Source organism: Callithrix jacchus, chromosome 3 (genome assembly GCF_049354715.1).
Source record: "Callithrix jacchus isolate 240 chromosome 3, calJac240_pri, whole genome shotgun sequence".
NCBI classification, from domain to species: Eukaryota; Metazoa; Chordata; class Mammalia; order Primates; family Cebidae; genus Callithrix; species Callithrix jacchus.
In genome coordinates, this window is record NC_133504.1 from 109,226,754 (window position 1) to 109,340,157 (window position 113,404).

Consider the following 113,404-nt stretch of genomic DNA (forward strand, 5'->3'; position numbering starts at 1 on the left):
ACTCCTACTGACCATACACCATATGTTTCATTTCTAGCTTTCATGTCTGGGCACCGATTTCCCTAGGTTTAACTATTTGCTCAATGTTGAGGTAGTGCTGTGGAAATCTGTCTGTGTAACTGGAGTGCTATGCAGGCCTGTCTGTGTGATTGTCAGGGAGAATTGGCCTGCCATAACCTGGTGGGAGATAATTGAATCATGAAGGTGGGTCTTTCCTATGCTGTTCTTATGATAATGAATAAATTTCACTAGATCTGATGGTTTTATAAAGGAGAGTTCCCCTGCACGTGCTCTCTTGGCTGCTGCCATGTAAGACATGACTTTGCTTCTCCTTTGCCTTCTACCAGCCATGATTGTGAGGCCTTCCCAGTCATGGGGAATTGTGAGTCAGTTAAACTCTCTACTTTATAAATTACCCAGTCTCGGGTATGTCTTTATTAGCAGCATGAGAACAGACTAATAGAGCTGGGTTTAAGGTGTTACAGGTCTTAAGAGTGTCTGGATTATCCAGGAATGCTGCCTCATATTTAATCTTTCTCCTGTCATCCAGATATGTCCTTTTATTTCTAGGACTGACTTTACACGGTGGGGAATTAATACCTCCACCTAGTGAGGGACCTAGAGTAATTTTAATAGCTTCTTCAACCAAAATAGCAGTGGCTGCTACTGCTTGCAGTTTGCTAGGCCACCTGGTGGCTACCCTGTCTTATTCCTTTGAAAACTATCCAACAACTGGGTGCAGTGGCCCACGCCTGTGATTCCAGCACTTTGGGAGGCCAAGGTGGGTGGATTTCTTGAGGTCAGCAATTCAAGACCACCCTGGTCAACATGGTGAAACCATGTCTCTACTGAAATACAAAAATTAGCTGGGGCGTGGTGGCATGTGCCTGTAATCCCAATAACCTGGAATTAAGCAAGAGAATTACTTGAATCCAGGAGCTGGAGGTTGCAGTGAACTGAGATTGTGCCAGTGCACTCCAGCCTGGGAGACAGAACAAGACTCCATCTGAAAACAAAGAAAAGTGTGCAATGGGCCTAGGTTCAGTTCTCAACTTCTGAGTCAGCTCTCCCACTTCTATGCCTTTCTTTTCTGCTACATACAGGAAGGGCTTGGCAAGGCTTGGAATGCTTAGTGCAGGATCCTAGCTGAGAGCCCATTTTAACTTGGTGAAAGCCTCCCTCATTTGTAGGGTTCATTCCATCAACTCATCTTAAGGTCCCCTTGTCTCATAAAGGGGCTTTGCTATATGCCTGAAATTTGGGATTTCTATTCTACAAAATCCAGCCATTTCCAGAAAAGAGCAAAGCTGCTTCTTGGTGTGCAAGATAATTTGGGTGCCCATGACATCCAGAGTTACCTGGGGGTTCTAAGTGGTGGTGAGGATGTCCCCTGGCCCTGTCAATCTTCATCTTGATCTCTCCTTATGCACTGCTAGAGTTTCGACTGATGGAGCCCCTCAGTGGGACCAGGGACAGTCAAGTATCCAGTGCCTGGAATCGTGACTGGTGCCCTCACATTGGTGGCATGGGCCCAGTGGGGACTTAGTGCAGTCCTTTGCCCAGTGCCCACTTTCCTTGCACTTGTAACAAGAGCTTTTGCCAGCATTGTCCTTGTGACTCTAGGTTTCCATTGGATGCCTTTTGGACATTTAGGGCATCACCAATGACAGTTGCCAAAATTTTGGCTGTTTTTCTTTACTGTATTCCCTTTTCACTTCCTTCAGATCACAATTGTTATATACCATGGAGGTGGTATCACAAAGCTGATTTTGATTAGTTTGTGGTCCCATTTGTAGCTTCTGGATTTTATGCCAAATATTCAGGGCAACTTGGCTAATGAAATGCTGTACCATTAATACTTTGCCTTTGGGAGAGAAGGGTCCACATTAGTGTATTTTTAAAAGCCTCTTCCAACCTACTACAAAACATATTTTCCTTACCCTGTGTAATTTTTCTTAATTTATTGTCTTAGTCATTCCCTTTCTCTTTCCTCCCAGGTGAGCTTCAAGGAATTTGGCTCAGTTGTTCATTCCCACAGGGTTGTTAAAGTTCCAATTAGGGTCAGTGATGGGGACTGTATCTGGGCCCAGGTAATTGCCCTCTGGGTTTTGGGCAAACAATTTGTCTGCTTCCGTTAGGCAGCCTCAAAAATGTATTCTTTCTCCAGAGGACTGCCACAGGTTGCCAGGATAAATTGAACTTCTTTCTGAGAGATATAAAGCTAAGGTTAAAGTTTGGAATCCATCTGCAAATTTCCTGGGGTTCTCAGAATAAATTCCTAACTTATCCTTATGTTGTTGTATATCAGTTCCAGAGAAGGGGGCCTCCATTTAGTTTAGCACATCAGCTCCTGCTATTTCCCTTAGGGAAAATAGAGCTGGACAGGGAATTGAATAAGGTGTTCCCCTTGAAGTGTATGGGGAATTTAGTGGAGCTCCCGCCTCCTGTTTCTGGGTTTGATCCTCAGGAGCAGTTGGCAAGGGGTTGTATGGAGGTGGTTGCAGTGGCCCCTCAGAAATGAGAGGCCCCTGCAGAAAGGGGTCATCTATAACATCTGCTTCTACTTTAGGAATTTTTCTTTTTGAGGGCAAGTTTTGAAAGCCTTACAAATTGAAGGATTTTGATGCAGAGCCATAAAGGCTTAAACATGGTATTTCTGACCATTTACCCTGCCTTTTGCAAAATAAGACTAATTGCAGGATAGTATCATGACTGAGACTCTCATTGACTGGCCATTGCTCCTGGCTATCTAGAGGATACTGGGGCCAAATGGTATTACATTAAAAAAAAAAAACAAACAAGTGTTTCCTTCTTAGATTGTCAGAGTCAAATTGGTTCTAATTATTGAGGATGTAGCTGAGTAGGGAGTCAGGTCATATGGATGGAGTATTTCCTATTGTTTTCTGTAAGAGAGAAAATATCCTAGGAAGCGTTTAATGCTGGACCTCAGAACCTCCACCTAGGGGCTTCCCCTTCAGAGAGTTGTAGCCTAGGATTGGAGTCCCCCTTTGGGGTACAGTCTTAGAGTGTCAGACTTGACACTCCAACCTTAGGTGGGCACCAGTGCCACTTTTAATGGTTTCCCTCCATAGACGATGGCCTAGTATGATTCCCTTTATTCTTAGATGCAGTTCTTGGCTTTTGGCATCCCTGTAGCTGGCCACAATAGTTTCTTTCCAAGTAGGTTCCTTAACCATTGTAATAACTATAGTTTGAAGGGGAAGGGATGGCAGACTGCCTAATTTAAACTTGTTAGAGACTGGCCTCTCAATAACGGAGCATAGTGCTCTCTGACTGTACCAGATAAACCAGGCGCAGAGATTTCCCCACGGATCTGCTGTGCAATTTATGCAATGATCCAAGAGTCTCCACCAGGAGTCTTCCCTTAGCACCAGATCTACTAAACTAAAATGATATAGATCTAGTCCCTTACAAAAGAAACAGGGGACTTTCCCTATCCAAGTGGTTGGTCCTAACTTTTGGGCTAATGTTAGCCCTCTGGGCCTCCATAGTCAATTGCCTACTGCCCTGGCCCTTTGGGTTTGGGGGACATCTCTAATTGGTCTAAACATGTTATCCCAACATAAGCAGCAAATAAATATAATATTATAGTTACACAAACATGGACCTCATGGCGACAGGGATTTATCTTTTGCCCCTATTTGTTGTATTCCCTGACAGGCTGACTCCACGTGGGAATTTTAGCATAAGAAAAGAAGGGTTAAAGCCACCTGGAACATGTATGAATTTGCCCTGGACAAGTTGCCACTGTGTGTCACACATAGGGCTTGGGAACTATAATCAGGAAAGATAGAAAAGAATCCTTCCCCCTTCCAGGCCAAGCAGCTATCCCCACTTGCTTTTTGGCTTTCAGGCAACACCAGAGAGTAGCACTGGCCAGTACCCTCAATTACCAAGGTGCTACTTGGAAATGGCTGCTGAAGGACTAAAAAGAAAAGGATTCAGTTCCGCACCCAAAGCAGGTGATGATGGTTAGGTGCTTACACACTGAAACCTTTGAGTCTCACCAGAGAGTGGCCTTGGCAAGAGACCTGCAGTTGTTTCCGTGCTTAGAATGCCATCTGCCAAGGGTCCCAAGTTGGAAAAGGGAAAGAAAGAGAAGGGGAGAGACAGAGAGAGTCCCATATGAAGTTTAGTTCCAGCCTGTGGCCACAAATGGAATCTTGATAGAGTGAAAGAAAATAAATCCCCAAATTTGGGCTTACTTCATGGCTGGCTCACCAAAATATGTTACTGGGTTAAGGGTTCCAATAGTGAGGTTTACAAGGTTCTTGGTGTGTTGAACAAAGAATTGAATGACATGCATGAACAAGTGGTGAAGGACTGGATTTACTGGAGCACAAGGCAGTGAAGAAGCAAAAGTGAAAGTACATGCCACAGGGTAGGAGTGGGCTCCAGAAAGTGGCTCAAGAGCCCTTGTAGCAAAATCCTCTGGGGATTAAGTACCCTTTTGAGGTTTCTTGATGATTACACCCTACGTAAATGAAAGACTGGCTCATAGCCAATTAGAGGCTGAGGTGAAATGGCCCATGGCCAACCCAAGAGTGGTGTGGTTTGGCTCCTTATGCAAATGAAGGTCCTGGAATGAACCAGTCATTGGCCAGAGTGCAGGTTTGGCCCAGGGACAGTCAGAGACTGATGTGGTTTGATGCCTTATGCAAATGAAGGTCCTGGAATGAACCAATCACAGGGCAGCATTCAGACTCTTCAGCGTCAGGAAATCTGTCCAAGTCATCCTTAGATCCCTATCTCTGGGTCCTATTGTCCTGCCTCAGTCTTGTGTGAGATTTTGTCCCCTTTGACCATCATCATCTCCCCATTCCCCTAACCTCTCACTCAACTACTTTTAACCACTATTCATTAACCTCTTGTATTATTTAGGTGTAAGGAAGAACAGAAGGATCCAAGTATGAAAAAGTCAACTGTGAGACTCTTGAAGGTGATTATGACTGTGTGAGCATGAGCATGGGTGAAACAAATCCTCTGTTGTTGTTGATGGCTACTTGAAGTGCTTCCTCCATTCTTTCCATTGTAGAATACTTAGGGAGGTCCAGAATATTATGACAAGTTATTGATCTTGGGTGATCTCTTTCACTGAAAGTTTCAGGACAGCGAAATACTATTTCTATTTCCTGTATGCCTCTTACATGCAGCCTATCACGTCCTGTAAGAAAAACTAGAAAGGAATAAAATTTGGTTAAGATATTTTATAGAAAGAATAAAACATAATAAAAAGGAGGAAGTTAATCACTTTATTCAATAAATATTTGTAGAATGTCCTTAGGCAGAGAGAACTGTCCTAGGCCATACTGAATGCAGAAAAATCATGACATTTTGTCTTTGTCCTCAATGAGTTAATGGTGTAGTTGGGGGAAAATTGTATGCATGAACATACAGTAGCAAGAAGGAAGTTTATTAAGCTCATCTAGGAAGAATGAGATTAGGAACCTAAAGAATTCAGCAGGGAGAGAGACACCAGGCTGGGTGGTCAGGGAGACTTCACACAGGCCACACCTGGCTAGTTCTCAAGAGAGGAGTTGGGTGAGCTTTCAAGGCAGGGGACAAAGCCCAGGAGAAAGCCAGAGGTGGGAAGAAGTGAACTCACAGGATGTACAGACAGCTGATCCATTGGGCTGAATCAAAAGTTTCCCATCAAGAGAGAAGATTAGAAAGGCAACTTGGGCTAATAGAGAAATAGGTTGGATCCATGGACAAATTGGAATTGTCCTCCAACATCCTTAGTAGCAACAAAAATAGCAAGAAGAAGGATGTGTAATTCAGGAAGAACTGACGAATGGGATAAGATGGTGAGAGAAGTCATTAAATCTGCCATAGAAAAACCTTAGGGTTCCCACCAAGAGAACTTCTTATACCATGAGGCTACAGAGCTTAGTGGTCAAGAGCATGGGCTTTGGAGTCAGCCTGATGGATTCTATTCTCGTTCTCATACTTACCAGCTGTCTGAACATGGGAAAGCTACTAAATGCTCCAAGCCTCTTTTTCCTCATTCTGAAATGGGAAAAAAAGAATAGTACCCACCTTGTAGCGTTGCTATTAGGAAAAAGGTAGGTAATAGATAGAAAGCAGTCAGCATAGTGACTGGCACAGAATAAACACACAGGAAATACTGCTGCTGCTGCTGTTATTATCAGTTGTCATTGCTGTTATTATTATTTCTAAATGATATATTATCATAAAACATATAGTTTGCATCATTTTAACATCATAGGACTTAGATAATTAGATGAAGATAGGAACATGAGATAAAAGGCTTAGAAGCCAGCTGAAGTGAGGAAAGAAGGTGCAGAAAAAGAATCAGTGTAGAAAAAGTAGTAAAATAGCAAATCTCTATTTAAAAAGGAAAAAAGAAACAGGCTCGAGTAAAGGAAAGAATGCTGGTCTAGAAGATAGGGAACCTAGGTTCTCATCCTTGCTCTGCCACTAACACATGTGACCTACCAGTAAGAATGGTGATACAGAGATAGGAAGAAATTATTTTAGGCAGATAGTGAGAGCAAGAGAGTCCTCAGAAGAACTCCTCTTCTAACAAAAAGTAGTCCAGGAAATCACTTCTTTTCTAACAAAGAGCACCCTGGAATACTGGGCTGCAAACATAGATAAGAAAGCTGGGGCCAGGTGTGGTGGGTGCATGCCTATAATCCCAATACTTTGGGAGGCCAAGGTGGGTGGATCACTTGAGGTCAGGAGTTCGAGACCAGCCTGCCCAACATGGTGAAACCCCATGTCTACTAAAAATACAAAAAAATAACTAGGCATGGCAATACATGCCTGTAATCCCAGCTACTTGGGAGCCTGAGGCAGGAGAATCACTGAACCTGGGAGACAGAGGTTGCAATGAGCCAAGGTCATACCACTGCACTCCAGCCTAGGCGACAGAGTGAGACTCCATCTCAAAAAAAAAAAAAAAGTGGAAAGTTTGCACGGGAGGATACCAGCAGCTCCACCAATAATAGAAAGGCTACCTGGGGCCAGGCCATGGGGGTTCTACCTCCCCTCTTTTTTAGCACATGCACAGTAAGAAAGAAATAAGCATCATGGAGTAGCTACCCACCTGCATGATAAAAGATTGGGGTAGGGGCTGCCAGAGATTCGTGCCCTATGCAGATGGTACACCTGGTCCTAACTGTTTTTTTATGCCATATGTAGATCAGACCCTGCCTCCTCACTAGCTCCTCTATAAAACCCCTGCATTTCAACATGGATCAGCAACTAATTTTTCTGGGACCCCTCTCTGTAGCAGAGAGCTATTCTCTTTTTTTCTTCTATTAAGTTTCCCTCACCCTTTGTGTGTGTCCACATCCTTGATCTCTATGGCTGTGAGACAAAGAACCTTGGGTGTCACCCCAGACAATGAGGCCACTTCAGTGGCTTCATCCTAAACAAGACTGTACCTTTTTAGAAGATATATATGTGTCCATCTATTGCCACAGTACTTACAGAGGAATTTTTTCTTTTCATCCAAGGTTAGTTTGTGAAAAGCCTTCCAAAACAACCGTATAGTAGGATGTGATTTTTGGTATCCATGCTCATACTTTGAATTCTTAAGAGAAAGAGAAAAATGACTTGAAGGGGGGTGGAATATATAGAAGTTGTCTTGAAAAAATTGGGGGGCCAGGCACGGTGGCTTAAGCCTATAATTCCAGCACTTTGGGAGGCCGAGGCGGGTGGATCAGGAGGTCAAGAGATCAAGACCATCCTGGTCAACAAGGTGAAACCCCATCTCTACTAAAAATACAAAAATTAGCTGGGCATGGTGGTGCACACCTGTAGTCCCAGCTACTCGGGAGGCTGAGGTAGGAGAATTGCTTGAACCCAGAAGGCAGAGGTTGCAGTGAGCCAAGATCGCGCCATTGCACTCCAGCCTGGGTAACAAGAGTGAAACTCCGTTTCAAAAAAAAGAAAAAATTGGGGCACTTTAGATATCACCTACCTTTTCAAATTGTTTCCAGTCATAATCAGTATTTGCAATGATTGCTGTCATTAGTTCTTTAGGGTAGAAATGTCTAAGTATCTCCTTCTCACAGACTCTATAAAATCCTCTCTGAAATTCCTCATAAACTGCCTTTACAGAGACATTGAAAATGTAATCAATATACTTAGAAACGTAGTCTTTCCTTGAGGGAAGACAAAAAGGAAAAAAAACACAAAAAAAGGCCAGTGACTAAAATATTCTATACTCTGTTCCTTTTACCATTTCTGTTGAAAAGGAAAAGTAAATTACTTCTACATAGCACAAGGATGTTGTGTTGTGACCAAAAACTGGTCAGCTAGAAGAAAGAAATCTAGAAAATATAATTGGAAGGTTTACAACATTTGGCTGACTTTTCTGACTGCAGTCAGGAGGATTTTTGAAAAACATGAATCTGAATATGTCATTTTCTTGCTTAAAGTCTTTCAAAGGCTTCCCATTGGCCTTGGGGTAAATTCCAAACCGTCTTAGCAGGGATCAACAGGCCTTCCCAACGCAACTTCCTCCCCTAGTGATCTGACTTTGCCAGTTTCAGCAAGCAGCCTCTTCCCACTTCCATTTTCTTTCTTTTTTTCTTTTTATTTTTTTGAAGAGTTAGGGTCTCCCTTTGTTGCCCAAGCTGGACTTGGACTCCTGGCCTCAAACAATCCTCCTGCCATAGCCTTCTGAGTAGGTGAGACTACAGGTATGCACCATGGTGCCCAGCTCCCTCTCCCGTTTTCATCTCTGGTCATACTGACCTTTAGTTCACAGGTCTTCTTGTCTCTCGTTTGTAGTTAGGCCACAAAATGCAGCATTTCTTCTTTACCTGGTAACTTCTACCATCCATTAGATTTCAATATAAATAAGACTTTCTCAGGGTTGATCCTTCTGATCTTCTGCTTGTTCCCTCTCACAACATATATCACTTTGTGAAAATTGTTTCTCCAAGGTCTGTCTTACATTACAGAATGCTGTTTCCACTAAATGATTAATTTCCTAATGACAGGGTTGCAACTAGAGGCATTTCCATCAGAGACATGATTGTCTCTCATACTTTGGGCAGCCTTTGTGGACTAGCCTATCTAAATCAACTCTTGTCTGCCTTCCCCTGTAACCAGTGGTGTGCTGGTAAATGATTAACAACCAGCTCTCTGAAAAGGAGCAAGAGGGAGAGGACACACATTTGCAGCATTGGTCAATTTCTGGGGTGTAAATATGCATGGCTGATTTTCAGCTACTAATACCTCGATAATAAACTGTTAACATTTTTGAAAATTTAACAATCAGCTCTCACAAGCTGGTACTAGTGAGCTCCAGGATACCACCACCTGGAACTCCCTAGTTTCTTAATTGGTTTTAATTTTCTTCAGAGTGCTCATCCTTATCTAACATTATATATTACATAATAATTCATTTTTGGCCAGGTATGGTGGCTCACACTTGTAATCCTAGTACTCTGGGAGGCTGAGGTGTGAGGACTGCCTGAGCTCAGGAATTCAAGACCATCCTGGGCAGCATGGCAAGATTCCATCTCTATTAAAAATAAGAATTATTCATTTGTGTATTGTCTTTCTACCCAACTGGAATTTAAGCTCTAAAGTTTGTCTGTCTTTTTGACTACTGTATCTCCAGCACCTATAATAGAGTCTGGTACAGAATAAGGACTCAAAAATATTTGTTAAGTGAATAAATAATAAAAAGAGCCACAGAGGAAAAATATTGAACTCTGAATCCTTTCTCCTTTTATTTTAAAAGCTTCTATTTTTCTAAAAGATTAGAAGCTAAAATAATCATCCGAGAAGTGAAAAACTTTTTTTTTTTTTTTTTTGAAACAGTCTCATTCTGTTGCCCAGGCTGGAGTGCAGTTGTACAATCCCGCTCACTGCAACCTCTGCCTCCTGAGTAGCTTGGACTACAGGCATGTTCCACCACACCTGGCTAATTTTTGTAGTAGAGACAGGCCACGTTGGCCAGGCTGGTCTTGAACTCCTGGCCTCAAGAGATCCACCCACCTAGGCCTCCCGAAGTGCTAGTATTATGAGTGTGAACCATTGTGCCCAGTAAAGTACAATTTTAAAGTAGAGTGATACAACATTTTATGTACAGTATATTCAAAACAGATATTCTAGCTGTCAAAACTTACTTGTTGGTTTGGTCCACAGGTATAGAGATCCCATTTGGAATTAAGTCAACATCATTTTGGTCCCAATGTATCTGTAATCAAAATGTATTCAGGTACCAAACACCAGAGTAAGTCTGAATAATCAACCACCCATAATATCTTTATTGCCAACATATTTTCCCCTATATAATTGAAAATAACTTGGAGCTAAATAATTTTTTATGGGGTTCAACCTTTTCAATACATGTGAAAGTAAAAAATCCTATGCTAGTACATTGCTTTCATGCCTAAATTATTTAGTTGTTACATTATTTACACTAGTTGAATAATCACCATAGCTTCACTTTATTTGAGAGTATAGAGACAAGGTATCAAATGAGAAGAAAAAAAGGGGAGTCTTGTGGTACAGAAGTAAAATGTCTTTCAAAAAAGAGATCCCAGGGTCTAGGCACAGTGGTTCATCCCTGTAATCCCAGCACTTTAGGAGGCTGAGACGGGTGGATCACTTGAGGCTAGGAGTTAGAGACCAGCCTGGCCAACCTGACAAAACCCAGTCTCTGCGAAGAATACAAAAATTAGCCAGGTATGGTGTTGCATGTCTAGTCCCAACTACTCAGGAGGCTGAGACAGGAAAAATCACTTGAACCCAGAAGGTGGAGGTGGCAGTGAGCCGAGATTGCACCATTGCACTCCAGCCTGGGTGATAGAGTGAGACTCTGCCTCAATAAAAAAGGGATTCCATCTTTAAGATACTATAATAAAAATTATATTTTAGAAACAGATTAAAGCTAAACTATAATCTGGCTTTCATTAGTACTCACAGAAAAGTGTAGGCAAAGCGCGTCTCCAATGTCATCAGCATCATCATTTAGAACTTCTTGCAAACTCCTAATAAAAATTTTGGTTTTAAAAACTATATTTATTGATCTTACAAAGTTTCACAAGTAATAAATTTTCAATGGGAAAAATTTGAACAATAAAGAAATGTATAAAATGTAATATAAATTTCCTATCTCCCACCTTCTCACTCCCTTTCCCTAGAGTTTACGTCTATTTATAGTTTCATTTGTTGGACCACTGTTATCACATAGACACTGCTACATCTTGGTGGAAATAACAAAAAGGAGCTATTTCCTCTAGACCATGATTCTGAACCAGGGAATACTTTGTCCCCTAGGGGCCATTCCGCAAAGTCCGGAGACTTCTTTGGTTGTCACACTTGGAGGGAAGGTTGCTACTGGCATCCGGTAGGTATGATCCCAAATGCTGCTAAACATCCCTCAATGCCCAGGACAGTCTCCCACAACAAATAATTTAAACAGACTAGAAAGTCAGAATTGCCAAGGCTGAGAAACTCTGCTCTAGCACATATCTAGCCAATGTATTCTCCCACTAACAGTACACATGAAGAGAGTCCTTTCTGCCAATTTTCTGCCAACACTAAGCAAAACTTTTTAACAAGTGTCAATCTGTAAGTATAAAAATGACATTTCATTTTTATTTATTCCCTCAATTACTAGGAGGGTGAGCATATTTTCATTTTTTGATTAGACTTACACACACACACACACACACACAGATGCACACACACACAGACACACACTCACACACACCCTTATATAGCCATACATAACATATATATACACGTGTATATATACACACATATATATACACGTACATATATATATATGTGATGACACACATGTATATTGTGCTCTCTGAAGCAACTATTTCCACTTGGATAAAGTCAAGAGACCAGGTCAAAACTCTGTTTCTTCTACTAGTTAATAATTAGAGGAATATCCAACTTTTCTCCATTTTGAAGGTTTACTCAATTATAAATCATGCTAAAATTCAAATTCCTCTCAACAACATATAGTACTGAAATTGAAGACTGTATCTGTCTCTCTGTGTGTAACATTATTTATGCCTAAACAACGGAGACTTACTAGATAAAGTTCTGAAGAAAACAGTTATATTTACTTACTTCCCCAATTGAGGACTGAGTTCTTTTAAATCTTCCAGTGATGGCTTTTGGTTCAGAAGTTTTTTATACAGAGCCAGTGGGAAAGGAAGGTTAGCCAAATTTAAATTGAATAAGGAGAGTCCACACAGCATCCCAAAGAGGAAATATCTTTTCTTCTCAAGTTTAGGCTAGAAAGAAGTAAAAATAATCCCTAAGGTATTATAAATAATTAGTAATACAAAGGAATCATTAGATTAGTTTAAAAAAAAAAACTCGGTTCCCTTTTCTAAAACTCAAAACTTGGAAACAAAATGGGCTTCAGGAAAATAAAATGTGAAGTTCTTCCACAGATTATAATACAACTCAAATTTCTTCCATAATTTTCCGATATAAACTGACAGTTCACAACATGAAATAAATGAATTATTGTTACTAACAGCATATCTGAAATGCTAAAAAATATGCTCAGGCAGCTTTATATAATAAGGTTTTCACAATTTAATTTTATAGCCTTTCCCTTCAAATTCATGTAGAATAATGGCACTGAGAAAGGAAGAGTGCACTTTATATGTTTCTTGGTCACCAGGCACATTAGATGAGCTTCACATGAGTGGCAGCCCCTTCAGCAATGCAGCCCCACAACCTGGTGTGCTTAGAGCAGTGAGCATATGGGTCAGGGAAGGTGACTGATGCTGGAGACCAAGAAGGCAGGTGGAAGAAAGAAGGGGAAGAAGGAAAGAGGCCTGGTAAGGTTGGCATGTCTTGCCTTCACTTTGTAGTCCTGAGTGAGAGAAAACAGTGGCTCCATCTCTCTAGGCCATCACTGCAGCGTGGTAGATCAACAGCATGAAAATTTCAGGATTTCAATTCCAGCACCAACCTTACTGTTAGTGGGTTCATGACTTTGGGCCACTTAACTAATATTCTGTGCTACAGTCTAGTTGCTGTATTTATTTATTTGAGTAATTATAAGAATAAATTCTAAAATGCATTTACATTTTGAAAATAAGTTCTAAGTACAATACAAGTAATTGCCAAAGCCCTCCCCAAAACCTAATCAGTATTCTTTCCTATAATTTGTAATATGTCCCTTGGTTATAGTTGATTTTGTCTCTTCACTGAGACATACAGAAATCAGGGTTTTTTTGGTTTCTGTTGTTTATCCAGCAGTACAGCATAATGCTTAAGAGTAAGAGCTCTGGGGTCAGACAATCCTAAACTCATATCCTGGCTTGGTCACTTACTAGTTTTCTGTCCCTGGCTCATTTATTTAAGATCTCTAAGCCTCACCTTCTTCATCTGTACCTCATAAGGTGGGTGTAAGGTTTATTTTTCCCCTCTCCATCACTAACTTGTGTCTCTTTGGTTCATTTCATCCCTTTCCTTCACCTTCAACCTCTGGCCTTCGCCTCTCCATTATACTTTCAAATGCAATCACTTCAGTCTCCTCTTGATTTCTTTCTCTCCTAAGAATCCCTTGATTTTGTATAGTACCCTAAATATTTCATGGTACTTCCACATAACTTAGTTTGTTTTGTTTTCACAACAGCCCTGCAAAGCAGGCAAAGCAGAAATTATGATGCACATTTTCTAGGTGAGGAAACAAGTCTCAGAGAGGCTAAATGACATACCCACTATCACTGAAGATTAGAACTCTTGGATTCTGATCCCACATCAGTGCTTCCTTCCCCATCCTGTCATGCTTCTCAAATACTATTACATATTAAGTCAGCAATCTATAATTTAGAACCACTTAGTAAATTTTCTGGTGTGTTGATCTGATTGCTATAACTACATCTATAAAGTTTCAGGAGGAAAGGGATTATGTCATGTAATAATTTGAATATCCCACAATATTTAATACAATGTAGGAACCTCAAGAAACATTCAGTAAATGCTTCCGGATTGACTGATTAAAAAAAAAATCCTACCATTGGCATACCTTAGCCATTCCTATATTTTAGATGTTCCATTTGTTCTCCAAAAGATACAAAACACCTTTCAGTATTGTTTCATACGTATTCATCTTTCTCCTCCTCCTCCCTGTCCTTTCTGCCATTTGGAAGAACAATTTGGAAGTTTATGGGAAAGGGGACTAATAAATATGCCTTAGTCCATTTTCTGTTGCTTATAACAGAATACCTGAAACTGGGTAATTTATAAAGAAAAAGAATGTATTTCTTAGAGTTCTGGAGGCTGGGAAGTCCAAGACTGAGCAGTTGTATCTGGTGAGGGCCTCCTTGCTAATGGGAACTCTGCAGAGTCCTGAGGCTGCACAGGGCATCACATGGTGAGGGAGATGAGTATGCTAGCTCAGGTCTCTCTTGCCCTTCTTATAAAGCCACCAGTCCCATTCTCTTGATAATCGATTAATATATTAACTCAATAATCCCTGAGTGGATTAATCTATTCATGAGGGCAGAACCCTCATGACCCACATACTTCTAAAAGACCCCTTTTCAAGACTGCCACACTGGGGATTAAGTTTTAACATGAATTTCAAGGGGAGGGGGTATTCAAACCATAACACAATAGAAGCTCAACATGTGATTCTTTTCAGAACTATTTGATTTGTGTTACTAATAGAGAAATGAAGACAAATTTTTTGTTACTTTATGAAAGAAAATGTTTATACTTTAAGGATCTTTATAAAAAGATAATAATTACAGAAATGAATCACCTTTTTTATTTTTCTTTTTTTCCTTTTGAAGCACATTTTTTTTTTTTTTTAACAGAGTCTTGCTCTGTCGCCCAGCCTGGATTACTGTGGTGCAATCTTGGCTCACTGCAACCTCTGCCTCACAGGTTCAAGCGATTCTCCTGCCCCAGCCTCCTAAGTAGCTAGGATTACAGGCACACACGACCACACCTGGCTAATTTTTGTATTTTTAGTAGAGACAGGGTTTTGCCAAATTGGCCAGGCTGGTCTCGAATTCCTGACCTCAAGTAATCTACCCATCTTGGCCTTCCAAAGTTCTGGGATTACAGGCATGAGCTACCACACCTGGCTGTGAATCACCTGGTTTTTAAAATTGTTGTTGTTTTTTGTTTTTTGTTTTTTTTTTTTGAGACAGAGTCTCATCTGTCACCTAGGCTAGAGTGCAGTGGCATGATCTTGGCTTGCTGCAACCTCCACCTCCCAGGTTCAAGTGATCGCCCTGCCTCAGCCTCCCGAGTAGCTGGGATTACAGGTGTGTGCCACAGTGGGCTAATTTTTGTACTTTTAGTAGAGACAGGGTTTTGCCATGTTGGCCAGGCTGGTCTCAAACTCCTAACCTCAAGTGATCACCCGCCTCACCCTCCCAAAGTGCTGGGATTACAGGCATGCATCACCACACCTGGCTGAATCACCTTTTAAGAATGAAAAATTATCTCTAGGATTCTATCAATCATTTCTCTCCTAATTGAAAACACTTTGAATTACTCCTTCTCAAAAATTTAGGAAACAACCTACATATCCATCTGCGGGAGAGCAGGCAAACAAATTGTAGTACAAGCTAAGATCTCTAATCTGAAAATCTAAAATCTGAAGTACTCTAAAATTGGAAACTTTTTGAGTGCCAACATGATGCCACAAGTGGGAAATTCCACTCATAAGTTCTTAATACAAACTTCGTTTAATGTACAAAATTATTTAAAATATTGTATGAAATTACCTTTGGGCTATATGTATAAGGTATATATGAACTATTAATATAAATGAATTTTGTGTTTAGACTTGGGTCCTATCCCCAAACTATCTCACTGTGTTTATGCAAATGTTCCAAATCTGAAAAAACTCTGAGATCTGAAACACTGCTGGTCCCAAGCATTTCACATAAGGGATACTAAACTTGTATATCCATACAATGGAATACTTCTTTACAGTAGAAGAGAATAAACTGTCGATACATGCCACACGGATGAATCTCAGCATAACTATGCTGAATGAATGAGGAGAGACACAAAATACTATGTTATGATTCTATTTATATATAATTCTAGGAAATTTCAAACTACTCTTTATTGACAGAAAGCAGATTTGTGGACACCTAGGTGTTATGGAGAGGAATAGGCAAGAGGGATTAGAAAAGGATATAAAGAAGCTTTTGGGCCAGGTGTGGTGGCTCACACCTGTAATCCCAGCACTTTGGGAGGCTGAGGTTAGCAGATCACTTGAGGTTGGGAGTTCCAGACCAGCCTGGTCAATATGGTGAAACCCTGTCTCTACTAAAAATACAAAAAAATATATAGCTGGGTATGGTGGTGTGAGCCTTTAGTCCCAGCTACACGAGAGGATGGGCAGGAGAATCGCTTGAACCTGGGAAGCAGAGGTTGCAGTGAGCTGAGATTGTCATTGCACTCCAGCCTGGGCCTCACAGAGAAACTCCATCTCAAGAAAAAAAAAAATTTTTGGAGATGATGATGTATTCAGTTTGTGATTGTGGTGATGGTTTTGTGGATATACATGTATATCAGTTTATCAAGTTGGACACTTTATTGTATTTTATTATATTTTGATACAAGGTCTTGCTCTGTCACCCAAGCTGGTGTGCAGTGGTGCAGTCATGGCTCCCTGCAGCCTTGACCTTCTGGGTTCAAGCGATTCTCCTGCCTCAACCTTCTTGAGCAGTTGGAACTATAGGCGTGCACCATCACGCCTGGCTAATTAAAAAAAATTTTTTTTTGTAGGGATGGGGTTTTGCCATGTTGCTTAGCCTGGTCTCAAGCTCCTGGACTCAAGTAATCCTCTCATCTCAGCCTCTCAGAATGCTGGAATTATAGGCATGAGCCACCACATGAAGCCAAGCTGGACACCTTAAATATGTGCAGTTTATTATATCTCAAGTATAATTCATTAAAACCATTAAAATGTGATGTGCATGTGAACCACCTGAGGATCTTATAAAATATGTGCTCTGATTCAGTAGGCGTGGAGTAGGGCCTCAGATTCTGCTTTTCTAACAGCTCGCTAAGTGATGCCATAGCTGCTGCTCTGTGGACCATACAAGTACTACTCAAAATAGGAGTAGCAAAGCTCTATATGACCTTATTTTATACTACTATGTATGGTTTGAATGTTGTAGTATATAGGTACCTTTTCTGTTCTGAAAAAAAAAAAAAAGAAGAAAAGAAAGAAAAGACTTACCTTGGCAGGAAACCACATGCAGGAACCCTTTTCAGGATACATGAACATTCTGTATTTTGGCTTGGTCATCTCTTCAAATATACAGTAGAAGAACTCTGAACTGACCCCTCCAGCCTCAGGTCGAATTTCTTTAATAAATTCAACCTAAGGAAAGAGAACACAGCCCCAGGTCCTGACTTAAAATACAATGTTTTGATCCTTATGGAAGTTTTGAACCTCTAATGACCATTCCTGCAGTCTCTAGAACTACTAGAATCACACCCTTACCTCCTTGCAATCTGTCCTCCCTCAGTGTGCTGCTGAGGAATGGAGGCCATGAACCTATTTCTTCTCAGATTGTTGTATGCATCCTTTACACTGCCATGTGGACCAAGTGAAGGGGGACTCAAGACTCAGTATTTACTAGTAACACTGACCAGTATCTCAAACCAAATTTTGATGTGCTTCAATCCCTTGGGCCCCTAAACTCCCTGATTATTCTATCTTATTGTCTATCTTCATCTCATCATTCAGACTTAAAACAAGTCCCGTCAACAAGTTTTGCTTTCTCCTGCCTCTACTCTTATTTGGGCTTCTGCAAAACAGCCCTCCCAGTCTGCCTGGGCATGAGACCTTTGCAGGAACCAGCAGAGCAGTTGCCCATAGCCCTCACATGAGAAATCAGTATTACCCAGTCCCTCTTTTTAAAAGCTTTCTCTACCTTTGGACTTTATGGCTATGTATTGTCTTGGTTTCCCCCCCAAGTCTCTAACTACTTCTTTTCTACATCCTTTTCTGGATAATTTACTTTTATCTTTTAAAGTTAAACACCACTAATTTTTATTTCTTGGATTTTTGTTCTTTCTCTACTCTCTTTGCCTGGGAAGTCTTATCTACTGCTGCTTCGATCAACTCACTGGCCACGGACCATCATGTTCAAGGGCCTGCCCCACTTTCCCTTCTGAATATCCCAATAACAAATTAAGCCTACTACTGATTTTCTTATTTCTGTTCATTTATGCCAGTAAATCTGTCCATGCCACGCTCAGGACTTACTCATGATGGGCCCTGACAACCTTCCCCTTGTTCAGAGTCTGTATTTTTATTTGATCAGGCTTGAAGTTTACATTTTTTTTTTTTACCCCTTGGTTATCTCCTATAAGGAGAATACTTTTCTACTGATTTCCTTACAGTTAATATTTAAAGAAAAATAGGGATGAAGGGAGACATACAACTAGAAAGTCTGGCTTATAAAGTAGTTTTTGTTTTCCATTGGAGTCACATGCTGGGAAAATCCCTTTTTTATCTGAGTCCCACTTCCCAGGTTCTGGTTTCTTCTCTAACAGCCCAGCTCTTCCCCTCTTGGCTGATATCAAGAAAATCCACTCCCTTCTGGACAGACTCCAGCTCTTACCTACAGAATTAGTCATTATTCTATATCCTCAATAGGGCAAATAATGAGATACCACATAATAAAAACCCGATAAGCACTCACAAAGGATGAAAGGAATGATGGTTGGAATTGAAACCCATATAGTAGACGGTCTTAAGTGACGAAACTAGAGCCAACATGTAGGAAAAGTATCCCTTCCTCTAGCAGTTTTTTTTATTGCATTATTGCCCCAATTCTTCACCCCTCTGTGATCCATGTCTTTTGCATATGACTTTGCAGTTCCTCCCATTGAAGAGGTTATGTATATTTCCCTAGCCCTTGACTAGCTTTGTGACTGCTTTGACTAAAACAATGTTTGGTTTTGCTATCTTGCACCTCTGGCACTGTTGTGGGAAGAGCATGCTTGCTAGTCCCTGGAGGAGGATGAAAGACATAGGAAGCAGAGCTAAACTGCTCCAGCTAAGCCTAGATCAGCTAATCCCTAGCCAACTCCCACATGTACACAAACTCAGACAAAATTTGCAAACCCACCCAGATGAGTTCAGCCTAGGCCACACACTGAACTTCATATCTATAAAATAAATTATTGTTATTTTTGAGCCATTAAGTTTTGGGCTGTTTTACTATGCAGGATTTTTGTGGTCATCGTAACTAACAGTTAACTCGTAGCCCAATGTGCAATTGAGTTAACAGTATCCCATTGCTGTTCTCTGAAGGGTAAGAAGGGAATTCTGGAAACCAAAAGATTGATAACCATAGCTGCAAATGCAGACTCTTTTAAGAGAGCCTTTATTACATCATATGAATGCATCCTTCCCACAGAAGTAAAAATATTCAGTGAGACTTTTTACTGTACCACTAATACTTTGCAGAAGTCAGTGGCTTCAGCTTGACTTAATTGACGCAGAGCATCTTCAACTAGGTGACTTTGTCTGACTCTAAGTATAAATGTAGGTGATGGAGGAAATTCTTCCTTTTTTTTCAGAATTGTTTCATGCATATGCATGAATGCTTTCCCTTCTGACATCTGGAAAAATAAAAATTTTAGTTGGCTTCTTTTGACCTCATAAGAATCCTAGGAATTGCTTAATACTTCCAATAAACATTTTGTATAGTATATACTTAATCCTGTCATTGCTATAAGCACTCACATTGTAATTATTTAAGAAAAAGGACATCATATCTGTCTTATGGAAAATAAAGTGATTGTAGGGCCATAGAAACTATGGTTACCTAGGAATTGTGTACAGGAGATTAGTCAGCATGGATGAACAGCTAAGTTATTAAAAGCTATCTCAGATCATTTATTATAGTAAACATCATCCTTAAAAGCCATACTGGTATTCAACATGCTAAGGCATTCATCCACCATCAGTCTTAAGACACAGAACATTAGCATTGTAATTCTCAGTAATATAAAGGCAGTATAAGAGCTTAGGGATAATGGGAGCTGTAGGAAAAAGATAGAAGCGAGACTTCCTCAGAGAAGATCCACTCTTCTCTTTCCAATAACTATGATCCATCCACCTAATCTGCATGGGAATTCTAAAAATATGCCACAAGTGGCCGTATTTTGTATCTAATAATGCTTCTGGTCATGGTAAGTAGTACTTCTCTTTAACTTTTCTGATCACCCTAAGTACTTCTCTTTAGCTCTTCTGAATTCTCAACATTCTCACATTACTTTAATCTCTGATCTTGTTTCTGTTGAACTTCTTTGGATTAGAAATCTCGTGTTGGACTTGCTATCCTTGCTTGGACCTTCAACACTCCTCAAGGGCTTCAGTTATATCACAAGGACAATAAAGGAGGTTTTAGAACTCAAACCAAAGTAGCCCTCATAGGGCCTGTCCTGCAATCGTGACAGCAAGACCAGTGGATAATAGCTATCCTACCCCAGGTTCCTAAACTGGGAATGTGGGAGTGAATGTGTTTGCCCATATTCACTCTCTCCAAGCACCTCAGGGAAGTGTGCATGTGGCATTGGGGTTGGGAAATCCCTGCCCTGGGTCTCTGCCACCATTATATACTAAGAAATTTATCTGTGATTACTAGATTCTTCTGTTTTTTCTTTAAGACTTTTTTTTTTTTTTAAAGCACAAGATTTGTAGGGAAGGAACAACTTCCATCTCTGTTCCTTTCTGGTGGTGGGTCATCACTTCCTGTGACCCTACAGGAGTCTGCAGGTCTGGGACATCCAGCAATACTGACCACTGAGTAACATGTTCCATGGGTCTGAGTGACAGGGTGTGGACAGCAATATCCTCCATTGACTACAGCTGGGAGAGGTGTCTGTACCTTCTTTTACATAATCAAGAGCTGGATGGGAAACCTGCCTCTTAGCTTAATTTCCAGCTTCCCTCCTGCAGTTCTCTATACACTGGTTTTACCTTTTCACATTTACACATTTGAATTGGTGACCCAGTTTGGAACTTGCAGTTTTGACTATATCTATTATCTCTCCTTTGGAGAGCAGGATTGTAAAGTCAGCTTTCCAGCTTTACTCATGACAACTAAAAGAAAGAGTTTTCTTGTCCTCAGACTTTCTTAGTCTTTCATAATGTGCAATCTGCCCAAGTCCATTGTCCAGTCAACCCTCAACTATTCACTAGCAGAATAGACAAATGACCCACAGAGAAACATGGTAATAGCAGAAAATACCATAAAGGGAAGGTCTTATTTAAGGGAAACTGATGGGAAAGTTAGGTTTGGAAAGGAAAGACTATATATTTTCTCCCCTTACCAGGGTTGTTAGGAAAATAAAAACATATGGCTCAGAAACAGAAGAAGAGATGGCCTGGTCAAATCTATTTGTAAACATGCTGGTAACAGACACTAATAATAGTAACTAGGTTAGGCATGATGGCTCATGCCTATAATCCCAGCACTTTGGGATGCCGAGGTGGGTGGATCACCTGAGGTCAGGAGTTCAAGACCAGCCTGACAAACATAGTGAAACTCTGTCTTTACTAAAAATATAAAAATAAGCTGGGCGTGGTGGCAGGTGCTCATAATCCCAGCTACTTGGGAGGCTGAAGCATGAGAATCACTTGAACCTGGGAGGTGGAGGTTGCAGTGAGCCAAGATGATGCCATTGTATTCCAGCCTGGGTGACACAGTGAGATTCTATTTCGAAATATAATAATAGTAGTAATAACTAGAGGGACAATCCTTACCTATGGAATGCTACTAGCAGGATATACCTTGTCTGTCTAGGTTGCTTATTATAAATAAACCTGGAATTTATGGATTTATGGGGCATGGTACATTGGAAAATGTCATGTAAGCCACATAAATAGTGGGGTATAAAAAGGGAATGAATAACTGAAATGGCTTCTCTTATGCATGTTCTATCCCAGACTTCTTATGTTTCACCCAGATGGCCTGCATCCTTCAAATTAGTTATAAAAGTCAATAATGGGTATGAATTCTGATTCTTATGAGTCTTTAAAATATAAATATCATCGATAAATAGATAAACTTCTCATGAGGAATGGCCCAGAAAACAAGCCTCAGCAATAAAAAAAATTTTGGAAAATTCATTTTAGCATAATAAGGGGATTGCATTATATATACTTAACTGAGAACTAAGGCTGATGGTGATTAAAAAAAAGACAATAGTATGTAAATCATATGTGGGACTAATACAACTACCAGAAAAGAAGAAGAAGGGTGAAAATAAGTGGAAAACAAAATAAACTAAGTGATTGAATCGTAGGCATTATTTAACTCATGATTGACTCATAGGCATTATTTAAGAATAAAAGATTATCAGTTGGAACTTATAAATCAAGCTCCAAGAAGCTTAAGGAGATATTTTTAATCTAAAGATTAGCACTTAAGAACACAGTAATAATTAAAATTGGATAGAGGAGGAGAGAAAAGAGAGAAGGAAAGAACAGTTTACTGGATAGTGGCAGCATTGTTCACAGTAGGAAAACAATAGATACATATTACATAAAGAAACTGAGGACTAGGCCACTAAATAATAATAACTATAAATTAAAATCAAACTGAAATATCATGATTAACTCATCAGAATGTAAAAAATCAGAAAGCTTGGTAATACTCTGCATCGCTGAGAACAGCATGTGGAAGAGGCATTTACAGACTCTATAGAGGGTAATTTGGCAACATTTGATATTAAAAAGGATAGGAATTAATTAGTCTACCTTCCTACGTGAATGGTCTTTAACCATTTTAGGGTAACCAAGGGCCCTGACTGATAAGGAAAAGCTCTCTTTTTACCTAATTCCAGGAAATGACTTTGGAAGGAATGATAAGATATTGACATACCACAAACCTTAATGAAAATAATGTATGAAATTATTAAATAAAAGGTTGATGGGAAACAATTAAAGAATTATGTGGTTGCCACTTGAACCACTCATGAATTTCAGAGTGAACAAGAGTAAGACAACCAGAAATAATGCACTGAAGTATGGACAGCTGAAAATAAATTGGGACTGGAATTTTCTGTAAAATACTTCAACAAAAACGGTAACAACAACAAAAGAAAAAAAGTGATAAATAAAAGTGTGGCAAAATATTGACAATTGCTGAATCTTGGTAATGAGATTCATTACACCACTATCTCTATTTTACATATGTTTGGAATTTTGCATACTAAAAAATAGGGCATACATACCCACATCTTTAGATGTGAATCGGCTTGCAGTAATTTAATTTTGGATAGCAAATTAAAGATAAATGGAAAATCACTGAAAACAACAGGACTGGGGGCTTCTGCAGGTATCTAAAAAATAAACAGAGATAATAGTTTTGATAATTAAAAACAATAAAAAATCTTAATTCCTTTACCTTATTGCTTTTTTGGAATCTGGTTTTTGTGGTTCTTTGTTTTTCTGAGACAGAGTCTTGCTCTATTGCCCAGGTTGGAGTGCAGGGGAATAAACTTGGCTCACTACAACCTCCTTCTCTGGGCTCAAGCGATCCTCCCACCTCAGCCTCCTGAGTAGCTAGGACTATGGATATGTGCTACGACGTATTTGTAGTTTTTCAATAGAGACAGCATTTTACCATGTTTCCCATGCTGGTCTCAAACTCCTGGGCTCAAGTGATCTGCTTACCTTTGCCTCCCAAAGTGCTGGAATTACAGGTGTGAGCCATTGCACCTGGCCTCAGAAATCTGTTTTTAAGAATCCAAATTACTTAGAAACAAAATTTCAAAAAGTGCATTTGTTTTGTGATTAAAATATGTTTAACTTTTCAATGATCATCAAATTTAGCAAATTTGTCATTGCAATGAAAAAAATTTCAAATCTCTATTTATCAAAGGAGCACCTTCACAGCTACTTAGAGTAATATGTCCTCCCTTATATGAAAATTTTCAGAAGTAAAAATGTCATTCTTACCAGGTGGTTATCCCGAAAGAGCTGTCTTCTTCTCTCTGCGTAAAAGTTTAATAAGTTGGAGAGTTCATTTATGTTGAAAGTATTTTCTGGTAGTCGACAGTTAGTTTTGTTTACCTTAAAGAGAATATAACCTGTGAATTTCATTTTCTGTCAATAAGTGATTTAATCTATGATATATAGATACATATATATGGCTGTTACATAGATCATCAGAAGAGAGCTCTATAAACTAAAAACATTTGTCAATGATGTAGAGTTCTAGAAAATTTCCATTTTCTGAGCTATAATTTCCTTAATTTTCATGAAGAAATGTTATCAAAGATAAGACGCTGACAGTGTGGATTAGGAAACTAATCTTTAGGGCATAGATTTACTGGAAATAGTTTCTAGATTTTGAGAATAAAAGCACCATAAAAGTCCAAGATACTTTTAACAAATTTAGCACTTGTCCATTAATTAATGAATATTAACTTGGCACATATTATTTTGTCAAGCATGGGACAAATCATTAGATTAAATCCTGTCTTACACAAATGAATGTGAATCTATTCCGATAAAACTGTATTTGCAAAAACAGGAGACTGCTCTTGAATGTAGACTGACAACCTATGGTCTAGTAGGTAAAAACAGCAAGTTACCAGGCATTTAGAATATAGTTTCTGATTGGGGAAGAACTTAAAAGGTTCAAGAAGGCTTCTTAGGGGAAGCATCAATGATCTAAATATGCCTCCATCACACAAAATTAATTCAAATAATAGAAAGTGGTAAATAAGAAATTTAAAAACATAAATTAAGGAAATAAAAAACAAATATATGGGAATGAGATCAACAAATGAAAAGACTTATTCTTTAAAAAAGAAAAAACAATTTCCTGGTAAGAACTTTCAAAAAACAAAATCACAAATAACCAGTATCAAGAATGAAAAATGGGGTGAAACTACAGTTTATGATAAGATTAAAAAGATAAAAATAGGATATTTGAAAACTTAGATAAAGAGACAAATCTTGGGGAAAATACCCACCAACACAAGAAAAAATAGAAAATCTCGATAATCCTGTAGCAGTTAAATAAATTAAACCCATAATTTAAAAAACTTTTGACAAAGAAATTTCCAGACCCAAAAGGATTTACAGATTAGTTCTAACTATCATTTAAGGAAAATGACAATATTACACAACCTCTTACATAAAATAGAAAAAGAATATTCCCCAGATCATTTCATGAGATCAGCATTACCTGATCCAGAAATCTGAGAGGGGCATTAGGAGAAAGTAAAATAACAATCCAGTCTCACTCAGGAATATAGATGCAAATATGATAAATAAAATATTAGGAAATGGAATCTTTGAAATCTATAACACATTATGAGCAAGTTGTGTTACTTCAACTTGACAATGTTAAAATGGCTGAAAATCCATCTGTGTATTTTGCCATCATATGCAGAAAAAGCATTTAATAAAATTCAATATTCATTTATGATATTAAAAAACAAAACCCTCAGCAAACTAGAAATAGAATGAAGTTTCCTTAACGTTTTAAAAACGTATCTACAAAAATCTCACAGCAAAACATAAAACTGAATGTTAAGGTTTTCCCTTTGAGATAAGAATAAGATTACAAAACATTATACTGGATGTCCTAGCCAATGAAATAAATAAAGAAAAAGAAATAGGAACAAAACTGTTACTATTTCAAGTTATATGATTCTATACAGAAAAAATCCAAAGGAATCAAGAGATTAGTATTACTAGGTAAATTTAACAAGATTGCTAAAAACAAACATAATGTACAAAAATTACTGCATTTCTCTACATCAATAACAAAGTTAAAAATTTAACTTTTAAGAGAAAAAGTAGATGAATTTATCATCAAAATAAAAAACATTTGTGCTTCAAAAGACACCATGGTGAAAGTGAAAAAACAACACACAGGGAGTCTGCTAAGATGGCTGAATAGAAACAGCTCTGGAACACAGTTCCCAGGGAGAGAGATGCAGAAAGTGAGTGATCTCTGCATTCCCTAATGAGGTACCAGGTTTATTTAAAAGGGACTGGTTGGACAGTGGGTATAACCCAAAGAGGGAAAACTGAGCCAGATCACTTGGTAAGTACATCTGATGGAAAGATTGGGGTCTCTCCCCCTCCGGGATTCCAGTTCAGATACTGTGCTTCACCCAAGCCCTCTGCAACCCACAGAACAGGAGATCTTCACCAGGCTGAAAAGTGCTTGAGAATTACCTGAACAGAGCTGAGAAGCAACCCTGGCCAATGCCACGGGTTTTAGGCAGAGATCTAAGAGGATGGATTAGCTAACACTAAGAAAGCCTGTGGGACAGAGGTACCCACCCCCAAGAAAGAAGGGGCACTGAAAGCAGGAAATCAGGTGATATGGCTAGATGGCTCCCTCCTCCACAAAGTCCAGTGAACTGAAGCCCTCTTGCTTGAGAGTTTCACAGATTGAGCTTGGTGGGGGAAGGGCAGCTGCCATTGCAGAGGCAGGTCTAATCTTCCTGAGTAAACAAAAGACACACGAAATATACACAGCATCTCTACTGAATTCCTGGCAGCCCAGAAATGCCTCTGCAGTCAGACAAAGGAAAGGCTGCCTCCCCAAGCAGCTCCCTGAGATGAAAGCTAGATAAACCCACGAAGATGGGAAGAAACCAGCACAAAAAGGTTGAAACCATCAAAGACCAGAATGTCTCTCCACCAGGGGATCACAACTCCTCGCCAGCAAGGATACAAAGCAGGATGGAGAACAAGTTTGATGAATTGACAGGAGCAGGCTTCAGGTGGGTAAAAACAAACTTCTCTGAGTTAAAGGAACATGTTCTAACCCAATGCAAAGAATCTAAAAACCCACCAATAACAGACTGAAAGAGAGCCAAATTAAGAATGAACTGCCATTCACAATTGCTACAAAAAGAATAAAATACCTAAGAATACAACTAACAAGGAACGTAAAGGACCTCTTCAAGGAGAACTACAAACCACTGCTCAACGAAATAAGAGAGGACACAAACAGATGGAGAAACATGCCATGTTCATGGTTAAGAAGAATCAATATTGTGAAATGGCCATACTGCCCAAAGTAATTTACAGACTCAGGGCTATCCCCATCAAGCTACCAATGACCTTCACAGAACTGGAAAAAACTACCTTAAACTTCATATGGAACCAAAAGATAGCCTGCATAGCCAAGCCAATTCTAAGTAAAAAGAACACAGTGGGAGGCATCATGCTACCGGACTTCAAACTATACTACAAGGCTACTACAAGTAATCAAAACATCATGGTACTGGTACCAAAACAGAGAAATAGACCAATGGAACAGAACAGAGGCATCGGAGGCAACACAACATATCTACTACCATACAATCTTTGATAAACCTGACAAAAACAAGCAATGGGGAAAGAATTGCCTGTTTAATAAATGGTGTTGGGAAAACTGGCTAGCCATGTGCAGAAAGCAGAAACTGGACCCCTTCCTGACACCTTACACCAAAATTAACTCCAGATGGATTAAAGACTTAAACATAAGACCTGGCACCATAAAAACCATAGAAGAAGATCTAGGCAAAACCATTCAGGACATAGGAGTAGGCAAGGACTTCATGAACAAAGCACCAAAAGCATTGGCAACAAAAGCTGAAATAGACAAATGGGACCTAATCAAACTCCACAGCTTCTGCACGGCAAAAGAAACAGTCACTTGTGAATTGGTAACCAACAGAATGGGAAAAATTTTTTGCAGTTTACCCATCTGACAAAGGGCTGATATCCAGAATTTACAAAGAACTCAAACGGATTTACAGGAAAAAAACAAACAAGCCCATTCAAAAATGGGCAAAGGATATGAACAGGCACTTTACGAAAGAAGACATACATGAGGCCAACAAACATATGAAAAAATGCTCATCGTCACTGGTCATTAGAGAGATGCAAACCAAAACCAAATTGAGATGCCATCTCACGCCAGTTAGAATGGCGATCATTAAAAAATCTGGAGACAGCAGATGCTGGCGAGGATGTGGAGAAATAGGAACACTTTTACACTGTTGGTGGGAGTGTAAATTAGTTCAACTATTGTGGAAGACAGTGTGGCGATTCCTCAAGGACCTAGAAATAGAAATTCCATTTGACCCAGCAATCCCATTACTGGGAATATATCCAAAGGACTATAAATTGTTCTACTATAAGGACATATGCACACGAATGTTCATTGCAGCACTGTTTACAATAGCAAAGACCTGGAACCAACCCAAATGCCCATCGATGATAGACTGGACAGGGAAAATGTGGCACACATACACCATGGAATATTATACAGCAATCAAAAACGATGAGTTCGTGTCCTTTGTAGGGACATGGATGAATCTGGAGAACATCATTCTCAGCAAACTGACACAAGAACAGAAAATGAAATACCACATGTTCTCACTCATAGGCAGGTGATGAACAATGAGAACACATGGACACAGGGAGGGGAGCACTATACACTGGGGTATATTGGGGGGAATAGGGGAGGGACAGCGGGGGGGGGAGCTGGGGAGGGATAGCATGGGGAGAAATGCCAAATGTGGGTGAAGGGGAGTAAGGCAACAAATCACACTGCCACGTGTGTACCTATGCAACTATCTTGCATGTTCTTCACATGTACCTCAAAAACCTAAAATGCAATAAAAAAAAGAAACTAAAAACCTTGAAAAAAGGTTAGACAAAATGCTAACTAGAATAAACAGCTTAGAGGAGAACATAAACGACTTGATGGAGCTGAAAAACACGGCAAGAGAACTTCACAAAGTATACACAAGTTTCAATAGCTCAACTGATCAAGCAGAAGAAAGGATATCAGAGATTGAAGATCAACTCAATGAAATAAAATTAGAAGGCAAGAAAAGAGAAAAAAGAGTGAAAAGAAATGAACAAAGCCTCCAAGAAATGTGGGATTATGTGAAAAGACCTAACCTGTGCTTGGTCAGTGTACCTGAAGGTGATGGGGAGAATGAATTCAAGCTGGAAAACACTCTTCAGCATATTATCCAGAACTTCCCCAACCTAGCAAGGTAGGCCAACATTCAAATCCAGGAAATACAGAGAACACCACAAAGATACTCAAGAAGAGCAACCCCAAGACACTAATTGTCAGATTCACCAGGGTTGAAATGAAGGAAAAAATGCTAAGGGAAGCCAGAGAGAAAGCTTAGGTCACCCACAAAGGGAAGCTGATCAGACTCATCGCAGATCTCTTGGCAGAAACCCTACAAGCCAAAAGACAGTGGAAGCCAATATTTAACATCCTTAAAGAAAAGAACTTTCAGCCTGGAATTTCATATCCAGCCAAACTAAGCTTCACAAATGAAGGAGAAATAAAATCCTTTACTGACAAGCAATTAATGAGAGATATTGTCACCACTAGACCTGCCTTACAAGAGCTTCTGAAGGAAGCACTAAACGTGGAAAGGAACAACCAGCACCAGCCACTGCAAAAATGAACTAAATGGTAAAGATCAATGATGCAATGAAGAAACTGCATCAACCAATGGGCAAAACAATCAACCAGTAACAAAATGGCAGGACCAAATTCACACATAATATTAACCCTAAATGTAAATGGCCTAAATGCCCCAATCGAAAGACACAGACTGGCAAACTGGATAAAAAGTCAAGACCCATCAGTGTGCTGTATTCAGGAGACCCATCTCACGTGCAAAGACACACATGAACTCAAAATAAAGGGATGGAAGAAGATATACCAAGCAAATGGAGAGAAAAAAAAAAAAACAACAGGAGGCTGTTACTAGTCTCTGATAAAATGGACTTTAAACCAACAAAGATGAAGAGAGACAAAGAAGGTCATTACATAATGGTAAAAGGGTCAATATAACAAGAGGACCTAACTATCCTAAATATATATACACCCAATAGAGGAGCAACCAGATATATAAAGCAAGTTCTTAATGACCTACAAAGAGATTTAGACTCCCACACAATAATAGTGGGAGACTTTAACACTCCACTGTCAATATTAGACAGATCAACGAGACAGAAAATTAACAAGGATATCCAGGACTTGAACTCAGATCTGGAACAAGTGGACCTAATAGACATCTACAGAACTCTCCACCCCAAATCCACAGAAGATACATTCTTCTCAGCACCACATCACACTTACTCTAAAATTGACCACATAGTTGGAAGTTAATCACTCCTCAGCAAATGCAAAAGAATGGAAATCATAACAAACATTCTCTCAGACCAGAGTGCAATCAAATTAGTACTCAGGATTAAGAAACTAACTCAAAACCACACAACTTCATGGAAACTGAACAACTGGGTCCTAAATCTCAACTGGATATGCAATGAAATGAAGGCAAAAATAAAGATGTTCTTCGAAACCAATGAGAATGAAGACACAACAAGAATCACTGGGATACATTCAAAGCAGTGTCTAGAGGGAAATTTACTGCAATAAACACCCACATGAGAAGCAAGGAAAGATCTAAAATTGACACCCTAACGTCAAAATTGAAAGAGCTGAGATTGACTCAAGATGGCATTGTGAGAACAACCCAGGATTGAAGCTCGCGGTCAATGCGCGGAAGGGGTGAGTCAGGGCTGCATTTCCAGATGGATCTTTGTTGCCCACAGAATGGGGAAATTCCTAGGTATAGAGGAGACGCAGGACGCCAGGCAGAGGTTTTGGCTGGCGCAGCCGGTGGCTGGTGCAGCAGCAGCCTGCGCTGTGGCAGCGCTACACAGGGGTCTGCACAAAGCGAGCTCGTCCGGGTACCCTGTTGGGCCGGCAACCTGAGACTTGGGAGGGCTGAACTTGAGACTGAATGGGACTTGGACAGTGAGCCAGCCCAGGAGATTCCAGGGTGACAGCGTTTGGGGTAGCGCAGTGGGACAAACAAAACAGCGATTCCAATGCTCCCCGTGGAGGGGTTCCCTGAGGCCACAGCTCTGTGGGGGAGGGGCGCCCGACATTACCGAGGCAAACCACCCCTACTGAGGTAAACGCCCATTGCTGACACAGCCTGCCGTTGCCGAGGCAACCTGCTACAACAGAGAGACTCCGCTGCAGGGCGTAGCCCGTGGCAGCAGGGCGGAGACTGCAGCAGAAGGGCAGAGCCTGCAGCAACAGGGCGAACCTCACACCAGCAGGGCGGAGCCTTGGCAGGCAAATAGTGACTAGACTGCCTCCTGGCTGGGCAGGACAGCGTGGCGGACACTCACAAGGAAAGCCCCAACCCCCCCTTCCCCGAGACAGAGCATCTGAGAAAAAAAGAGTTTTTTTATGAGTTATGTTGCAGCAGAATTAAACATAGTAGCCTAACAGCCCTGAATGAACAACAGAGCTCACAGCTCAGCACTTGAGCTCCTACAAAGTACAGACTGTCTCCTCAAGCAGCTCCCTGACCCCTCTATATCCAAAAGACTGACATTTGGCAGGCATCATTCTGGGACAAAGATAAAGCAGGAAAAGAAACTGCTAGCATCCCTCACTGTTCCGCAGCTGCTATAGGTGCACCCCAGAGAAGCAGGGCCTGGGGTGGACCTCAGCAGTCATACAGTGAAGGGGCTAGACTGGTAGAAGGAAAATGAAGTAACAGAAATACTTCATCATCAACAATCTGGGTGTCCACTCAGAGACCCAATCGAAAAGTCAGCAACTACACAGACGACAGGTGGATAAATCCATGAAGATGGGAAGAAACCAGTAAAAAAAGGAGGAAAACACCTGAAACCGGAACACCTCGCCTCCTAGAAAGGACCAAAACTCCTCACCAACAAGGGAACAAAGCTGGATGGAGAATGACTGTGACAAAATGACGGAATTAGACTTCAGAAGGTGGATAATGAGAAAGTTTTGTGAGCTAAAAGAACATGTTTTAAATCGATGCAAAGAAACTAAGAACCTTGAAAAAAGATATGAAAAAAGATTCGAGGAAATGATAAAAGAATGGATAACTTAGAGAGGAATATGAATGAATTAAAGGAGCTGAAAAACACAATACGAGAACTTCGCGAAGCATGCATAAGTTTCAATAGCCAAATTGACCAAGCAGAAGAAAGAATATCTGAAGTCGAAGATCAACTCAATGAAATAAAACGAGAAACCAAGATCAGAGAAAAAAGTGCAAAAAGGAATGAACAAAGTCTCCAAGAAATGTGGGACTATGTGAAGAGACCTAACCTACGTTTGATAGGTGTACCAGAATGTGACGAAGAGAATGAATCCAAGCTGGAAAATACTCTTCAGGACATTATCCAGGAAAATTTCCCCCACCTAGCAAGACAGGCCAACACTCAATTGCAGGAAATACAGAGAACACCGCAAAGATACTCCGCAAGAAGAGCAACCCCAAGGCACATAATCGTCAGATTCAACAAGGTTGAAATAAAGAAGAAAATACTAAGGGCAGCCAGGGAGAAAGGTCGGGTCACCCACAAAGGGAAGCCCATCAGACTCACAGCAGATATCTCGGCAGAAACTCTACAAGCCAGAAGAGAGTGGGGGCCAATATTCAACATCCTTAAAGAAAAGAACTTTCAACCCAGAATTTCATATCCAGCCAAACTGAGCTTCAGAAGTGAAGGAAAAATAAAATCCTTTGCGAACAAGCAAGTACTCAGAGATTTTGTCACCACCAGGCCTGCTTTACAAGAGCTCCTAAAAGAGGCACTACACATAGAAAGGAACAAACAGTACCAGCCATTCCAAAATCACACTAAATGCTAAAGAGCATCAACATAATGAAGAATCTACAACAACTAACGGGCAAAACAGCCAGCTAGCATCAAAATGGCAGTATCAAATTCACACATAACAATATTAACCCTAAATGTAAATGGGCTAAATGCACCAATCAAAAGACACAGACTGGCAAATTGGATAAAAAGCCAAAACCCATCAGTGTGCTGTATCCAGGAAACCCATCTCACATGCAAGGATACACAAAGGCTCAAAATAAAGGGATGGAGGAAGATTTACCAAGCAAATGGAGAGCAAAAGAAAGCAGGAGTTGCAATACTCATCTCTGATAAAATAGACTTTAAAGCAACAAAGATCAAAAGAGACAAAGAAGGCCATTACATAATGGTAAAAGGATCGATACAACAAGAAGAGCTAACGATCCTGAACATATATGGACCCAATACAGGAGCACCCAGATACATAAGGCAAGTTCTTAACGATTTACAAAGAGACTTAGACTCCCACACAACAATAGTGGGAGACTTTAACACTCCACTGTCAATATTAGACATATCAACCAGACAGAAAATCAACAAGGATATCCAGGGCTTGAACTCAGACCTGGAGCAAGCAAACCTGATAGACATTTACAGAACTCTCCACCCAAAATCCACAGAATATACATTCTTCTCAGCACCACATCACACCTACTCTAAAATTGACCACATAATTGGAAGTAAAGCACTGCTCAGCAAATGCAAAACAACTGAAATCATAACAAACAGCCTCTCAGACCATAGTGCAATCAAGTTAGAACTCAGAATTCAGAAACCGACCCAGAACCGCACAGCTTCATGGAAACTGAACAACTGGCTCTTGAATGTTGACTGGATAAACAAAGAAATGAAGGCAGAAATAAAGAAGTTCTTCGAAACCAATGAGAATGAAGACACAACATGCCAGAATCTCTGGGACACATTTAAAGCAGTCTCTAGAGGAAAGTATATAGCAATAAGTGCCCATATGAGAAGAATGGAGAGATCCAAAATTGACACCCTATCATAAAAATTGAAAGAGCTAGAGGAGCAAGATCAAAAAAACTCAAAACCCAGCAGAAGACAAGAAATAACTAAGATCAGAGCTGAACTGAAGGAGATAGAGACACGAAAAACCCTTCAAAAAATCAATAAATCCAAGAGCTGGTTTTTTGAAAAGATCAACAAAATAGACCACTAGCCAGATTGATTAAAAAGAAAAGAGAGAAAAACCAAATAGATGCAATAAAAAATGATAAAGGGGAAATCACCACAGATTCCACAGAAATTCAAACCAACATCAGAGAATATTACAAACAACTCTATGCACATAAACTAGTAAACCTGGAAGAAATGGATAAATTCCTGGACTCCTGTGTCCTCCCAAGCCTAAACCAGGAGGAAGCTGAAACTATGAATAGACCAATAACAAGGTCAGAAGTCGAGGCAGCAATTAAGAGCCTACCACACAAAAAAAGCCCAGGTCCAGACGGGTTCACAGCCAAATTCTACCAAACACACAAAGAGGAGCTGGTACCATTCCTTCGGAAACTATTCCAAATAATCCAAAAAGAAGGAATCCTTCCCAAATCATTCTATGAGACCAATATCATCCTGATACCAAAACCCGGCAGAGACCCAACAAGGAAAGAAAACTTCAGGCCAATATCCATGATGAACAGAGATGCAAAAATCTTCAATAAAATATTGGCAAGCCGATTGCAACAGCAAATCAAAAAAATTATCCATCATGATCAAGTAGGATTCATCCCGGGGATGCAAGGCTGGTTCAACATACTCAAGTCTGTAAACATAATTCACCACATAAACAGAACCAAAAACAAAAACCACATGATTATCTCAATTGATGCAGAGAAGGCATTTGACAAAATTCAACAGCCCTTTATGCTAAAAACCCTCAATAAACTTGGTATCGATGGAACGTATCTCAAAGTAATAAAAGCTATTTATGACAAACCAACAGCCAATATCATACTTAACGGGCAAAAACTGGAAGCATTCCCTTTGAAATCCAGCACTAGACAAGGATGCCCTCTTTCACCACTCCTATTCAATATAGTACTGGAACTTCTAGCCAGAGCAATCAGGCAAGAAAAAGAAATAAAGGGTATTCAAATAGGAAAGGTGGAAGCCAAATTGTCTCTATTTGCAGACGACATGATAGTATACCTAGAAGACCCATTGCCTCAGCCCAAAAACTCCTGAAACTGATAAGCAACTTCAGCAAAGTCTCAGGATATAAAATCAATGTGCAAAAATCACAAGCCTTCCTCTACACCAATAACAGACTTAAAGAAAGCCAAATCAAGAATGAACTGCCATTCACAATTGCTACAAAAAGAATAAAATACCTTGGAATACAACTGACAAGGAACGTAAGGGACCTCTTCAAGGAGAACTACAAACCACTGCTCAACGAAATCAGAGAGGACACAAACAGATGGAGAAACATTCCATGTCCATGGTTAGGAAGAATTAATATCATAAAAATGGCTATACTGCCCAAAGTAATTTACAGAATCAATGCTATACCCATCAAGCTACCATTGACTTTCTTCACAGAACTGGAAAAAACCACCATGAACTTCATATGGAACCAAAAGAGAGCCCGCATAGCCAAGTCAATTCTAAGTAAGAAGAACACAGCGGGGGCATCACACTACCGGATTTCAAACTATACTACAAGGCTACAGTAATCAAAACAGCATGGTACTGGTACCAAAACAGAGATATAGACCGATGGAACAGAACAGAGGCATCGGATGCAACACAACATATCTACAACCATACAATCTTTGATAAACCTGACAAAAACAAGCAATGGGGAAAGGATTCCCTGTTCAACAAATGGTGTTGGGAAAACTGGCTAGCCATGTGCAGAAAGCAGAAACTGGACCCCTTCCTGACACCTTACACCAAAATTAACTCCAGATGGATTAAAGACCTAAACATAAGACCTGGCACCATAAAAACCCTAGAGGAAAATCTAGGCAAAACCATCCAAGACATAGGAGTAGGCAAGGACTTCATGAACAAAACACCAAAAGCATTGGCAACAAAGGCCAAAATAGACAAATGGGACCTAATGAAACTCCACAGCTTCTGCACGGCAAAAGAAACAGTCACTAGAGTGAATCGGCAACCAACAGAATGGGAAAAAATTTTTGCAGTTTACCCATCTGACAAAGGGCTGATATCCAGAATTTACAAAGAACTCAAACGGATTTACAGGAAAAAAACAAACAAGCCCATTCAAAATTGGGCAAAGGATATGAACAGACACTTTACGAAAGAAGACATATATGAGGCCAACAATCATATGAAAAAATGCTCATTGTCACTGGTCATCAGAGAGATGCAAATCAAAACCACATTGAGATACCATCTCACGCCAGTTAGAATGGCGATCATTAAAAAATCTGGAGACAACAGATGCTGGAGAGGATGTGGAGAAAAAGGAACACTTCTACACTGTTGGTGGGAGTGTAAATTACTTCAACCATTGTGGAAGACAGTGTGGCGATTCCTCAAGGCCTTAGAAATAGAAATTCCATTTGACCCAGCAATCCCATTACTGGGTATATATCCAAAGGACTATAAATCGTTCTACTATAAGGACACATGCACACGAATGTTCATTGCAGCACTGTTTACAATAGCAAAGACCTAGAACCAACCCAAATGCCCATCGATGATAGACTGGATTGGGAAAATGTGGCACATATACACTATGGAATATTATGCAGCAATCAGAAATGATGAGTTTGTGTCGTTTGTAGGGACATGGATGAATCTGGAGAACATCATTCTCAGCAATCTGACACAAGAACAGAAAATGAAACACCGCATATTCTCACTCATAGGCGGGTGATGAAAAATGTGAACACATGGACACAGGGAGGGGAGTATTAAACACTGGGATCTATTGGGGGGAAAAGGGGAGGACCAGTGGGAGGGGGAGCTGGGGAGGGATAGCCTGGGGAGAAATGCCAAATATGGGTGAAGGGGAGAAAGGAAGCAAAACACACTGCCATGTGTGTACCTATGCAACTGTCTTGCATGTTCTGCACATGTACCCCCAAACCTAAAATGCAATAAAAAAATTAATAAAAAAAAGAAAAAAAAATTGAAAGAGCTATAGGAGAAAGAACAAAAAAACTCAAAAGCTAGTAGAAGAGAAGAAATAACTAAGATCAGAGCAGAACTGATGGAGACAAAGACACAAAATGCCTTCAAAATATCAATAAATCCAGGAGATGGTTTTTTGAAAAGATCAACAAAATAGGTAGACCACTAGCCAGATTAATAAAAAAGAAAACAGAGAAGAATCAAATAGATGCAATAAAAAAAATGAAGGGTATAGCACCACTGATTCTACAAACTGCCATCAGAGATTACTACAAACAACTCTATGCACACAAACTAGTAAATCTGGAAGAAATGGATAAATTCCTGGACACTTGCACCCTCCCAAGCCTAAACCAGGAAGAAGATGAAATCCTGAATAGACCAGTAACAAGGGATGAAGTTGAGGCAGCAATTAGTAGCCTACCAACAAAAAAATATCTAGGTCCAGATGGATTCACAGCTGAATTCTACCAGACATACAAAGAAGAGCTGGTACCATTCCTTGAAACTATTCCCAACAATACAAAAAGAGGGAATCCTCCCTAACTCATTTTATGAGACCAACATGATCCTGATACCAAAACCCAGCAGAGACTCAACAGAAAAAGAAAACTTCACGCCAATATCCATGATGAATACAGATGCAAAAATCTTCAATAAAATACTGGCAAGCTGATTGCAACAGCACATCAAAAAGCTTACCCATCACAATCATCGGTAGGCTTCATCCTGGGGATGCAAGGCTGGTTCAACATACGCAAGTCTATAAACATAATCCATCACATAAACAGAACCAAAGACAAAAACCACATTATCTCAATAGATGCAGAGAAGGCCTTCAAGAAAATTCAATATACTTTATGCTAAAACTTTCAATAAACTAGGTATTGATAGAACACATCACAAAATAATGAAAGCTATTTACAACAAACTCACAGCCTATATCATACTGAATTTCTGGCACTGTCTAGACAAAGATGCCCTCTCTCACCACTCTGGTTCAGTATAGTATTGGAAGTTCTAACCAGAGCAATCAGGCAAGAAAAGAAAGAAAGGTAATCAGTTAGGAAAGGAGGAAGTCAAATTGTCTCTATTTGCAGATGTCATGATTGTATATTTAGAAGATCCCGTTGTCTCAGCTCCAAATCTCCTGAAACTGATAAGCAACTTCAGCAAAAATCTCAGGATACAAAATCAATGTGCAGAAATCACAAGCATTCCTATACACCAATAACAGACTTAAAGAGAGCCAAATCAAGAACGAACTGCCATTCACAATTCCTACAAAGAAAATAAAATACCTAGGAATACAACTAACAAAGAATGTAAAGGACCTCTTCAAGGAGAACTACAAATCTCTGCTCAATGAAAGAAGAGAGGACACAAACAGATGGAGAAACATTCCATGCTCATGGTTAGGGAGAATTAATATCATGAAAATGGCCATACTGCCAAAAGTAATTTATAGATTCAGCACTATCCCCTTCAAGCTACCTGTGACTCTCTTTACAGAACTGGAAAAACCCACCTTAAACTTCACATGGAACCCAAAGAGAGCCTGCATAGCCAAGACAATCCTAAGCAAAAAGAGCAAAGCTGGAGGCATCACGCTACCTGACTTCAAACTATACTACAAGGCTACAGTAATCAAAACAGCATGATACTGGTACCAAAAGAGAGATATGAACCAATGGAACAGAATAGAAGCCTCAGAGGCAACACCACACATCTACAACCATCTGATCTTTGACAAACCTGACAAAAACAAGTAATGGAGAAAGGATTCCCTGTTTAATAAATGGTGTTGGGAAAACTGGCTAGCTATGCAGAAAGCAGAAACTGGATCCCCTCCTGACATCTTACACTAAAATTAACTCCAGATGGATTAAAAATTTAAACATAAGACTTAACACCATAAAAACCCTAGAAGAAGGCCAGGCGCAGTGGCTCACACCTGTAATCCCAGTACTTTGGGAGGCTGAGGTGGGTGGATCATGAGGTCAAGAGATCGAGACCATCCTGGTCAACATGGTGAAACCCCGTCTCTACTAAAAATACAAAAAATTAGCTGGGCATAGTGGTGTGTGCCTGTAATACCAGCTACTCGGGAGGCTGAGGCAGGAGAATTGCCTGAACCCAGGAGGCAGAGGTTGTGGTGAGCCGAGATCACGCCATTGCACTCCAACCTGGGTAAACAAGAGTGAAACTCCACCACACACACACCCACACCCACACCCACACACACACACACACACACACACACACACACACCTTAGAAGAAAACCTAGGCAAAACCATTCAAGGCATAGGCATAGGCAAGGACTTCATGACTAAAACACCAAAAGCATTGGCAACAAAAGCCAAAATAGACAAATGGGATCTAATTAAACTTCAGAGCTTCTGTACAGCAAAAGAAATAATCATTAGAGTGAACCTGCAACCAACATAATGGGAAAAAAGTTTTGCAATTTCTTCATCTGACAAAGGGCTAATATCCAGACTCTATAAAGAACTAAAACAGAGTTACAAGAAAAAAACAAACCTATTCAAAAATGGATGAAGGATATGAACAGATACTTTTCAAAAGAAGATATACATGAGGCCAATAAACATATGAAAAAATGCTCATCACTGGTCATTAGAGAAATGCAAACCAAAACCACATTGAGATACCATCTCATGCCAGGTAGAATGGTGATCATTTAAAAATCTGGAGACAACAGATGCTGGAGAGGATGTGGAGGAATGGGAACACTTTTACACTATTGGTGGGAGTGTAAATTAGTTCAACCATTGTGGAAGACAGTGTGGCGATTCCTCAAAGATCTAGAAATAGAAATTCCATTTGACCCAGCAATCCCATTACTGGGTATATACCCAAAAGATTATAAATTGTTCAATTATAAAGACACATGCACACATATGTTCACTGCAGTACTATTTACAATAGCAAAGACCTGGAACCAACCCAAATGCCCATCAATGATAGACTGGACAAAGAAAATGTGGCACATATACAACATGGAATACTATGCAGCCATAAAAAACAATGAATTTGCGTCCTTTGTAGGGACATGAATGAATCTGGAAATCATCATTCTCAGCAAACTGATACAAGAACAGAAAATCAAACACTGCATGTTCTCACTCATAGAACAGTGAGAACACATAGACACAGGGATGGGAGCATCACACACTGGGGTCTTTTGCAGGGGCTATAGGGGAAGGACAGTGGGGGGTGGGAGGTTTGGGAGGGATAACAAGGGGAGAAATGCCAGATATAGGTGACGGGGGGATGGAGGCAGCAAATCACCTTCCCATGTATGTACCTATGCAACAATCCTGTATGATCTGCACATGTACCCCAGAACCTAAAGTACAATTAAAAAAAATGGGAAAACGTTTGCAAATTGTATACTGTTAAGGGACTTATAATATATATAAAGAACTGTTATAACTCAATAATACAAAGACCAATAAACTAATTTAAAAATTGATGAAAGATATGAATAAACATTTCTCAAAATAAGATACAGAAATGGGCAATAAGGATATGAAAAGGTCACCATTATTAGCCATCAAGAAAATATAAATCAAAACCACAAGGAGATACCATTTCCCCCTCACTAGGATGACTATAATCCAAATGGCAGATAATAATAAGTATTGGCTTGAATGTGGAAAAATGGCTGGGTACTGTGGCTTATGCCTATAATCCCAGCACTTTGAGAGGTAGAGGTGGGTGGATCACTTGAGGTCAAGAGTTTGAGACTAGCCTGGCCAACATAGTAAAACCCTGTCTCTACAAAAATACAAAAATTAGCCAGGCGTGTGTTGCACACCTGTAATCCCAGCTACTTAGGAGGCTGAGGCAGGAGAATCACTTGAACCTGAGAGGTGGAGGTGACAGTGAGCTGAGATCGTGTCACTGCACTCCAGCCTGGGCAACAGAGCGAGACTCCATCCCTCCCCTCAAAAAACAAAGAAGAATATGGAAAAACTAGAACTGTCATACAGTGCTGGTGGGAACACAAAATGGTACAGCTGCTTTGGAAAACGGTCTGGCAGTTCCTCACAAGATTAAACTAGAGTTGCCATATGGCCCAGCAATCCTTGGTATATACCCAAGGGAAATGGAAACATATGTCTACACAAAAATTTGTACAGACATGTAAATAGCAGCACTATTTCTAATAGTCAAAGAGTGGAAATAACCCTAATATCCATCAATTGAGGAAGGGATAAATAAAATGTGATATTTCATACAATGCATGATTTATTATTCATCAATAAGAAAGAATGAAGTACTCATACATACTCCAACATTGATGAACCTTGAAAATATTATGCGAAGTGAAAAAAGCTAGCCACAAAAGACTACATAATGGGTGATTCCATTTACATAAAATGTACAGAATGGGCCAATCTGGAGAGACAGAAAGTAGATTTGTGTTAGCCTAGGGCTGGGGTGAGAATCAGGGGATGGGAGTTGGGGGGAGAATGGGGAGTGACTGCTAATGGGTATAGGGCTTCTTTTCGGGTGATAAAAACTCTCCAAAATTGATTGTGGTAAAGGTTATATAATTCCATGAATATACTAAAAAGTATTACATTGCACATTTTATTAATTTTTATTTTTTTTAAAAATAGAGACAAGGCCTCACTATGTTGCCCAAGCTGGTCTCGAACTCCTAAGCTCAAGCAATCTTTCCACCCCAGGTTCTCAAAGTGCTGGGATTACCAGCGTAACATTGTATATTTTAAATGGGTGAATTATATCTCAATAAAACTGCTTATTTTGTTTGGTTTCGTTTTTTGAGACAGCGTCTCGCTCTGTCACAGGCTGGAGTGCAGTGGCACAATCTCAGTTCTCTGCAACGTCTGCTTCTCTGGTTCAAGCAATTCTCCTGCCTCAGCCTTCCAGGGAGCTGGGAATATAGGCACATGCCACCACGTCCATCTAATTTTTGCATTTTTAATAGAGACAAGGTTTCACTATGTTGGCCAGGATGGTTTCAATCTCTTGACCTTGTGATCCACTCACCTCAGCCTCCCAAAGTGCTGGGATTACAGTTGTAAAATAAAGCTGTTTTAAAAAGATATATAATCACATAAAAATATCAAGTACTCAGGATTTATCTAATAACAGACTGCAAGACTTCTACATAGAACACTATATTACTGTAAGAAATTCAAGAATGAAATAAACAGAGAGCTATGTCATGATCAGACTTAGAAGACTGAATAATGTAAATTTGTCATTCTCTCTCCAATTGTTTTATAGATTCATTTCACTACCAGGTCAAAAACACAATCAAAAACCCAACAAATGGGAATTTGTGGAATTGGAACAAAAAGGTAATTCTAAAGTTTTTATTTAAGTTTAACAATAATACTGAAGGAGAAGATAAAAGTTGAAACTTATTCTATTACATGTCAATATTTATTATAAAGATACAGTAACTTGTATGGTGTTGTATTGGTACAAAGACAGATTCACAGCCAAATGAATACCTGATTTTCAACATAAAGAGTACTACAAAGCACCAGGGAAAGAGGTGTATTTTATTAAGAAGTAAAATTATCCTAGAAGGAAAACAAAAGTTGGATATTAGAAATAGTTCCCTGCTCTGATACCCTATATATAGTAAGAGAGAATGAAACCCAAAAAGAAAAAAGCAAAGAGAAAGACAGAGGAAGAGAGAGAGAGAGAGAGAGAGAGAGAGATTTGATGACAATGTTTGGGTCCCAGGATGTATGTCTGAAGTTAGCATGACCTAATATTATGCATTCTCTATCACAACATTAGTATAATAAATATAGTCTTTTACTTGTCCACTATACTAGAGACCATTCCATAACTGGGACCAAATATTATGTTTACTAATTGCAGCTTAAGACAGTAAATTACAATGTAATGGTCTTAGTAATTCATTATTAATTAGTTAAATAGCTTTTCTTCCTAGGCACAAGAACATCAAAGCATAAATCCTTGGAGCATCAGTAATGACATCACTTAAGAGTTTCTCAGAATCTTAGGCACCACCCAGGCCTACTGGATCAGAATCTGCATTATTTAACAAGATCTCAGATAACTTACATGCGTATCAAAATTTGAGAAGTGCTGCCCTAGATGCCTTTGACATTAGTGCTCTCATTACTCTGGTCTACACCTCTGGAATTTAAGAACCCTTCTGTGAATCACTGATCACTGTGGGAATTCAGACACTCACCTATAACATGCTTATGTCCATCTTTAGATCTAGTCAAGAGCCCAGTCCGATTTCTATTTATTGGGATTGAGGATGATGTAACCAAGCTCAGGGACTTCTGGATACCACTGACTTCAGGTAACTCTACTAAAACAAACTTTGCATTTTTGATGACCTTAATGTTGACACACCCATAGAGAATGTGGATACCAAATCCTAATGGCCTTATTTGATATTTCTACAGTGGGATTTAGCAAATATTCTGATATTGACAGACTGAGTTGATAAAGCAGTATCCATTGGGCCCTTTCTTTGTTTGGGCCATAGTCCTCTGTGAACTTTTCTTCCTTTCAAGACAGAGTTTCACTCTTGTTGCTCAGGCTAGAGTGCAATGGCATGATCTCAGCTCACTGCAACCTTTGCCTCCCGGGTTCAAACGATTCTCCTGCCTCAGCCTCCCGAGTAGCTGAGATTACAGGCACGCTCCCCCATGCCTGGCTAATTTTGTATTTTTAGTAGAAACCAACTTTCACTATGTTGGTCAAGCTGGTCTCGAACTACTGACCTCTGGTGATCCACCCACCTGTGCCTCCCAAAGTGCTAGGATTATAGGTGTGAGCCACTGCGCCCGACTCTTTCTTTTTATTAAATTTTTAGTAAGTTACAAATAAAACATATATGTTTCATTTATAAACCATATATATGGGCTGGGTGCATTGGCTTCGCCTGGAATCCCAGCACTTTGGGAGGCCGAGGTGGGTGGATCACTGGAGGTCAGAAGTTTGATACCAGTTTGGCCAACATGGTGAAACCCTGTCTCTACTAAAAATACAAATATTAGCGAGGTGTGATGGCAGGTGCCTGTAATCCCAGCTATTTGGGAGGCTGAGGCAGGTGAATCACTTGAACCCAGGAGGCAGATGTTGCAATGAGCCAAAATCACTGCACTCCAGCCTGGGTGACAGAGCTAGACTCCATCTCAAAAAAAAGAAAAAAATCACACATGTGTAGTATGATGGGTCCCCCACCAAGTTACTTAAGGGTTTATATCCAGTGCCTTAACCCTAAAGGCAAGGCAGTGAGCCAAGGCTATGGTGCCCAGCTGAGGAGCAGGTATCCCTGAGAACCCAAACATCCTGGAGAGTATCTGAGAACCTACCAAGACAAACAGTCTCATGGCTCAAACACCATAGCTCTTCGACCCAGAAAATTTTCTTAAAAGCAGCTTAGAGATGGGAGGCAGCGCAGATCTCTAGAGCTATCCTGTTGCCATCCAGAAGTCCAGGAGTGTCCTGTATACAAGTTCTAATAGACACATCTACTCATCAGGCTGTGCTTGTTCTAGTCATTTTTTGGTCTTTTGGCTTGCTCCTAATTTGAGGGAAGGTTTTTCTTGTTACAAAACACATTCAGTAAGTTCATAAATCTTTTTTTTTTTTCAGACAGAGTTTCGCTCTTGTTGCCCAGGCTGGAGTGCAATGGCAGGATCTTGGCTCACTGCAACCTCCACCTCCCGGGTTCAAGTGATTCTCCTGCCTCAGCCTTCTGAGTAGCTGGGATTATAAGCATGTGCCATCACGCTTAGCTAATTTTGTATTTTTAGTAGAGACAGGGTTTCTCCCTGTTGGTCAGGCTGGTCTTGACCTCCCAACCTCAGGTGATCCACCCGCCTCAGCTTCCCAAAGTGCTGTGATTACAGGCATGAGCCCCCACACCCTGCATGCTCATAAATCTTAAATGTGCATTTTGGTGAGGTTTTACATACATACTTATTTGGGTAAGTACTGTCCAGGTGCTTATCTATGCCTCAAGTTGTTCTGCTATGCTCCTTCCAAGACAACTGCCTTTCCCAAGAGGTAACACCATTCTGCTTTCTGTCATTATAGATTAGCTCTGTTTTTAAAATTCATGCAAAAGAAGCCATAGAGTATAATTTTTGGTGTACTTTTTGTTCATCACTATGCTGATGAGATTCATCCATGTTGCTGTATGTTGTTACATGTAGCAATACCTTCAATGTACTTTTCTTTTCCTTTTTTTTTTTTAAGACGTGGTTTTGCTCTGTCACCTAGAATAGGGTACAGTGGCACTATCCTAGCTCACTGCAGCCTCAAACTCCGGGGCTTAAGCCATTTTCCCACCTCAGCTTCCAGAGTATCTAGAATTACAGGCACAGTGTACTTTTTCTTAATGAAAGAAGTCCATTACAAAACATCTTAAGTCCTCAAAAGTTTCTCAACTTTGAATCCCTAATTATTTTATGCCAAACATTTCCCTTTTCTATATTCCTGTTAAAAATATTTGATGACTCATGATTTTTATTCGACTTCTTAGAAATCCAATGGTTGAGATTTAAGGGATTTTAATTGAATAAAATAGTACATACATTCCTTTAGAAGAACCCTTACCTTATGCAGTTCTTTCATCATTCCTAAAAGAGCTTTAATATTACAGTGATCTTGTTCGGTTTCAGTCCAATTAAGCAGCTGAGAGATAATGGCTGCTTTAAGCATCTGGACCAGCGGTCTCAGAGAAGATTCTTGCAAAAATGCCCAACACTTCCCTGGGGGTGTAAAATTAGCCATGATAAATATGATTTTCCTACCATCCCCCAAATCCCTCAGTTTCTACTGGGTTCTTTAATGTACAAAATAGATAATATTTTACATTTTTGATGGCATAATTTATAAATATCTTTTTAAGTACATCCTGGACAACACTTAATGCTCACAAATGTGGAATTTTTTTTCTCTTTTCAAGTATTATTAGAATTTTAAAAATCTCAAATTCAGGATTTGAAGAAATTATTTGATGACTCACATTTATGCCTAATTGATTGACTTCACAATTTTCAAACTGACAACTGTATAAGGTATCTATAAAATCTGAAAACATATAGGAGAATACAAAAACACAGACACACATATATAATGTCATCAAAGACATTTTTTATCTTTTCTTTTTTTGAGACGGAGTCTTGTTCTGTCGCCCATTGGCACCATCTTGGTTCACTGTAACCTCTACCTCCCGGGTTCAAGCAGTTCTGCATCAGCCTCTCGAGTAGCTGGGACTACACATGCACGCCACCACACCTGGCTAATTTTTGAATTTTTAGTGAGCCAGGTTTCATAATATTGGCCAGGCTGGTCTCCAACTCCTGACCTTGTGATCACCCATCTTGGCCTCCCAAAGTGCTAGGATTACAGGCATGAGCCACCACACATGGTCGGACATTTTTAATAAAAAAATGAAAAGATATTATCTATGTTTTTAGATTTTATGAACACCTGGTACATGGCCATGTAGTTTTAAAAATAGCCAATAATTATATTTTAATATTACTGGATTGCAACATGTATTTGAAATGTGGAACATTTAAATTCTCAGAACAATTATCAGAAAACAAATCCATATGATGTTAAAATACACTATCAAGCTAATATAATTAAAACAGTATTACCCAGATATATAAAAAGCAGACACAGAGAGATTCCATAAGTAGACTCAAATGCACATGAGACTTTAATATATAATAAATGTGGCATTGCATATTAGTGGGAATTAAAAAGATTCAGTACATGTGTGAGGAAAATTAGAAACTGATCTAGAAAAAAATAGTGTTTAACCAAGATAAACTTCATATGGATCAAATATTTAAATATAAAAATGAAATAAAAATTATAGTAAGAGGACAGGAATTATTTTAGTTATAATTTTTTAAGTATGACCCCAAATCCAGAAACCATAAACTATTAATATAGTAGGTTACATTAAAATTTTAAAAAATAATTATGCATGACAAAAATACCACAAAGTAAAAAAAAACATTTTTAATAGCCTAAATATTGTAATTCATATTATTGATTAAGGATTAATTGCCTTAATAATTAAAAATTTTCTAAAATTAAAAAAAAAATACTAACAACCAATGGGAAAAGAGCAAAGAAGGGAAAACAATAGCGAAACCGCTCTTACTTTCTTAATGGGAATTATAAGCCAGGGTTTATACAGAATTATGGTTTGTCATTGACTAGGGTGTGCTGGTGCACTTGAACCCACTTCAGCTCAGCTTTCCTGAGCTGAAAACTAACCCAGGGTCACACAGCACACTGAGCACCTGCTCTCCCATTGTTCCTACAGATAAATCTCTGACACTGGACCTTTTAACCCAAGAATTACTTAAGGCATTTTTCAGATCATGAATTCCAGCAGAATGGCTGACAGCAACTGGTCTGAAGACCCTCACCTAAGTAAGAACTGACTCAGCACAGGAATGTGGTTTCTTCATCGCCCTATCCCTGACTTTACCCCTCACTTCTCAACCAATCAGTGATCACCACACTTTAGGTCATCACCTGTGTCCAGCCCCCTTAAAAACCCCATCCACAAACCTCTTGAAGAGGCATATTTGAGGTTTCCTTTCATCTCCTCATTTGGTTGCCCTACAATTATTAAACTCTTCCTCTGCTGCAACTCCTACTGTTTCAGTGTATTGGTATGTTACTGTGCAATAGGAAATCAAACCTGGTGGTCCTATAATAAGAGTTCACAGAATATGATATACAAAGAGATCTGTGATATATGACAACCAGCACAACCTCACTCTTAATAAGAAAAATTCAACTTAAAATTAAAAGGTTTTTTTCTCAGAATGGCAAAGATTAAAGTTTGATAACATGGCCGGAAAGTATGCATATTGATACTCTCATAATCACTGATGAAATGTAAATTAATACATCCTTTGTCAGTACTGACAGGTTGCCCAACTCTAGGAGTGCAATTTATATAGACTACAGTGTGAATAACAACCAAGTTGGGTGACATGATGACCCTGATTCTGTAGAGGGTCATTTGGCAAAATATTTCAAAATTAAAGTTTACATACAATTTGACTCAGTAATTTTGCTTTCTGGAATTTTTCCTGCTTGTGTAAATTTATATATGTACAATGAAATGCTTCACACTAGAATATTCTTCAGCCATTAAATAGAATGAGGCAATTCTATACATTCTCTAATGGAATGATCTCCATGATATCCTGTTTAGTGAGAGAAAGCAAGTTGTGGAAGAGTAATAATTTGCTACCATTAAAAACAGAAAGAATACATTTGTATGTTTGTATATATAGAACATCTTTCAAAGGTTACACAAGAAACTAGAACTTGTAGCTACCTCTGGGAGGGGAACTGGGTGGCTTACATTTCATTGTACATATTCTCTGTACCTTTTTTTTTTCTTTTTTTTGAGATAGGATCTTGCTCAGTCACGCAGGCTGGAGTGCAGTGGTGTGCTGATTGCTTACTGCAGCTGTCAGAGGCATTTGAACCAAAGCAACTGCATCTTGAATAGGGGTAGGTAAAATAAGGTTGAGACCTATTGGGCTGCATTCCCAGACAGTTAGGCATTCTAAATGACAGAATGAGATTGGAGATTGGCACAAGATATGGGTCATAGAGACCTTGCTGATAAAACAGCTTGCAGTAAAGAAGCCAGCTAGAACCCACCAAAACCAAGATGGCGAGGAGAATGACCTCTGGTCGTCCTCACTGCTACACTCCCACCAGTACCATGACAGTTTGCAAATGCCAGGGCAATGTCAGGAAGTTACCCTATATGATCTAAAAAGGGGAGGCATGAATAATCTACCCCCTTTTCAGCATATAATAAATAACCATAAAAATGGGCAACCAGCAGCTCCGAGGGGCTGTTCTGCCTATGGAGTAGCCATTCTTTTATTCTTCTACTTTCATAATAAACTTACTTTCACTTTACTGTATAGATTCTCCCTGAATTATTTCTTGTGTGAGATCCAAGAATTCTTGTTTGGGGTCTGGATTGGGACCCCTTTCCAGCAACACAGCCTTAAACTCTTGGGCTCAAGTGATCCTCCCACCTCAGGCTCCCAAGTAGCTGGGACCACAGGTGTGTGCCACCAGGTATGGCTGATTTTTAAAAAAATTTTGGTAGTCAAGGGGTCCACTATGTTGCCTAGCCTAGCCTCGATCTTCTGGACTCAAGAGATCCTCTCACCTTGGCCTCCCAAAATGCTGGGATTAAGGTGTAAGCCACAATGCCTGGTCCTCTGCATCTCTTAAGTGAAGGAGCCCAGGGAAATTTACCCCAAAATATAGTACCCTGGTATGCTGATTATCTTAAGTTAAAGGCCCTTTAAGGTCAGCAGATGCTGGAAGAGGCTTTTCTCTGACACTCCCTTATCTACCTTAAGACTGGACCCACCACAGAGAAAATAATTGCCTTTGATCCCATCTCTGAAATTTCATTATCTGTCACAGAGAAGATACTTTTTCAAAAGATAATGTCTTTTGACTGCCTCTTAGACTCATTTCAATTCTAAGGAGAATCATTTACAGGTTAATTTCTGTTTCCTGGGTTCACTCATTCTCCCTAATAATCATTTACTACTCTTCAAAAGAATTATCTACATTCCCTACCTCTCCCTCCTCTATGTAGAAGAGTATATAAACATCTATACCCCAGTGGGTTATTGGGTAATCATTGAACTTTCAATATTCACTAAAAACTATAAAAGGACATCACATAGTATTGAATAAAGTAAATAATAACACAAGGTTCAATGTTTGTTTTTTCATCATCGCTGATCTAAATGTCTAAAGTTTCAAAATAACATGAGCCAAAAATGTTTAAAGTATGGATTTATCTTGATTGAATACTTTATGGCTACCAAACTCTGATGTTAAAGCCACATCTAAGTCTAAAAACTACACGTGCTTTGTATGATAAGATTAATAATTATAATAGCTTTAGATTATTAATCTTTTCAATAATTCCCATGCCATGTTCTCAAATACATGTCTATTTTGAAATCTTCTATACAAAATTCACTACAACACTTCAGAGAGTGACTCTATATTGAGAATACAGATAAAGTTACATAAAACTTACTTAGGACTTGCAAAGATTGGTTACTCATTTCACACACAGCCTTTGCAAATGGAACCACCAGGTTCTTCCAGTTCTTAGCGTCATGCATCACAGGACATTCTGGGAGCAGGAGGAAAACCGATAAAGCTTCTTGGTGTGGAGAACGGCACGGAAGAGCTCTGAGCAGATTGTCCTCGAGACACGTAGTTATCTGTGCTCAAAATAGGATTAGGGAACAGACGCAGGACATATTAGATACAGAGTATTGTGAAAAGCAAGCTATGAAATTAGGGATTTCACTCCACCATATTTCAGTTAGAATAAACACTTAGTCATTCTGAAACCTATTGATGAAACTCAATAGTGATGGAGTTACATCACTCCTTCCATCCCAAATGCCCCTGATGTGGTACATGAGAGCCATTCTCCTCATTTTATATCAGGCTGCCTGAAGAAAAAAAAGGAAATACTATGAGCATGCATATACGGAGTGAATTATGGGTTCAAAACTAATAAAAGCCCTTCGAAAGCAATGTTGTATACAGGTCACACTAGTATTCCTCCTTCTAGAAGGAGGAGCTATCCCCAGCTCCTCTCCTCCCCACACACAATATCCTTTTCTTTTTTTCTGTTTTCTCATATATCAGTAGATAAATTTTCAGAGCAAAGATAGCTCTAAATTTTTATATTACTTATTTCATTCAGAGGTAAAGTTTTGCCTCAGAGTGTAGTGGCTCAATCATAGCTCACTGTAGCCTCAAACTCCTGGGTTCAGGCAATCCTCCCACCTCAGACTCCCAAGTGGAGTGCATTGCCATACACAGTTCATTTTAGAAAATTATTTGTAGAGATGATGTCTCACTATGTTGTCCAGGCCAGTCTCAAACTCTTGGGCTCAAGCAGTACTCCCACCTTGGCCTCCCAAAGTGCTAGGATTACAGGCATGAACCACTGTACCCAGCCCAGAAGTAAACTTTTAAAATAGGACATATATAAAAACATATTAGTGGGAATAAACCTGTATGATATTATTTATACTTGTTTGAACACTCATTGAATACTTATGTCAGGTGATCTCATGTAAATCACTTTACTTTCTTATTGATAATCCTATAAAATAACTTTTGTTTTATTTGTTTTTACCTTGTTTTTACAGATGAGCAAGGAGTGACTCAAAGGAAGTTAGAGGAAAGAGATTACTCAACTAGAAGGTGAACATGGCAGTAGTAAAATCTACCATGGCAGAGAAAATGCCATATGTTCACCTTGCCAGTCATTTTTCATTTTCCTCCTAGGTTCACAGGAGGAAAGATGGCAGCCCCCCAGCTCCTGCAGTTAGACAGGGTCATGTGACTGAGTCCTAGCTCACCAATGTGAGAGAAAGTGATACGTGACACATTGAGGCCAGGCCATTAAAACCTCTCATGGGACCCTCCATACTCACTTCCGTCATCTGTTAGCCAACTCAAAAGACTGAGTGGAGGATTTTACTGCCCCAGGGCCTAGAGACGCTAGAAAGAAGCCCGAGTCAGCCCTGCATGAACCTGTGCAAAGTTGCCTTTGACCTCCAACCCTCATTGGACTAGGATGTTGGAAAATATTTTATTGTGTTAATCCACTGAGATTTGGAAGTTGTTTGTTACAGCAGCTAGTTGCATTTATTCAACCTAATAGATCTATGTTCTGGAATTACAGTGTCTGCCTCCCAAAAGGGTAAATAAGTGATATACGCAACAATAAACTGTGATGTACTATATATTGTTTTAATTACATTAAAATTCTTAAAATTTGTTTTTTCATATGTCTAGCAGAATATGGTTTCTGTGGAATGCCTGTAAGTGTTATGCTGAAAAACAGCATCACAATGTCAAATAACTCCAAGAAAAATAGGGTCAAAGAGATTTCTTTTAGTGTACGATGCCATAGAACCTTTGATTTCCTAATGTGTATTTCATGATTCCATAGTAGTATGCAGTGTTCTCAAAGTTGTTTCATCAAGAACCTTTTTTAATGGGGTTTTTCATGAAGCTACTGTCCCTTGGAACTCATGCTGGGAAGAGTACCCCAAATTATCTCCCATATCACCTAAATAAATTCATTTTAAAAATACACTTCATAATATTTGCTATTATCATTTCATCTTGCAAATGAAAATATTATTATATCTGCAACACATTAAGGAACACTTTCCCCCTTTCCCTTTCATGTATAAGGAACTACTCAGACCCAGCAAAATGGTATAAAGATTATTTTACTAACTGAAGACATTTAAGGTATGGTCAATACAGAAAGACACCTTTTGGAAGCTTCTTTTATCTAACTAATGCAGGGCTCTTCTAGAAAGAAGTTCTTGTACATCCTCCATTGTGGAGCTTCACTGCTAAAAAGGAGACCAATCATTCAGATCACTTGCATGTGGATGAGAAATTGCATAGACAAACAAACATTCTCATAAACTGTCATACCTTCCATTTGTCTCCATAAAATCCCATTTGTTCTTCCATAGGAGCCCTTTCTTCCTTCTCCCTTTCCTCCATCAATTTGGTTTATAAACTCTTATTCCTAGCTGTTCAGGGAGCTTCTTTATCTGAATGCTCCACATGCAATCGTGCAAACCTTATTTTTTTTCCTTCTGTGCTATAGGCTAAATATGTTCCCCAAAATTAATATGTTAAAAACCTAACCCCCAATATGATAGTATTAAGAGGTGAGGCCATGGCCAGGCACAGTGGCTCACACCTGTAATCCCAGCACTTTTGGGTGGATCACCTGAGGTCGGGAGTTTGAGTCTAACCAACACAAAAAAACCCCATCTCTACTAAAAATACAAAAAATTAGCCAGGCTAGGTGGTACATGCCTGTAATCCCAGCTACTTGGGAGGCTGAGGCAGGAGAATTGCTTGAACCTGGGAGGTGGCTGTTGTGGTGAGCCAAGATCGTGCCATTGCACTCCAGTCTGGGTAAAAGGAGCAGCAACACTCCATCTCAAAAAATTGGAGCTCTCATGAATGGCATTAGTGCCCTGACAAAAGAGAGCCCAGAGAGTGTCTTTGCCCTTTCTGCTGTGAAAGGAAAATATATCTTGGGACCTCAAAATCACTAAGCTAAAGGGAAAAGACAAGCTGGGACCTGCTTAGTGCAAACCTGCCTCCCATTCTATTCAGTTACCCCTCTGCTAACTGAGATAAATGCATATCTGATGCCTCTTTTGGAGAGGCTAATCAGAAACTCAAAAGAATAAAACCATTTTTCTCTTATCATCTACCAAAGACCAGGAAGCCGCCTTCCCTGCTTCGAGTTGTCCTGCCTTTCCAGGCCAAACCAATGTTCATCTTACATATGTGAATTGATGTCTCATGTCTCCTGAAAATCTATAAAACCAAACTGTGCTCCGACCGCCTTGGACACATGTCCAAGGATCTCCTGAGGCTGTGTGATGGGCATGTGTCCTCAACCTTGACAAAATAAACTTTCTAAATTATCTGACCTGTCTTAGATATTTGGGGTTCACACTGCCATGTGAGACAATGAAAATATCATCTATGAGCCAAAAAGTGGGCCTGCACCAGACACCAAACCTGATAGTACCTTGATCTTGGACTTCCCAGCTTCCAGAACTGTGAGAAGTAGATGTCTGTTATTTAAGCTACCCAGTCTACAGCTTCCTGAGCACTGAGGTATTCTGTTAATTATTAATATGCAGCGACCCCCTCCACCAACTCAAACCCGAGGCAGTACACAAAAAGCAAGTTTTCTTCCTAAGACAACCCAGAATCACAGAATATTAAACTGGAATAGATTTTAAAGATGAACTCAACAGGTAAAGAAAATGTGACCCAAAGAGAAGGGATGAGGTAGTAATAGAGATTCAACTCAAATAGATGTGAGTTTCATCTCAGAATAGAGAAGGGGCTTTTCAGTTTATCAGTCCAGGATAAGGTCCTGCTTCCCAAACCAACACTCTTTTCCTACATCATGGTAGAGATTATCCACCTCTCAAGCACTGCTCTTCTTATATTGAAAATAAAAATATTGTATCTATTGTACATTTAAGGGTTCATTGAGAAAATAAATGTCAGCCCCAATCATAAAACTACCTTTGCAAAAGTATGACAGTAAGAGAAATCTGACATGGTTGACTCTACCTTGCTGCCAGCCTCACAGGTTGGCTGTCTTTTCTCATTCTTGGGCATGAGCCAAGCTAACTTTGGGAGAAATTTAGTTTATAGTTTAAATTATAACGGCTGGTCCCAAAAACAAAATTGTTCTTGTAAAACTAATGAAAGCCCACCAAATTAGGATGAGAGGGGCTTGAATTCTAAATAATTACCAGCCATTATTCTGGAGGTTGTAAGATTTGCAACCCTCTCAATTATTCTTGCAAGTAACATCATTATTGTAGAACCTAAGCTTGGCCTTTTGAGATGTCACTTCAGGTTTTTGCATTTCTGACAACTGGATGACCCCACCTGGACCCACCAACCAGTCCTGTGCCCCCCCCCCCCGACCCAGAAACTGACTAGCACAAGAGGACAGCTTCTATTCCCTATGATTTCATCTCTGACTCAGCTGGTCAGCATGCTCCCTACCCTAGTCCCCTGCCAACCAAACTATCTTTGAAAAGCCCCTAAGCTACAAGCGTGAGCCTTCGGGGAGACTGATTTGAGTAATAATTCTATCTCCTACGTGGCATGGCCAGCCTCATGTCAATTAAACTCTTTCCTTACTACAATGTCATGGTCTCAGTGGGTCGATTTTTGTTTCTGCAGTGGGCAGGAAGAACCCATCAGGCAATTAAAATCATAGTCTCCTCTCATCCAGCTTCCAACAAAATTAAACTGCAATTGTATTTGTTCTATATCTCAAGTAAGTATTGGCTATTACCATGGAAGAAATCCATTCCTTTTTTGTTAACTTCTTGAAGGTATCTCTTGCCATTTCTAAGTCCACATCAATGGAAGTCGTTTCTCCAGTTCCTCTTTGGATACAAGAAATGCAAGAAACCACATAAACAGAGGGAAAGGGATATTTCTAAAGTTCATATGTCATTTGTTGTTTTATATTATTAAATATAAGATACAAACCTTTTTCTTATAGTTTGCCTTCTTTCAAAATAATCAACTTACATGACATATAATATATGTTCTCCTTGTTAAAAGACAGTAGATAACAATTTATTATCTCTATAGTGGCTACATCAAGTTTGGGCTGCTGTATTAACAAAATTTTATGTGCTGAGTCTGAGAACGGAAACCATCTGCCCCACACTCAGTTTGCACACCAAGAACTAGAACTACCTACCCTCCACCCTCCTTACCATTTATATTTACAGAACTTTGCAATGCCACTGTTTTTTTGTTTGTTTTTACTTTACTCTTCCAGGAAACTTTCGTCCAGGCAAATGGCAACTGTTCATCATGGGAACTTTCGAAAGATCCACTAACTCTTCAATGGAAAGTATCAACAGTTTATGCCCAAAAATCTTTGAATCCCTTATCTCAAAATCCTTGCCTTGCTGTTTCCACCCATCCTGGATTGTTGTCATCTACCTAGTCCAGATCAAATCTCCAGCCTTCCTTCTCACATTGAAAGATCTCCTTAAACCAAACTCCCAATTGTCAATAAATTCTGACCTGGTTTTTCTTCTCAGAAACACTATCAAGGCCTTGTCTATGTGTACTGTTCTCTCTGGCCTGTCTTATCAACAAGTTATTTTAGTGATATTTGAGAGGACAGCATTCAATAAGCCTAACAATTTTAAAATAATGCATTATCAAATATTGTATGCCACCTGCAGTGGGTCATGCCTAAAATTCCAACACTTTGGGAGGCCAACGTGGGAGGATTGCTTGAGGCCAGGAGTTCAAGAGACCAGCCTGGGCAACATAGAAGAGACCTTGTCTCTACAAAAAAATAAAAAGTAAAAAATTAGCCAGTCATGGTGGTGCATACCTGTAGCCCCAGCTACAGGTGAGGCTGAGATGCGAGGATAGCTCAAGCCCAGGAGTTCAAGTCTACAGTGAGCTATGATCAAACTACTGCATTACAGCAAGGGCAACAGTGTAAGACTTCATCTCTAAAAATTAAAAAAAAAAAAAAGGCCAGGCATAGTGGCTCATGCCTGTAATCCCAGCACTTTGGGAAGCTGAGGTGGGTGGATCACTTGTGGTCAGCAGTTCAAGACCAGCCTGGCCAATGTGGTGAAACCCTGTCTCTACTAAAAATATAAAAAAATTAGCTGGGTGTGGAGGTACATGCCTATAATCCCAGCTACTCAAGAGGTTGAGGCAGGAGAATCACATGAACCCAGGAGGTGGAGGCTGCAGTAAGCCAAGACCATGTATGTCACTGAACTCAAGCCTGGGTGACAGAGAGAGACTGTCTCAAAAATATAAATGAAAATAATAAAAATAAAATTTAAAAAAAGGCTGGGTATGGTGGCTCACACCAGTAATCCCAGCACTTTGGGAGGCTGAGGCGGATGGATCACCTGAGGTTAGGAGTTCAAGATCAGCTTGGTCAACATGGTGAAACCCATCTCTACAAAAAAATATAAAAAATTAGCTGGATATGGTGGCACAAATCTGTAATTCCTGCTATTCAGGAGGCTGAGGCAGGAGAATCGCTTGAACCTGGGAGGCGGAGGTTGCAGTGAGCCAGGATCGCACCACTGCACTCCAACCTGGGCAACAGAGTGAGACTTCATCAAATAAATAAAGGAAATGAGTCAAGTGCAGTGGTTCACACCTGTAATCCTAGCACTGTGGAAGTCCAAGGTGGGCAGATCACGAGATCTGCCAGATCAGGAGATCGAGACCATCCTGGACAACATGGTGAAACCCTGTCTCTACTAAAAATATAAAATTAGCTGGGCGTGGTGGCTCCTGCCTGCAGTCCCAGCTACTTGGGAGGCTGAGGCAGGGGAATCACTGGAACTGGGGAGGCAGAGGTTGCAGTGAGCCAAGACCACACCACTACACTCCAGCCTGGCCACAGAGCAAGACTCCATCTCAAAAAGGAAGGAAGGAAGGAAGGGAGGGAGGGAGGGAGGGAGGGAGGGAGGAAGGAAGGAAGGAAGGAAGGGAAGGAAGGTTTTCTCTTTGCTAGATTAATTGATCAATAGTAATATTAGGGCTAAAATATTTATGCAAGTACTAAAACAAAGTATTATAAATTTCTCCCTTAAAATATATTCTCTTTTGTAGCCTTTGATATCTTAGGAGTTCCTCAGTCCTGGGAAGTAAGCATGGATACTTTTTCACATTAGGAAGATAATACTCTTCACATAGAAAAGATTTTTCCACATGTAGCAAGAATTAGCCTGAGGTGAAGTTGTTGGAATCCAAGTTCCTCTAGTCCCACAAACTGCCTGAGAATGCAGCTGGGTTAAGAACTAATGGGATTGCCACGGGGGTTAGACAAGGGCAAGTAATAGCAACAGGGGCTAAGTGAGTACCACCTAGTGGCCAGGAGTGGGTACAAGATGTGTATCACCATATTTTGAAACAGTGAGCAAATTTAAGGCCAAGTTAACAAGAGAGGGACAGGACCTCACCAGGCAAAGGAGAACCCATATGAATTACACGAGCTGCAGACAAATAAGCAAGGCATCGACCTCCAAAGAGGCAGAGGGCAGCCTAAGACCCCTTTACACTACTATTTCTCCTTCTTGTCTCTTTTACATCCAGGTGCCATTTTGGAGAACTTGGAGGAAGGAGCAGAAATAGAAGAGCTAAATATTGAGCATTAAAGGAATTGTTTAAACCATTGAATCAGACCAAAGGTTAAACCAAATAGAGCAAAATCAGATTTTCTTCTGTAGCAGTGAGTTAAAGACAACATAAATAAGATATATTTTTAATTGATCGTACACAGTAAAAATTGTAAAGTGTACTCTTGGCTGCTAAGTACTAAAGCAATGTGAGATTTAGTTGATCACTTGTATATACAGAGATCCTGAAAAAACACCATTCCTTGTAATTGGACAACAGAGCAAAGCAATATGAAGGAAATAAACAATGTTAACTAGAAATTATAACTTATAGTGGTCTAACAGAAAATTACTTTATAAAATGAAAGAATTCTATAACAACCTACAAAGTTCTCTGTGTCGGACTCTGTAGGCAAGGATAACAAAAGTCACAAATTAAACTTACTTGAAACATATCATTTTACATATTTTCCAGTGTTTTAAATGAAGGTAAATCTTATGTAAATATTACCTTTTCTTTAAAAAACTCGCAGTCAGACAAGCAGGAGATGAAAATATCATTCTAACTTCACTGTAAAAGTAATAACAAGGGTTAAGTCACAACATACTATAAAGCATGCCTTTTAAATCTTAGTATGTCTGCAGCCTGGGTAACATGGAAAACCCTGTCTCTACAAGAAATACAAAAATTATCCAGCTCGACAAACATGGTGAAACCCTGTCTCTACTATAAATACAAAAATTAGCTGGGCTGTAGTGGCACGTGCCTAGAAACCCAGCTACTCAGGAGGTTGAAGCGGGAGGATCACTTGAACTCAGGAAGCAGAGGTTGCAATGAGCTGAGATTGCACCACTGCACTCTAGCCTGGGCAACAAGAGTGAAACTCTGTCTCAAAAAAAAAAAAAGAGAATGGGCTAGCAAAGAAATGAGAAATGGTAACACTGGAAATGTTAGAGATTGTGCCACTGCACTCCAGTCTGGTTGACAGAATGAGACTCTGTCTCAGAAAGAAAAAAAATTAGCCAGGCCTGGTGATGTATGCCTGTAGTTGCCATTGCTTGGGAGGCTGAGGTGGGAGGATCACTTAAGCCCAGAAGTTCAAGGCTGCAAAGAGTCATGACTGTGCCACTGCACTTAGCCTGGGTGACAAAGGCCCTATCACAAAAAACAAAAAAAATCTTATAATGTCTGAATAAGTAAATGATGATGTGGAATCATTATTAATGAGGATAACTACTCTCTTAAGAGTCTCCCAAATCCTGGGTATACTTTGTTCATATTATTTCTAAATCTCACCAAAACCCTTATAGTTGATTTGTTCAATTCATGTAGGTTTAAATAAAACCTATCCCTGTGAGGACTAAAACTCATAAACTCCAAAGGGTGAACTATGAATATATGAAAACAGTCCACCTTATTGAAGGCTTTGTAAGCTTTTTCTCTCCTGCAACTTCCTCACCAATAGCACCTGGGATATCACATGTCCTCCATGTATCTGTAAATGAGTACATCAATGACCTAGTGACATTAAGAGGCTGTAGAAGAGGATCATGGTCAAAATACAAATACCTTCACAATTAAACCAAACCCTCTTTCTTAGGATAAAATGACCAAGGCCTCAGAACCAGATAAGAGCAGCTTATAATTTATCAGACAGAGCCACCTTTTAGCCACTTCATGTTCAGTACTTCTTGTTTTCACTGCTATCCATTTTTCTGCCACGGACTGGGTAATTCGGCTTATTTCTGGCAGGGTTTTCCTGGGAGCACTTGTGGAACTAGTATCCTTCCGGAAAGGAAAAAAGAATGATCAGGAACACACACACATGTTGAATAGTAAATTATACAGTAAATCATCTGGCATGGGTGGTTAATAGGCATTGTCCTCTTGGGTGGTAGCATTTGGTGGGAGGAGCTTTGGTGTCAAATGGGTAGGGCTATTCCACCTCCTAGCCTGGGCCACTTTGCTTGGTCTGAGTCTTAGTTTCAACATTAAAAAATATATGTATATATTAAACACAGGGCTTCAAACAGATACTTGTAAATAAATATTCATTGCAGCATTATTCACAATAGCCAAAAGATGGAAACAACCCATGTTCATCAACAGATGAATAGATTTTTAAAATATACATACAATGAAATATTATTCAGCCTAAAAAAGAAATGAAATTCTGGCCGGGCACAGTGGCTCATTCCTGCAATCCCTGCACTTTGGGAGGCCAAGGCAGGCGGATCACCTGAGGTCAAGGAGTTTGAGACAAGCCTGGTCAATGTGGTGAAACCTCGTCTCTACTAAAAATACCAAAAAAATTAGCCAGGTGTGGTGGCAGGTGCCTGTAATCCCAGCTACTCGGGAGGCTGAGGCAGGACACTTGAGCCTGGGAGGTGGAGGCTGCAGTGAGATGAGAGCATACCATTGCATTCCAGCCTGGGTAACAAGAGTGAAACTCCGTCTCAAAACAAAACAAGCAAACAAACAAACAAACAAACAAACAAAACCACAATGTGGATGAATTTTGCAGACAAGTGAGTAAAATAAGCCAGATGCAAAATAACAAATATTGTATGATTCCACTTGTATGAAGTATCTAGAATAGGCAAACTCATAGAGACAGAAGGTAGATTCAAGATTGCCCAAAGCTGGGTGCGGAGAGGGGGTATGGAGAGTTGTTATTTCATAGTTAGAGAATTTCTGCTTGGGGTGATGAAAAAGTCTTGGAGATGGATAGTGGTGTAAGTTGAATAATACTGTGAAAGTAATTAATGTCACTGAATCAAATACTTAAAATGATTTAAATGGCAAGTTGTATTTATATATATTTTATCACAATAAATAAAAAGAGATAATAATACCTACCTCTCTGGGTTCCTGTTAAGATGAAATTATAGTGGGCATACGAAGCTTTGAGATTATAGTAGGCACTCAATAATTAGTTTCATTGTTCCCTTTAATCACCCACAAGTGTTTACTTTTATATAAGTAACTCTCAAATTGTAATGTGCATATGAATCACCTGGTGGGAGATTCTGGTGGGCTTGTTAAAGCAGATTGCTGGGCTCCACCCCATAGTTTCTGATTCCGTGGGTTAGGGTTGAGCACAAGAATTTGCATCTAACAAATTCTCCAGTGATGCTGATGGTGCTGGTTTGGGGACCACACTTTGAGAACTATCCTTCTATATAATACTTGAGACCAAATAGCCCAGCCAGAAGTTTCAAAAATCACTGTCTGGAAAGAAAAATCCATCTTCAATATAGTCTTCCAGAGGCATTAGCGCTCTGTTGTAACTTATACCTATGCCTCTACTGCACTTGTTATGAGCCAGGAAATTATGCATTGTTTTGGTTTAATGCTGAAATAAAAGACCTCTTGAAAAAGACAGGTAACCATGGCTCTTAAAGTTCCCTTCAGCTTCTTGATCTGAGTCCTGGGCTTTCTCTGTAGTTTGATCAAGAGGAAGAGTTTTTTTCTTCCCACATCCCAGGAAACTTGGGACAATGAGGCGCTCCCTCTTGACACTTACATACCATTTCTTTATTTGCTGCTTCAAAATCCCTGTCTCCTCCCAAATACACGGCATGAGACTATGTCATTTGCCTCCTCCTCTTTTGTAACCTTCCCCCAATGTCCTGGTCACTCCCTTTAGTTCATTGAAGGCTTCAGCACCTTGCTGACTATCTTCCTCACACCATGATTCCCAAGGTCATCCTTCCTGCCCTCACTCTTGGTAACTTCAGAATTGATGAACATTATCTCCCACCTTCATCTCTCAATTCTTAATTATCTCCACTCTTCCTCTGCTCCACCCCAGCCACACATGCCCTGGATCAGGGTTTCTAAACTGACACTATTGATATTTTAGGTCAGAAGACTCTGCTGTGATCAGCTGTCCTGTGTATCAAAGGATGTTTAGCGGCATCATTCCAGCCTCTGCCTACCAGATGCCAGTAGCAACCACTTCCAGTGCCATGCTCTCCCCTAGTTATGACAAACTACAGTGTCTTGAGACATTGCCAAATGTTTCCTGGAGCACAAAAATCACCCTTAGTTGAAAACCACTGTGCTATAGGTGAGAAGCTGGGTTTTATAATCATGAATTGTTCCATCTTCTAAATTTCTACTGGAAATATTCTCTTCTCTGACCGTCATACACCATCTTTCAGATTCACCTCCTTTAGAGTAAAGTCCAAGATTCTTCTGTGTACCGGGATTGCCAATCCATTAGCCCTGTTGTTTGTCCACAATACATCACCCTCCTTCATCTTCCTTACCCAGCTTGGATTCCATGGTTCATCACTATAATCACACCTATAACTCTTCTGTCCATTTTCTATTGTACTTACCTAGCAAAATTCCGTCTGTAATTAAACTTGACTCTGGATTACTCCAAAATCCAACTGAAGCAGCCTAACAACACTGAAGAAAGCTGCACAACTGTGCAGAGTGATTGGACTTTAAGTCTGTGACCACAGCTTTCAAATGGGCACCTGATACTGTCTAATCAATTCCAAAGCTAACTGCTTTTTCCCTCTCTAAGACAGCTATTGCAACCCTTCCTTTTCTTCCTAAACCTTTCACTCTCCTCTGCTTGCTCATGCTCAGATGGGGACCTTGCCTCAGGCATCACTGAAAATTGAAGCAGTTAAGCAAGAACAAATCACCTTCCCACCATCAACATACCTTCACCTGTACTGTTCCTTATTACAGCATAATAGATATATCTGTTCAAACCCTTCAATTATGCATTAGATTCTGCTTCCTCTCTCCTACTCTCAGACATTGCTTCTACAATTACGAACTCTTATGCAGCATCAGAACCCCGCCCATGGTTCTCTACTCCCCTTCACATCGAAATTTCTCAGGGTTGTCAAAGGCATTGTTTGCACTTATTCCCCTTCTATTCTCTGTCCAGCCCACTTACGTCAGGTCTCCTCCTCTTCTCTCTGCAATAACACAATCTTACCAAAGCAAAAATAAACTGTGCGTGCCTCTTACTTGACCACTCAACTGTATTTGACAGAATTGGCCACTTTCTCCTGGAAATACAGCAGTCCCCCCTTATCCATGGGGGATGTGTTCCACCAAGACCCCCAGTGGATGCCTGAAACTATAAATAGTACCAAACCCCATATGTTTTTCCTATTCATCATAGATATGATCAAGTTTAATGTATAAATTCAGCACAGTAATAGATTAATACCAATAACTAATAATAAAATGAAATAATTATAACAATTTACTGTAATAAAACTTATGTAAATGTGGTACCCCTCTCTCTCAAAATAGCTTATTATACTGTATTCACCCTACTTCTTGTGATGAAGGGTGGATTTCATCACACCATCCAGAAGATGTGATTTAAAACTTATGAGTTATTTCTGAATTTTCCATTTGATATTTTTGGACCACAGTTGAATGTGGGTCTGAAACTGTGACAAGGAAAACTGTAGATGAGAAGTACTACTGAGAGCCAGGTGCAGTGGTGCACACCTGTAACCCCAGCACTTTCCCAGGCCAAGGTGGACAGATCACTTGAGCTCAGGAGTTCATAGACCAGCTGGAGAAACATGGCAAAACCCTGTCTCTACAAAAAAATACAAAAGTTAGCTGGGCATTGTGGTGTGCACCCTAGCTACTTGGGAGGCTTAGGTGTGAGGATGGCTTAAGCCTAGGAATCTGAGGCTGCAGTGAGCTGAGACTCCAGCCTGGGTAACAGAGTAAGACCCTGTCTAGACACACACACACACACACACACACACACACACACACACACACACACACGGAAGGACCTCTGTACAGGTGCTTTCTCTCTTGGCTTGCGTGGCCAGCCTCTCCTGATTTTCCCTTCTTCAGAAACTGGTCCTTCTCAATCTTTTTTTCTGGTTCCTCTTCCACTGTCTAACCTCTAAAGGAGAAGTTCCTCATTAGAGGAATTGTGTCCCCCTTCTCTTCTCATTTTCACTCTCTCTCTCTAGGTGAGCTTTCATCCAGGTCCCTGGCTTTACATCCCATCTATGGGTTGATAACTGCTGTGTTTGTATTCCACTGCCAGCATCCTCCCTGAGCCCCACATTCAGATACCCAGCTCAGTCTCTAGGTCTCCCTTCCAAACACATTTCAGGTGGGTCGCCTCACATAGCTGGCCCCATCTCACAGAACTGGCTCTATCTCGTAGAGCTCCTTGTCCTTTCTTGCTACGGTTCTGCCTCACTGGCCTTCTGTCATACACACCAAACTCAATCTTGCCTCACAGCCTTTCTGCGTGCCATTCCCTCTGCTCTGTGCATTCTTTTTCTGGACCTAAGCATGGCTAAAATCTCTGTTCAATGGTCACAGCCTCTACAAGCCCTTTCCTGACAGACATTTCTAAAGAAGCCCACCACGACAATCTCAAATGATCGATGTCTTTTCTTCAGAGTACTTATCACTGTCTAACAGTTTTTTTTCGAGATGGAGTCTTCCTCTGTGCCCCAAGCTGGAATACCCCAAGCGGTGCAATCTCAGCTCACTGCAACCTCCACCTCCTGGGTTCAAGCAATTCTCCCTCAACGTCCCAAGTAGTTGCGATTACAGGCTCATGCCACCATGCCCAGCTAGTTTTTGTGTTTTTACTAGAGATGGGGTTTCACCATGTTGGCCAGGCTGGTCTTGAACTCTTGACCTAAAGTGATCCACCTGCCCCTGGCCTCCCAAATTGTTGGGATTACAGGCATAAGCCACCGTATCCGGCCTCTAATACAATCTTATTTATTTTGCATTTACGTATTTATGGTCCAGACTTGCCTGTGGAGTTGGGGACTCAATGATGCAACCCTTGCAACAGAGGACAGCTGAGACACTGCACGCCACCCCTGCCACACACACCCCTATAAACTCGCACACATGGCCTTCCTTCCACTCAAGGAGGCATTCCCTGTAGGACATCTCAGAAACCCTTCCTTGACAGTTCTGGACAGGGAAAATTCAGTTCCCTCATGAAGATGGAAACAGCTGCTGTTGATAGAAGTTACATTGGTATGCACATTTACATGATACAAATTCAATATACACGCTTGCCAATAAAGAAAAAAGAAATCTGAAATGGTGGTGGTGGGGTCTAATCTGTTAGGAACGTTGACAAATAAGGATGTGAGAATTATGTAGTATTTTTTATAAGCATTTGAATATAGGACCTTAATTTTTTTAGTAAAACACCTGAATATATATGAATAATACAGTATTTCAAATACTGCTGTGAAATCTTGAAAAAAATAATTTTAAAAGGAACAAAAAAAATATGATACCTGATGAGTTGTCACAAAGTTGGCATATTTTCCAGCAAAAATGTGTTTGACTTGAACATCCACGAGGTCTAAAAGAAAGTCATAAATCCACACTTAGAGTTTTTAGAAATAAAAAATAAATCTGATATATACATCAAGCCAAATATACTCACTTACCAGCAATTTATGTTCTCCTAAATGGATTTTGACTACAAACACACAAAAGAACAATTTTTTCTTTTTCTTTCCCCCATCATATTGCAAAGAAAGATCAGTTTTGATCAGATTACATGTCATATATTCACTTAGTCTAAAATTTAGGTTTTCATGCACTTGCATAATGCAGCCAGGTGGCCATGCTTTACAAGATATTTGATTAAATATATAAAAGTATATTGTTCTGGTTGCTTCTTTACTTTCTTAATAAACTTGCTTTCACTTTGTGGGAAAAAAAGTGTATTGTTCCATGCATAAGTAATCAGGTTAGGATCTTCTTCTGTATTACCTTAATCTTCTTTAATTAATGAATTAATTAATTCATTTATTGAGATGGAGTCTTGACCTGTTGCCCAGGCTGGATGATATCAGCTTAGTGCAACCTCCATCTCCTGGGTTCAAGTGGTTCTCCCGCTTCAGTTTCCCGAGTAGCTGGGATTACAGGCTTGCACCACCACACCTGGGTAATATTTGTATTTTTAGTAGAAATGGGTTTCACCATGTTGGCCAGGCTGGTCTTGAACTTACCTTAATCTTTATAAATGATTACCAGATACCCTAAGATTCACTGCATAAGAAAAAATGCACAATGTACACATATAAAATAAAAGTACTAGGGGAACTACAGTTCTGTGGGATCCTTTGAAAGGAAGCTGAATACTAGTTCTCCTCCAGTGGCACTGATGAACAAAAATCATGAATCAGTGGGACTCATACCATCAGCAGAAATCAAGCATCTAATGTCAAAGTTCTCTTTCAGGGCCTCTGGATGAGTTGGCTTGCTTGTGTCACTTGGTCCATGACCAAAAGATACCACCTGACCAGTGGTGTGCACATATGCAATGGTGTGATCACTAGAGAAGAGAGAATATACCATAATGAAGACTGAGGCACTCATGGCTTTTGAGAAAGATGATGTCCCTTAACACAAAATAACAAACACAGAAAACCAGTTTACTTTTACTAAGTACCCAGTTCTCTTATCACAATGTCAGTATTAGAGGCCATCAAAGGATGTGCCTAAACAGATGGTGAGTCAACATTAACTTACTACTAATCTTAAAAATAGAATGTTATTGATGGGTCTTTACTATGGTTTCTATCATTGCGTTTTAATTGCAGGCATTTCTATGTATATATATTTTTGTAATGCATTGGGTAGATATTTAAGCACTAAAAGTGTCCTTATAATTAGGTTATGCAGAACTCTGAATATATATGCAAATATACATCACCTTCCGCACACATGAGATTACATTAATTTAATTTTGTCTCATCAACTTAAGCAGGAAAGCTCTGCGATTTTTACCAACCTACTTCCCATCCTCCAGCATCTGGTAAGATGTTCTATACACAGTATAACTATTTATAATTAGTAGAACCAATTATTTCTTATTAAATAAATAAAATAGAATAAAGATGAAAAACAGAAAAATTAAACTATATTTGAAACAAGTAAATTTTCAGGCAGGAAAATGCTCTCTAAAAAGAGCAGCCATGTATTTTGGGTTTTAAGGTTTGATAACATTCCATATGGGTCATTTCTAAGTAATAAAATATAACACTTTCTACACATGCAGAGCAAAAAAGAAGAAGTCTATTACCCTCCACAATCTATCTGTGAAACTAGGCCATCAATTCTTTCCACAATTTGTGGACCTCTCTTCTTAGGAGTGGGGTTGTATCCCAGCTGCCCAGAGCTATTGTCTCCAAATGTGAACACTTTCCCATCCTGTTTAGGAAAGAAAGAACCAAATTAATTTCAGGTTTAAAAGGGTAACTAAAAGCTTACTGATTTAGTATCATACGAGAATTAATATGGGAGCACTCTGTGAAACACAAGGTCTACATAAATAGGAGAGATCCTTTATTCTTTCTAATAGTGTTATGTCAAGTTAACACATTAAACATGAAAAATCACTGGGGTTAGGCACAGTAGCTCACACCTGTAATCCCAGCACTCTGGGAGGCTATGGCAGGAAGAGTGCTTGAGGCCAGGAGTTTGAGACTAGCTTGGTCCAAATAGCAAGACCCCATCTCTACATAATATTTTTTAATCATTAGCATTTCCTTAAAAACTAGACACCATGATGATGTATTGTACAGCATGGTGACTACAGTTAATAATGTGTTTCATATATGAAAATTATTAAGAGAAGGCCGGGCATGGTGGCTCATGCCTGTAATCCAAGCACTTTGGAGGCCAAGGCGGTGGATCACCTGAGGTCAGGAGTTCAAGATCAGACTGACCAACATGGTGAAACCCCATGTTTAAAAAAAAATTTTTTTTTTAATTTTTAAAAATTAAAAAAAAGAAAAATTTTTTAAAAATTTAAAAAAGAAAAGAAAATTACTAAGAGAGTAGATCTTAAAGATTCTAACCACAATAAAAGATAACTATGTGAACTGATGCATATGTTAACTAGCTTGATTGTGGTAATCATTTCACAATGTACACATGTATCAAAACACCACATTGTACAGCATAAACATATATAATTTTTGCTAATTATACCATAATAAAGCTGGAAAAAGAAATGATTAAGTACTTAATAAGTCTTTATTAAATGAATAGATGGACAAATTAACTGGTTCAAGAATAAACCCAAGATTTAAGAATGAGGTTGAATTTATTAGAGCATTTTCCTGAAATACTGTCTTCCCAAAAGATGATTCTATGATTACAAACAACTCTAGCTTTCTCTTTACAACTAAGAATAATATAATCCAAACAATCAAGGGTTTTCTAATTTAAGATATGCATTTAAAACAAACAATAAAAATAATTGGGGGCATATAGTTTTTAAACAAACATTACAACTACACAGGTAGTTTTCAAGTCTATTCTTTATGGCTCCAGAAAGAATCCATCCCTTTGGAATAGAGTGTATGGCGAGAACAAGAATGGGAGGAAAACATTCAGGAAGCTGGGTCGTAATTATGCCAAGCAAGAAATGAAATGAAGTATGTTCTAAGCTGTAAAGTGGGTTATTGAAAACTATAAAAATTACTTTGTTGCTTCTATAATAATTTTTATCTGTAAATCACCTTGTCAGTGAATAATTGCTAAAGGGGCTGGGCGCAGGGTGACTCACACCTGTAATCCCAACACTTTGGGAGGCTGAGGTGGGTAGATCATCTGAGGTCAGGAGTTTGAGACCAGCCTGGCCATCATGGTGAAACTCTGTTTCTATTAAAAATACAAAGATTAGCTAGGTGTGGTGGTGTGCACCTGTAATCCCAGCCACTTGGGAGGCTGAGGCAGGAGAATTGCTTGAACCTGGGAGATGGAGGTTGCAGTGAGCTGAGATCGAGCCACTGCACTCTAGCCTGGGCAACAGAGTGAGACTTTGTCTCAAAAAAAAAAAGGAATAATTGCTAAAAGGAATTAGTTTCTGTATTAACCTAATTTTTTTTTTTTTTTTTTGAGACAGAGTCTGGCTCTGTCGCCCAGGCTGGAGTACAGTGGCGTGATCTCAGCTCACTGCAACCTCTGACTCTTGGGTTCAAGCAATTATCCTGCCTAAGCCTCCCAAGTGTCTGGGGCTACAGGTGCCCACCATCATGTCCAGCTAATTTTTGTATTTTTAGTAGAGATGAGGTTTTACTATGTTGGCCAGGCTGGTCTGGAACTTCTGACCTTGTGATCCGCCCACCTTGGCCTCCCAAAGTGCTGGGTTTACAGGCATGAGTCACCCCACCTGGCTATTAACCTAATTTAGTAGGTATCTAAAGATACTTCCTAAAGCTGAAATTAGCTTATCTTATAGAATCTTGAAAACCTTATGATTTATATTTGGTTTCCATTTCCTCTTTAGATATGTGTACACTGAATGGCTATGTCTAGATTTTGGTATACATATCTTATGCTACACTCTGAATGTTTGTGTCACCCCAGAATTCTTATGTTGAAATTCTAACCCTCAATGCCATTATATTAGGAGGAGGGGCCTTTGATGGATGATTAGGTCACGAAGGTAGAACCCTCGTGAATGGGATTAGTGCCCTCACTGAAGAGGCCCAGGTGGGACTCCTCACCCCTTTCACTATGTGAGGACACAGTGAAAATATGGTATCTATGAATGAGAAGTTTGGCCCTCATCAGATACCAAATTTGCTGGCACCTTGATTTTGGACTTCCTAGCCTCCGGAACTATGAGAAATAGATTTCTGCTGTTTACAAGCCACTCTTTTTGTGGTATGTTGTTATAGTGGCCCAAATGGGCTAAGGTCTCTGGCTTTCCACATTAATTAGTACATGTACCTTGTTAACATTTCTCTGTAACTTAAAAACATAGCAACACATTTTGGATTACCTGACTAAGCACGGCAGTGTGCTCATCACCACAGCTGATATAAATCACACCTAGATTCTTCAGTGCACCAATTGAGAGAGGTTTGTTGCTTTGCACTGTCGAGACAAAGCAGAATTTCTAGAGTGTAAGAAGCAGACTGAGATTTCATGAGTATTTACATTTTAATACCTTTTTATATTTCATATTTTTACATAAAAGATCTTTTATTATTCTTATAATTCACTAACATAGTTTGCAGATTTCATGACTATATATTTAATACCTTTTTATATTTTTATGTAAGTGATATCTTTTATTATTCTTAAAATTCATAACAAAATTTAAAAGTAAACAATTCTAAGTATAAAACAGAGGAAACACCCTACCTTGAGAAAGAAAAGAAGAAATGCTCCTTTAACATTTATTTCTGGAAGCTATCTAATCTTCTGGAATGCTCAAGGCTATTGACCTAGAAGCTAAACTGCAAGACCCTCACGCCTGATACTACTGCCATCGTGTTGTATTAATTTGTCAACCTAAAATAACAACAGAGAGGCTCTCTAAAAAGTTTATTTGGAATGAATGACAATGGGATTACAATCCAGGATATGCATGCCATAGCAGGCCATGGGCATAGCTGGGGAGGCTGAGGCAAGGGGCAAGTTTTAAAGTACACGTAGGTTATTTTGCAACAGAAGTTCATTGGTTACAAGGACTTATTGCAGGCAGTGACATGTGTACTGGCCATTGGTAGAAGAGAGACTTCACAGAATCCACCCTGACTGCAAGGTTGCCATTTCGTAAGGTTACTTGCAAGGCTGCAGTTAGGAAACACTGTTACTGGAAAGATGTCCCATAGAAGTGGTCTTAGCTACAAGGTTGTGGTTTTGGTAGAGTCCTCTGAGATAGTTCTTATTATCAGGTGGATCGGTGTGAGGATCCTCCCCTCATGACCCCTGCCCTCCAACTCCATTTTATTAGGATTTGAAATAAGTGACTCCATATTGATTCTGACCATTTTGACATATTTCTGTCACATGATAGGTGCTCTGCAAATGTATCATAAAAATTGAGATGATAAGAAAAGCTGGCTAGGCATGGGTGTCTCATGCCTGTAATCCCAGCACTTTGGGAGGTTGAGGCATGTGGATTGCTTGAGCGCAGGAGTTCAAAACCAGCCTGGGCAACATGGTGAAACCCCATCTCTACAAAAAATACAAAAAAATAGCTGGGTGTGGTGGTATGTGCCTGTGGTCCGAACTACCTGGGGGGCTGAGATTTCAGTGATCTCAGATCATGCCACTGCACTCCAGCCTGGGCAACTGAGCAAGATTCTGTCTGAAGAAAAGAACAGAAAAAAAAGAAAAGAAAAGAGGAGAGGAGGGAAAGGAAAAGAGGCTAGGGGAGGGGAGGGGAGGGACGGGGAGGGAGGGAAAGGTAGAAGAGAGGAGGGGAAGAGGAGGGGAGAGGAGGAGAAGAGGAGGGGAGGAAAGGGAAAGGGAGGGGAAGGGTGAGGAAGGGAGGGGAGGGAAAGAAAAAGGAAAGAAAGAAAAACTTAGCTAATGCTGAAATGGTGAAGTGAAACAAGGTATAAGTGCTCAGCATGGGACTGACACATGTTAGGTGCTAACTGTATGTTAGCTGAATGTAAGGAATTGATAGAAGAGGATAGTTTGTGGGGAGCACATCTTGATGAGTTTTGTGTTCAGAGGAACTGGTTGTTTAGAGAAGTTTTCTTTTGTCTAGAGGAACTGCTTGTTTCACCTAATGTTAGCAGTCTCCCAGTACAGCAATTTCTAAACTTTGCTTCACACTGGAATCACCTGTGAGGTCGCAAATGATAACTGATACTTTAATAGGTATGGGGCCTGACCCGGGCATTGAGATTTTTAAAGGATCCTACCATAGGCAGAATAATGGCCTCCCAAAGGATAATGGTCTCCCAAAGAATAATGGCCTCCTATTTCCTCATCCTAGAGCCTGTAAATATGCTAAGTTACATGCCAAAGGGAAGTTATGGAAACAGATGGAACTAAAGTTGCTAATCAGTTGACCTTAACACAAGTGAGATTCTGCTGGATTATCTAGGTGAGCACGCTGTAATCACAAGGGCCTTTTAACTGAGGAAGAGGGAGGCAGAAGAGTCTATGTGAAAGTAACAAGACTTGAGAAAGACTTGATCAGCCATTGCTAGCTTTGAAGATGAAAGAGGTCTACGAGTCAATTAATGCAGGTGGCCTCTAGAAGCTGCAGAAGGCATGAAAATGGATTCTCCCCTAGAGCCGGTAGAGGCAGGCAACCCACTAACACCTTGACGTTAGCCCAGTGAGACCTGCGTCAGAATTCTGACCTCCAGAACTGTAAGATAATACATTTGTGTTGTTTTAGGCTGCTAGGTTTGAGATGATTTGTTACCACAGCAACAAGAAACTAATATAGCTCCCTAGGCTATTCTAATGTGTCGCAAGTTTGGGAACCACTGTTTTAACCATTGATACTGCCCTTTGCCAAGTTGGTCTTCCACCTGGAAAGAAAGAATGATTTATTGCACAAACAAGACTATCTCCTTACCTTGGACGTTACGCCCACTGAGGGCCAGCTGCCCTGCACTGTTACTTCCCCAGCCAAACGAAGTCCCACAGAGAGACAGGGCAAAGCTGTGAGCCCCTCCAGCAGCCACCTGAGCCACTGGGATCCCCTCCAGGGACCTCACCCTCTGAGGGCTGGCTTGGGAGGACAACTCCTTCCCCAGGCCCAGCTGCCCATGGCTGTTCTTTCCCCATGAAAACACTTGGCTATCTACAAAAACAAAGAAGAGAAATTAAGAATTGTACACATATTAGAATACTAAATTCAAATAGAAACTACTAATTCTATAAATCTTTTTTGTGGCTTTATTGAGGTATAATTTACAAATAAAAATTTTATATACTTAAGGTATATAATGTGATGTGCTGAAATTCACAAACATTGTTAAATGATTGTCACAATGAGCTAATTAACATATCCATCACCTCACACAGTTACTTTTGTGTGTATGTGTGTGGTGAGAATACTTAAGAGCTACCCTCTTAGCAAACTTCAAGTATACAATGCACTATTATCAACTATAGTCACATGGCTGTACATTAAAAACTTATTTACCTCACAACTGAAAGTTTGTACCCTTTGACCCACATCTTCGCATTTCCCCAAGCCCCCAGCCCCTGGCAACTACCTTTCTACTCCCTGATTTTATTTAATTTGACTTTCTTAGATACCACATCTAAGTGAGACTGTGTGGTATTTGTCTTTCTGTGTCTGGTTTATTTTACTTAGCATGATGTCCTCCAACTTGCAAATGGTAGGATTTCCTTCTATTTCTATTCTACTTCTATTTAATGTTACAAATCTTTACACAGTAAAACAGAGATAAAGAAAAAAATGAGATGAAAGTATTCCAAATAAAGGCAAGTCAGGTGGTCAAGGTCACCTTCAAATGTCCCTTCAAACAATGTCTACTCTTCTCCCTCCTAGTTAAGGGCAACTGTGTTCTTTCAGCTGCTCAGGCCACAAATCTTAGAGTCATCCTTAACTCCTCTCTTTTATACTCTTCAACCCAGCAAATTCAAAACTTCTGCCTTCAAAATCTATCCATTTCTCATCTCTCCACTGCTACCACCTTAGCTAAGTCACCAACATTTCTCTACTGGAGAATGACAATAGCACCTCACTGATCTCCCCAAGGCAATCTTTGCCCCCAGGAGTTTGTTCTCCAAAGAGTAGCCAGAGTGATCCTTTTAAAAATATAAGTCCAATCAAATACTTCAGGAGCTTGCTATCTCACTCAATGAAGGACTGAGTCCCATCACAGGCCCCACATCACCGTTCTGGCCCACCCCCACTTCCCAGACTTCATCTCCCCCTGCTCACTCCTCTCTAGACCCTTTGCTATTCCTGGAGTACACTTCAGAGCATGCCCTGATCTTATGGCCTTTGTGTCTGGATCATTCTTTCATGGTTAGCATCTCAACTTTCTCCCTCCCTTTTCATATGGTCTCTGCTCATATGTCACCTTATAAGAGATATCTTCCCTGACCACCTTATAAAATAGAAAGGCCCCTTCTCTCCACGCAGGTACTCACTCTCTGTCCCCTTACTCTCTCTTTTTTTTTTTTTATAAGATGGAGTCTCTCTGTTGCCCAGGCTGGAGTGCAGTGGTGCAATCTTGGCTCACTGCAACCTCTGCCTCCCGGGTTCAAGTGATTCTCCGGCAGCAGCCTCCCAAGTAGCTGAGATTACAGGCACTGCCACCATGCCCAGCTATTTTGTGTGTGTGTGTGTGTGTGTGTGTGTATTTTTAGTAGAGATAGGGTTTCACCATGTTGGCCAGGCTGGTCTTGAACTCCTGACCTTGTGATTCACCCGCCTTGGCCTCCCAAAGTTTTGGGATTACAGGTGTGAGCCACCAGGCCCGACAAATAAATGTTAGGTGTCCAATAAATGGACAGCTGGTAACTGATAAATATTAGCTGTCCATACACCCTGGCACAGTTGCAATGATACATAGGACATCACCTGAGGAATATATAAATGTTACAGTCCCTTGAAGGGGATCAGGATATGCCACACCAAAATATGCTACTTTGGCATAAGAATTGTTTCGAGTTGAAGGGAACTGAGAGTTAACAGATGAAGGGAGAGGTTTCTGCCCTTCTCTTATCTGCCTAAAAGCAGGGCATAAGTTTCCCTTTGTGGAGGTATCTCCACTCTACTGTACCAGGGAGAGAAGAGTAACTTTATGACTGAAGACGATGAAGCAGCACTGAGATGAGTCTGCATAAACAAATTTACTAAAATATCGCTTATCTTCCATTGGTTTCCCTATGTATTTCCTAGTCATTTTCCTACAAGGTATTATCCCTTGAAGCCCAAACTCCCTTTTCTTTGTTAAAAACAGTATGTAAGTCCCCAAGTCTAACCACTACTTTGAGTTTTACTTCTTTTCTGTAAACTGTTGTGCACAAAAATATTAATAAAAATTGGGGGCCGGGCATAGTGGCTCATGCCTGAAATCCTAGCACTTTGGGAGGCTGAGGTGGCTTGAGGTCAGGAGTTTGAGACCAGCCTGGACAACATAGGGGAACCCCGACTCTACTAAAAATACAAAAATTAGTAGAGTGTGGTAGTGCATGCCTATAGTCCCAGCTACTTGGGAGGCTGAGGTAGGAGAATCACTCAAACCCGGGAGGTGGAGGTTGCAGTGAGCCAAGATGGTGCCACTGCACTCCAGCCTGGGTGACAGAGTGAGACTCTGTCTCAAAAAAGAAAAAATAAATAAAAATTGGGTGCCTTTTCTCTGTTAATCTGTCTTCTGTTCATTTAATTTTCAGGTTCCCAAATACTACATGTAAAAGGGTAGAGAAAAATTTTTTCCTCCTTCAGACTCTCCATTGAGAAATTTGGATTGAGGATGGACAATGGAGGGTGGAGGTTGGTAGAGTGTAGATGTACAATTATTATGTGTCAATAAAGATAAGTAAGTACAAATTAAAAAACAAAAAATATAGAGTCATGATTTTGACACCTTGACTTCTTTTTCATTGATCTACGTGAAACAGACCTTAGTCGGTCTGGGTTTGCCAGTGTGGACAAGCCATTTAGCATAAAGAGCAAAGGGCTGGAAATAAAGCCACTACTAATTTGAGAGAGTTGGCCAGTTAGGTCAAATAACCAGAGACAGCTCCTTATGGCATTATAAATTAGGGACTGTCTAGAGTACAATATATCTTATAAAACCTGGAGAGTGAAAAACTTCTTTTTTTTTTTTTTTTTTTTTGAGATGGAGTTTCACTCTTGTTACCCAGGCTGGAGTGCAATGGTGCAATCTCGGCTCATCACAACCTCCGCCTCCTGGGTTCAGGCAATTCTCCTGCCTCAGCCTCCTGAGTAGCTGGGATTACAGGCACGCGCCACCATGCCCAGCTAATTTTTTGTATTTTTAGTAGAGACGGGGGTTTCACCATGTTGACCAGGATGGTCTCGATCTCTTGACCTTGTGATCCACCCGCCTCGGCCTCCCAAAGTGCTGGGATTACAGGCGTGAGCCACTGCGCCCAGCCCTGAGAGTGAAAAACTTCTAAATGAGCCCCAGTGCATTAAAAATCAATAGCTATAATTCCTACTCAAAAAATTACTTCTTAATCACACTCAGATCCAAAAAGTGTTTCTTACCTTTTGATAATGCCAGGGAGTGGTAATGTCCACAGGAAACTTGTATTATTTTTATACCAGTCAGAGTCGTTATTTTCCTGTAATAAAAACAATACAAAATTCATGAATCATTATTTGGAGTAAGTTGTCCAGTGGACTACAGATATTTAAAAGTATCTCAGGTAATACATATGGTCCAGAAAAACAATTTAATTTTCTTGTATTTCTGTAGTGCCTTTATTCCAAAGCCCTCAAACTGTTTTTACATGACATCAACATATACAAAGGTATAGGACAGAATCCAAAACAGTACATAATGCAAAAGCAATTGTTACTGGACTCCAATACAGTACCTAATGTACTAATTTTATTCTACATTTATTAGCCTAAAAGAAAAATAAATTTTTTCTACATATATAGTAAAGAGCTTTAGAATTTATAGAATACCAACATCTTCATCATCATCTAATTTAAGAAAGAAATTATTAGGTTAAATCATACAAAATTGCCACCATTTTTGTGGATTAAAACCAGATAACTATTGGTAATTTTGTTTTTTTTTTTTATTCCCCCCCAGATGGAGTCTCGGTTTGTTGCCCAAGCTGAAGTGCAGTGGCTTGATTTTGGCTCATTGCAACCTTCACCTCCCAGGTTCAAGTGATTCTTCTGCTTCAGCCTCCCAAGTAGCTGGGATTACAGGCATGCAGCACAACGTCTGGATTTTTTTTTTTTTTTTTTGATTTAGTATACAACATGGTTTCACTATGTTGGTCAGGCTGATCTTGGTCTCAAACTCCTTATCTCAGGTGATCTGCTCACCTTGGCCTCCCAAAGTGCTGGGATTACAGGCGCGGGCCGCTGCACCTGGCCACTATTGGCAATTTGATAAAGTGAAACTAATGGAACTCAAAGAGGTCAAATAGGTATGATGCTGTAAAACTAGACTCAAATTATGATCTTTTCATTCCAAATTCAATGCTCATTCCTCCAAATCACATTGATCTCTTCTAGAATTTAATGACCGGAAGATGTAACAAGAAGTCACTTCCTAAAATTAAAAAGCATATGTTTGAAAATTCCTGGCCAGGCGTGGTGGCTCAAGCCTGTAATCCCAGCATTTTCGGAAGCCGAAGCCGGTGGATCACGAGGTCAAGATATCGAGACCATCCTGGTCAACATGGTGAAAAATACAAAAAAATTAGCTGGGCATGGTGGTGCGTGCCTATAATCCCAGCTACTCAGGAGGCTGAGGCAGGAGAATTGTCTGAACCCAGGAGGTGGAGGCTGCGGTGAGCTGAGATCACGCCATTGCACTCCAGCCTGGGTAACAAGAGTGAAACTCCATCTCAAAAAAAAAAGAAAAAAAGAAAAAGAAAAAAAATTTCTTAAGAGTGTAATCCATAAACACAAAATTCAGAGCCGACTACTTGTCATATCTGTCCTGGGAAGTTGTTTCTGAGGAAATGTGATATTTCCCTCTATTTTACTAAGATATTAGGGTCTAGTGATTTATGACAAGCCAAAAGGTTATGGTGGGAAAAAAGCTTTTTCTCTTCCACCTTTGGTCCAATATTTGGGCCTGCGAATTAACTGACTATAGATTAACAAGAGAAAAGACGAAGGTTATTTATAAGTGTGCTTACTATTGCAGAATATTCCAAAGTAAGGTTTTATATATGTCAACTTAATAAAAGGCGGGGTTTTGGGACTTCAGTGGGAAAGTATAGAAGGTTCTATTGGGCTTTTTGATGGTAATGGTAATGTAATGGGTGGTGTCTCTTCATGACAACTGAATACCCAGGAAATTCTCACTCAAGGAAGTTACTGGCAACTGTATTTTCAGGAGGCTCTGTTTTAGTGTGATAAAGGAAGTTCAGGTAAGATTTAGGTCTGCATCTTTTGCAGCTCAAATGTTTCTACTTTACACCCACTTTAGTATAAAGACTAAACACTCTGGAGGTCTAAATGGGCCCTTACAGTTATATTCCAAGAGGTAAGATTAAGATCAAAGGGTCCAACTCGTTTGACTCAGCTCTAATTGAATAATAATTGGTGTTGTAGTTTTTTCCCCCGCCTTTTTTTTTTTTTTTTAGAGACAGAGTCTAGCTCTGTTGCCCAGGTTGAAGTGCAGTGGTGCAATCTTGGCTCACTGCAACCTCTGCCTCCTAGGTTCAAGCAATTCTCCTGCCTCAGCCTCCCTAGTAGATGGGATTACAGGCATGTGCCACCATGCCTGGCTAATTTTTTGTATTTTTAGTAGAGACAGGGTTTCACCATGTTGGCCTGGCTGGTCTTGAACTCCTGACCTCATGATCCACCAGCCTCAGCCTCCCAAAGTGCTGGGATTATAGGCATGAGCCATGGCACCCAGCCATTTTTTTTTTTTTTTTTTGAGGCTGAGTCTCCACCTGTTGCCCAGGCTGGAGTGTAGTGGTCCTGTCTTAGCTCACTGCAACCTCCACTTCTCAGGCTCAAGCTATTGTCCCATATCAGGCTTCTGAGTAGTTGGGATTACAGGTGCCTGCCACCATGCCAGGGTAATTTTCTTGTATTTTTTGTAGACATGGGGTTTCGCCATGTTGGCTAGGCTGGTCTCAAACTCCTGACCTCAAGTGATCTATCCACCTTAGCCTTCCAAAGTGTTGGGATTACAGATGTAAGCCACTGCAGCTGGCCTGTCATAGTCATCTTTGTATCCTGGCATCTTGCACAGTGCCTGGCACACGGTACTAAATATATTGAAGGAGAGGACTGAAATACTTACTTAGGTGTGAAATTTATTTCCTTGAATTCTCCAATCCCCAGCTGCCCTTCAGAACCAGCTCCCCATGCGAAGACCCTTCCTTTGTGGCACACAGCCAGGGAGTGCTCCTTCCCGCAGCTTACAAGATTAAACTTTAGGGTTTTCAGTGCCTGAACTGGTTCTTTGGGAAACAAAACACAACACCCCCAACCACCACCACCAGATCATTAGTTTAACAAGTTTAAGACAGCACTTTTCTTCAAAAAGAAGGATCATCCAGATCTCTTGTCTCCTCCAATGGTATTTTAAACTGAGACCTAAAGTTAATGCTAAATGTCTGAAGGAAGTAGATTCAATGTGTGTTACCCTGTCTTTTTTTTTTTTTTTTTTTTTTTTGGAGGCCATTATCCTTAGCAAACTAATGCAGGAACAATTACCCTGTCTTTTTTTTTTAATTTTTTATTGCATTTTAGGTTTTGGGGTACATGTGCAGAACATGCAAGACAGTTGCATAGGTACACACATGGCAGTGTGTTTTGCTTCCTTTCTCCCCTTCACCCACATTTGGCATTTCTCCCCAGGCTATCCCTCCCCAGCTCCCCCTCCCCCGCTGGCCCTCCCCTTTTCCCCCCAATAGACCCCAGTGTTTAGTACTCCCCTCCCTGTGTCCATGTGTTACCCTGTCTTTACGGGATACAGCTCTGTTAAAATAATCAACTGGGAGATTATTAAGTTGAGATGGCTCCAGAACCTTGAGTTCCTAAACAAACCAAAACACAACTCAGAGTGATTGGTCATAGCCCAGGAAAATGAAACTTAAGGTTAACCAATCGGAAACCACCAACTAACTTTAGAGACTAAACCACCAACTAACTAGAGACTTCACAAACCAGAAACTGCTGACTACTTCTAACAAGGGACTTTCCACTTTAACCAATCAAACATTTCCCTTGTCTTGCTTCCTGGAACACCATATCAAAGGTTTCCCCTTGCATCTCCTTGCACCTCCCTCAGTGGAGCCCAACTGCTTGAGGTCTGGTGCTGCTCAATTCATGAACTGCTGAACGTTCAAATTAACTCTTAAAAATCATTTAATGTACCCAAGTCTATCTTTTAATGGTTGTTACTTAAAGGAGTAGGCATCATGGAGGGGGTAACCTCTAGGGACTATGATGCATAACCAAACATTTCTCTATGATGGTGTTAGCAAACCCTAGCAAAATGAAAGGACCCAGAAAAAAGGTGGGATCTCCTCATTCTGCTACTCTGTCTTCCCACCCTAAACACTGAAAGCAGTGAATCCGTTGCTCAGAAGGAAACTGAAAGGGAGACTACCTCATGAGTGTGACAGGCAGGTGCTGGATCCTCTTACAATGAAAAGTGAAAAAAATATGCCCCTATGGAGGCCCTAAATATGCCCACAAATGAAAACCGCATCACATTTCCCTACAAGCCAATCTAAACTGTTTTCCCAAGGGGCCTGTCTCTGAATTATTAGAGTTGAGAACATCATACCAGTAAAGTTTTTGTAACATTTAAGATTTTTTTTCCTTTTATCTTTGTGATAATTTTTTTCAACTATTTACTGTCAATCTATGCAAGGCTAAAATTTCCCAAAGATTCATGCACGCAGAAAGACAGAAATTGGTACCATTTTTCTGGTGAACAATTTGGCATTAAGTATCATGTTGCCCTTCATTTCCAGATGAAGGTGATCAGACCTGAAAACATGCTACTATACCATAAGAATTTGAGCTGAAGGCAACTGAGAATCAACAGATGCAGGAAGAGTTCTCTGCTCTCTTTTTATCACCTAAAAGTAGGGCATAAATACCCTTTTGTGAGAAGCTCGTATCTCCTGCACCAAGAAGAGAAGGGTCACCTAAGATGAAGACTTGGCACTGGGATGAGTCTGCATAAACAACTCTAATAAAATAACCCTTATCTTCCCTTATATTTTCTAGTCACTTTCCCCGAGTTCATCATCCTTTAAAGTCCAAACCCCCTTTCCTTTGTTAAATATGATATACAAGACCCTAAGTCAAAGCACTTGAGTTTCACTACTATTTTGTAAATTCCCATGCATGTAAATCCCCCTATATGTAAAAGATTAATAAAATTGTATGCTTTTTCTCCTGTCGATCTGTCTTTTGTCAGTTACGTTTGCAGGCCCCAGGTGCTGAATCTAAGAGGGTAGAAGAAAAATTTTCCTTCTCCACACACCTTTTGAAACTATTCTCAGCAAGTCATCAGATATGTGGTCAAATTATTTCCTTACAAGAACATCAATCAGAATTATTTATAAAAGCCCCTAGTGGGAAACAATCTACTTTCCACAAAAAGAGAATAATTATGGTACTCTTAGAGTTTGGAATGTTATGCGACAATTTAAAATGTATTTTCAAAACGTGCAATAAAAGGGTAGTATGTTCATATGATTATGTTTGATGAAAACACAATGTATAGAGTTGCAATAAATACTGCATATACAAATCTATAATGGTATGATTTTTATAAAACATTAAATACATAAACTGAAAAAAGTAGACAAGGAGAAAATGCATCAAAATGTTAAGAGTTATCTTTGGATGCTGGAGCTACAGGTGATTTCTTTCTCATATTTCTACAAAAATCTATAACGATTATTGTATTATCATATTTTTTTAAGAAAAAAAATGCCCCAGGGTATTTCTAAGGGAGTTACAGGTGTCTAACCCGCAAACCACGTTTGTGCGGTCAGGCTGCCTTCTCCAGGTAGAACAGCGCAGGCGAGGATTTGTCTGCAAGGCAAGCCGAAGGACCACATTCTGTCCAGAGCAGGGCGGACCGGGTTAGTTTTGACTCTCAGTTTCGCTTTGAACTTGAATTGGAAACCGAAACGAACCCCAGGGGCGGCGGGAAAACGAAACTGAGGAAGTTGCGCTTCGGAAGCACAGGGCACAATTCTCCCGGTTCCTTTGGCTCCTCTGGTCCCGAGAGATCCGAGGCTCCCAGCACCCCTGCCTGCCTGGCCCTTGGCGCCCAACATCTGAGCCGCGCCCCGCACCTGGGCACCCGCGCCCCGCGCTCCGCACCCGGTTCCCTGCGCCTGGTACCCGAGTCCCCGCGTCCATGCACTGGGGTCGCCACACCCCGCGCCTGGGGTCTGCGCTCACCTGGCAGGTCCCCGCGCGGCGCGCCCCTGCGGCCCAGCTGGCCCCGGCTGTTCTCTCCGCACGAGTGGACCGAGGAGTTGGTCAGCAGCAGCAGAGCGTGGCGCTCCCCGCTGGCCGCTTGCAGTAGCTCAGCTCCGGGGCTGCCCTCCGTCCTCCGGCGCTGCAGCCCCCTGGAGCCGGCGCCCCAAGAGAAGTACATCCCGCTTCCGCGCCCTGTCGCCTGCTTCGGATTCCCGTCCTTCTCTCTGCGACAGGCTCTCGAACGCTGGTGACTGGGTAGGCAACGATTTCCTGGACTTCGGGAGGCTCACCCTGCCTTCAACCCGCCCCAGGAGGGCAGCCCTAACCCCACGTCAACTCTCGCCGCCTAAGCTTCCAGTTTTGAAGAGCAGAGAGGGAATGCATCTGGGTTTACTTTACATCCTAAGCCAATCATGAGTCATGAATGCCACTTTGGGCAAGTTACCTAATGATTCTGTGCTTCAGCTATCACATCTACGAAATATGGATAGCAATTCAGCAAATCTAATATGTTGGGATAATTTAACAGATACATAAAGTGTTAGAATAATACATAGCACGGTGAATAAAGCATCTGAGTGCCCACCTCCTTCCAGATCTTTTTTGGCACTGAAAATAAAAGTTTTTTTTTGTTGGTTGGTTTGAGACGGATTCTCGCTCTGTCGCCCAGGCTGGAGTGCAGTGGCGCGATCTTAGCTCACTGCAACCTCCGCCTTCCGGGTTCAAGCAATTCTTCTGCTTCAGCCTCCCAAGTAGGTGAGATTATAGGCGTGAGCCACGACGCCCGGCTAATTTTTGTATTTTTAGTAGAGACGGGGTTTCACCATCTTGCGAGGCTGGTCTCAAATTCCACCCCCTCAGCTTCCCAAAGTGCAGGGATTACAGGCATGAGCCTCCGCGCCCGGCCCGAAAATACAATTAGTGAAAGACAAGATCTTGGTGGTGCGTGTTCGTTCTCTTACGGGAAAGAGAACATAAACAGATTAACACATAGTGTAATATCCAGGGACAATGAAAAATACAATAGGAACTAGAAGGTAGAGGCAGAAGGCACTGGTATTTCAGATGATATTAGGGAAGAGTTTCCTGATAAAATGATATTTATGCAGAGAGATGAGAGGAAATGGGAAATGAGGGAATGAGTCGTGATCATAAGTAAGGGCAGAGGATAAAAAGAAGCCGTTGGAAGGTTTTGAATAGAGAAGAGCCATGGTGTGACTTTCGTTTTTAAAGATTTATCTGGCCGCTGTGTAAAAAATAATAAAACAAAAACGGAAGCAGAAAGCCAGTTAGCAGAGACTACTTAAGAGTCCAATTTTTGGACTTAATTTGTAATTTTAAATACAAAAATTAGCTGGGCATGGTGGCGCTTGCCTGTAATCCCAGCTACTCAGGAGGCTGAGGCAGGAGAATTGCCTGAACCCAGGAGGCCGAGGTTGCGGTGAGCCGAGATTGCGCCATTGCACTCCAGCCTGCGTAACAAGAGCGAAACTCCGTCTCAAAAAAAAGAATAAGGATAAACTCTGTCAATTGCTTGCGGAGCAAGTTGAGGGTTGAGCACTGATACTTATTTATTTATTTATTTTTAGATGGGGGTTCCACTCTTGTTGCCCAGTGACATCCTGGAGGAAAAGAGAGGAGAAGTTATTAGATTCAAGATGTGTTTTGAAAGTAAGAATTCACAGATTTGACGATGGATTAGAAATTGGGGGGAAAGAAGAAGAGAGATTAGGAATAACTCCAGTTGGCCTTAGGGGTTACTCCAGGATAAACTCTACTGGGGTGGGAACCCCGGAGGAGGTGCAGATTTAGAGCTGTGTGGGTCTGGAGTACAGACTGGTAATGATAACTGTGAGATGCTTGTTAATCAAGAAGGCAATAGGATAAACTGTTTTGGAGTTGTAGAGAGAAGCTGGGGTGGAGTCAGAAAATTGGGAGCCATCAGGAGATGATGCTCAAAGCCAAATGGCTGAATGAGAACATCCAGGGGGTGAATATGGCAACAGTGTAGCAGAGGCTAGATGACTGATCATAGGAGGAAAACCAGGAGCAGGAGTTACAGACAGAGCAATAAAGAGTAAGACAGGATCCCTGGTCAACAAGGTGAAACCCCGTCTCTACTAAAAATACAAAAATTAGCTGGGCATGGTGGCGCCTGCCTGTAATCCCAGCTACTCAGGAGGCTGAGGCAGGAGAATTGCCTGAACCCAGGAGGCGGAGGTTGCGGTGAGCCGAGATTGCGCCATTGCACTCCAGCCTGCGTAACAAGAGCGAAACTCCGTCTCAAAAAAAAGAATAAGACAGGATAAACTCTGTCAATTGCTTGCGGAGCAAGTTGAGGGTTGAGCACTGATACTTATTTATTTATTTATTTTTAGATGGGGGTTCCACTCTTGTTGCCCAGGTTGGAGTGCAGTGAGGTGATCTCAACTCACTGCAACCTCCACTTCCCAAGTTTAAGCGATTCTCCTGCCTCAACCTCCCGAGTAGCTGGGACTACAGGCATGCGCCACCACGCACACCTAACTTCTGTATTTTTTGAAGAGACGGGGTTTCACCATGTTGCCCAGCTGGTCTCGAACTCCTGACCTCAGGTGATCTGACTACCTCAGCCTCCCAAAGTGCTGGGATTACAGGCATGAGCCACCATGCCCAGCTGAGCACTGGTTTTTAGATTTGGAAATTTTGACAACGTTAGCCATCATCTGTTGGGTCTGTCCTGCAGACCCGGGCAGACAGATGAAATAAGTATTCAGACACAAGTATGCAGTGTAAGAGTGGCTAGGTGATTTCCTGGCTCTAATGACCAGAGCGCAGCCCTGAGAACATGGAGCTGCTTGCTTTCATTCAGTGCAGGAACAATGCCAAAACCTGGAGTAAACACGACCTGTAGGTAATTAAAATTTATTGTTCCCCTTTCAGGAACGTCATGCTGGAGCTCAAAGGTCAGTTCCTGTAAACAAGTAAACAAACCTATTTAAGATAAATTCCCCTACACTCTCTTGAACCTTGTACCTTGCCCTCTGCCCCAGAATTATAGAACAGCTGCCTTCAGAAGCCGACCTTTCAGAAGGTTTGTCTTTTCCCTATAGTTTTTCCTGCCACTCTTACCTATCCCCCACAATCATCAGCATTATTGATTAAAAAAAAAAAACTATTATAGAACCTATTTATATAATTTCAGTTCACCACTCTTTATGACCATATTTCAAGTTCTTTAAAGAGAAGAACAAATGTTATTTATTTTTCTACTCCAGGAGTACCTGGAACTTGGTAGATGCTAATAAGAGTATATTGGACAAATGGATTGATGAGTAGTGAGTCAGTGAATAGTATTCATATTTCTGGTTCTGTTTTACTATACCAAATATAACCTTTTTCTGAATAGTAATTTCTTTAATGTTTATTTTCTCAAGCACAAACTGTAAGAGTTTGGCATTATCACCATAAGACACTGAACCCTCATATTATGTTATTTCTTTTCTTTTCTTTCTTTTTTTTTTTTGAGACGGAGTTTCGCTCTTGTTACCCAGGCTGGAGTGCAATGGCGCAATCTCGGCTCACCACAACCTCCGCCTCCTGGGTTCAGGCAATTCTCCTGCCTCAGCCTCCTGAGTAGCTGGGATTACAGGCACGCGCCACCATGCCCAGCTAATTTTTTGTATCTTTAGTAGAGACGGGGTTTCACCATTTTGACCAGGATGGTCTCGATCTCTTGACCTCGTGATCCACCCGCCTCGGCCTCCCAAAGTGCTGGGATTACAGGCGTGAGCCACCGCGCCCCGCCTACATTATTTCTTAAAAAAAATTTTTTTTTCCAAGACAGAGTCTTGCTTTGCCACCCAGGCTGGAATGCAGTGGCACAATCTCACTGCAGCCTCTACCTCCCAAGTTCACGAGCTTCTCCTGCCTCAGCCTCCCGATTAGCTGAGATTACAGGTATGCACCACCACACCCAGCTAATTTTTGTATTTTTGGTAGATGGGGTTTCACCATGTTGGCCAGACTGGTCTCAAACTCCTGACCTCAAGTAATCCACCCACTTCAGCTTCCCAAAGTGCTGGGATTACAGGTGTGAGCCACCACGCCTGGCAAAAAAAAAATTTTTTTTATTGATACATAATAGATGTACATGTCTTGGGGGTACCTGTGATAATCTGACACATTATCAAATTGGGGTATCTGTCACCCTAAGTAATTTATCTTGAGTCAGCCACAGTGGCTAATACCTGTAATCCTAGCACTTTAGGAGGCTGAGGTGGGAGGATTGCTTGAGCTCAGGAGCTGGAGACCAGCCTGGGCAACATAGTGGAACCCCATCTTTACAAAAAATAAAAAAAAAATAGCTGGGCATAGTGGCACATGCCTATAGCTGAGATGGCATCATTGCACTCCAACCTGGGTGACAGAGTGAGACTCTGTCTCTTAAAAAAAGAAAATTATTTTGGTTGCAGGTGACAGAAAATAAGGCCCAAGCTCACATTAAATTTCCCGTTAAATAAGTAAATGGGAAATTTACTTACAGGTTATATTATTATTTTTCAAAAAACTTTGTTCCCCCTGTCCACCCTGTGTCATCAATCTTGAGCATGTGATTTGTTCTGGCCAATCATATGCAAGTGGGAAGCAACTTCAGGCAGATAGTTTAGAGCCAGCACTTCTTCTCCTACTCTCCTTTCCCTCTGTTACAACAGGTGATTTTCTAGAGAGAGACTGCTCTATTTTACCAAATCCCAGATTAAAAACAACAATCAAGCAGAGCTGCAGGTAGGCCATGGAGCATAAGCAAGAAATAATTTTTGTTGTTGTAAGCATATGAGCATTTAGGGAGTATTTATGATTACAGCATAACTGTTTATGATTAAAGTCAAGTCAAGTAACTGGAAAAGTCCACCAGGATGGCTGATTACAGGCACTGCTGTAAACAAGGACTTAACCAATGTCCTTAATGACTCAATTTCTCTGTCCATTCTGCCTCTTGCCATGAGGGCTTCATCTTCAGGCTCCATGCAGTCTATCTTGCAGTTCCAGAAGCTCCTCTGAGATGGCAAGAGGGTTACAGCAACTCTAAACTTTATATATATCCAGCTCTCAGCTTCACAGCCTGTGGACAGAAAAAATCTGCACAAAACAAAAGTCTTGAGATTTGGCCCGATTTGGGTCATATGTCTACTCCTGAGGCAATCACTGTGGAAGCCAATGAGGTGTTCAGTTAACCTTGTTGGGATGGAATCTCATCCAGGCACTTTCTGAGCGGAGTAGGCAGATCCCACATGAAAGTTTAGGCATGTTGCTGGAAGAAAGGGGAGACAGATGCTGAGGAGTTAAGCAACAATGACTTTCTTTATCAATCATGGTTATTATTATTCTCATTTTTGTGGGTAAGGAATTAAGGCTCAGAGAGTTTCAGTAACTTGCTTGAAGTTACATGGTGTGTATAAACGCAAGATTTTTTTTTTTTTTTTTTGAGATGGAATCTCACTCTGTCACCCAGGCTGGAGTGTAATGGTGTGATCTCGGCTCACTGCAACGTCTGCCTCCCAGGTTCAAGTGATTCTCCTGCCTCAGCCTCCTGAGTAGCTGGGATTACAGGTATGTGCCATGACACCCGGCTAATTTTTTTTACGTTTTAGTAAAGCTCCACCCGCCTCAGCCTCCCAAAGTGCTGGGATTACAAGTGTGAGCCACTATGCTGGCCTAAATGGCAGGATTATAACACTGATCCATTTGACTAGAAAGCTTGTTTAATCCTTACTAAAAGAATCTTATAGTAGAACACTCTTTATTCCCACCAAGTGATCCACCCACCTCAGCCTCCCAAAGTGTTGGGATTACAAGTGTGAACCACTGTGCTGGCCTAAATGGCAGGATTATAACACGGCTCCATTTGACTAGAAAGTGTATTTAATTTTTACTAGAAGAGTCTTACAATAGAGCACTCTTAGTTCCCTGAGCTCTCCCTTCATGCCCCCAATGGCACTTCCTTAAAACCATTCTAGCTAAAAATCTCCAATTCATCTTACATTTTCTTGCTATTGCAAAACTCTCGGGCCAGGTGTGGTGGCTCATGCCAGTAATCCCAGCAATTTGGGAAGTCGAGGGGGAGGATAGCTGGAACCCAGCAGTTCAAGACCAGTTTGGGCAACAAGGCAAGACCCTGTCTACACAAAAAGTTGAAAAGTTAGCCTGGCAAACATAGGTGTGGTGGTGCACACCTATGGTCTCAGCTACATGGGAAGCTGAAGCAGGAGGATCACTGGAGCCCAGGAGGTCAAGGCTGCAGTGAGCTGCGTTAATTCCATTGCATCTGTTGCGGAAAATTTTACCTGACAAGAAACCCAAGTGGCACTCAGGGAAACAGAGGAACACACTTGATTACGCCGGTGGGCCCAGAAGGGTTCACACCCAAAAGTCTGGACCGTGGCTAAGAAAAGGTACTCGCCCTTTGAAATCCTATTCTGGTTTTTATAGGTGAAGGGACAGGAGAAGTTACTCAGAACTTTAGACAACGCAGCAGGTTTTAGCTGACGTGGCAGTTTTCCTTAAGGTTTATAGCTAGTAAGCAATAAGCTGAGGTGGCTGAGGTACAGAAGCAGAAAGAGGCAGTTATTAGCAGAAAAACAGGGGCAGTTTTAAAATAGTGAAGTTGCTGACTATGTGCTAACAAAATCCTGGGCAAAATTTCCACTTCATCCCCAACTTTGATGCTCTCTTATGGATGTTAGGGAGCATCACCTTTACACCCTGGTGCCTGTATTTAGCGACTTGTACCCACGGAGGGCCAGCAACTGAGCATTTGTTTTTCTAATTACCATGGCTTCGATGAAGCACCAAAGTATGTTAATTAGGCAAGGGCTGAAGGCAAGGGCCAAGCATATTATTAATAGCAAAACAGAAAGTGACATTTTACACCAGACATGGGCAAGGAATGTCCCTCAAGGGACAACAATGATGACAGCACAACAGTAGAACAACAAATGCCGTCAGAATAGTTTTAAGATTTCAGTTCACATTTGCTGATTCAGTGGAGGCTCCTCAAGCTTCGGCTGTGGGTTGACTTGTCAGCTTCCGGTTGTGTGACTAGAGCAGGGCTTGACGAGTTCTCAGGATTCAGCTCGCCAGAGCATGATTTTCGTGGGGTGCGGAGGGTCTGATGTGCCGGCCACCAGTCCAGCAATGTGTTCTGGTGGGCCCTCTTGGCTCTGGAATAGTATACCCACAAAACAACTCCTGCAACTTTGAGAGCAGTTGGGGTGACAAGGATTACAGTATGGAGCCCTGTCCAGACAGGCTGGAGGGCTTTCTTCTTCCAATCCTTTACCCAGACCTGGTTCCCAGGTTGGAAGGGATATACTGGATTGGCTAGGGAGATAGGTGCCCTCTCTATTACAAACTGACTGACCTGGGACAGCACCTTTCCTAATGCCTGCAGCTGGGATATCATGCTTGTTTCCCCCAACTGTCTGAGGTGTCCCATCACCTTGTTAACCAGAGGCGGTGGGGGTGGGGGGCTCCCGAATAGGATTTCAAAGGGTGAGTAACCAGGGGGTCCCGGTGTAAACCGTGACTGCAACAGGGCTAGGGGAAGCATATCTACCCAGGAAGCCTGGGTTTCCTGACAGAGCTTTGCTAGTGTAACCTTTAGGGTTTGATTCATGCGCTCCACTTTCCCTGAACTTTGTGTCCTGTAGGCTGTGTGAAGTTTCCACTTAATCTTGAGCACACTGGTGAGGGCTTGGATGATCTTTGCCACAAATGCTGGCCCACTGTCACTGTGCATGGTGAGTGGAATCCCACACAAGGGAACAATTTCACGAAGCAGGACTCTCACAACTTCTCTGGCCCTTTCTGTCATGGTTGGGAGTGCCTGAGCCCAGCCCGAGTATGTACATACAAGGACCAGTAGGTATTTGTACCCTTTACTGGGCTTGACTTTGGTGAAATCCACCTCTACATCCTCAAAGGGGTAGCTGCCCATCTGTTGCACCCCTGGGGCAGGTTTCAGCCACTGTGGGGGGTTGTTTTAGCATAGGTAAGGCACTGATTACTGCAGCACAGAGTGTGGGTAGAGTAGTAATATAGTAATACCTGTTGAGTAGGGTCTCCAGAGCAGATTTACCTAGGTGGGTTGAGACCATGGCACTGAGTAACGACAGTATGAGCCAAGTTCCTAGGCACCACTGGTCTGTTGTCAGGGAGTAGCCACCATCCCCCGGCACTTTGCTTTGCCCTGTCCTGCTGTGCCCATGGGTTTTCTTCCATGGAGTACTCTGGCTTTCCCACATCCTCTCAAAGCCAAGGGGTGACTGTGAACAAGTGGGCGGGGCCTGCACAGACCCTTTCTTCAGTGTGGCTGCCTTAGCCTCTTGGCCAGCCAGCCGTTTTCCTGTAGAGATAAGATCAGTTTCTCTTTGGTGGCCCTTGCAATGCATGACAGCTACCTCTTTGGGTTTCCAAACTGCCTCTAGCAGTCTGAGAATTTCTTCCTTATTTTTGACTTCTTTTTCTCCTGCTGTCAGCAGTCCTCTTTCTTTGTATATCGCCCCATGTATATGTTGCAAAGGCATTTGCAAAGGCGTTTGCAAAGACAGTTGCAAAGGCGTACCTGGAGTCAGTGTAAATATTGACTGCTTTGCCTTCTGTGCGGCACAGGGCCTGAATGAGGGTGTATAATTCTGCCCATTGTGCCTACCAGACTCTGGGCAAGGGGGCTGCCTCAACCACTTCAGTGGTAGTGGCAACTGCATACCCTGCATACGTCTCCCCATTCTGGACATAGCTGCTTTCGTCGGTGAACAGGTTTAAGTCTGCCTTAGGGAGGGGACAGTCCTTGAGGTCTGGCTGACTAGCAAAGACCTCATCTACCACCTACTCATGGTCGTGGTCCGGGGATCCCTCTTCTATGGGTAGAAATGTGGCCGGGTTGAGGCCACACATGGTTTCAATGGTGACCCATGGGTTTTCACAGAGCAGCCCTTGGTAGTGGGTTAAATGGGCATTTGAGAGCCACCAGTGCCCCTGACTTCTCTCTTTTTCTCTTTCAAGGCCCAACAGTCTGGATGAGGACCCCAAGTACTGTTTTGTTTCTGTCCTGAATGAACAGATTGAATTCTCATGTGACATCTAGAAGTCCTAGTGCTCAGGCACTTTGGAGCTGTGCCTTGATTTCCCAGAAAGCCATGTCTTGGCTATCACTCCACTCAAGGGGTCTATCTTTTGCCCCGAGAAACTCCTGGAGTTTCCACTTGGTGCTGGAAGTGGGCATGGAGGAAGTCATCTTTTTTCTCTCTGGTCCCTGGGACTGGTGTTCTTTGGTGATGATGAATCCCAGGTTTCTCACCTGTTGTCTGCAGATTTGGGCCGTAGACATTCCTGAAGCGTTCGTCTCTGCCCAGACTGGAAGGCATCCAGGAATTCTGGTGGGTTTTTCTCTGACCTCTTGGCAGTGTGCAGTTTCCATTCTTCCTCATGTGGAAGTGTGACTGCTAGGACCAGACCCCTCTTTGTCTCACTTAAAGTCAGACTGGCTGGTTCCCTAGGGTTCAAAAGTGATTTGTGCCCCCAGTTTGCTTAACAAGTCTCTTCCCAGAATGGGGACAGGACATTCCAGTAGATAGAGGAATTCATGGTGTACCTGGTATCCCCCTAATTGGCATATCTGATCTTGGCAGAACGGCTGGGGCTCTACCTGGTCACCTGTTGCTCCCACAACAGTTGCCTTCCTGTTGCTAAACAGGGCAACTGGAGTGGTGACCACTGAGCACTCCACTCCAGTGTTTACCATAAAAGTCATTGGGTGGCCCTCAACCTTCATCTTGACCATGGACGCTCAGGGCCAAGTTTCTCCATAGAGCCTGGCCTGTTCTAGTCTGAGTCCATCCCAGTGGAGTCCATCCTGGCCAAGTTGATCAGGTGGGCCTGGCTAGGTTCTGGCTGGTATTCTGCCCTTCCTTGGGGGGTGCCCCACCTGGGACCATCCACTTGGGGCACTCGTTCTTCCAGTGTCCCACCTCTCTGCAGCATGCACACTGATCTAGCTACAAAGGAGGGTGCTCAGATGTCCCCGCTTTGCACTGGGGGTGTGTCAGGCAAGGCTGGTGGGCTGGGGGCTGATGGTGCCAGAAGGACATAAGGCAGTGGCAGCTCCTCCTCAGGGTCACCCTGATGAATGGGTTGCTTGGGTCCCTTAGTTGCTTGGGCCATGAAGACCTTGCACTGTCCCTTCCTACCAGCAGAGAACTGAACATAAGGGGTAGGGTCTGAGCTATTTCCAACCAGGAATCAATATATGGGAACTGGTCTGGGTGGCCAGGGTTACCAGTCACAGCCTTCCAAACAGCCTGTACCTTGGAGACTTCCAGGATGCCCTCTGGTGGCCAGCTGACACTAAGTGCCAGCCACCCAGATCTGCAGAGGGTTTTTAGTCTTCCTGGGGTCATTTTAACCCCATAATCTCCAGAGAAGCCCTTCCTAAAGTTTTTGACCATACAATCTAGGACCTTGAGCTTAGACTGACTTTTCTGCAGGATATGTATCCCCTTTGAATGGTGACGCAAGACAGACAAAGGAGGGGTATCCCGTGAGGGACCACTCAGATGCCCACCTGGCCGCGCCCCTTGTGGGAACTTAGGCACCTCTTAGCAGTCAGTGGGTTGGTATAATCACCCGACTTGGATGGAACTCAGCTTGCGCTCAGCTCCATGCCGCCATAAGCCATATGAGGTTTGCCATGGAAACGCAGGCTCAAGCCCTGTGGAGCTCCGTAGTTTGCACCATGGAGCTACGGACTAGAGGTTCAAGAGCAGGCTCCTGAGCTCCCCACACACTCATACACTCACTCAGAAGTTATCACATTTTCACCCTAACCCGACAAATCCAACTGCTGTCTCCAAATGGAGACCCTGGGAGGTGATCAGGCTCCCCTTCTGTCCATAGATGGGCCTGGCCAGAGTCAGTCCCAGGACCTTACTGTATCCGGCGTTCCCCTCAGTTCAGTCCGTCTCCCCTGTGAGTCTGGTGAGCAGCAATGCCGGAGCAGCAGCAGTTCCCCTTCCAGGGAAGGAGGTCCTGTAGGAGCTTACGGGGGAAGGGGGTCCCTGCCTGCCTCGTACCCTGGCGGGGAACAGGCGAGCTGTCCATCTTTTCCGCCCCAAACGGGTGGCTCAAGGGAACAGGGCTGTTGGGTTTCCCGGTCAGGGAACCAAATGTGGAAAATTTTACCTAAAAAAAACCCAAGCGGCACTCAGGGAGACAGAGGAACACATTTTATTAGTCCAGCGGGCCCAGAAGGATTCACACCCAAAAGTCTGGGCCCCGGCTAAGAAAAGTACACAGTTTTTATAGGTGAAGGGGCAGGGGAAGTAACTCAGAACTTTAGACAACAGCAGCAGGTTTTAAACAATGCGGCAGTTTTCTTTAAGGTTTATAGCTAGTAAGCAATAAGCTGAGGTACAGAAGCAGAAAGGGGCAGTTTTTAGCAGAAAAACAGGGGCAGTTTAAAATAGGGAAGTTGCTGACTATGTGCTAACAAAATCCTGGGCAAAATTTCCACTTCACATCTAGCCTAGATGACAGAGCAAGACCCTGTTTCAAAAAACAAAAAAGGAAAACCCTCCCCTAATGGATTAGTTGCTGATTGGCTGATATCATCAGCATCTCATTTTCTATCCTCTTCTTTCTGTCTCCACCACTCTTACCATAGTTCAGGTCTTTGGCAACAATATCTCAAATGTCTCTATCAACAACTGGCATCACAAATGGATCCTTTTTATTCTTCTGAGTGTTGCCTGTGGAAAACACAGGTCTGGGCTGGGCATGGTGGCTCACACCTGTAATCCCAGTACTTTGGAAGGCTGAGGCAGGTGGATCACCTAAGGTCAAGAGTTTGAGACCAGCCTGGCCAACATGGTGAAACCCCGTCTCTACTAAAAATACAAAAATTAGCCAGGCATGGTGGTGTGTGCCTGTAATCCCAGCTACTTGGGAGGCTGAGGCAAGAGAGTCACTTGAACCTGGGAGGTGGAGGTTGTGGTGAGCTGAGATCATGCCCCTGCACTCTAGCCTGGGCGACAGAGCAAGACCCTATCTCAAAACAAACAAACAAACAAACAAACAAACAAACAAACAAACAAACAAACACAGGTCTAATCACATCACTTATTTTTCTTAATAGTTGTAGGCCTGTTGCTTACACAAATACAAAGAAAATCCTTTGCATATGATTAAAGGCCTTCTGTGATCCACTTGTAATTAACCTTTCTATATTTATCTCCCTGACAGTTATAGTTATATATACCCCCACCCCCCACCATGCATACACAGGGACCACTGTCACAATGAGCTACTTGCCTTTTTCTACTTGCTTTTTCCTAAATCCATGCCTCTGTTCATTCTGTTTTCTCTGTGGAATTTCCTTTTCCTCATTTTTTTTTTTTATGAAAAAACATGTCTTAAATGTCTCATCTCTGTGGATCCTTTCTTTTTCTTTGTTTCTTTTCCTTTTTTTCTGAGACAGGGTCTCACTGTGTTCCCAAAGCTTGAGCACAATGGTGCAATCACAGTTCACTACAGCCTCAATCTCCTGGGCGCAAGTGATCCTCCCATCTCAAACCTCCAAAGTAGCTGGGACTACAGGTGTGTGTCACCATGCCTTTAAATTTTTTTGTAGAGACAGGGTCTCACTATGTTGCCCAGGCTGGTCTAGAACTCCTGGCCTCAAGCAATCATCCAGCCTCAGCCTCCCAAAGTGCTGAGATTACAGGTGTGAGCCACTGCACCCACCCTTGTGGAGCCTTTCTTAGATTCCACAACATCAATTATTCCTTTTTCTAGTCTCTATAACAAATAATGTCTTTTGTACACATTCTAATATGGTTTGGCTGTGTTCCTACCCAAATCTTGAATTGTAGCTCCCATAATTCTCATGTGTTATGGGAGGGACCTGGCAGGAGGTAACTGAATCATCAGAGTGGGTCTTTCCTGCATTGTTCTCATGATAAGTCTCACGAGAGATCTGATGGTTTTATAAAGGGGGGTTTCCCTGCATATGTTCTCTCTCTCTTCCCTGCTGAAATCCATGTAACACATGACTTAGCTCCTCCTTTGCCTTCCACCATGCCTTCCACCATGATTGTGAGGCTTCCCCAGCTATGTGGAACTATGAGTCCATTAAAGCTTTCCTTTGTAAATTACTTGGTCTTGGGCATGTCTTTATTAGCAGCATGAGAACAGACTAATGCACATTCCCACAATTTAATACTAGTTTCATATTGTATTGCCATATTATTCTATAGTTTAAAAAATAATCTTGGCCAGGCATGGTGGCTCACGTCTGTAATCCCAACACTTTGGGAGGCTGAAGTGGGTGGATCACTGGGGGCCAGGCAACCAAGACCAGCCTGGCCAACAAGGTGAAACCCCCTGTCCACTAAAAATACAAAAATTACCTGGGTGCGATGGTACACGCCTGTAATCCCAGCTACTCAGGAGGTTGAGGCAGGAGAATCACTTGAACTTGGGAGACAGAAGTTGCATTGATCCGAGATGGTGTCATTGCATTCCAACATGGGTGACAGAGTGAGACTCTGGCTCAAAATAATAATAATAATAACAATAAAATTTTAAAAATAAAAAATATAAAAAAACTTTACTGAATATCCACTGTAGGTATAATATGGAACAAACAAAATATAATAATTACTATTCATCAGCATTTACTTTAGACTTTACAAAATCTTTCCAGCTCTTTCCCTCATGTGTCCTCATAACCACAGAGTAGTAGGCATGATAGGGCTTACAGGGCTGAGAGTAATTTGTCCTGAGCTTACAGATAAGTAAGTAGAATAGTGTACCTTTATCAAAGAACACCCACATATAAAAACAGAAAATCAATATAAATTAACTGTCATTCTACCTCTAAAATAAAACTTGAAAATTATTTATGCCTAATATTTTATTCCAATAGCCATTTTTCTTTTTTTTAAACTAATTTTTCCCTAACAGTGATTTATGGAAGGCAAGAGAATGAGAAAAGGAAAATAAAATAAAATGTCCCAACTGCTTACCACATCTGTCTCTTTCACAATACATCAGCCAATTTGAGCAACCACCCTATAAGGTACATATTATCCACATATTATCTATCTGGGTACAGCTATGAATAACTTAAGCCTCAGAAAACTCAAGTGATTTGCTCAAGATAACTAGTAAGGAAATAGAGGATCCCAGAATCAACCCCTCTTTCCACTGAACAGCACTGACTCAGTGTGAGGTGATGAGGACACTAGAAAGGAGTTGAGAGAGGACAAGCTTATAAAAGGTTGTTATGGAGTGAGTGGGGTTGAGGAGACATAGATAGACCAGTGAGGAAGGAGAAAAAGCGATCTGGGGAAAATTGTCAAGGGTCAAGTAGAAGAACATCTGAGAAGAGGTAGGAGTGTTGAAGTCTCCATTGCTTCCTTTTGCCCTTTTCTTCCTAGACCATCGTCTATTTAACTCCATTGTTCTGAGTTTGAAGCCTACACTCTGCTTTCAGCTCTTAGGACAAATGAAAAATAGAACACACTCCCTAATATGCTTACTTTTTAATTATACTCCAGCTGCAACTCAGTCACCTCCAGGTGGCTCCCTGGCATATTATCTAGTATTTTTGTTTTCTTTTCACAAATGGACAAGACAATTAGGATGGCCTAGGACAAGTCAGTGTGGTGGTGGGGGGGGCACATTTGCTCAAGGAGGGGAAACGTTTGCTCAAACCTGCCATTCTCCTTATAGACAAGAAATGGTAGTTTTCAATTTGAACACTAGATGGAGTATTAGTCAAGTTAATTAGTTGTTACAGCGGTAAATCACCGGGCACCTGTCAGCCAGTTATAAGCGATTAGCACAGCTGCTGGACTAAAAGACATGGGCGTCAGGCTTTCTGGGAAAGGACTCTCTAACAAACTCTGGCTTTTCGGAGTTGGGAGCGTCAGTCTGCATGGCTGGCACCAGCTTTCCTTTCTTTCCACTTTTTATTTCTCTGGGCCAAGCCAAGAGTCAGCTAGGGGCAATGAGCGATGGTCCTGACCTCCTGGTTTGATCCAGTCGAGGTTATGGCCTTGCTTAGATCTCCTAAGAGACAGCCACCTATGTGAGTGCCACCCAGCCTTTCAGACTCCAACCTCCTGGGTCCAGATATCCATGAGGAAAACTTCTTCCAGGCTCTTTCCTCTAAGATATTTCCTACACATGAGGCCATTACCCTTCTTGCTAGGAACTTGAGGTTCTTGGGATGGTAGTCCAGGAACCCTTGCCTGTGGTGCCCTCAGGCCTATTGCCCTCAGGCCTATACCTGTGAGGACCTCCTACAGTACAAATACCCAGGACCAGTTTCCTTAGTCCACTGTGCTAGGCTATGTCCTAGCAGAGCCAAGATCTATCAGTGGGTACTGGAGGTTATAGGACATTTTGTTTTCTGTCACCCACAATTTCCCAATCCAACTGAATGGTGCCAGGATCTGATGATGTATAATTTGTCCAGCATAGGATCGGCTCTCCATAGGGCAGAACTTCTCCATCTAGAGCACCATAATCAGACCTGGTCCGAGACTCAAATAGTTAATTACAGGACCAATAGCCCTAGGGCACACTCCTATGATGGAAAGTGGGGAGAAAAGGCTCTGGTCCAGAGGGTGTTCTCCCAGCCTTGACCCTGAGGCCAGCCATTACCTTCTTTAAGACTGTGATGTTTAGAGACCCTTCTCAAGGCATTTATTCTCCTGGGTCAGGTTTATGGTCAGGCCCATGTTAATTGGACACTTGCTAAGGAATATAAATGGACCCATCGCCCAAACCTCACTGGCTAGTTCAAGGACACACCAGTACAGGGCCACTAAACGTGGCAGTCCCCATGTCCTTTAAGGTGGCCAAAAAGGACATTAGACAGTGAGGACATGCTTATGATGCCAGTAAGCATGATTAAACCCAGCAAATGGAGTAGGCCCATGAGATGATCATGCATCTAGGGCACAAGGAGAACTATAAAGTGCTCTACAACTGGGCGACACCCCAGGGCTGGGAGTTGCAAGAAATAACCAGGGATGCAGGCATCCCTGTGTTCAATTTCAGATGGGCGCTACTCTTCCCAAGGCAAAAATCACCTTAAAGTGAATCCTGGATAATTGGGACCAATTTGACCCACAATCTTTGAAGAAGCAGCTTATTTTCTTCTGCAGCATGGCCTAGCCACAATACCCTCTGCAGAGTGGAGAATCCTGGCCCCCTGAGGGAAGTATAAATTATTACGCCCTTCTACAATGAGACCTTTTCTGTAGGATGGAAGGTAAGTGGATTGAGGTCTTTTATGTGCAAGTTTTCTTTTCTCCATGGGATAATCCCCAGCTATGTAGGGCTTATAACTTATGCCCTACTGGCTGCTCCTAAGGACTACCCCCATATCCAGGACTCCCTGTGGCTCCTCCCTCCACTGATGCTGACCAGCTCTCCCTAGCTTCTATGACCCAAGAGAAATCAGGGAAAGCTGAAATGACCAAGGCACCACAGGCTGCTAGGATGCCCCAACCAAAGTACATGCTCCCTTTTCACTTTCTGGCTTAAAGCACATCAAGGTGGACTTAGGAAAATTTTCAGTTGATCCGGACTAGTACGTAGATGTTCTGCAGGGCCTGGTGAGTCCTTTGAACTAGATGGAAAGAGTTCATGTTGGTGCTTAGTCAGACCTTAACCAGCAATGAGAGAGAGGCTGCTGTAACAGTGGCTCAAGAGTTTGGGGACTCTTGGTACCTTAGGCAAGTGAATGACAAAATGATGCCAGAGGAAAAGGATAGATTCCCTAAAGGTTGACAGGCAGTCCCTAGTGTAAACACTCTCTGGCACCCTGATTCAGAACATGGGGACTGGAACCGATTGGCCTGCATACTTCAGGGATTAAGACAAACCAGGAAGAAGCCCATGAACTATGTAATGTTATCCACCATAATTCAGGGAAAGGAAGAAAACCCACCAGCCTTCTGGAACAGTTACAAGAGGCCTTAAGAAAGTATACTCCCCCATCACCAGACTGCACTGAGGGTCAGCTAATACTAAAAGAAAAATTTATTACACAATTAGCAGCAGACATTGGAAGGAAGCTCCAAAAGCTGGCCCTGGGGCCAGAACAGAGTCTAGAATCATTAAGAAATCTAGCAACCTCAGTGTTTGATAATAGATATCAGGAGTAACAGGCTGAAAGGGACAGGAGGGACAAGAAAAAGGCTGCAGCCCTAGTCATGGCCCTCAGGCAGGTAGAACTAAGAGGTTCGGTACAGGGAAAGGCTTGCATTAGCCGCCAGTCTGGCAAAGCTTACTACCACTGTGGCCTACTGGGATACTTTAAGATAGATTGTCCCAAGAGGAACAGACCACCTCCTCATCCTTGCTCACTGTGCCAAGGCGATCACTGGAAGGCACTGTCCCAGGGGATGAAGGTTCCCAGGGCCTGAGGTGACTAACCAGATGACCCAACAGCAGGACTGAGGGTGCCCAGGGCAAGCACCAGCACAATCCACCGCCCTCACTGAGGCCCAGGTAAAGCTAACCATAGAGGGCCAAGAGGTCAGTCTTCTCCTGGACACTGGCGTGGGCTTCTCAGTTTTGCTCTCTTGTCCTGGATGGTTGTCCTCCAAGTCTGTAACTATCCGAGGAGTCCTAGGACAAGCAGTCTCCTGATATTTCTCCCTGTAACTGGGGAGATGTGTTCTTCTCCCATGCATTCCTCACCACGCATGAAAGTCCCACTTCCCTACTAGGGCAGGACCTGTTTGCCAGAGCAGGAGCCATTATCTATATGAATGTCAGGAAAAAGATCCCTCTCTGCTGCCCATTATTTGAAGAAGGGATTAATCCCGAGGTTTGGGCAATGGAGGGACAATTTGGACAGGCAAAGAATGCCTGCCCAATTTGAATAAAGCTAAAGGATCCCACTTCTTTTCCTTACCAAAGACGGTACCCGCTAAGACCAGAGGCCAAAAAGGGGCTACAGGATATTGTATAAATGTTAAAAGCTCAGGATCTAGTAAGGTCCTGTAACCGCCCTTGTAATACTCCAATTTTAGGAGTAAAAAACCCTAACAGACAAAAACCTAATGGCTGGTGAAAGATCTCAGGCTTATCAATGAAGTGGTGATCCCTTTATACCCAGCTGTACCCAACGCATACACCTTGCTCTCTCAACTACCAGCAGAGGCACAATGGTTTACAGTCCTGGACCTTAAGGATGCTTTTTCCTGTGTTCCATTACATCCTGACTCCCAGTTTCTGTTCATCGTTAAAGACCCTTCAGACCAGAATTCTCAGCTCAACTGGAGAGTGCTACCCCAGGGCTTTTGAGATAGCCCCACCTGTTCAGCCAGGCTCTAGCTCAGGACCTTAGTCATTTTTCACATCCAGGTACCCTGGTCCTTTAATACATAAAGGACTTACTTTAAACTGCTAACTCAGAAACCCAGTGTCAGCAGGCCACCCAGGACCTTCTAAACTTTCTGGCCACCTGTGGATATAAGGCTTCCAAATCAAAAGCCCAACTTTGTAGGCAAGAGGTAAAATACCTAGAGCTTGTCTTGTCTAAGGGCACTCGGGCCCTTGATGGAGAATGTCTCCAGTCCATACTAGCCTTCCCCCAGCCAAAAATTTTAAAAGAGGTGTGAGGATTTTTAGGAATGACCAGTTTCTGCCGATTGTGGATTCCCAGATACAGTGAAATAGCCAAACCCCTATGTACTCTGATTAAGGAAACTCAAAAAGCTAACATCCATCTAATACAATGGGACCGTATGGCTGAGGCAGCCTTTCAGAGCCTGAAGCAGGCATTACTGCAGGCTCCAGCCCCAAGCTTTCCTACAGGAAATGACTTTTCCTTATACGTTACAGAAAAGTCAGGAGTGGCACGGTGGGGTTCTCACCCAGACTCGGGGGACCCTGCCACAACCAGTGGCATACCTAAGTAAGGAAATTGATGCAGTAGCAAAAGGCTGGCCACACTGCTTGTGGGTCATAGCTGCGGTGCCTATATTGGTCTCAGAAGCAATTAAAATAGTGCAGGGAAAAGATCAAAGCGTATGGACTTCACATGATGTAGCTGGAATTCTGGCCTCTCAAGGAGGCTTATGGCTGTCTGACAACCACTTACTCAAATATCAGGCCCTAAGGCTCAAAGGGCCTGTACTTCAGCTGCGCACATGTGCAGCCCTCAATCCAGCTACTTTTCTTCCCAAGGAAGAGGCAGACAGAGAACATGACTGCCAGCAGGTTATAGCCCAGAACTATGCAGCTTGAGAGGATCTCTTAGAAACTCCTCTAGTCAGTCCTGACCTTAACGTATACACTGACAGAAGTTCATTTACAGAAAATGGAGTTCGGAAGGCAGGATGTGCAGTAGTCAGTGATCAAATGGTGCTTGAAGGTAATTCCCTTCCTCCAGGAACTATTGCCCAGCTGGCAGAACTAGTAGCCCTCACTCAAGCTCTAAAATTAGGGAAAGGAAAGAGAATAAACATACACAGAGATTCCAAATATGCTTACCTTGTTCTCCACGCTCATGCTACTATATGAAAGGAAAGAGGGTTCCTAACCTCAGCAGGAACTCCCATTAAATACCATGGGAAATTTTAGACTTACTACGAGCTGTCCAAGAACCCAAAGAGGTAGCAGTCTCACACTGCCAAGGTCACCAGAAAGGAGATAAAGAAGTGGAGGGCAATTGCCGAGCTGACCTAGAGGCAAAAAGGGCAGCTAAACAAGAACTTATAGAAGAACCTTTAATATGGGAAAACCCTCTCCAGGGAACTAGACCTCAATACTCATCAGAAGAGGTAGAGTGGGCAATATCCCAGGGACATTGTCTTCTTCCTTCAGGATGGCTAGCTACTGAGGAGGGAAAAGTACTCCTACCTGCTGCCAGCCAGTGGAAAGTACTTAAAACCCTACATCTCCATATGCGTATGGAAAATAGATATTGAATGGTCAAATCTATATTTACAGAAAAAGGTCTCTTCAAGACTATCCAACAAATAGTCAAAGGATGTGAAATATACCAGGAAAACAATGCTCTGACACATCGCAAAATTCCTCCTGGGGAACAGTAAACCAGTCATTACCCAGGTGAGGACTGACAAATGGCCTTTACCCATATGCCTAAGTCCCAGGGATATCAATATCTGTTAGTATGTGTAGATACCTACAAAAACCAGGTTGAGGCTTCTATCCTGTAGGATAGAAAAAGACAAGAGGTAATAAGAGTCCTGATTATAGAAATAATCCCTAGATTTAGACTCCCTCGCTGTCTTCCAAGTGATAATGGCCGGCCTTCAGAGCTGCAGTAACCCAAGGAATTTCCAAAGCGTTAGGAATATAGTATAATCTCCACTGTGCTTGGAGGCCTCAGTCCTCAGGAAATGTGTAAAAGATGAACAAAATTCTTAAGAGACACTTAAAAAAACTGGCACAGGAACCCCACTTCCAATGGCCCACTCTGTTACAAATGACACTCTTAAGGGCTCAAGACTCTCCTCGGAAAATAGGACTCAGTACCTATGAGATGCTTTATGGATGGCCGTTTCTTACCAGTGATCTCATATTAGACAAAGAAACAATAAATGTAATAAAAAAATATAACCTCCTTGGCTAAGTACCAACAGGCACTTATGACTTTACCTGAAGGACACCCTAGGGAAAAAGGGAAAGACTTGTTCTGCCCTGGAGATGTGGTACTTGTCAAGTCTCTCCAATCCAACTCTCCCTCCTTAGGCCCATCTTGGGAAGGATGATTTTCAGTTATTCTGTCTACCCCAAGGTCAGTTAAGGTGGTGGATATTGACTCATGGATCCATTACCCTTGGTTGAAACCTTGGACATCTCCTAAAGAAGATCATGTGCCCTCTGCTCCACAGCCTGAGGTTCTAGGAGGCTGCTCTTCATACACCTGCGAGCCTTCAGAGGATCTATTTGCTCTTCCAACAAGATCCCCAGGAAAGTAAATACTCTTGAGTCTAACTTACATTATTGACAGGAATATCACTTTTAACTTTACTATTTGCAACTGGACTCCATGTGGTTGCCCCTAAGGATTGGCTCACATCCTATAGACTCTCCATATCTGTGACTTTCTGCCTAATTATACTTGTAATAGCGATCATCACTCTCTTCCTACGACCTCTCCTGTGGTCCTCATTATCATCTTTGCTGCCTGTGCTCTGCTTTATTCCCATACCACCTGCAAATGCACCCAAAGGGGTCACAACTGGAACAATTTTGGACGGGGAACAAGCCCACTCCCTGGTTGGTCTTGGGGATTAGGTCAGCAGGCCTCCTTTTTATCCTATACTTGTATGCACAAACATTGCTATACATCTGCTTCCCACATAAAACTCATACACGTAGGAAATGGGAACAATAACCGGGCCTAATTGTCCAGCTGCTAAGGGAATCACTGCCTGCAGGACATATTTTACCCATGTCGGGATTTCAGATGGGGGCAGAGTTCAAGATCAGGCACAGGAACAGCATCTCCGGGAAGTAATCTCTAGCCTAAGCAAACCATGAAGTACCCCCAGCCCCTACAAGGGCCTGGACCTTTCTAAGTTACACAAGACCCTTCGCACACACTCCTGTCTGCTCAACTTATTTAACAGCACCCTCACAGGAATGCATGAGGCCTCCTCTGACAACCGAACTGACCATTGAATGTGCCTCCCACTACACTTCAAATCATATATCCTAGTTCCGGTTCCATACTCACAGAACATAACTAACTCTTCCTCAAATCATATGGAGCTTATAGGTCCCTTGGTCACCAATCTACAGATTCTGTCTAGCTCAAACGTCACTTGCGAGAACTCTACCAGCAACTCCAGTGCTTCTCTATGCCAAAACTGGGTCACCTTACCACCGGACTTCAACTGCCTAGCACCAGGCTTATTCTTTGTTTGTGGCTCCTCAGTTTACCGCTGCCTAAGCAGTACCCTGGGGGAAATATGCCTCCTCTCCTTCCTAGTGCCCCTCCATGACCATTTACACTGATTCTCAGTTGCACAGTTTTCTTTTGCCCAGGCCATGCCATACTCAAATGCCAATTCCTCCTTTCATAGTGGGAGCCGGAATACTAGATGGGCTTAGTACTGGCATTGGAGGAATTACTACCTATACTCAGTTTTACTGTAAGCTATCCCAGGCGTTAAATAATGACATGGAAAAGGTTGCTGCTTTTCTCAAGACTCTACAAAAGCAGCTTAATTCTTTAGCAGCTGTGGCTTTTCAAAATCAAAGGGCCTGGGATCTGTTAATGGCAGACAAAGGAGGAACTTGTCCCTTTTTAGAAGAATGCTGTTACTTTGTAAACCAATCAAGTATCGTCCTAAATAAGGCTAAAGAACTCAGGAACCGAATAGAACACAGAGCTAAGGACCTCCGAGAAATAGGATCATGGAGCTTGCTTAACCACTGGCTACCCTGGCTCTCCCTCTTCTAGGCCCCTTAATAACTGTCCTATTACTGTCTGCCTTTGGGTCTCTCATCTTTAACATTCTTGTCAAATTAGTGTCTTCCAGAATTGAGGCCATGAGGCCATCCTGCAAATGGAACCCCAGATATCCTTGGCTCATGATTTCTATTGTGGACCACTGGATCAACCTGCAGCCCTAGAAGACTCCCATCTGGAGGAAATTCAGCTGCAGGGCCCCTTCTACCCCCAAGTTCAGCAGGAAGTAGTTAGAGCAATGACGTAAGTGTCCCAACAGCAGTTGGACTTTCCTGTTCAGAGGAGGGGACTGAGGGACTGTCTTAGAGGGACTTTCTGGGGCCAGCTAGGGGCTTTGTCTCTGGTTTTCCTACCTCTGGCTCTTAAGGGCTTTGTCTCCAGTTTTACCACATCTGGCTCCTAGGGGCTTTGTTTGGGGGCAGGAACTTTTCCTGCCTCTGGCCCTTGGAGTTGGGGTCTCCGTGACTCAAGGTTGTAGAACAGTAGTCAATCTGGTAAAGGATTCAAAGATCAAAGATCAATTAATCCAGAGAAAGTTTGAAAGAACCTTTCTCATTGGATGAGAACGTGAATGGGGAGGAAATAACTTAGGGGTAAAAGGTCTAGCCACCCCAGCCTGGAGTGGCACCCCTTCTGGGTTCCCTTCCACAGTGTAGAAGCTGTCCTTTCACTCTGCCTAATAAACTGCACTATCGCATATTCTTTGGGTCCATGAGTTCTATCTGAGCCGTAGCACTCACCGAGGACCCCTTTCCCATTCTTCGGACTTAGGGAGGCAAGAACCTGCAGCGAGTCCAGTTACAATACCTCAGGCCGCAATGGGTGCAATGCATTATGGCTGCCATTTGTGATATTACGAGATAAAAAATAGTTCACGGGTGTCAACCTTCCACCCTGTGCTCAGCTCTGGACTAGGTATTCTCAGGATTTACAGAGGCTAAGAAATCTCATCCAGAACATAATATGCACGCATAGAAGGCACAGAGAAACAATGATGCACTCTCATTGAGAGCTCAGTGGAGTGTTACTGACAAGTGCAGTAGGAGTTCAGAAAAGAAGAGGAGGCCACTATAGGCAGCTGGAGTCAGAGAAGGGAAATGACCTTGCGAGGGCCCTAGAATTTGGATATGTGGAGAGAAGGGGAGGAGAGTTTCTAAAGAGGAGAGCAACAAAATCGGAAGTAGGTAACAAACCATGAACCTGGTTTGTTTGGAGGACAGTGAGGAGACCTTTCTGGTTGCATACACAGAGTGTGTATTTGGGGGAGGAGAGGAAAACAGATTTCAGCAGAGAACCCAAAATATAAAGGTCCTGAAAGTTTTCCTATGAAGGGGTAATCCAAAGATGTTTCAGCAGCTGCAAGAAGTGAGAAAACAGTACTTCGGTAAGAGCCTTGTTAGGGCATAAATAGTTTAAATCAAGAGTTGCCAACCTAGCCTGCCTCCTGCTTTTGTCTGGCCCATGAGTTAAGAATAATTTTTACATTGTTAAATGGTTGCCAAATGTTAAATAAAAATACTATCTTGTGACCTGTGAAAATAATATGCAATTTAAATTTCAGAGTCTGTAAATAACATTTTCATTGGAACACAGCCATACTCATGTGTTTACTTATTATTTATGGCAGCTTTTGTGCTAAAATGGCAGAGTTGTGATGGAAATTGCATGGCCCGAAAAGCCTGAAATATTTACTATTTTATCTTTGCAGAATCTGTTTAGAGGCCCTTGATTTAGGCTGACAAGGGAGAAACGGGAAGAAGAGAGTAACTAGGACTAAGGCAAACGTGAGGTACATGAGTTGGGCAAAGATTTCAAAAGGAAGGGTAGCTAAAAAAGAAGACTGCCCTTGCATTAATCAAATCAAATTTTAATGCAATATTTTAAAAAATAAAAATTAGGCCGGGCACGGTGGCTCATGCCTGTAACCCCAGCACTTTGGGAGGCCAAGGCGGGTGGATCACAAGGTCAAGAGATCGAGACCATCCTGGTCAACATGGTGAAACCCCATCTCTACTAAAAATACAAAAAATTAGCTGGGCATGGTGGTGCGTGCCTGTAATCCCAGCTACTCAGGAGGCTGAGGCAGGAGAATTGCCTGAACCCAGGAGGCGGAGGTTGCGGTGAGCCGAGATCACGCCATTGCACTCCAGCCTGGGTAACAAGAGCAAAACTCGTCTCAAAAAATAAAAATAAAAATTAATCCAAAAATCTGTGATGAACAAAATAGCAGAATTTAAACGTAAGAAGGATAACAGTGCTGCATTATGCCATAGTAAAGCCCAAGGCCAAAGGAAAATTGGTAATTATTAAAATTTTTGGTACCTCCTTAAATTTTGTACAAGAGGCAAGTTCCTTCACTCAGCCCACCCTAATCCTGGCCTGGTGAGCTTTCTGTAGGATGTTGCAGTGATATTCAGAGTGGGGAAGATGATGATTAGGGAAAAACAGGCAGCAGAATGTACAGAGACTTAGATGTGAAACTTAAATCTCGTATCTCCACTTCTTTTTCTGTGACAGGGTCTCACAATCTTGGCTCACTGCAGCCTCGACCTCCTGGGCTCAGGTGATCCTCCTACCCCAACCTCCCAAGTAGCTGGGACTATAGATATGCGTCACCATGCCAAGCTTTTTTTTTTGTATTTGTAGCGGAGACAAGGTTTTGCCATGTTGTGCAGGCTGGTCTTGAACTCCTGGACTCAAGCAATCTGTCTGCCTTGGTTTCCCAAAGAGCTGAGCCACCACACCTGGCTGTATCTCCACTTTAAAGGAAATCATTTCACTTGAAGGAAGCCTTGATATATGCCTGGACTAAATAAACAGCCTCAAAGCTTCTCTGACAGTTCCCCAGAACCCCCGTCCTCCACTATCCTTGTCTCTTGCAAAGCACAGGATGAAGCTATTCTCTGAAGTTTCTTTCATTGACCTAAAAGGTAGACCTGCCAAAGAGGAACTTCACCAACGAGAAGATTATAACTCTTATCACAGAGGAGGAGACTGAAAATTAAACAACACACCTAGAGCCTAACCAAACTGTCTCAAATCATTGTCTGTTCTCCAGTCCCATTCCATTTCCAAAGAGAACAATTCACAAGATAATGTCTTTCTCCTGGGTTCATTCATTCTCTTTAAAACTCATTTACTCCTACATTCCCAACTCCTTGTCTTCTATGAAGAAAGGTATATAAGCATCTGTACCCCATTGGATTATGGATAATCATTCTTCTGTGATTCCCTCAAGCTAAAATAAAATTGTATGCCCTTTTCTTCTGTTAATCTTGTATCCATTCATTTTCAGTGATTCTTCAGAGAGTGAAGGGAGAAACTTTCTCTCTTTGCCCGGACATACACATTTCACCTGAAGTGAAAGTCAAAGCCTGTAAGGCGATACAATCCAGCCACCAGTCCCTTAGCTCTCCAACTACATTCCTGAGGAGTCTTCTCCTCACTTGCTTCCTGCTAACCACCCTGGATTCCTTAGCATCCTTTCACAATGCCAGGTATGCTTCATCTTGAACCTTTGCAGTGGCATATCCCTTTGCCAAGAGTCTTGTCGCTGACGTGCATGTGTGATGGTTAATATTAAGTATCAACCTGATTGAATTGAAGAATGAAAAGTATTGTTTCTGGGTGTGTCTGTGAGAGTGTTTCCAGAAGAGACTGATATTTGAGTCACTGCACTAGGAGAGGCAGGCCCACCCTCAATCTGGGTGGGTACCATCCAATCGGCTGCCAGCACAGCTAGAACAAAGCAGGAGGAAGAAGGTGGGATAAGCTGGCTTGCTCAGGGTATTAGTTCATTCTCACACTGCTAATAAAGACATACCCAAGACTGGGTGATTTATAAAGAAAAGAGGTATAATTGACTTACAGTTTCACATGGCTAGGGAGGCCTCAGGAAACTTACAACCATGGTGGAAGGGGAAGCAAACACATCGTTTTTCACATGGTGCCAGGAGAGAGAATGAGAGTCGAGTGAAGGGGGAAGCCCCTTATAAAACCATCAGATCTAGTGAGAACTCATTCACTATCATGAGAACAGTATGGAGGTTCCCTATGATGCTATTACCTCCACCTGGTTCTGCCCTTGACACTTGGGGATTATTACAATTCAAGATGAGATTTTGGGTAGGGACACAGCCAGACCATATCACTGAGTCTTCTGGCTTTCGTCTTCCTCCCATGCTGGATGCTTCCTGCCCTTGAACATCAGACCCCAGTTTCTTAGGCCTTTGGACTCTTGGACTTACACCAGTCATTTGCTGGGGGCTCTCGGGCCTTCAGCCACAGACCGAAGGCTGCACTGGTGGCTTCCCTACTTTTGAGGCTTTGGGACTCAGACTGAACCACTATTGGCCTCCTTGCTCCTCAGCTTGCAGATGGCTGATGGTGGGACTCCACCTTGTGATGGTGTGAGTCAATTCTCCCTTTCATGTATTCATCTATCTTATTAGTTCTGTCCCTCTGGAGAGCCCTGACTAATACAACATACTGAAGCCTCACCTTCTTGGAGTCTGCACATGTGTCACCCTCTCAGGAAGGCCTCTTCTGACTACACTAAGATTATATTAAGATTACACCCACCCCTTCACCAACACCCCACTCTCTGTTTTGTTTTTTCCACTGTTTCTATCAGCTGCTAAGTACTGTAGCATGTGCTGATTGAATGCCCCCATCTGACTGCACGTCCCATGAAGGCAAGAGTTCTGCTTTGCTGCTGCAGATGCTCAGTAGAGTGCCAGTGCTCCATCAATACTTGAGGGCCAGATGATTAATAGAAACCAGTAGACCTTGTGGTGGCAAAGAGAATAGGAAGGATTTTTTTTTTTTTTTTGTAATTGAAGGTCTAAAGCATTACTTTTACTAAAACAGTGAGTGTTTTAGTCCATTTGTATTACCATAAGGAGTACCTGAGGTTGGGTAATTTATAAAGAAAAGAGGTTTGTTTGGCCCATGGTTCTGAGGCTGTACAAGAAGCATGGCACTGGCACCTGCATCTGGTGGTGGCTTCAGGCTTCCTCCACTCACGATGAAAGGGGAAGGAGAACCAGATTGTGCAGATCACATGGCAAGAGAGGCAGCTAGAGAGCAAGAGGGGTGGTGCTAGGTTCTTTTTAACAACTGGCTTTCATAGGAACTAATAAAGTGAGAACTCATGGAACTCATACCCTGCATCCACCCTCGCAGGGAGGGCATTAATCTATTCATGAGGAACCAGCTTCCATGACCCAAACACCTCCCATTAGGCCCCACTTCCAACACTGGGGATCAAATTTCACATGAGATTTGAAGGGACAAACATCCAAACTATAGCAGTGAGCAAACAAACTTCTCCCTTAAACAAAAAACTGAGGGTACCTAATGCTAAAACCTCACACCTGTACCTTCTGGCCTGTTGACTGGGCTTCCCATACACTCATTTTTCCTGCTCCTTAGAATTTTTAACTTCCAGTAAAACTCGAATTGCTTTTTCAAGGGCAACTTTAATCAGAATAACCAGCTCTACACACACATTACAGGAAAAGGAAAACCAGTTATTGTGTGCGTGTGTGTGTGTTAGGCTATTAAGAAAAACACAGTGGTAGGTTTTTTCCCCCATTGGCTTTTTTTTCTCCATTATCATCCATGTCTTTCTGTTCAGGATGGAGGTCATCCATTTGGAATCCCGTGTCCTCTTGCAGGGTTCTGCCAAGTATTAGTCATAACTCAGCCCCTTTTCACATTAAGCCTCCCAGTTGTCCTTGCTTATTTTAGTAGCCTGGTGCTCACAGTAGCAGCCGGTTGCCTGGCTACTCCTAGGCAGCTAAAACCATCTTGAGTTGAACACAAATGAAGCAGGAAGGAAAAAGCTGAATTTTATGCTAGGGTTTTTGTCCAAGATCTTCTGAACAGGGTCTGTTTCCTAACTGCAGTCTGTCCAAAGGGTAACTTCCCATCACTCCACATATTATAGCTATCTGATAATTATTAAAATCTGAATATTAAAGTCATCTTTGTGTGGAGGGAATAATTAATGTATGTACCTTTCCAATATGGCCTTAAATACTCCCCCAAATTTTTTAGCTATTAATGTTTTCTCCCACCCTAAAACATATGTATTTTTAATATTTACCCTGCCCATTTAATAGCAATAAGAGAAGTACATCAATTACCTAAGGCAGAGATCAGCGAACTTCTTCTGTATAGGGCCAGATAGTAAAGACTTCAAGCTTTGTGGGCCATCCATTCTCTAATACAATTATTCAGTTCTGCTATGGTAGCATGAAAACAGCCAATAATACATAAATGAATGAGCATGGCTGTGTTTCAATAAATCTATTTATACTGTGACATAATTTTAAAAATCTGTATTTAGTTTCTGCCCTTGTTCCCAGCATACAGCTTTTAAAATATGAGGTGTCTCTGGCCTGGTAAGAGTCTCTTTTGCATACTAATGAGATGACTGGTGGCCCCTAAATAGCTTCAAGACAGGAACTGGTCAGAAAAAAACTGGGGCATGATTAGAGACTTGGAACTTTTAGTCACCTATCTTAATCTCCAGGGAGGGGACATGAGCTGAAAGATTGAGTTGATCACCAATGGTCAACCGTAGGACCTAGATTTTAGTATCTGTGGGAGTCTTGGAAATAATCCCCTGAGATTACTATGATCATCATCAGTCAAGTCTACATAATGACCATAATTAGTCCATAAATACCCAGAAGGACAGAGTTGGAAAAGCTTCTAGATAGCTGAACTCATGGAGGTGTCAAGAGGGTGGTATATCCAGAGAGGACACAGAGTTTCTGTGCCCTTTTTCATATACCTTGCCCTATTCATAATTCCCATCTGGCTATTCATCTGCATCCTTTTTACTATTAATTAATTAATTAATTTTTTAGATGGAGTCTCACTCTGTCATCCAGCCTGGAGTGCAGTGGTGAGATCTCGGCTCACTGAAACCTCTGCCTCCCAGTTTCAAGTGATTATCCTGCCCCAGCCTCCAGAGTAGCTGGCATTACAGGCACGCACCACCACGCCTGGCTAGTTTTAATATTTTCAGTAGAGACCGGGGTCTCACTATGTTGTCCAGGCTGGTCCTGAACTCCTGACTTCAAGTTATCCTCCTGGCTCAACCTCAAAAGTTCGGGATTACAGGCAAGAGCCACCATGCCTGGCCTAGACTATTCTTTATAATAAACTGTTCAATGTAAAGAAAGTGTTTCCCTGAATTCTGTGAGCCACTTTAGCAAATTAATCAAACCTGAAGAGGCGGCTGAGGGAACCTTGATTTCTAGCCAGTCAGAAGCACAAATTACAACCTGGGGCTTTTAGTTCGCATCTGGAGTTCGGGCAGTCTTGCGGGACTGAGCCCTTAACCTGTAGGGGCTGATGCTACCTTCAGGTGGAAAGTATCAGAGTTAACTTGAATTATAGAACACTCAGTTGGTGTCCACTAGAGATTTACTTAGTGTGTGGGGAAAAACCTTTACATATCTGGTCACAGAAGGGTGCTATGGTGAAAAACAGTTTGTGATTTCAAATTTGAATTTCATGTAATTTTTCATGTGTTACAAAGTACTTTTCTTCCATTGACTGTTTATAATCAGTGAAAAATAGAGAAATCTGTTCTTAGCTCAGAGGCTATACAAAAATAAGAGTGGAGGAAAGGAGGCCTGATCTGGGCTCATGGGCCACACTTTCCCTACCTTTGGCCTAGGTTGGCAAACTGTAACCTTGAGAACCTAATATCTAATGTGATGGAATTAACAGGTGGGACCTTTGGGAAGTGGTGAAGTCATGAGGCCTCCACCCTCACAAAGGGAATTAATACCTTATAAAAGAGACCAGGGAGAGTCTGTTTGCCTTTCCTGCCATGTGAGGACACATTGAAGGCACCATTTATGAGAAATAAATGGTGCCCTCACCAGACACCAAATTTGCTGGTTCCTTGATCTTGGACTTCTCAGCCTCCAGAATTGTGAGTGATAAATTTCTGTCATTTGTAAATTGCCCAGTGTAAGATATTTTGTTTTAGAGCCTGAATGCGCTAACAGAGTAAGCATATATTATTTGTGGTTTCTGAAAGGAACAGTAACACTATTTTTACTTCAAAGAAAATGTTTAACTTTAATGTTCATTGAAGTATTAATTCTATTAAAAAGTTAAAAACAACCTAAATATCCCATAACAGAGAAGCCACTGCTAAATGCCTCTGTACATCAGAATACTAATTGGCCTTTAAGATGACATTGTCAGTGGTAGAGAATGCTAGTTTTTGAAGTGAAGAGACCTGAGTATAAATCCAGACTTCCACTTACCAGCTGAGGATCTTAAGCACCCCCCTTCACACTCCTGGATTTTTCTCATATGCAAAATTGAAATGGTAATGTAACTTTGTCGGCTTTATGCTTAACATACTATAGGCTCTTTTAATATTATCTATTGCAATTGTTATTTGGGAGGCTTATATGGGATTTAAAATTTTTTATGCAATGAATATATATTTTTTCATAATAACAGAAAATGACTTTTTTATTATAATGAAAGAATTTCCCTCTGAAGAGAGAAATCCTTTCTAAAATTACAGTCACTATGGCATCTATAGCGGAGTACCTGTGGCAGTACACTGTAGGTTAGGCTCGGGACAGAAAGGCCTGCTGGGGATACCAATGACAGGTGAAGTTCGCATGTCTCTCTGGAGCATCCCAGAGAGAAGTACTGGACAGGCCTACCTACGACAGGCCTCCTCTACGAGAAAAGACAGGAGAGAGGCCAGCTGGAATAATCACTACAGAAAAAAATGAGTTCTGTTCTCCAATAGGGAAAAGGCAAGACACACGGTAGCTTTGTTAACATTTATGGAATGAATGAATGAGAATCAAGATTGCACACTTATAATTTGATTGTTGGACCATAGGGTGTGAATTTTAAAAATTCCGTATTCTATACTTTTGAAGAGGAACCTGAATTGTGGAGAAATTGTATGGAAAAATATTCATAATCTGATTAAAGGGCTTATAAGGATGTGACTGGTATGATCCATTTATTCATTCAGTAAATAAGTTTTCCTGAGTACCTACGTTGTGCCAGCACTCATGATATGCCCAAGATACGTCTTGTTCTGAATCTGGGTAACTTTGTCCTCTAATATCAGGTGTATATTTGTGTTCATGATGTGTTGAGCAGTTTAAGAAGACAATTTAGATGGTCTTTGGAACTTATCTCACTGGATGAGAGACTGAGTTAGATTAATAAAATATCACCAACTGTACCTAGGCAGTGTGATGCAGTACATAGCCAAGTGTGAGCTGTAGCATCAGACTACCTGGGTATCAAAATCTGGTTCTACCACTCACTTGT

The 113,404-nt window shown here is 41.5% G+C and overlaps 1 protein-coding gene and 2 long non-coding RNA genes across 6 annotated transcripts; 2 read left to right on the forward strand and 1 right to left on the reverse strand.

Moving 5' to 3' along the window:
• Positions 1-4,335: 4,335 nt before the first annotated feature.
• HERC6 (HECT and RLD domain containing E3 ubiquitin protein ligase family member 6) lies at positions 4,336-81,826 on the reverse strand. 4 transcript variants are annotated; one of them, XM_035293335.3, is made up of 23 exons: positions 81,535-81,826; positions 78,401-78,560; positions 75,658-75,734; positions 72,016-72,243; positions 69,466-69,560; positions 66,754-66,881; positions 65,867-66,003; positions 64,955-65,022; positions 59,332-59,453; positions 58,179-58,238; positions 54,841-54,934; positions 49,978-50,167; positions 45,462-45,616; positions 23,957-24,070; positions 23,230-23,337; positions 19,438-19,608; positions 17,210-17,353; positions 12,103-12,269; positions 10,937-11,003; positions 10,137-10,207; positions 7,973-8,156; positions 7,480-7,582; positions 4,336-5,197 (listed from the first exon to the last, which is right to left on the reverse strand). In XM_035293335.3, the coding sequence occupies exons 1-23, from the start codon at positions 81,731-81,733 to the stop codon at positions 4,965-4,967; spliced, it is 3,075 nt and encodes a 1,024-aa protein (XP_035149226.2). In that variant the 5' UTR covers positions 81,734-81,826; the 3' UTR covers positions 4,336-4,964. The 4 variants fall into 4 exon arrangements, with proteins under 4 accessions (XP_035149226.2, XP_078222990.1, XP_078222991.1 ...); XM_078366864.1 differs by lacking the exon at positions 23,230-23,337; XM_078366865.1 differs by lacking the exon at positions 7,973-8,156.
• On the forward strand, positions 81,284-84,507 carry LOC144581797 (uncharacterized). The gene is made up of 3 exons (XR_013533027.1): positions 81,284-81,810; positions 83,145-83,226; positions 84,478-84,507. It is a non-coding gene; the product is annotated as an uncharacterized LOC144581797 (long non-coding RNA).
• A 2,518-nt stretch (positions 84,508-87,025) lies between these two features.
• On the forward strand, positions 87,026-93,372 carry LOC144581796 (uncharacterized). Its single transcript, XR_013533026.1, has 3 exons — positions 87,026-87,147; positions 89,247-89,336; positions 90,601-93,372. It is a non-coding gene; the product is annotated as an uncharacterized LOC144581796 (long non-coding RNA).
• Positions 93,373-113,404: the final 20,032 nt, after the last annotated feature.

Excerpts from the sequence above, each read along its gene's own strand:
- HERC6 (XM_035293335.3), bottom strand. The coding sequence starts at position 81,733 with ATGTACTTCTCTTGGGGCGCCGGCTCCAGGGGGCTGCAGCGCCGGAGG. Across the intron at positions 59,454-64,954 it reads ACTTTGTGACAACTCATCAG|GATACTAGTTCCACAAGTGC; the intron begins GTATCATATTTT and ends CCTTTCCGGAAG. Across the intron at positions 50,168-54,840 it reads AGGAATGGATTTCTTCCATG|ATAACTACGTGTCTCGAGGA; the intron begins GTAATAGCCAAT and ends TTTTGAGCACAG.